Below are 144,179 nucleotides of genomic sequence, written 5' to 3'. Positions count from 1 at the left end.
TGCTAATCATCTGACCTTAAAGTAAGGATATTAGCCTGGATTATCCAGGTAGATCCAGTATAATTATAAGAAACTTTAAAGTGGAAGAGGAAATTGGAAAAAGGACCAGAGACAAGTACAAGGAGGTGTAGGCCCAACCTGCTGGGCCTGAAGATGGATGAGGAGGGCCGTACACCCAGAAATGAGGGTGGCCTTTAGGCACTGGAAAAAGGCAAGACAATGGGTTCCCTTTTCAACATAGACTTTCCCCGTGCAGAAATATGGAATCATACATTTTTGATGTTTAAAGCCATAGAATTTGTGGTGAGTTTTTATTATTACCCATAAGAAATGAGTATTCATTGCTTGGCTTACAGACAGGTGTTGGGTACATGATGTGGTCTCCAGCATGCAGATTAGCTTCCATAACACTTCAGTTTGAAGGCAAACAATGTGAAGAGGCAAGTTGTGGTCAGATTCCAGTTTCCTGTGAGATCAGAAGAGGTGGTTTTGGCCTGTAGGGGCATGAGTTCTGTATGAGGGCTGTGGTGCCCATATCCAGTCCAACCCCAGTGTTGTGAGACAGTGTGTCTATGCTCGGTTGTGGGTTACTGTGATCTTAATCGAACAGTCTTCTGGTGAGGTCTGGGCATTGATTATGGCTGTGGAACCTCTACAGTTCTATAGCCCAATTTGCTATCTCCAGTAGACATTCCTTGACACATCTAATATCCTTAAAAAGTCATTTTCTAAAATTAGCTAGTGTGTGCTCATTTCTTTTCCAATTAAGAATCCTGACATACACAATTTATCAAGGCAGAACCTTCATTGGATATTTGAGAAAGAAACCATGTTTTAGGATTAATATGGAAATAAATGCTAAAGAACCGAAGAAACAAGGTAGAGAGCACTTTGTTTAATAATCTGTGCCTTCTGTTATTAACTCAGACAAGGAGAATGCCAAATCAGTGTTGCAGTGAGTGAACTAGACCTTTATTTCCTCTCTGGGCAAATAAAATGCTAATTATCTTGGTGCTGTAAATTCAAGTAGCCTATTCTTTTATTCACATGTGGAAATTCAGACAAGAATAATCTCATCTAGGGAAATCCTCTATACAAAGAGGACAAATATAAAAAAAATTTCATAGTAATAAACAGCAGAAATGTTTCTGCCAATGAAACTGTAAAATTTATTGTTCTATGTTAATTTATTCACTCATTAATTCATTTATTTTTACAACTAATATTTATTAAAAATCTACTATTTGCTTGACTGTGATGTATAACCATGAGTAGGATTTCTCTGCCTTATAAGAAGTCCATACTTACAGGAAAAGATAGGTATAGTGAATGTAACATGAAATGAATACTAATGTACAGTACTTAAGGTGGAATAATGTATGATTAAATTTGCCTCAGAGTCATTAAAGGCAAGATGATATTTGGTATTAGCCTTTTTGGGTAGAGAAACCAAGAGGAGGAAATCAGAGAAATTGGCATGGCAAAGCCAAAGAGTTAATAGTGAGGTATAATATATTCACAAATCATGAGCAAGCCAATATGGATGAAGTAAAGGGTATGAGTTTATGTGTATGTATATGACTATGTGAGACTGTATGTCTTTTGAAGATTAAGTTTATGGGAAAAATATAAACATGTCTATTAGAATAAGATTCTGAAAATAACATATCTCATGCAATGACATTTAGATTTGAAAACATTTAATTATATGAGTAAAAAATAAGAATTGTGTCTGTTGGCAATATAGAGACTGTATTCAAAAGGAGACACATAGAAGACAGAGTGATTAAATAGACACCAACAAATCAGCCCTAATTAGAAATAATTTACTAAAAGTAGATAGTAATATGAAAAGCAAAGGGTGTTGTTAAAGGATTTGAAAAATTAGATAGTGGGTAGAGGGTGGGGAAGGAGTTATGGTGAAATCTGACTGGAGTACAATGTTTTTGACTAGTAGAACTTCAGGTAACATTTCATTGACACCGAAGTAAAAATAAAAACAAGAGTTTACTCTCTTTTGTTCAGTTTAATTTCAATATTATTTTAAATTGGTTTCAGGTATACAGCATAATAGTTACACAGTTATACTTTATAAAGTGTCCCCCTGTCACTCCCAGTACCCACCTGGTGTCATACTTAGATATCACAATATTGTTGACTATACTCCCTATGCTGTCCTTTATTTCCCCATGACATAACACCAATGTGTACAATGATCCCTTAATACTCCTTTCAGGACCTTATTTTCTCTTTTGTAAGAAAAGAAAAAAATTTGATAGGAGTCATAAAAACTGAAAAATAACCATGTCCTTTGGGGGACATAGAAATGTTTAAATAAACTGTATCTATAAGAGCTTATACAAGCAGAAATTTGAAGTGGCATTCCTCAAGTCAACTTTATTTGTCAACATGCTCAAATTAAGATGTTTTGAATGTTGTGTAACAGGCAACTAGTAAACCCACAGATTTTGTTTTAGTCCTTCTCTGTGGTGCACTATGCAGGTTTTTCAGTGGAGAGATTTTATTCTGAGGGCACATAAACTGTGCTGCAATTACCCAGAGATGGAGTGGAGAAATCCATCAATGTTTCCATAGCAAATATAGAAGAAGGAATTAATATAGAGAAAATCTGATTCATTAAGAAAGAGGACAAGGAGTCCAAAATGGTGACTCAAAACATATTTGAAATTTTTGTAACAAAAGAGTTGAGAGATTAAGACCAACAGGGAAAAATTAAATGTGGAAAAGTAACAGTATTTATAGAAAATATATAGACTCTATGCTACATATATGAGTGTATATTTCCCTCTATAAATAAACTCATCCAAATATTCACATCATTTATGACTACTAGTAAATTAACCCATGTTTTGTTTTCTTTCTTCTAGCTTGTTTATTTAACCATAAGGAAAGTCAATGGTAAAATAAAATTAAATATAATTATTTAATTAGAAAATTGTTGAAATAATCTGTTAAATTATTAGAAAGCAATTATGGACAGGATTTTAAAAAATCCCTTAGAAATCCAATTACATTTATTCCAGTTCTTTTTTCACTAAATGCAGCATACTGCACACTGACTAGTGACATCTTTAGTGGCATCACATACTTTACAAGTACACCATTGTTAAGAATTTAATTTCATTTGGGAAACAATTCATTGACCTATTAGGAAAGTATAATTATATCTAAATGTTTACAGCAAAGTTTATGAATGATATTTATCTCAGAATCCATGTGCTATTATAATGAGATGATTTTCATTTTATCATTCAAAAAATGAGCAAAAATCACATTAACATTACTAAATCTGTAATTGCTTTGCAGGAGAAAGCACACAGAGGACATTTGCTACAAGGTCAGTTGAGCCAAAGGGAAGCATATTATGGGAAAGTTAAATGTATTAAAGGATTGACATGTCTTAGTAATGAGGAATGATTTTATTAATCTCTCCATTACAGAAAACAAGAAGTTCAATCACATATTCCACAGGAGTTGATTTGGGATTTTGTAGAAAATACGATCTTTTTTCTCCTACTCACTTTATTTATGAGTTTAATTTTGAAAATCACCTGGGAGGAAGAATGAAGAGGATAATATCTTTCCACTTATTTGTGAATAGGAAAATGGTGAATTCATAATTATTCCTACCTCTTTTGACATGATATATCATACTCCTAGGATATAAACTCCACTATTATTTAAATACAAGACAAAAACCTGCTTCATCAAGGTCTCTAAAGAAAGATATGTGATTACTAGAGGCCCACTAATGAAACTACTGTGCCATAGTAAAGATCTTCTAATCAAGGGCAAGTACAATTTTCAGCTATTAAAAGGTGGGATGGCAATGAAGAAGAAGGCTTTTGGTAATTGTAAGTCAAGAGTTATTTTGAACAGCTTTTTAGACAAAACAGGAAATAAATTTGGGATAGGGATGTTGATTGTAACAAACAAATATAATGTAATCATCATTATCATTAACAGATCCTTGATGATGAGAACTAGGAATAGAAAAGTATAGAAACTATAGGTTTAGGGGAAACAAATGTTCATGGCAAGTATATTAGCTGGAATATGTCATTAATTTCCATTCAGCCTATCTAACAGGATAGGATAACTTCAAGGTCATCATTGTATTATTCCCTGAGACTCTATTTCTATGATACCAAAGAGATGATACCAATAGGTACAACTTCAAATAACATTTTAAATGAACTTATTGGGGTGACACTGGTTAATAAAAGCATACATGTTTGAAGTGTACAACTCTAGTCAACATATCTGCACATTGCATCATGTGCTCACCACCCAAAGTCAAGTCTCTTCTTGATACCATTTATCCTCCCTTTGCCATCTCTCACTTACCCTACCCCCTTTCCTCCTGGTAATCACCGTACTGTTGTGTCTATCTTTGTTGTTGTTTTTCTTTGCTTAATCCCCTTACTTTCTCACCAGCCCTCTCTCCTTTGACAGCTGCCACTCTGAACTCTGTACTCATGAGTCTGTCTCTGGTTCGTAGGTTTATTTTGTTCATTTCATTCCACATATAAGTGAAATCATAGGGTGCTTGTCTTTCTTGGACTGGCTTATTTTACTTAGTATAACAGCCTCCAGATCCATCCATACTGTTGCAAAAGACAAGAGTTCCTTCTTTTTATGGCCAAGTAGTATTCCATTGTGTAAATGTGTGATAGATTTTTTTTATCCACTCACCTACGAATGGGCACTTGCACTGCTTCCACATTTTGGCTATTATGAATAATGCTGCAATGATCATAAAGGTGAAATATTCTTTCAAATTAGTGTTTTGGGTTTCTTCAGATACATTCCGAGGAGTGGAATTGCTAGGTCATAAGGCAGTTCCATTTTTAATTTTTTGAGGGCACTCCATATTGTTTTCCACAGTGGTTACACCAATCTCTATGCCATCAGGGGTGCAAAAGGGTTCCCTTTTCTTCACATCCTCACCAGCACTTGCTGTTTACTGATCAACTAACATTTTAAATATGCACAATATCAAATCATTTCCTGATTTTGGAATATCTCTCAATATACTTACAAATAATTTTAATGTTCATTTTTTCCATCAAAACATCTTGAATTATTTATCTATTTTGGTCATTTCTATACTATTACATTTGACAAATTACAGAGTATCTATACAGAATACAATTTTCTTACTACTGTGCCTTATGAAATAATCACATTCAAAAATTCAATTTTCCCTTACCTGCTTTTGCTCATTCACTGAGCCCAATGCTCTACACACATTTAATTATTTTATAGTTCATTATCACATTCTTTCTTCTTCTGACTCACTAAACTTTGCTTATAGTTGTCCTTCATTACTATATGCTTATTTGCCATGTTTCCACATATTATAAACAAATTCTAAACAGTTTTCAGAACTATGGCCATATGCCACCCTCTCTAATCAGCTTTAATTTTTTCCTGCTGAGTGTATTTTCACCTCCTCTAAGATTTATAGGAAATGAAAGGTCAACAGGATAGTAAGGCTGTCAAAATCCTGAAAATATAGTATTTAATTCACTGAATTCACCAAAGCCTACATTTAACCTTCCAGGTTCAAAAACACAAACTTACAGTATCTCAGAGTTAATTAGATTCAGGCCTATAATCCCATAGTAACAAAGCTCATCAAAATGGATATAAAATCAGTGTTATGGTTTAATTTATTGTGTGAAATGTAGTCGTAAAGTAAGCTGACTACTTGTGTAGATTTGTGCATGCTCTCTCCCTGTAGGCTCTGGCATGGGAAGGCAAATGATCTGGAGAATGCCTAGTTAGTATATAACACAAGTAAAGTAAGTTGTAGTATTTGAATAATTCAATAGTAGCAGTTTCTAAAAGACTAGCACTTTGATGATAACAAGGGAAATGCGTGCTGGGTGGAATGAATACCCAACAGCCTGACTAGATTTTCTCCTCTGAATGCCTAGATTGGCCGTTCCTGTCAGTGGTTTTCCTTCTTCTTGGGTCCCTCGAAAACAGTATCCCTTTCTAAGAAATATATTATTTCATCAGTGGGTTTAAAACAGTTTTCCATAAACTAACTTCACTAATGATCTACAGTAGAAAAACATGTGGTATTTTTTTTTGAAATGCATAGACCTATGAGAATTTTTTTCTCCAAATTTCCGTTATCAGAATATTTGATACTGGGTTTGGAAGTAGCTCACTGAGAAAACAATCCAAAACACTCTCATTCTTAATGAAGACTGGAAAACATAAGGCTAATAAAATCACTTCTTGACCTGGTATACATCTTATACTCTCCTGAACCATAAGCCACATGAACATAGGAGATGTTATATCTTCTCATTTATAATTCCTAAAGAAAAGATGTTATAATTATGATCTGTTTACATAATGTCTGCTGACCCAAAATAAGCTGAACTTTTAATTTATTGAGTGCTAATCGTAAGCTAATTTCAAAAATTCCAACTGAGCCTTTTATTTGGCTCAAAGTGTACATGACAATGTATAAAGTGAGGTTTAAACTGACCTCACAAAAACCAATCAGTCATCAAAGAAAAGAAAAACCAGCTCCAACTCAAAAACTATCCAGTACAGTAGTCTCCAGCTGTCCTCAGGGTGTAAGTTCTAAGACCTCCCAGCAAGTGTCAGAAGCAACAGGCAGCACTGAGCCTCTTCCCCTACGTTTTCCCTACGAAGACATTAGGGAAAAACCTACGTATGTAAGTATTTATACATACATACACTACTATGATAAAGTTTAACTTGTCAATTAAGCATAGAACAAGAATAAAAGTAATAATACTGAAAGAGATAACAATATAATGTAGTAAAAGTTATATAAAAGTGGTTTCTCTCTCAAAACACCTTATTGTACTATACACATCTTTTCACTTAAAGGAATGACTTTATGGCTTCTCTTTGGCATGTCTGAATTGCCGGCATCACTGCTCTTGCACTTTGGGGCTGTTACTCAGTAGAAGTGCTCTACTCACTGATCTGTAAGAGCATGCTGTACACAAGCACTGTGAAACTGTGACCCTTGATATGACAATAAAAATGGCTACGACGGTGCCTCACAGGCAGGGAGGGTCCACCGTGCGGAGGTGCTACACAAAGGGACAAGTTTTGTCAGACAGGACAAAGCTGGACAGCTGTGCAAGATTGCATCATGCCACATGAAAAAAATTAATGTTTACAGGTTTACAAAAGCTTGTTTCTGGGTTTCCGATTTCGTATGTTCATATCTGTGTTGACCATGGGTAAGTGGAACTATGGAAAGCAAAACGACAAATAAAGGTAAACTATTGCATTGTCTTTTATCTTATTACACTTCATCTTTATTTTTAATGTTTCATCTATATTCCCTTTACGTTTTTTTCTTCGTGGATATATGATCAAGTATTTTGAGCTGTTTCTTATTAAATTCTTCTCTTAACTTGTTTTCCATACTCCAACCACTGCCAATTTTAGTCCATGTATAAACATAATAGTTGTGATTTATGGAGCAGTCCAGAAAATTAAATTATATATAATTTATTATATAATAAAAGTAAATCTTAAAATCAGTGGTAAAATTTAAAACACACATAGGTGGTAGGTTCAGAAAAAACCCTAGATTTTCACTATCCTTATACCAAAGAGAGTTCAAATGAGTCAATATATTAATTATAAAAAATAATCAAAAAACATCTGAAATAAATCATGCAGGTTGTAGTAGATTAAATATTTTCATGCGTGATATGTTACCTGAAAATTATAATGGAAATATTGTTGATTATATATATATATATTATAGTTTTGTAGATTTTTATTTGTTTTATTTTTTAGAGAGAGCAGAAGGGAGGGAGAAAGTAAGAGAGAAACATCAATGTGTGGTTGCCTCTCACATGCCCCCTGTAGGGGACCTAGCCTGCAACCCAGGCACATGCCCTGACTAGGAATCAAGCCAGTGACCATTTGGCTCACAGGCCGGCACACAATCCTCTGAGCCACATCAGCCAGGGCATATATACATAAAATATGTTTTACAATTGAAAATGGTTTAAATTTCTTAATGTACATAGTGCTCTTACAGATCAGTAAATACAGTAGTTACTTATCTGTAAGTAAGTATTTACAGATCAGTAGCTACTTAAAATAGAGAGTGAACAAAAAGTTTATAGACCATACAAATCTCCGTAAATTAATGTAAGATATCCATATTCATTTCTAAATACAAAAATAAAAAGGTAATCAGTGTCAGACTAACAAATTTTCAAAAGTTGAAACTTTGGAAATACATTGATGAAGGTGTGGAGTAATAGACACATATTTCATGTGGAAATCTTTGAAAGACAAATGAATACTGAATTGAGATTTTAAAATTTGCATACAATCTTGAAAGCAATTCCACTTTTATATCATCTTTTAACATTGCAAGTAGGCAAAGATTTTTAGTATCAGTTATTTTCTTATTAAGCATAAATTAACAGTATTAAATGTGTAGATAATGCTATATTCAATCCTCATAACAATGATGAGAAACCAGTCTTTGATTGCTATTTCAATTTTATGGATGTAGAAATTTAATCACAGAAAAATTGGATAACTTGCCAAAGGTCAGAGATCTTGGTAACGATATTTGAATTTGAACACAAGCATTTAAACTCTACCCTAATTATACATCGCTGGTCCTCTGGAGGAGAATGTGTGTTCATGCCTTTCCTTAGCATTTTCATTTTTAACTACTTTAAAAAAGTATATTTATACGTATCAAACTATCATTACCTGCTTACATATTTTTTTCACTAATAGATAAAAATATGCTAAGAAACATGGAATAGAATTCATCTTTTCTGCTCCCACTTTGTTCTGCCTCCAGAATCAGCCATTTAAAAAACAAAAAAATATTTTTGTTTTTTAATCCCTGGGTACTCATATCTTTTTCTCTATTGGCCTATTATCTCTATGTTTGCTAGGCATAATTTCCAAAAGCTCTTTCATGTTCTCTGGTTGATATGATCTGTAACATTTTCTTGTTTTATTGTAGGAAATCTGTACCTCTTCAAGAATTTACTTCATATTTTGAAAATTTATGTTACTAAATTTCAATTCACCTTTATTAGTTATTATAATATAAACATATTTCATATCTCTTTTTTCTGCCTTTCTGTGCACCCATCTTTTCAATGTTGTTATATCATTAAATTAAGTCAGTGATTTTACTAAAACAATGAAAATATTCTTCAATGTGGTTATATTTTATCATCCAAAGTCAGTTTTCCCTTGTTCTTAGTATTTGATTTTTTAAAAAACCCAGTTACATAAATCTTGAAGACTTCCTTCACCGGTCAAGAGTGCTGCGACTTGACTCACAATAAGTCGTTCAGTCAGTCATCTTATTTTGGGTTGGCTCCCATTTTCCACAGGGACCCCATAACTTTGTTAGAGCGTAGTTGCCACTAGTTCCCTAAGCAATGGTCAGGAAAAATCAATTTTTAAATCTTTGTACATTTGAAAGTAACTTCATTCTTATATTTGATCATTTACCTTTGCCTGGAATTTAAAGTGAAAATTATTTTTTTCTCAGATTTTGGGGACATTGATCTCTCGTCTTCTCAATTCCAGCACTGCTATTTAAAAGCCATTTCAGCATTGATGAGTTTTTAATCAGCTTACTCTGTTGGGATTAAAATGCATTGATAATATACCCTCTACAAATCTGTTTTCCTTTTTATTTTATTGAACATGTCCAGATATCCTTTGTAGGAAATTATCTTGTATCACTACTTCGATAATTTTCTCTCCTCTGCTTCCCAAGTTATCTCTTCTTGATACCTTGTTATTTGGTGATTAGACATCCCCCAGTAATCCCTGGGTACTCATATCGTTTTCTCTGTTGGCCTATTATCTCTATGTTTGCTAGACATAATTTCCAAAAGCTCTCTCATGTTCTCTGGTTGATATGATCTGTAACATTTTCTTGTTTTATTGTTGCAATATGATCCTCTGTGACTGATTGTTTTCTTTTGTTTTCTGTGATTTTCTCTGTTTATACTTTGTTCTTTCGAAATGCTCTTATTTTGTCTTTCATATTGAATGTTTGCCACTCTCGATTTCAGCTTTGGGGAACTCTGCCTACGTCATGACTAAATCAGGAAACAAACAGGGAAAAAGGAGAGGTGAAGGGAGGATAGCTGTTGGTCGGTGACACATACTTGAATCTGACCTAGAATGCTTGCCTCCATGTTTCTCCTTTTCTGAAAAAAAAAAAAAAGAAAAGAAAAATGTCCTTTTCACCAAATCTAATTTGGAATTAGTGTTGTATTACTGGGTTTCCACTGTGTTCATATTTGTTATAGAGCTTTTCATTCTTATTTTATTTTACATATGCCTATACTTGTATAGGACAATTCATATTGTTCATGTCTTTGGGTGTGTGTGTTTTTTCCCCTACTAGATTCAAGATCCAGAAGCAAAGAGACTTGGTCAGATATTTTCACTGCTACACCCTCAACTCTTAAAATAACACTAGCACAGAATAAATATTTAACAAAAATGTGCTAAATTGTCTCAATGAGAAACTAAACAATACATTTTCAGATGGAAAAAGAAAGCTGCAAAACTCAAAACATGTGAGGCGCCAGGAGCCACGTGAGCCCTGGTATCTGGCACTCAGCGTTGCTGTTCCTTTAGGATGAGTGAGCATACACATTCTAGTTCCCTCCAGTCCACAAATAGTCCTATTGTCCTGTAATTGTCTTTATGTTTACAATAAATGTCAGACCCTCGGACATCGGAAGTTTAGCTTATTTTCCTCACAGGTGCACATATATGCTCCAATTTTTGTTGCCAGATGATGTGAATAACTAAGAAACAGATGTATTTATTTTTTAATTTTCTCCATTTGCATTTATTGTTTGAATTACTTAACTATTTGTGTGCATTGCTTTAAAGTGAATAAGCATGAATGTAAAAAATTGGTATCATATTTTTTGTGATATTGGTATCATATTTATCTTGGCCTCCTTAGAGAAATTCTTTTTCCAAGCTTAAATATTTCTAAATTATATTTGTTAGAAAAACATGTGATTACTAATACACCCCTGTAAAAAGATTATAATGTAGATCACATATTTAAAAAATCAGATTTTTAGTTGTTTTAGCCTATTTGAAAGAAGCTTAATATTTTACCTCATAATATGGAAAATTACCCCAAATTAACCAATTCATATTTATAATATTCATTGAGTACTTTTGCCTGAAGATTAGAAAACATAAATAATTTATAATACTCAGAGTTTAAATATAACTAGGGTTTTTAATTGATACATATGTAGATACAGGTTACTTGATTTGGTCTTTTTTTTTTCTATGCAGCTATTTTCTATTTAACAAGTTTTTCTATTAACTATATATTTTACATTTTCTCCCAAATTGGGTTTGATTACAGATATAACTATGCAATAAAATGTAAAATGCCTTTTATTGTATGTGGGTAATGCAGCATTATCTTAATACAGTAATATTATTTGCTTTAACACAAAAATAAACCTTTTGGTTGAATAATCTTAAAAACCAGAAATTATTAATTCTAAACAGTGACCAAAAGTCTACATTAATCATTCCTTAGTGTACCATTATTCAATTAAGTACTGCATTATAAAACATGAAAGTCTGTCCAACAGCAAATTCAAAAGTCTCTGGTGAAACTGTGGGCAGTATCTTAACTTGGAAATAAATTACATGTTTTGGCATTACCTATAATAATAATGCCACATGAAGTTCTGAATTTCTGAAGAGAGATGCATTAATAGCTTGAATATTATTTAACTGTAATTGTATGCTTTTAAATGTTAATAATGCAATCTCTTTAAGTACAGCATTCAAGTATCCCTGTGTTGAAAGGTGATGTTAAAGTTTCTTTTGCCCTTCCGTCACATAATCTAATTTGGATGATGGTTTGTGAAAAGGGTTAATCTAATTTTAATTAAGTTTATTTAATTAAGTTTCAACCCATTTTAAATAATTCAATATTCAGTGGAATTCAGATCTGCAGAAAGCCAAATCATTTTGTGACATGTAGTTCTTAATTGGGAATAATATAGCATTTATGAAATAAATTGTTGCTTGAGTGATGACATTAAACACGGCATTAAATATGTTTTGATTAAATTTCAAAGGTGTATTTTACTTCTAAAGATCAAACTAATTGGTTTATGAAAATAATTGCCTTCATTAGAGTATATTTTAATAATTTAAATTTTTGTTTTAAAAGCAAAGGAAGGCAGGCAAGAAGAAAGCCAAATGACTTCAACTGTTTAACAAAACATGAGAGATGCTAGCATAGTGCATCTAATTCAATGCTATTGTTGAGATATATCATTGAGAATTTTAAATTAAAATTTGTTTTAACCTTTTAATAAGGGAACAGTATGAATTCAGATCAGCTTTTCAATAAATACTTTTAAGCTCAGTTTCGCAATGTTCATTTAAGTACACGGTTATGTTAATCAAAAAGGCATGGTACTGACATAAAAAACAGACACATAGAGCAATGGAACAGAATACAGAGTGCAGGGATAAACCCACACCCATGGTCAGTAACATCTGACAAAGGGGGCAAGAACATTCGAGGGTGTGAAGACAGTCTATTCAATAAATAGTGCTAAACAAAAAAAAGAAACCAGACCCCCTTCTTACACCAAATACAAAAATAAAGTCAAAATGGATTAAAAAGTTAAATATAAGGTCTGAAGCCATAAAACTCCCAGAAAAAATGTAGGCAGTAAAATCTCTGACATTTTTCTTGGCACTGGTTTTGTTTCTGATATACCCCTTTGGGCAAAGGGAGCAAAAGAAAGAATGAATGAGTGAGATTCCATCTAACTAAAATGTTTTTGCACAGCAAAGGAAACCATCAACAAAACAAAAGGACAACGCATTGAATGGAAGAAGAAATTTTTCAGATAATACATCTGGTAAGGGGTTAATATCCAACATTTATAAAGAGTTCATACAACTCAACACCCAAACCACAAACAATCCGATTAAAAATGGGCAAAGGCCCTGAAAAAACAATTTTCCAAATATGACATGCAAGTGGCCAACGTACATGAAAAGATGTTCCACAGGACAGAGAAATCATCAGAGAAATGAAAATTAAAACAATAATGAGATGCCACCTCATACCTGTCAGAAATGGCTGTCAATACATCCAGAAACATTGAGTGTTGGTGAGGGTGTGTAGAAAAGGAAACCCTCATGCATTGTGGATGGAAATACAGATTGGTGGAGCCACTTCTTAAAGCAGTATGTGGAGTCCTCAAAAAATTAAAATAGAACTTTCTTAGGACCCAGCTATTCCACTCTTGGGTAATATATCCAAAGAAACTGAAAACACTAATTTGAAAGAATATGTGCATTGCTATGTTCCTTGAAGCATTATTTACAAGAGCCAAGATATGGATGCAACCCAGGTGCCCATCACTAGACATGTAGAGGAAAGGTACATATTTACAATGGAATATTAGCCATAAAAATAGAGTAAAATCTTGCCATTAGTGACAGTATAAATAGACCTAAAGAGTGCTATGCTGTGAGTAAAATAAGTCAGAGAAAGACAAATGTTGTATGATTTCACTTACATGTGCAATCTAAGGAACACTGTAAACAAACACACACACACAAAAAAACAGAAATAGACACCCTGGCTGGTGTGGCTGAGTGGATTGAGTCCCAGACTATGAACTGGGTCATTGGTTCGATTCCCAGTCAGGGCACATGCCTGAGTTGTGGCCTAGTCCCTAGTAGTGGGAGCATGAGAGGCAACCACAGACTGATGTTTCTCTCCCTCTGTTTCTCACTCTCTCCCCCTCTCTTAAAAATAAATAAATTAAATATTTAAAATATAGTCATAGACACAAATTTATCGCAATTTGTAAAGGACATTAGTTATATGGTTGAAACTGGATATTGCATGATATTTCTAAGAATGCCACCATTGAAATACCAGTGATTATTTTAAAACATCAATGGTTAAAGTTCTTTACTGACTTTTTAGGTAGTTAAGATTTAGTTATTATTAAACGCAGTCTCCTTAATTCATGCATAAAAATACTGAGAGTTTATTTAACATGTTAATAAATAAAAAAACAAAGTTAAATCAAGACTGAGGATAAAACTAAAGTCCTGGAATCTCAGGCCATTGTTCCTGACACACTTTGCCTTTCTTAAAGAGTTGTGAGGTCAATCAGTTAAAATCTATTAACTGGTAGAGAAGCTAGAATACTATGTTGTAAATGTTCTATTAAGGTTTAACAAAAAAATATTAACTTTCATTGAGAAACACACTTGAATGTCAACCTAATATAATTTGAAGTTAAAGAAATTGTGTTTCTGTTACTAATATAACTAATTTTCTTTGAATGTGGTTAAAAGTTACTATTGCTACATAATGGACAAATGCTTAGTAAAGATACTGAGTACACCTTTTTTTTTCTTTTTACATCATGCAGTCTGAAAAATAAATGACAAAATAAAACTATTTTCCAGACCAACAGGTCTCTCAAAGTGTTTCATTTGTTCTATGGAGCACTTAAACATACTCACAGCAGAGATTAAATTAGGAATCTCCAAAAAATGCAGGCTGAAAGGGCAAAATACTTTGAGAGATGAATTTAAAATCTTAATGACAAAATTATGCAGTACCACTGAAGTGGAAAAAATCATCAAAATAACAATAAAAGGATTCTTTTAATGAAAATTTTAGAAAATATGTGATATTCTCTCGATTCTTTCCTAATTTGCACTTCAGAAAAGACCTTGTGCAACAAACAAAGGCTAGATGCATAAATGAATGAGTTAAAAGGCCAATTCCCAGCCTGAAATGTGCCCATGGTTAAAAACAAGATGCAACCTTATATGAATAATGTCTAACATATGATGCCCTATAAAGTAACATATCGATATAAATCAACCTAGTAAGTATTTTAAATAAGTCAAGGGTTACATGAAATCACTTCTCCATCTGTGGCCATGCTTCTCATAAATAATAGAGCCAGAAATAGAAAAACCTTTGCACACCAAACAATTGCTAAAATGTTGTTATTAGAAAATGAGAGTCATAATATTTCATTATTTGCTGATAAAAGTCCATCTGTTTTTAAAATCATTATCTTTTTTGATCAATAGTTTTACCTCAATCACATAATGAAATATATCACACAAAAAACAAGAGCATATGGACTTGCATTTGTGTTCTGTTTATTATATTGTTCATGTTATATTAAGTGATTTTCAAATCTGATTTTGTAATTTTATTACAAATAAAATATATTCTACTCTAAATAATAAGTATTAGAGTAGTAATAACATATTATGTTGAAATCATTTGTTAGCATATCATGTTCAGATTTATGAAGTTATGTGAAAGAGTTATAACTGAGAAATATCATAGAATTAACATAATCAATTGAAATCTATATACATCTTACCTTTTCTAACAATATTTCATCTATTTCCACAATATTTCCTTGTGCTTCAAGAAAGGAATACTCTGCTCTATTAAAATAAAAATTAATATGTCCCTGAATTTGTTTAAATAAAGAATTTTAATAGAGTTGTATAGATTAATCATTGCAACTTAGCTTAAAATATAAACATATTAGTGTTTTTTTATAATCTCCAAGGATTGAAAATATGTGGACAATAAAATATATTAATTATTTAGATTAAAGATATGTTCTCAAATTTTTTAATGTAACCCTTTTTGGATTTTAAAATATATTATTTTTTATGCTGTGATATAATCTTTTTCTTCATATACCATCTACCAGTTCAAATAGACCTGGATGAAACAGTAGGTGGATGAGCCAACCTGGCACAAAAATGGTAGCCAGTCAATCATTCAGCCATCTGGAACCAACACAGCACTGACTGAGTGTCTGTACCGTGAACCAAAGGGGACCAACACATAGATTATAATTAACAGTGGGAAGAGAAGCTCCTGTTCCCGGGCTGCTCCCTATTCTGGGCTATCGGCCATTCACGTAAAGCACTGACTCCTTCAGCTCATTTTAAAAATTTGGAATTTTAGCTTTTTACCAATATTAGTCTATTTGATTTTAGCAAAAATAGGTCTCTGTACTTTCACTGTATTGTTCAATTACCATTTCAAACTCTGGAGGTATTTGGTGTTATTTAGTTTGAAGAGGAAATCCATAGATTTTTGGCAGCCACCAGCAAACACTTAATATAGTAAGTGAAGGTATTCTGGAGCTGCGGGTTCATGCATTCTAGAACAGGCACTGGCTGGAAGGCAGTCAAGTCCATCCCCGCCATCTGTGCGTGTTCAGTCCTCCCGGGGTTTACTCCTCAGTCTGGTTTGTAATGTGACTTCAGCCTGTGGCCTGTCCAACTTTTATATAGATGGGAATATGTATTGACACTACCTCACACTAATATACTCATATTTCATTTTCATTTAGCATATTTGAGAAGAAAAATGATACACTAAATATTCAAAAAAACATATTTTAATGAAATTTTCATTGACCTTGATATGTGGAAGCTCAGAGACTCATAAAGCACAGGACTTAATATACTTTTAAATACTTTTAAAAACTATAAGCTTAATTCTATGTTTATTTAAAAGAGCTACATCAACAACTGATATTTGAGTTTAAATGATGTAATGGTGCCCAAATATCAGGAAAAAATCAATTATTGATTTCTATACAATGAATCTTCTTTCAGTTATTGCATCTGAAAAATTATCTTGGTAATAACTAAATTAATAACTTGACGTTCATTTTTCATTTCTATATCAGATTCAAACTCTATTAGTGCTCAATATGTATAAGAGTCAATATTTATCAAGGTCATAGAGAGATGTAGCTAAATAAAATACATTATATTTAAATTGTGAGAGCATAGATACTGGAAACTGTCTGCCTGGGTTTAAAATCTCAGATCTGCTACTTATTAGTTCTGTGCCATGGACAAGTGCCTCCTCTGCGTCTTGATTTCCTTTTCTGTAAAAATAGAAATTGTAATAATACACAGCCAAGGGAGTATTACAAATAGTAAATTTAGTACATGTAAGCCATCTAAGTAGGTATTTAATAATACACTTTCAGTAAATAAATATTACATTCTGTAGGGGAATAGGCTAGGGTGTTAGAATTTCAGAGAACAGTATGGGACTGATAATATATAAAAATTAAACATTTCGAAATAATGTTTTAAATGTTTATGAATGATGTTATGTTCGTGATATTGAAAGAGTGAGGAGGCATTCAACCCGGCTGGAAAGACTCCTCTCAGAGAAGCTGCAGGGTGTGGTTCTATCTCAAAAGTGAGGTGACACTTGTTTACTTCTAAAATACGTGCTAAAAGCAAGATGCAATAAAATGAACACAACAAAGCTAAACGAAAATATGGAACCTGCCCCTCTGAACCTATGTTAAACCAATTGCCTTTTCTAATTCTTTTCATTGGAGTATTTTCACAGTTAGAACTACTTTGGTGCTTTGATTGACGTGGGCATTTCAATCATGTATTTCCAAATATGTTAAGTCCATTTTTTAAACAATTTTAAAATCTTTTAGCATTACACAACCATTATAATGATTATAATGTTGATAAATAAATGTGAATGTGTTAATGTACATTCAAATAACTGGATATTCCCTTTATTGGTGCTGAGAACACCTAGTAATTCACAGGTTTTCATTGTTTCTTTTCATATTTGCTGAAGTCAAAGCTCTTTTGACATTTGCTGAATGTGCACTTTCCTTAGTCTATCTTTACCATGTAAAATAAAACTTAAATCATTATTTTGATGTGGATATTCAGCCTATGCTATCATGCACTTTTATTTGAGACAGCACTCTGGTTGTTTCTGGGTTGTGTCTCTCCAATGACTGCAGGGAAATGAACTTGAATCTGTGCCAGTATCTTACTGGTATAATTTTTAAACGCAACACATTTGAGCAATAGGCACATGGCCACAAAACCAAACCTAATTAAAGCCTTGTCAGTTACAAGATGTCCTGGATTGATCTATAAAGTCAGATAACACCAGATCTGAAAACCTCTACGATGTCCGGCAGGTGTTAAATCCTGACTTAATATTGATCAAGATTGAGAAAGCAGTTTTTCATTGTGTCTAAATTCTTATTTATTTTTAATTAGGTAAAAATGTCTAATTTAGAGAATGCACTTTTCTGATATATGGTTTTAAAAAGTGAATATGGTTATATTAGATGGGTATTTTATTAATTAAAGCTAGAATTTTACCTATAAATAAATGGGAAGTGAAAAAATTAAGAAGAACAAAATATATTCTGAGGAGGAAATAGCCAAGCCTGATTTATTTCTTAAATTTAAAGATATAAAAGTGTCTATATATTTTCCTTGTGAATTTCTTGGGAAAATCTACACATAAAATATATTTAAATATTTACTGCAAAACTATCATAACTGGTTGAACTTTAAATTTAAAGATTTAAACTTCTGCATATATTAAGTTTATATATCACATTATATATATTAAGGATACTCATTGTCAGATTCCCGGAAGAAAGTAAAATACTGCTTAGAAATGATGTCCATTCTGAGACAAACCACATCACTTTTTCTAGCATTTTAAGACTTATTTTTACCTGTTACTTAGGAATCATGAGAGAAATTACTTCCAACACTTCTCAAGCAAGATATTGTCATACAATGATAGCTTTTATACTGTATATATGCCACTATATTTTCTGGCATCTTAATTCATTTTTCCTAATATGATTCTTTTTAGAAACCCAGAGTCATGGCTGAGTTAAATAATGTTAATATGGCTCTGGCTAGCGTAGCTCAGTGGATTGAGAGCGGGCTGCGAACCAAAGTGTTGCAGGTTCGATTCCCAGTCAGGGCACATGCCTGGGTTGCAGGCCATGACCCCCAGCAACCGCACATTGATGTTTCTCTCTCTCTCTCTATCTCCCTCCCTTCCCTCTCTAAAAATAAATAAATAAAATCTTTAAAAATATAATGTTAATATGTATATGTACTACAAATATAAGTACTCAGAAATCTTTTGGAGTATATCAAATGATATATCTTCCCTCTTTTTAAATTTTTTTTCTGAAAGTAAGGTCATAATAAATGAAAAGAATACCACAAAGGCCCACACCTCCACCACAAACACTCCCCCACGATGACAGGACACCTGTGAATCCGGAGTGCCGGCCCAGGAGCCTCGCACGGTTGATGTACTGAATAGCCTGTGAATGAATTCAGTGCACTCTGTAATATTTTCTTTTAGACATGTGTATAAACTGGACATGTGTTGTGGACTGAATGCTTGTGTCTGCCCTCTAATTCGTATTCGAAGACTAATCTCCCCACAAGATGGTAGTTTCAAGGTGGTGCCTCTGAGCGGTAATTAGGACACGCAGGCAGAGCCCTCCTAGATGGGAAGAGGGCTCCTATAAGAAGAGACGGTAGAGAGCTGGCTTCCCCTCCCCTCTCCGCCATGTGAGCAGATGGAGAAGTCTGCTGCCTGCGCATCATTAAGAGGGCCCTCGGCAGAACCTCATCAAAACCTTACCTGTTCTCAGACCTCCAGCCTCCAGAACTGCGAGAAACTGGTTCTTATTGTTTAAGCCCCTCATTGTGTAGTATTCATTACAATAGGCTGAACTCAGACAACATGAGAATAATAAATAACTCTTGGAATATAATAGTAGTATATTAATATTCAATTTTTTTGAATCTGCTTTCAGAATAAAAGAAGAAATAATTTTGCGGAAGGCAGACATGCTCTATGGTAATTTGTAATAGTCTCCAGAGGTAATGAAATAATAATTTAGCATCTGATGAATGTTGAAATTGACCAACTGAACTAATGCAGGATATAAACAATTATTATAGCTGTACATTTGCATATCTATCAAATTTTGGTCCTAGTTGTCTCTGAGTCTTCAGAATTTTTAAATCACTATTTAAAAGATTTAATTTTAAAGTTTGTGTAATTTACAAAATTCCATACGTAAATTGTTTAGTTTAAATATTGTGCTATTTTTTACTTTTATTTATAATTAATTTCATAATAAACTGATACAAATAAGCAATCATCAAAACATGGGCAATAAGCAATACATCCATTTTTTTCTCTAATTTAAGCATGCATTTTGTCTTTGAAAAATAGGTTTAAGATATCATTTTTGCAGCTGACTACTCAAACACATAAATTAATAATTAGGTCTATTATGAGAAGAGAATTCTTGCATTCCTGATTAAAAAAATAGTTTTTAAGAACCCGTATTTTAATTTTTATTACTGTTAAAATAAAGTATGTTTTAACCGTTATTGGTTCTGTATGTACTTCTGTAAATTTTTTGGCACAAGTTTTGCCTGCTTTTTCCATATGGGTGGTAATATATATATATTTTTATTATTCTTCTGTGATTTGGAACTTTAGTGTCAAGTTTACATTCTTACCTTTTATTTTTTCTTTTCCTGTATTGTGTTCAGAAATACTGTTCTGCGTTTAGAAACAATTAACATTCTAACTAATTTCACTCTTGAGCTTGAATATTTGTGAACTTTTATTTTAAACTCTGTAAATTTCTGGTTAAAGTTTAGTGTACAGTGTATGTTGTTACATGATTATTTTCTAAATATTTAGCTCTTTTAATATTATTTGTTAATTTTTAATATTATTTCTATATATTCTTTATTAATAACTCACTATTCTAATAATATTTTATCAATCTTTAATGAAGTATAATTTGCCTACAATACTGTATCCATTTGAGTGTAAAATTCTATGCATTTTAAATTCACCAAGATATTCAAAACTCAGTACATTTCCATCACATTAAAAAAATTTTTGTTATCCCAGGCACAAATTCTTTAATGTCTACTTGTTTATATCAAATTAATGTATTTGAGATATTTTATGTTTTTTTTCTTCTATCAGCTACTTTTTATTTCTGTGTAGTATTTTAATGTATGGTATACAAGCTATGTTGACCCATTTATTTATGATGAACTTTGGGGTTATTTCTACTTTTGGCTATTTAAGTAAAGGTACTCTAAACAATATTTTAGATCTCATTGTGTAGACACATTTTCATTTTTGCTGGGTCAATACCTGAGGCTAGATCTTATCACAGATGGAGTTTAACTGTTAAAGAAACTGCCAAAACTTATTATTTTCCCACCATCAGTCCATCATAGTTCTAGTTTCTTTATCTCTTGTCAAACATTTGATACCACCAGTGATTTTAGTCATTTTAGTGGGAAGATGGTCATTTCTCTAGTAATCTAGGTATAACACATTTTCCTGGGCTGATAGGGCATATTATGACTTTTTGGTTGAAGTGTCTAGTCACACTTTTATCCAATTTTTAATTGGGCATTTGTTTTATTATTGATTTGGAAGACTTTTTATACATTCTGATTACAGGTTATTTTATAACAGATATACATTGTAAGTGTCTCTTCCTTCTTTCTTCATTGCCTTTGCAAATTCAAATAAGGAATACTTAAAAGTTGTGACTGGCTTTCGGACTAGTCAATGAGGGCAAATTCTAAACTGCCTGGAGCACTGTTAGTCGAAATCCGGACTTTGAGGACACTGTCAGTGAGAACTGAAAAGGAATATGTTATTAAAAAACAGAGAAAGGATCGTCTTATGGAGCGATAGAGACTGAAGCACCACTATTGCCTTTGACAGCATTGAAAGAAGTGTATGCACTTACCGATGTATGTACCCAGGGAGATTTCTAAGTCAAGTGTCGAAGATGTCGTTTGATTTAATCTTGCTTCGTACAGTAAAATATGGAGAGATACATTAAAGAAATACTTTTAAAAAGTTAACCTGGAGCATGTGCTTGTAAAAATTTTCATCCTCTCCAATAGGAAAAAGATGCTAACAGTAACACATTGTTTCTAAATCCAAGCCTAGGACATGCTCAGGAGAAAGAGGTCTACACTGAAGCCAAGAGTGTTACCACAAAACTTGCTATTCATTTCGAGGAACATCAAATATTTTCCTTCTGAATAACATTCAGTTACAAAAAGAGGCATTTTAAAAGATTAAGGGTGTGCCTCAATAGAGCTTCTAACGTGCTTAAGAGTGTCGTACTTCAGCCATCTCAGAAACAGCCCGGGGTAGACAAGGGCGTGTCTCAGATACCTGGCGGTTTGTCGTTAATGAAGTCACCTACAATGATAGTCACAGGTTGCCTTTGAAGTTTCCGAAGGAATTCTCTTAGTAAACATGTTGTTCACTAACAGTGATAGTGAAATAAACAGTGTGATTAGAAATATTCACCGTCGCAAAGAGCTTGAGAAAATGACTCCGCTCCAAAAGCGCAAACAAAAAGCAAAAAGGAAGGATTATTCCAAGAGAAGAGTGCAGAATAATGTACACAGGACCAAGGAGAAACATTCTCACTTGTGACGTAATCAGAGAACTCTAACTCTTGCCTGGCAGGATTTCAGAGAGCAAATTTTCAACTTTTTGAAAGGAATATCTGTATTCCTATTTAGATATATTCTTTTGGTTGCTATTTCTACAAATTTTAACATGGTAGAGAGAAACATAGTTACATTAGTCATGTGGATTAGTTTTATTTGTTTAAACAGTCACCTAATAATTATAAAACATGACTAATAAAAATTTCCCCAAAATCTGAACCTAGATTATCATTTTTCAGATTTTTTCTTTTACTTTGTTTTTCTTGATTCAAATTAGAGCTGGGACTTTGAAGTTTGAATGATCAGTGACAGCTTTTCTGGACTCTAAAAATTGTATATATTTGCCTAGACTTTAAATGAGAGCTAAAGTTTTTCATTAGTGCAGGGCTCCATAGTTCTGGAATCAATTGTAATTTCTGTGACCGTGGCCCCACTTCTAGTGTTTCATTTGAAGGAAGGCCTCAGAGACAAAGTTGTGTAATAGGCATTGTCTTTACTTATTTGTTCACAGTAATTTGACAGGGGAAGTAGGACAGATGTGTTCTCTCATCATGTCCAGAGAAAATTGCAGGAAGATCTGTTCTCACATGTAAATTTACGGGCATGTGCTGTGAGAATCTTCCACCACGAGAGTCGAAATAAACCAGCAAAGCCATAGGCAATTTTTCTTGGAAGAAACAAGTCGTAGGCTAGTTGGAATATAGAAATCAACTCTGACAATATTACAGTATTACGTTTCTGAACACTTTTAAGTTCTTATTGTTGTGATGTCAAGGAAAATTGCTGGGATATTTTATTCTTTTCATAAATGAGCTTGAACACAAAAGTTGTTTTTTTATGATTCATATGGCAACAGAAATTCCACTGGTTGTTTTTAACCCTGTTGTAGTATTACTATATCAAGGTTCATCTCTTTTTCTTAAAAATCCCATGGCTTCTGCTCCCAGGGCAGAAGGAACATCAAGCTGCAGTTGTTAATGACTTGATTCAAACTGCTACCAATAAACCAGATTTCCTCAAGCAGGTCATAACCTAGAAGGGGACTGAGACATCCCTGTCCTATGTACAATGTTTCTTATATCTTGTATCTCCTTCAATAAATGTCTCTATTTTTAATATAGAAAATAATTAGTAGATAACGTTCGCCCATCAAGACCTGCAGCTTTTCACTTTGGAGCTCTGCCTAAAATACTACACCCAGAAATGTGGGTCTGTTCAGTGGATGCTGGTCACACAGAGCCCCTCGATCATCCCAAGAAGACTTGCTATCTCATTAGCATCACGTGTGTTAACCAGGAAATGTCGACTCCATTCAGTGGCCCTCAAACCCTTATAACATACCTTGGTTTTTGATAAATAAAAAGTAACAAAATACTTTTAAATCATGATTTATTGTCCTCTATAAAATACAAAGGCCGAAGATCTATAAGTCTCATATATCTAAAATTCTTGAGCACCTTTTAATAATTTTTGTGTACTTTTTAATATTTTTATATAAATCTTGAGGAAAAATGTCTATATATTTGGTGTTTTCGTTTTCTAAGTTGCATTGCTATCGGAACAAAAATAATTCTTTCTTAACACATAAAATTTGCAAAAACATATTGTTTATCCTGGCATCTATAAAGACAAGATTTAAACTCTTGCAAAATAGTGCAGTCATTTTCAGTTGAGCACAGTGCATTGGGTGTTTCTGAAATCCCCTTTAGTCCCTGCTTGTGAAAGGATGGGATAGTATGAGTAGGAGCTCTCTTTTCAGGTATTTGGACTTTTATAGTGACTACTGTACTCTGTGTGCAATATTATTTTGCTGTGGTTTGCTAACTTTTCTTCTCAACACATGAAATGTCTGTTTTCTTGTATGTATGAAGACGACATCAACAATTAATGGTGCAAAATGAAACCCTAAATTAATATCTTTAAAGAAGTAGACATTGAGTAGTTGGAAAATAAACTTGGTTACCAGCCTTGTTATGTAGTCAAATTTAATCAAGTGACCCAACACAATTATGAGTGCTCAATGGTATGATTATTTGTGTTCTTAGTATATTGCCATCTCCTGATATTTCTCCCTGTGGATATTTCTACTCAAGTGCATATGTGAATAAGTACACAGACATAAGTGTATTGACAGTCTGTCTGCTGGGGGGCTGTGTTCTTGCATGTAAAAACTAATAATAAAACACTCATTACTTTGACTCAACCTGTCATTATGGATCCATGTTTTCTTGTGTATATTCATCTAATACCTTAAACATCACTGGAGGTACATGCATTTTTAATTCTTTAGCTATAAATATAGTTGTGGGTAAAGTCACATAGTGCCCTATAATAATGTATTTGTTATTTGTAATAATCATCAATAAGCATTATATAGTACTTATTTAACACACCTTGCAATAGTTAATTTAGTCTTAATGATTAAGATATGGATGTAAAATTTCTTAGCAAAATGATTTAGTAGAATTGTCCTTCTGTTGCATATCAAAGCCTATAATTTTAATCATAGATATATTCTCAAAATCCAAAGAACTTTCAAGATAAAGTGAACATTAAAACTTTATTATATGTATCATGCTTGCTTAAATCATCTATTTACTATATAGTGACAAAAGATGATTTGACTATGGGTGGTGAGCACACAATGATATGTACAGATCATATGTATATAGAAATTCACACCTGACCCTGGCTGGTGTGGCTCAGTGGATTGAGAGCCGGCCTGTTAAACAAAGGATTGTGGGTTCAATTCCCAGTCAGGTCACATGCCTGGGTTGTGGGCCAGATCACCCTCTCCTTCTCCCTCCCTTGTCCTCTCTCTAAAATAAATAAATAAATAAATAAAATCTTTAAAAAACAGAAATGCACAGTTGAAACCTATGTGATTTTATTAACCAATGCCATCCCAGTAAATTTAATTTAAAAAGACAAACAGTAAATTATCTACTTATTTATTCTCATTACATTTTTGAGAAAACTGTGACATCAAATTCAGTGGAAACATTGAGGAATGGAAAGAAACAAAGCTATGATGAGACTATATGAAGGTACATACAACTTTCTATAGGAAATTAAGAATAATCTTGATATATATATATATATATATATATATATGAAAGCACTGATAAGAATCTTCATTAGACAATTATAAATGAAAGTTGCTAGAATTTTTTTTCTTAACCTTCGGTTACATGATTTTAGTGTTGGTATCTAAAGTAACTGATCTCTTTCTATTACTAAAATTGTATATGCATTATATATATATCTTGAAATGTATGTGGCTTGATAAGAAAATATATAACACTTTTTATAAACTTATTGTAAAATATATGAGTGAATTTGAAAGCATTTCTGCTTATATATTTTAGTACAAACAATTATACACAAAGGAGATTAATCAAGAAGTAAATAGTAATTTTGCTCATGGTTTTAACCATTCAGATGATCGGTGGCTTTCTAGTACTGATGATGTTGAGAGGAAGAGAAATGCATAGTACTAAAATTAAGCCTTTCAACTTTATCTTAAGTTTTTGCATTCAATTATTCAAGTTAGACATCACACAAATTTCAAAATTTTCTGTGTCATTTGGTTTTGGACTGGTCCAGGCTTTGCATAATGTAACACACATATGTTTATTTATATAAAAAGAAGCAGAAATAAGAAACAGGGAGCATCATTTTTTTAAATTCTTAAGATTTTAAAAAACATATATTATTGATCCTGTTATTGATCCATTGTTGTATTTTAAAGCATATTATTTTATATGACTACTCACAAAATATCAGGATCTTTGAGACTTTTTAAAAATAAATTCAAATTATATCTTTAATTACTCACAGGAATTGCATATTAGTTTAGTGAGCTTTAATTTAGCTGACCTCTGAAGTGAAAAAGAAATATGGATTAATTACTAGAATAGTTCAACCAAATGACACACACGAAGAATAACCCTCTTAACAGATTTAAAAATTAAGTTGCTTACTTCTTTCAGAATTGAGCAATGAATCTTCTCATTGAAAATCTATGTGGGTGATACTGATATATTTGAGTAGATGTGAAATCTTGCTATTTATGTTGGGTAAGTGAAACTACGGAGAAATTCAATGTCACTTACATGATATTCAATGGACTGATTAACATCAAAGACACATTGCTTAGTGAATGACTAAATATATGTAGAAAAGATGTGCAAGTATCAGATTTTATCTCATGTGACAAGATGACAGTAGACAATAGCGAGCATTATTCTGAAAGGTCAGGGAGGTGAGGACTCCAAGGTATGTGACTCTGTAGGTCTCTTGCTTTTTTCCTTGGAATCACGAAAGGACTGTAGGGCTGTAGCAACTCTAAAACCTACCTATTTTTCCTGCATTTAACAGAGAGAGTGAGTGGTCCCAGTGAGAGTGGAAGTACTCTGACTGACTTCCTATGCTCTTTTCAGAAAGTAAGTTTCTCAAAAATGTCTAATAGATACTGCTTATATTGTATTGGCAAGAACTGCAATACTGCAAAGACACACTTGGGTAGTAGAATCTGGCCTTTCTGAGACCAAAGAAACTCTTCACAATACCTCAGTCGCATCTCAGCCCTAATAGCATCACAAAGAGTGAAGACCTTTACGGGGGTGAACACAGAGAGTGACCCTCTGTGTGGATGGGTGTGATGTCATGGATGTGTGTGTATACACACACCTTTATTATTTTATAAATTTTGATGTTTTATTACATTAATAATTTTCCAATAATTCTTTTAACTTAGTTTTAATGTATAAGATTACAATATGTACTATTTGTTTCTTGACCTTATGGTTATAAAGGGAGGAACCCTGCCCTGGAAGTGGTGGAGGGGTGGAGATGTACAAGGGAAGAGAAGATTATTCTTGATCTGCCTTGTGAAGAGAAGGAAGTATGGACGATCCAGGTAGTGGGCTGATATGAAAGCCTGATTCAGCATAGCTATATCATGGAAATATACCTAGACCAGAGTTACTAGAGGTGAGTAGCAGAATGATGACCTTTACTCAATGCCAAATGATAAAGCTTCTGGGATAGTATGCCAGAGTTCGGTGTTTATTGTCTAGGCTCTGATCAGCAGAGCTCCCATTGACCAAGGTAATGGCTTGAGCAGACTGTCATTTGTAAAGCTTTGTGGAGGATGCCTTCTAGATGAAAAGAAATGGAGAGGAATGCGAGAGGCTACTCCAGTACTCTGAGTAACAATTAGCATCTAGATTAATGGTGTTATGAAGGAGGGAAAATTTTGCTTTATGGAAAACCAAGAATAAAGAATCCAATATGATTAATTGGTTTCCTCTCCCTATACATTTAAAACTGACAGTAAGATAGCTTCTACTGTTTTGAAAAAAATTAAAGTCTATGGAACAATAAAAAATTCAGTATGATCATTGGTTTCTAGTTGGTACAGTTGGGTGAAAGCAGCAGAAAAACGGCAGCAGTTATGCAGCTCATGGGTGGGAATACTACTAAAATGTAACTCACAGAGGAGTGTGACAACCAAATAGACAGAAAAAGTAACAGGTAAGTAGCTGACTTGAGACCACTTAGTACACTTACAGAATTTGAGTCCCTGGGGAGATACAAACTAAAGAATTAATACCACATAAGTAGCAATATGAAAAAAAATTGTGAGAAAAAAGAGGTAGCCAAGAATTAGCAATTTACAGTATAGAATTTTATGGGACAATAAAAAATTAAAACAGAAACATAAACTTAGGAAAGATTGCATAGGATGTGTCACTAACACAGGAGAAACAGACAAGAGATTTCTTTCTTATTTTTTAAATTTTATTTAAATTGTTGTTGCAGTACAATTTTCTATCTTTTACTCCCATCTCAACGCACCCACCCAACCCTCCCCTCCTCCCTCACATTTCCACCCGCCCCTAGTTTTTATCCATGTGTCCTTATACTCATTCCTGTAAACCCTTCCCCTTTTCCCCTGAAATTCCCTCTCCTCTCCCCTCTGAACTCTGTCAGTCTGTTCTCTATTTCAGTGTCTTTGGTTATATTTTGCTTGTTTGTTTGTTTTGTTGATTAGGGTCCTGTCAAAGGTGAGATCATATGGTATTTGTCTTTCACTGCCTGGCTTATTTCGCTTAGCATAATACTTTCCAGTTGCATCCATGAGATTTCTTTTTAAATGAGTAGAAACAGTTCTGAGAGAGTAATAGCCAATCATTTTAAATATGGCCAATTTGGATAATGTAATAGTAATGTAATGTAATAGTAATGTAATCATTCATTTGATCAAAAAACTTCACTATAGGTCTTCAGCAGAGGAACTGTTGGGGGTTCCGGGTCAGAGGGAATATTGCTGTGGTTTGAGGAGTGAGTGCTGCATTGGAGCAGAAGCACAGCAAGTAGAAACTACTTAGCTGAGTGATTGAAAAGAATAAAGGGAAGTTTTGTAAATAGCACAGAGTGTGTTTCTGTGTGTGAAGGGGATGGACTTTTTGTTTGTTTAAAAATGGGTAAGGCTGACACTCATTATCAGACAGAGGGAGGGAATGTATCTAATATCATCGAAAGCAGATTTGTGTGAGACTTCTCCACACAATTGCTATAGTAAGTAAACATATTGGCAACTTTTTTATTTTATAGTCTAGGGAAAAATAAAGAATTTTATGTCCTGTTAAACATATTCAGCTTTTAAGTGGACAAGACAATGCTCATCTAACTCTCTTGATGGATTCCATATGGGACGAATTTCTTGGTATATTGAGACAGTGGGTAGCAAAATCTTACTGCCACTGTAACTGTGTCAGTGTACCAAGGTGTTTATCTCTAGGATGTGAGATGCTGCTTTTTGTTTTGTTGTGGACAAAAACAAATGCTTCACAGTTTTAAGCCCTGTATATCTGAGAAATCATAACATTATATAAAATAAATGTGTCAGGTAGCAGCTAGGAATAAGCAGCCAGAGGGGAAATAAAAGCAGGTCCCACGCCATTACAATCTAACAAAGAACTTAATACAGGAGGCTAGAAGCAAAAGGGAGACAAGTCTCACCTATGCACTCTGCAGTCCTGAGGTCTGTTTGATAAGATTGCCAGTGTCTGTCCAGAGCGTTACAAGCAAGACTGCGCAGTAGGAGGGGAAAGTCCTTGAGATCATGCTGAGGAAAGGGGCTTCTGTAACAACATTACTAAGATGACAGGATGTTCTGAACATCACAAGATGAAATTACACAGGAAGAAAAGGTGGGCCTGTGCTGGGAAAGGGGACCTCTTGAACAATTTCACTAAGACAAAGAGCTTTTATTAACTGAGAAAGAAAGCCTTTGTAACTGTACATTATTTCCAAGATATAGAGGGGAAGAAGGAGGGGTACCTCTAAAAGCCAGCTGCGGTGTACAGCCTCTGAATTCCAATAGCCAGCCTGCTTAGATTAACTAGGTACCCACTTGAGGGCCTCGGCTCAGGTGTATAGAACGAACTTACTAGCGACTTTCTTTCCTCTGTAGGTGGGTCATTTAGTCTAGCCAAGTATTTGCTTGCAGCTTTGCTTGCATGTATTTCATAAATAAACTTACTATCTCATTTCCACTGCACATATTTGGCTCATGCATGAATTATTCTCTTGTGGGTGAGACAAGAACTCAGGCAGGGGAGGACTCTCTCTCCCCATCCGTAACAAATGGATTAGGCTGTTATATTGATAAAATGTTTAGAGTGCTGCGTTGCAAGGAGAATGGTCTCTTTGATTCATAGTTCCATTCACAAACAACAAACTACAGATACCAAGTCATGACAGCTGCGTTATGCAGGTCACCTGAGTACGAAGCTTTAAAGCCCTGCACTCGGAGAACCAGCAGCTCGGATCCTCCTTTTACTTCAATGTCATGGGAAAATTGTATGGCATTAAAATGAGGTAGATGTTTATTTGTTGTATAACATTTCTGTAAATATTGGAGAATTCACTTACTTTTATTCATGAAACTTTTTAAATGCTCTATCCAATCTTAATTAGCATAATTATACTCCATTGCATATGTGAAATCCCTTCTGAACAAAATCAAGAATGACACGATTCTAACACTATCTTTGTTATCTAAATTTGTCACAACTTATAAAAAAACATTGGGTGAAAGAGTTAATAATTCAGTCAGTAAATTCAGGGTAAGTAAGAAAGCAAAATAAAATAGGACACTTTATTTAATACCAATAGCAAAATACAGCATACGTATGTGTCTGGTTAACTGTATTCTATCACAGACAAAAATAAATGCAGTGTTATATAAAAGTATATTGCATATAAAAGTAAACACCTGTTAGATTTTATATTTCAATAGCAACTGAATAACAAAACCAGAAAGAATGTGCTAAGTTACATTACTTTAATGGCGATGGATTCTGGACAAGTTCACCTGCAGGGACTGTCCAGTGAGTACAGAACCAGAGAGAGACAAGGAAAGGAATGAGATGTCCGAGGTATTCGGACAATGTGGCCACACGGGAGTACGGGTGAGTCTAACGTCAAAGTAAGTAAATTTTAGATATTTTTACCTTAAAGGAAAAAAAAAGCTGTGTGTAAACTATTGCAGTATGAAGTGAGGGACCAATATGGCTGTTTGCATTGTGAAAAATTGTGAGAATATCAGACTCCCCAACAAAGACTATTATTGCATGTGCTTACTTTAAATGCTGTTATCAGTTTGTGCTGGGGAAAAACAAAACAGAACAAAACAAAACTCTCTTCCCTTTTGGGACAGCCAGAATCAAAATGCCATTCCTTTTCTATACATACCATCTTATATTGTTTTTGTTTTTGTTTTTGTTTTCTGGTATAGAGCTCTAGCACTTTTATTTACCTTCATTTAAAATTTAACCACATAAAATTTTTCAAGAATTTTCTCAGAGGTTGCATGTGTGTATTCAGTTTCTTCTAATCTCCCGAGGAAATGATCACTCCAGAAAATACAGTAATAGATACACATTTATTTTTTGTAGCGAAGTGCAATGTTATGTCTCCTTTCAATTCAAAGGACACATTGTCAGGCCCAAATACAGAAGAGCATACAAAAATAAAAGAAAAAACAATTTCATTGAGCTTTCTACTCTGTGAATAAAGCCCTTTGGGGGGAGCAAGGAAATCAAGATACATTCACTCCCAGGTAAACACTTGATTTTGTTTTACTTTTACTTTTCGTACCCATTTTGTTTACCTTTTTAAGGTAGAAGAACACAGTGACTATTAAAATTGTGTAACGATGTTACACCAGCACTGCAATCAAAGCATTAGGACTTAAATGAAAATCAACATCCAGCAAACTACTTGGTTCCATGATATTTCATATCGTCTTGTGTGGTAAAGGAAGCATGAAAAGAACAGCTGCCTTCCCAGGAATTCTAGAAGAAATGTTTGTGTTCACGGTAGATTAATAGTGGTTAAATGTAATAGAGTATGGTAAACAGGTGTGAGTTTTTTCTTCTCTACAAGATGCATTATGTCTTGAAATATTTTGTGAGACAGCAGTCTAGAGAAAAAGGTAATGATGACACAGGCATCAGCAAGTCTAAAACCTAATAAAATTTAATTTTCAAGGAAATAGAAGAGAGAAGGAGACTGAAAACACCCAGGCGGTATAGAATGGCCAATAGCAACAAAGTGGAATGAAAGCGGAATACAGGTCACATCCACTTCGCAATTCTATTTTTAATGCACTACCGGCCAGTGATTTTACATAATGATTTTAAAAAGTGAAGTTGACTAACTTTTAGGGTACTTTATTCATTATTACGGTTTACCTGGCAAGAAAGGTAATTGTGGCACACATACGTGATACCTTTTTTGCTACCATTTGGAATAATTATTATAAATGATAATGCATCTGAAACTTTTAAGCTATGTTAGGCACATTCTGCATTAGGTCTAGCTTTTATTATTACCTGCTAATTAGACTTTCAATGTGAACAAAAATCAATGCATGTAACAATTCCTATAATTGTAGTAGTATTATACAAAATTTAAGGCATTTTACACATATTTATCCTAGACAAAAATATGTGACTACATTAGATATTGTCTCACATGACCAAGAACTCTTAAGGAGTGAAATATATACTCCTGTAATGCATTATAAAATATGCAATAACTGATAAGGATTTCCAGACTATAAGAAAGACCTGTATTATCTCATTAAATGAAAATGTTCAATGAGACTCACTCTAAATTCCCTTCTTTCTTGTTTTATATGATTACAAAGAAAGAAAAATTACAGCTATGTAAACACCACTGGCCATGTGCCACATGCATACACAGTATATACATATATGTATACATACACACACATCAGCTTAGTATGAAATTGAGTGAAACTTATTTATAGCAAAACCATAATATTCCACATCGCATAAAGGATTTCTCAGCTCCATGTGAGAGCAAACTATAAGCAGAACTCCCTATAGGTTTTATTAGCTGAATTCATGTCAGGAATCACTCTTTGGTTGTTTTCTCTCTACATGGAGCTGCTTAGATGGGGTGTTTCATTTACATAATCGAAGATTCCTAGGGCTAAGTTCCACACTCAGAACAATGCTATGAGGAAGTGCAGGGCGTATGAAAAAAGAAGTAAATAACAGAGAAAAACAAGTCTAAACTCTTCAAACTCTGACATTAACACTAATTTGAAAGAACACACGCACTCATACTCCACTCCTTTCATGCCATGACCAAGTTTCCTGTGACTTCTTAGGTAGCAAGTAGGACCCGATGGAATAAGCCTGGTTCTGAGGCCACTGATTTCAGTTCCTGGCCAGACCATCTGGTATGTGTGGTCACAAGTGACTTAAGTTTACTAATACCACACATTTAAATGATCTCCCAATAACATTATTTTCATTTAATCTTCAGTGAAATTCAATTGTGGAGTAGAGAAATTACCTGTCTCTATTTTACATTTGAGGAAATAGAATTCCAAATTAGTTATGAACACAGAATGGGGTCCTGCATCAAACCAGTGACACATCTAATGGTGAGACAATTTATCTGTGCTCCTCAGTTAATTTAACACTGCCATTCTAACTTCTTTATAAATTCAGTTTTGTAATGACTGGTTTCCCACATATAGTGAAGGGAAGCTTATCCTTTTATAAAACTTCCTTAAGTTTTAAGTGTGAGAAGATATTGACATATCATGGTCAATAATATTTAGCAACTCTGGAGCATGCATTCTTTTATTAGCCCACAGAGGAAGGTATCTGCTTATGAATGCCAGCAGTGACTCCTTATGAAAAACCGCAGTCTTTTCTTAATTATGGTGCAATGCACAAGCATTTCCTTGTATGAGATGAAGTAAAATTTACCAAAGAACCAAGTGACTTCCCTTTACCTTCACTCTGCTCACAGACAAAACTTCTTTGGAACTGACTATCTGGCCTGTATGGAAAAATGAACAGAAAAGGGGAAAAAAGGCCCTGACTGATGCGGCTCAGTGGGATGGGCAAGCCAGCCAACCAGAAGGCCGCCCACTTGACTCCTGCTCGGGGCATATGCCTGGGTTGCAGGCCAGATACCTGGTGTTGCAAGAGGCAACTACTCGATATTTCTTTTGCACATCAGTTTCTTCCTCTCCCTATTTCCCTCCCTTCCCCCCTCTCTCAAAATAAATAAATAAAATATTTTAAAAATTAAAAACAAGGAAAACAGAACAGAATGGAGTGAGGGAGAAGGTGAGTGACTCGAACAGCCAGGTACCAAGCACTGCCCGATGCCCCAGCTGTGGGTATCATATCTCCTTCGTAAGTCCCATGGGGCCCCCTGGCTGGCAGAGACCTTGTCTCAGCACAGGAAGTACAATGGACTAATGTTAAGCTTTGATTTTGCTTTTACTGAGAGATTAGAGAACATCACAATATTGAAACAGACATATTCTATTGGGGTTGTGTTTCCATATGAAGGCTCTGAGTAGGAGGACCATTAACCTTCAGAATTTCACTTTTCTGGCATGAAAGGGCACTTGCACTGAGAGAGCTGGTGTCGTATTGTTGATTTTGTGCCAGAGGAGTTGAGATTGATCTCAGCACGCTTGCTGCCTTCATCTTAATGGGTGGTAGTGCTCTTTCAAAGCCCTGGAATGTATCTATTTTACTGTGAGTCCTCAGCTTTATTCTATTAACCTTTAACGAAATCAATGAATCATAAAGTTCTGAAATTATTGTCACAAAGAAACTATTGTGTAACTACAGCTATTATGAATCTATGCATTATTCTTGTTGACACCAAAAATTATGTTTGCATATCCCTTACATGGGAATATTAAATAAACGCACAGGAAAATTTATCTTTAAGCCATCCGGGTCTCAAATGGTACCCAAAATATATTTCTTGTTCATCTCCTTTTCAAGTTTTTAAAATAATTTTCTGTTAATGTATTTTTTAAAGATTTATTTTATTTTATTTATTTATCTTCAGAGAGGGAAGGGAGGGAGAGAGAGAGAGAGAGAGAAAGAAACACCAATGTGCGGTTGCTGGGGGTTCTGGCCTGCAACCCAGGAATGTACCCTGGCTGGGAATCGAACCTGGGACACTTTGGTTCCCAGCCTGCGCTCAATCCACTGAGCTATGCCAGCCAGGGCTGTTAATGTATTTTATCAAGACATACTCTGAAAAAGTTGATGTTTGAGTAAAACTAATTTACAAAACAAAGCAAAATTATTCCCCCTTGATATTAAAAATGGATTATTAAATGTAAGTCTAAAATACTGTTAGATAGAAACTTTGGAAAATACACCAATAATTGAGCCCTTTGTTTATTCTGTTGGAGAATACTTATTTAATATGGAGATTAGTTTACAGGGCCTCTCTGCTGTGCTTGTCTTGATAAGTTCCTTTATTAAAATTAGACCCTCTATATTTTAGTTTTACTAATTTTAGACGTGGTTTCTTCATCTACACATAATGATAACCATGCTATGTTTCTTGATTGGGGGTATGGATTAAATAAGGTAATATGTAAGAAACCAAATTGCACTGAAATCACACTAGGTATGTAATTTATTCTAGTGTCTTCTCTATTCTCACATTTGTTTGAAAGTTTAAAAGAAGCCGAGATAAAAAGGTTTATTCAAACAGCATTCCAAGCGTCCTCCTCTCCAGTGATCTAATAGTTTTGACTCCCAATAAACTCCCCTAGTATGCATTTCTTCTTCAGTTTTTGATGTTTGTTTAGTGATGTTGCCTAAATCAGTAATAGATTTGTTTAAGATCTGAGTAGTCTTCATTTCTGAAAAGTTTACTCTCACCTTATTTCTCATTTTATTCAATTATATGCATGCCACACTTAAATTATTATTTTTCATATATTTTACTGATTATGCTATTACAGTTGTCCCATTCCCCCTTCACTCCCCTCCACCCTGCCCACCCCTCCCACCCACATCCCCGCCTTTAGTTCATGTCCATGTGTCATAAGTTCTTTAGCTTCTATATTTCCCATACTATTCTCACCCTCCCTCTGTCTTTTTTCTCCCTGCTGTCTATGCTACTTATTCTCTGTACCTTTTCTCCCTCTCTCCTCCTCCCACTCCCCTGTTGCTAACCCTCCATGTGATCTCTGTTTCCATGGTTCTGTTCCTGTTCTGTTTGCTTAGTTTGTTTTTATTTTAGGTGTGGTTGTTGATAACTGTGAGTTTGCTGTCTTCTTACTGTTCATATTTTTTATCTTCTTTTTCTTAGATAAGTCCCTTTAACATTTCATATCATAAGGGTTTGGTGATGATGAACTCCTTGAACTTGACCTTATCTGAGAAGCGCTTTATCTGCCCTTCCACTCTAAATTAAAGCTTTGCTTACCTTTAATTATTCTATATATGAATCTAGGGATGTCCTTCTGACAACTGCCAAGGTATCAACTTTCATTGGCAACTGCAGATAAAAAGAAAGCGGTTGGAAGGAATAAAGACATGTGTCACTAGAGTTGCAGTAGATTTTTAGTCCAGCTTACAAAAAACAACCCTACTACTCTACTATAGTATGCGTACCTCCATAAAATTCCACTTTTTTTCTAAGCTGTCAACAATGTATCAGTCAGAGTTCAGGTAGGGGGGCAGAGACCATCTACCTAAGCAAGGAATTACGCAAAGTAAACCCTGCAAAACAATGGGGGAAGCTGTGGGAATGAAGAGCCACAGAGAAATGGGACCTGAAGTTTTCCTGAAGCATTGAATTAGAGGAGTAAGGGTTACTCCAGGCTTACAGGAGAATCTGAGAAACAAACACATCAGATGTTAAAGTTGTACCTGACCCTTCCCCTGTTTTTCACTCTGTGTTCTAATATTACCTCCTCAGGAAAGTATCAGGTTTCTTGATAATACCATCTAACATCGAGTCCATCACAGCCATTGTCTTTTATCACATTCAGCCTTATTTTAAATTAAAGGCACTATATCCATCTAAAATTATGTATTTATTTTCCCACATGAAAACTCCACAATAATTAAGCTCTTCATAAGACAAGACTCCTAATATTTATTTCTTTTCCATATAACTTGTACCCAGGCCATACCTATAACTATCAGAACATAATTAATGACATTCGATATCACAACTTTAAAAAAATCTATAGATATGCATGACTTACATCACAACAACAAAAGGGAAACCCTAGATTCCAACAGTGAAGAAGTAGTAGAAACCTGGAATTTATCAGGTCAGGTGACCAAGATAACTGATTTGCACTAACTTTTCAGGAATAGGGAAAAGGCTTTGGTTTTATGAAAGTTTGGAGGTTGGATCTTAGAAAACCATAGAAAAATGAGATATGTGAAGTACTATGCATTACATGAAAGAATAGTAAAACTGTTCTAACTGGAGAAAAGTATTTTATTTCTTTTAAAGTTCATTATTGAGGACAAATTGACCTATAGTAAATCACATATATTTTATTGTATAAAATTAACTAATAAAAATTGTATAAAATTAAAATTTTATAGTATAAAATAAACTAATAAAAACAGCAAATACAAAAAGTACTCCCTTGACAATAAAATCAAGAATTTATCTCTGTTACTTGTAATTAGCCAAATTTTTAAAAACCATACATTAATCTACTGTATCTTGAGTCTGAGTGTGTCTGCTTTTGCCAGTGACATCCCTGTGAACTGGTTATTAATGAAAACAATAATTTTGTAGAAAAAAAAATGAGGTCAATTTTAAGCATGTCTGGTCTAAAGTACAGATATCAAACTCACACCGCTCAATTAGAAAATGAACAATTGTTAAAACACACATGGAGCACAAGCAATATTCATCTGATATTGAGCCATAGTACACACTTTACATTATTTGCCTAAGTATATCTTACAGGCATTATCTTTTTAAAAATGATTTTATTGTTGTTCAAGCACAGTTGTCTGCATTTATACCCCCTACTCCCCCCACCACTTCCCTTCCCTGCTTCCACTCCTCCTTGGTTTTGTCCATGTGCCCTTTATAGTTGTTCCTGAAAACCCTTCCTCCTTTTCCCCCATCATCCCCTCCCACCTCCCCCCGGTTACTGTCAATTTGTTCTTAATTTCAATGTCTCTGGTTACATTTTGCTTGCTTGTTTGTTTTGTTGATTAGGTTCCAGCTAAAGGTGAAATCATATGGTATCTAACTATAACTCAATTAAGTAAAAAATAAATAAATATATAAATAATAACATTTCATTCTGTTTATGAGGGCATTTTGTGTTATTCTAGGACTGAACTATGACAAAATGTTATTTAAGTGAAACAATCAGTTATAATTTTAAGTACAAAATTTTATATAAATGTGATAGTTACACAAATTTTTAAAGTAGACCCTCAATTTTTCTCATTGTTTTTATTTAAATAATGCTTAATATAATGATGAATGCTAATGTCACAGCAACACACATTCTACTTTGTCATCTCTTGTATATTTTTATAGTCTGATAGTCTGTATGTAAATTGCTTAACTAGGTTTTAAATAAAACCTGACTGTTTACTATTCAATTCAAGAAAAGGTATTGAGTTCTCACTATGTTACAAAAACTGTGCCATATACTGATAAAAATAAGATGAAACAAAGCCTTCACTTTCAAGAAGCTTACTGTCTTCTTGCAGTATGGGCAGTTATACCAGAAATTACAGTAATACAATAACAATAATGTAGTAACAATAATTTTAGTAGCTCTTATAATAAATGAAAATCCATAGTGCTGTGGAGTTATATACAATAGATATGTTGGATACTAAAGTGCTTATATTACCAACATTTAAATAAATACCAGTAGAGAATAGAATATGTATAATAACTTCCGCATATGAAATATGTTCCCTGCCTCTTTTCTTTTTAGACATAACTTACTAAGCAGAAAGAGAAAAACAAAGCCCTACTACAAAGCGATTTTATGGGAATTTTGGGGGTTCTTTCACCTTTTTTCTATTTTTTATTTTTCTACCATGAGGTGGATATACACAGGTTCACTACACAAAATATAATGACCTGTCACTTCTGTAAGTTGGACTGGAGAGCACAGGTCAGATGAATGAAGTTTTCAGTTTTGTTTTGTGTTTGTTTTTAAGGGTAAACACAGTGTGGGACATCAAGGCAGCTGCTCTCGATGCATCAAACCTGCTGGGGAACGGTTTCACCAGCACAATAATGTTAACTGTCTCACAGAACATTGCAGATAATTTTTAATGTGTCTTTCTGAATTCAATACTGAAGTCTTTTTAGGTCAGAGAGAGTGAGGGGCATCGCTCCTTTAATTACAGATAGCACTGATTTTTTGGAAGCAGGGTCTGACTTGGACATCAAAAACATCTTCAGTACAAAGTTCAGCATTTCTGCCTGCTTCTTTCTATGTATTTTAAAACTGATTTTTGAGTTTCAAGAATAAGGTAAAAATATGTCAAGACAACAAAATACTGAAAACATTCCAAAACAAGCTTTAGGTTACCTAACTGAGTTAATACTTGTCAGACTCACTCATACCTACATAATAAAAACTTTTTTATGTTTTTGCTTTTTAATTAGATTTCCAACTTGATATGTAAATTGTACTGCTAATCACTAATATGATATTGCTGGTAGAGAATTTTTTGCTTTAACATTGTCAATAAAATAATTTAATTTATCTATGTCCTAAAAGTTTAAAGGAATCACTCAATGAGAAGCAGACCTCATTGCAAAGATATTGCAAATAAAAAGAGAATTTAAGCCTCCTCAAATTTTAAGTTTAAGTGACTAGTCAACAAATAGATTGCCTAACTGAGTCATTTCCAGACGGAATTGTAAATAGGACACCGAGTTAATCAAGGTCTCTCAAACAATTCTACTATTTTCACTTAGTTTCAGCATGCAACTTCTTCCCCATTCCATCACATTGATTCATAATTATATGATACTTTTATGGTGTAAATTCAGGGCCATTTTATCACAGAATGACAGAGAAAACTCATGAGATAATAAAGTTAAACAAAATGGACTCTGTTCTAGCAAAGACAGCAAAGCCTTCATGACCTAATGTTCTAGAGAGAAAAAAGTTGGTGCATAGTAGTGGACTGTCCGTTATTTGCCTCTTTAACGTGTAAACACTTCTGCATCTATAATCTTCAAGGAAGAGTGGCTAAGAAGCTTATAAGAAAATTTAGAAGAGTTATTGGAAGTCTGACACTGCTGGAGAAAGAAAATTGGAACATAGGAACCTCTAAAAGGAAGGACAGTGACAGAAACCATAAATTATATATTGAGACTCCTAGAGGATTATAACATATCAGTGGAGGCCAACAAAAACAACAAGAATACTGGTCTTAAAAAAATTGAAATGCACTAAGGGCTAACCTCTGAACTGAGACTATCTGACTATTATTTTATAAGGTTGTTAGAGCAGAGGGTCAGTTGTTACCATAAGGAAGATAGATCTGGAGCTTCTATAATTTCTCATGAGAAATATCTGTTATTTCATGCAAATTTTTCAGGGACCAATATCTCCCAAGGAGACAATATAACCAGAGTCATATAGGAACTGGATCTAAGAGTTATCAGAAATGGACTTTAAAATAATGATGACAAATATTTAAATAGAAGAAAAAAATTCCAGAAACAGGGAGTACAAGGTTAAAACTAAATCAAACAAAAATCTTATAAATTCTAGAAATTAAACAATAACTTAATCGAAATGCATGAACAAAATATTTAAACAGCTAATTAGTTGACAGGAAAATAGGTAGGTAGACTAAAGTGAGAAGGAAAAAACAAGGGAGAAGTCCTTAAAAGGTATATAAAGCATGGGGCAAACCCTATTATGCGTCCATTGCAGTCCCAGGAGAAGAGATAAAAAGAATGGGGGTAGAAAGAGTATTTGAGGAAATAACTGAAGTGTAATAAAAACTGATGAGATATCTTAAGTCAGAGATTTCAAAAAAAAAATGTGCTATGACCCCACCACAAGTAAAATAAACACAAAGAAAATTTCTCTTAATGTTCAGTATAACTACTGAAAATCAAAGCCAAGATAAAATGCTAAAAGATGCCTGAGAAAAAGATTCGTTACTTACAAAGGAGCAACAATAAGACTGACATTTAACTTTTCAAAAGCAATCATGGAATTAAAATATAGTAAATGATGTTATTGAAGTAGTAAAACATATTACCATCCACCTCAAATCCTATATACATTGAATATTTTCCTTCTGATTGAAAAATTAACTAAGTGCAGGAAGATTTAAGAGCAAAGAAATGGTAATTCTATATGTATTAAGAGATCAAAGATTATATTATGAACTACTTTGTATGTCATTTTGAAAATTTAAAATTAGTGGGGAAATCCTAGTGAAACAATTTAATAAAAATGTCACAAGAAGAAATAGAATTTGATTATAGAAAGAAAATAAATATGCAATAATTTGCTTTCCTGGAACTTATTTCCCACCCTATGGCACAGAATTGTTTTAATAACGTATGTAAAATGCTATCTGCTTCCTGCCCACCAGGTCAAATCATGTTAACATCATAAAAGTAATGAACCAGGATATTATTCTGTGAAAGGAAAGGTGTTTGAGATATCAGAAGACTAGATCACACACTAGAGCTGGGGACCTGACATTCTGCTAAGGCAGGACAGTGAACAGATGCTGCTGGCCTTGCCAGTTGAACGTGAACCGCTGCTGGTGGCCTTTTCAAAGAGGGATAGAGAAAAAGCATTCCCCGGGTCAATGAGCAAGTTTCATTACATACACTGATTTGCTCCAATAATGAAACCATACCTGGAGCAGCAACTTCCATTGGAATCACACCTGATGAAGTTCACAATAAGTCACTGTCATTTTCCAGTTGTCTTCTGCAGAGGTCAAAATGGTTGAGTTGAATCAGAATGTGATAGGACTCAGTAATTCTTCCTCTAACAAATTCTTGATGGTGACATTTACCTCCAGAATCCTTCCAATAAACTTATATTACTTTTGGCTTACCTGTTTCCTGAGTAGAAGCAGTTCTAATGGCTGTCATCTAGCCTTCCCTGGCATGAGAGTGAGGCACACAAGATGCTTAAAGACAAATGTTAAGGAGACACCCACTCTGAGTGATGCATATTTCCCCTTAAATACTGTGCCTTGGGCCTCTTATTTGCCTTACTCTGGTCCTGGCCCTACATAAAGCCTTCCTTCCATGGCCCAGAGGACCAACATGTGGATTCTGCCAGTTGTGAAGGATGTCTGTTTCAAGTAGGCATTTTGTACCTGCAGAAATACCACAGGTGAGTGCTAAGGTCCCATAATTCCAGTATGAGAGAGACCTGAGTGAAAAATGTCTCAATCATCTGTTCACTATAAGATGCTACTCTGACACGTGGACCATTAACCATGAGATCTCCATAATTAGTGTCAGTTCAGAGTCCTTGTCCAGAAATCTCCAAAGAGCTCATTATTTTTCCTTCCACAATGTACAGAGTAAGATGCCATCTTAGAAGACGGCTGCAAGGACATTTCTAAAATCCTGAAAAAAGACAGTATACATTATTGGTGGTGTAGAAGGTTCTTGTCTCAAGGAGCCATAGCCTTCCCTTTAAGAGGTTTTGGGTCTGTGAATTGGTTTGTCTGGTAATGGAGCCTGTAACTCTGCTCTGTTAAATAAAGTGAGACTTGTTTTCCTTAGACCTAGGGATTTTCTGCTTGTGAATATCAGACAGGGTTTCCATTGACTAGCTTCCGCTTCAGTTCCTCAGACACCATGATCAATTAGCCAGCACCGGGCATCTCTGTGAATCAGATGATTTTTTTCCGCTCCTTTGAATCATTTACCCATTGCAGTAACCATATCCACTGTAATTGTAGGGATTAAACCACAACAATTGGTCCCTTTCACCTAGTGATCTTGTCTAATCCAAATAAATAATAATAATTATAAGTAATAATAGTTATTAACTTTACTGAAATATAAAAGCCAGATTAAAGCTTTAATACTAACAGCCACAGGTTCCTTCATTTTTTTCATTCATGACACATATTAAATTGTCTGCATAAAAAATACTGTAGAAGTACCACATGCTTAGAAGCAAAGGTTCACTAGTGGGTAGAATCCGGAAAAATATGATGCATCTTTGTGGAAAACCTCAATTGGGAATCCTTTGGCAAGCAAGCCTGTTTTATGGTTGTACTTCAAATACAACAACTAGAAAAAATATCCTACTCTGCTGATTTCTAGTGATCCTTGAGTGATTTCATTTTAGTTATAGATAAAAATGTTTATTTTCCCATAATACAGTAACTTTTATATTATTTTATTTCACTGTATTAAAAAGATTCAGTCTCATGAATTACACTGCATGCATCCACATGCTTAAAACACTAGCTCTGATGCAAGCAGAGTACAGGAAATGACCACCTTCAGTGCAGTGTAGGTGCACATGGCCCACATGCCATTTCATAGTTAAATCATGGAAGCAGAGAAATGTTAACTGCAGCAACTTTAGTGAAACATATGGGAATGTTTTCCTCAGAGTGAAATTTTCTACCAAAGCTGTTTTTCTGCCAACTGTTTTTATGATTTAATTTTTGTCAGCATATTATTAAAGGAACATTTTTATTAGTTATGGGCATAACTCTTAACTGAATGTCTTAGCTTTTAAAACTCTCCTAAAAAGGTGTGCCAGTCAAATATTTAAAGTAATATTGTCTAGAATTGTGGACAAATATTTAATCACATACATTTATATTCTAAATGTCTTATTTTAAATTTATACATTAAATATATTACACATAATAGTATATGCAAATATAGTCTTGAGGATATTTTGTGTGAAAGTGTTAATAAATTTCATCATATTTATTCAAGCTTCAAAGTAGTCAAAACATTGACGTTATATAAGCAAATCTTTGATTACAATAAGTTTTTATCAAATCTATGCATGCAGTTCATATAGTCACAAAATTAAATGCTACGTGGGTTTTACTCCCTTCAAATATTTGTTTAATGTTACTGAGACATAAGCTTTACAAAAGATATAGTGTTTAATTCTACCCATATCCAATATTAAAAATAGGAAAATATATTATATATTTCATATGTTATATAATGTATATTTTAAGTTATATGTAAATGAAATAATATGTCAATGAAATACATAATGAACTGATGGTTATCAGAGGGGAGGGGGGTAGTGGGGAAAATATGGGAAGGACCACCAAGGAACATGTATAAAGGACACATGGACAAAGCCAAAGGGGGTGGGATCAAGGGTGGGCGGTGGGGGTGGAGGGGTAGGGGGCATGGTGGGTGGAGACAACTGCACTTGAACAACAATAAAAATGGTAAAACAGAAGAAATAAAGCAAAATCACATAATAATAATTTATGGAAATCAAAAAGGGGATAGTCAGATATTATCTCATCACCATAAATCCCTGTTGTTTGTACTGACACGTGTTTGTTTCCCTCATAAGTTCCGTGAATATGCACATTCTAGATGGCTAAGATCATGCAATAAATAGGACTTATGTCCTGAAATAAAAATTATGTTCTGAAGATGCTTTCAGAACATAATTTTCTCAGTTTTCTCAAATGTTATGCGAACTCTTTAACTTCAAGGGTATGTAATTTTCTTTCTAGTACATAAAATTAAAAGGAAAAAACACTGTGGAGAGATAAATACAAACTGAATTAAAAAACAAGTGTAAATTTTATAATAAAAAACTTCAACTTATACATATTGTGAAATAAAGAATTTCAAATCATGTATTTGGAAAAAGAAGTTCTTATTTTCTCATTCAATGATAATATATTTTATTATTAAATGAAATAATGAAATACATAACCATGCATTCATGTACTTAACTATAAATTTGTTCCTTCAGTGAAATAAAATATATCTCAGTCAAAATGTAATGCAAATAAAATATTTCGGCTTTGCTACAAAACCAATTTTGTATTTTGAATTGTTAAAATGAAACAAGCCCCAACCCTCTTTCCAGATCATGCATTTGTCGTGGCCTCTGAATGGTCGTATGAGCAGTTGGCTTGTTTATTCCAGCATCACCACAAAACATGTGAAGAAAATTATATATAGTACATTATATATATATATATATATGTGTGTGTGTGTGTGTGTGTGTGTGTGTGTGTGTGTGTGTGTATGTATACATATTTTTTCATTGTGTCTTGACCCTAAACTTTAGGAAATGGCTCTAAAATTTGCACCTAGTCCTCAGAAGTAATCTTTGTCAAGTGCTTTCAGCATTCATTTCATTGCAGCATAATTTACACACAGAGAAACACTCATTTTAGGTGTGAATTTAGATGAGCTTTGACCATGCAGAGCAGTGGCTAGGCCAAAAACACGGATGTTCCTGCACCGAGTTGTGGGCATTTTCTCTCAAGGTTTGCGTGCCTTTTGAGTCGAGGCAGTGACTTCCTTCCAGACTGTTTTTGAAATGATAATTACACAGCAAACAGTATTAGACTAGAGATTGAGTCTCACTCTGACCAGAGCTGGTCTTAGGTGATCCAGTATAATAAAAATTACCACATTCTGTGAAAATATGAGGCTGATTAACTACCTATTATAAAAGAGTCATTTTCCCAAGGCACATGGCTTCTCCTTTCATTCAAACCTCTGAGTGTGCAGGCATCGGGTGCTACTCTTTGCCTTACCATGTGGAACTGGGACGTGTAAGAACAGGCACAAATACAGAAACTCTGACTGCTGCTGAACGGTGACTAATAAACTGCCTTGTCTCTGACCCAAGTTTACAGGTGTTTACTGTCAGTTCTGAAAATGTGGCAGGCTAAACTCTCAGCGAGAAAGCAGAGCAAAAACCTCATACACTTCACTATTCTTGACAACTGCAAGTGCCTCTATATATCAAGGTTGTTCTTAACTATTCACTTAAAACGTCAATGTGACGCTAGTTATGATAGTTAGTAACTCTGAGATCCTACCTTCTCAACCCATCACAAATTCTTTGTTTTTTCCTTCATGTTTACTCTCAGCGAATAGCCTCACCTTTTAGTTTTAAAAATATATATACCATTAAGAGAAAGACTCACTTTTCATCCTACCACTACATCTGTAAACCCACCTTTCTCCTTTCCTTGTTTTTCTTTTCCATCGTATTCAAATGTAAGATATACTCCCTTTTCTGTATTTATTTCTTCTTCCTGCTCTTTCTCAAAAACATTTTCATATTTTAAGGACTCTTTAGCCATTTAAAGCAAAAGATAGAACCTCAAAATGATTAATAATCAAAAATGTCTTTACCGTACTTTTCATTCTAGCCACAATCATTACACATAGAATATACTTTCATACAGATAATTATTTTAAAAGTTTGGATAACTTGACTTCTGAATTTTATCAGCTTTCAATGATTCTTCAGTCCACCCTCATCATAACAAAATCTTTCTTGTTATTAATATCTTATACAATGATATAACCAATTTATATCACATACTTTTAAATTTTAATTTCTTGTATACATTAACCACTTAAAAGTTGCACTTACATTCCTAAGACACTTTCTTGCTTTTCCTTCTGAAATTACACCATCCCAGTATTTCTGCGGTCTCATTGACTGTTCTGCGTCATTCATTGTGTTCATTTTCTAACATGAAGGTCATCAAAACAAAATTCCATAAAGCCCTTATAAATTTTATATTCCCTTCTCTGGTGAGATTTGCTGCCATGGCTTCATATTACATTCCGACAGGCAATGCAAGAGTGACCCAGTTTCTCTACATCCTTACCAGCATTTGGTGCTATCTTATTTCTTATTCCACTCATTCTGATAGGTGTGTAATGATATCTCACTGTGATTTAATTTTCATTCTCAGAATGTCTAATGATATTGAATATCTTTACACATGCTCATTTGTCATTTATATGTCATTTTAGGTGAAATGTTATTCATGTCTTTTGCCTATTTTTTAATTGGACTATATTTGGTGTGTTTTTATTTGTTTATTTATTTATTTTTGCTGAGTTTTGACATGCTTTTAGGTATTTTAAATAGAAACCTTTCATTGGCTATATGGATTGCAAATGTTTTCTCCTAGTCTACAATGGTCTTTCCATCCTCTTCACAGCGTCTTTTACAGGTAAAAATGTTTTAAATTTTAATGAAGTACAATTTTTCGATTTTCTTTTTACCTACCATTCTTACAGTGTCAGGTAAAAGAACTATTATCAGTAGGCTGTAAGACTTAAAGATAGTCTCCAAGGTTTTCTCTGTAAACGTTTATTGTTTTACATTCTGTATCAGTGAAACTGAACACGGAAAAGGAGTCAGGGCTAGATGAAGACTCACCTCCTCCCCATTTCCGTGGCGCCCAGCTGCAGGCCGGCCTGCCAGCGCACAGCGCCGCAGCTGGCAGTTCTGAGTCATCTTCGCTGGTGTCAGTGAGATCCAGCGGCAAGCTCATATCATATCCATTTGAAGGCAATGTGTTTGTTCAGTGCATGTCAGTAGCTCACTTTGTACTGTTTTTGGAAAAGTGTCAGTATAATTTTAATATAATTATATTAAAAACAAAAATATAAAAAATAATACATTATCCAGGTGCCACTTAAAAAAATAGGTTAACTACAGATACTAAATGAAGTAGATTTCAGAATAAATGTATATATATTAGAGATAAAAAGAGACATTGTTATAGGGTGCAGCCAAGAAGGGGGACCCCAAGTGGGCATTTGAAATGGGGCCCAGAACTCAAGGTGCCCAGGAGATTTTAGGATATCCTCAACCGCGCCCCCCGCAGGTGTGGGTTGGGGGAAGGGACACATGGAGCAGGGCCATTGAGAGCTGTTTCACATAGCAACAGCCTTGCAGCTACCCTCTGGCATGGTCATTTAACATATCTATAACCTTTGACTGGTTACATAGATATGTTAAATAGCTGTGGCCATGCTCTGAGCCAGGGTAATGGAAATAACTTCTCCACCAAGATGTAACTGGGGGGGCAGGTCCCCCTAGTTACAGCGCCTGAGTGGGAGCTTGGAGAATATTGGCTCCATGACATGGGGCCACACCTGCCCAGACTCACAACGGCAGCCCAGTAAAGCTGGAAGGATATGAGTGCTGGCATGTGTAGCCAATTGTAGGAGGAGTCGGAAATGGGGCTGCAGAGGAAGATTGGCGCGGGGATTTAAACCCAGACACGGCTGCCATGGTGGGAGAACCACGTGGCTGTGGCAGTGCAGAGAGGATCACAGCTATTGAGAAGAAAACTACTCGTCTTTGGCAGAGTGGAAACTCCCACAGCTCTGCAAGAGAAAATCACCATGTGGCTTTAGCAGAGAATTGCCACTCAGCTTTGGCAGAGTGGCGACCCTCCCCACCAGCTTGGAGGGAGAACCACGTGGCCCTGAGAGAGAGGACCACGTGTCTTTGCCAGAGTGGGGACCCCCGCAGCTTTAGAAGGGGGAACCGCCACCCAGTTTTAGCAGAGATCCTGGCGACACAGCTGAGGGTGCCAGGAACCCAGGGAGGTGTCCCAGTCAAGAAGGGGTACTAACTGGGAATAACCAGAGGACTGCCTGAGCCATGGACTTCTATTTTCTTTCCTGAGATATGGTACTCTGGACTGGGCAAAGGGGGAAGGAAGGCCTGTGTCTGTTTGTGGGTGTTTTAAGAGATTTTAGGATTTTTTGATGAAGACATTAGGTCACTACTTTAAGTTTGTATAGCATTAAATAAACATTTCCTTTTCAGGAATCTCTGGCATTGAGAGACGTCTTTCCTCTGGCAGTGGACATAATGGACCTGGGGCCTTCTTTCAGTAATAGTATATCGTCCCAGGCCCCCTTTGTTTGTTCTTTAACAACATTACATATTGAGAAAATTGTCAATTCATTAGTACAACCTAATGATCCTAAATGTGTAAACTTTAAACAAGCCTCAACACGTATTAAACAAAAAAAGATACAGCTACAAGAGATATGTAGGCAAATCCACACATATACTTGATAACTTCAGCATGACCATTTCAGTAATTAATAGAACCACTGGACAGCATAGCAGGAAGAACTGAGAATAAATGAACAACACAATCTATACCAGCAACTGCATTCTTATAACATTATTTGTGAAAAAAAAATACTGACTTAAAAATACAATTAACCAGTATAATTCCATGAGATATACTCAGAAATAGAGAAAAATAATCCTGGAAGAAATGTGTCAGGTATAAAAGCTAAAATTAAAAAAAAAACATGTGCAAACAAATAATCTTTAAATATGTGGGTAAATTTGAATAAATGAAAGCCTGTTTCTACATAATGATATGATGACAATGATGATGAGGAGGAGGAGGATGGCACTGTCTACTACATATTTGGGGAAAGTGCAATATAAAATGCTGAGGATAACATGCAGGTGAGCCGATAATAATTGATATGAAATGCATTTTTTGAGGATGAAGATTAAGATAATGAGTGTGCTTTTTGTTAAATGTCATGGTAACATTTTAAAGGAAGCCTTTAAATAAATGTCAGGATGTCAATTTAATATCCAAACCAGCTGAAAGAAAAAAAATAAATTTAAAAAATGAAAAAGAAAAGTAGCATACAAAAGATGGGATGGTTATAAGATACAAAATAAAATAAACTCTAAGGAAATTATAACATAAGGACTAATTAATTAGAAAGAATATAAAGGGGATATTCAACAATACTTTATTTAGAAGTAGAGTTACTAAAACATAAGTTTATAAAAAGTTTCAGAATAAAATAGTAGGGTATTGATTTGGTATTTTCATTAACCTCAAGTATTTCAAGTATATCTGGATTTAATATCAGATATAATGGTAATAAAAGGCTTTAGTAAGATGGAGAAAGTCACTACAAAATGCTGAAGTATATAATTTTTAGGATATACATTCACACATGTAGATGTAAAGGCAGTATTTATGTGTGTGTATTCATATGCAAATAACCTATGGTAAAGAGAGATATAACTCCACTTAGAAATGAGCCAATTTTCATCATATTGAAAGCTTTAAATATACCTTTGTCATTTTTGATAGATCAACCAAACATAAATACAGTCATAATAAAGATTTCAACATCATAATAAATCAACTTCATTTAACTTACAGAAACCCTGAAGTTATCAATAGAAAGCAACTTTTAATTTTATATTCTATTTTCTTTTGAATATGATATTTATAAAAAATTACAGCATTGTAGGCTACACAGCAAAGCACAAAGAATTTCAAAGACCTGTTATCACACAGGTATTTTTAAAGCATTGTACTTGTTAGAATTCATTTCCAAGCTAGTATAAATAATAACCATATTTTGTGATGTGAATTGTGTCCTCACAAAAGACATATTGCATTCTAGTACTAGGTACCCACAAATGTGACCTTATTTGGAAATAAGGTTTTGGCTGGTGTAAACAAGTTTAAACAGGTTATCAGGGATCTGAGTGAAACCTAATCTAAAGACTAGTGTTCTTATAAGAAGAGGGATATTTAGACACAGCAGGCACAAAAGTAAGACCATGTGAAGACACAGAACACAGGGGGGAACAGCATGTAAGACGGAGGCAGAGAGTAGAATGATGCATTTGGAAGCCAAGAAAATACCAAGGATTTCCAGCAACTACCAGATGTTTGGAGTGAGGAATGGGGCAAATTCTCCCTCAGAAGCTCCAAAATGAACAAATCCTGCTGATACGTGGATTTTGGACTGCTAGTTTCCAGAACTGTAAGAGAATCTTTCCTGTTGCTTTTTAAGCCACCCAGGTTATGGTAATTTGTTATGGCAGTGCTAGAAAACAAATACACCATAATTTTGCATAGTAAAACAAAATGCTTCTCCACAGTGATGGCTTAAAAAAATTGTTATGAAAGTTTAAAAACACTATAACATCTATTTAAGATGATTCAACTGCATGTGGAAAATTCACAAAGAAAGACAATATACTAGATCAATACGTTTTAATATTTTTAAAAAATTATAAATATATTGCCCTGGCTGATGTGGCTTAGTGGATTGACTGCTGGCCTGGGAATGCAAAGGTTGTTGCTTTGATTCCCAGTCAGAGCACATGCCTGGGTTGCAGGAAAGGTCCCCGGGGGGGACATGCAAGAGGCAACCACACATTGATGTTTCTTTCCTTCTCTTTCTCCCTCCCTTTTCCTCCCTTTAAAAATAAATAAAATAAAATATTTAAAACTATGAAATGAAATAAAAATTATAAATGTACATGTATGTACTCTAACTATAAATATATTAAATTACAAATCTATTATAATCAAATATCTAGGTAAACCCCAAATAGTTTGAAATTGGATAAGCCTTTAATAAGAATCCATTGGTCAAATAAGTCTTAAGGACAATACATTTTAAAATTAAGTGTTTTGGTACTTAATATAATATTATGTGCCACTTAATATTATGTAACAGGGTGCAGGAAAGAGGGGGCCCCAAATAGGGATTTGGAATGGGGTCCAGAACTCAGGGTGTTCAGGAAATATTAGAAAGATATATAGGATGTCCTCACCCCTTCCCCGCACAGGTGTGGGCTGGAGGAATGGACAGCTGTTTTGTACAGCAACAGCTTTGCAGCTGACCTCTGGCATAGTCACTTAACATATCTATAACCTTTAACTGGTTACATAGATATGTTAAATAGCTGTGGCCATGCTTTGATCCAGGGAGATGGAAGTGACTTCCACCCTGGGTGTTACTGGGAAGCAACTCCTCCTGGTTACAGCACCTGTGTGAGAGCTTGGATTTGATTGGCTCCTCACCCCGGGGCCACACCTGCCCAGACTCACAATGGCAGCCCAGTAAAGCTGGAAGGATATGGGAATGCTGGCACGTGTAGCCGATTGTGGGAAGAGTTGGAAATGGGGCTGCAGAGGAAGATTGGTGCAGGGATTTAAACCCAGACAAGAGGCCCTTGGAAGGAGAATCACGCAGCTTTGGCCAGAGTGGGACTCCCGCAGCCCTGTGAGGGAGAATCACCATGCAGTAGAGAGAATCATGTGGCTTTAGCAGAGAAGTGCCACGTGGCTTTGCTGGGAGAGAACTATGCGGCTTTGCCAGAGTAGGGACCCCCCACAGCTTTGATGGGGGGGACCCCTGCGGCTTTGGAGAGAGTAAGGACCCCATGGCTTTAGGGTGTTCCCTTTGGCCACGTGGCTTAGGAAGCAGGAGAGACTTTGCCTGGAAGAAAAGGAGAAAGGACTTGTACCAACAGACCATGAAAAGCTGCCACATAGCTTTGGATTAACTGGAGATCCTGGCGGTGACACAGCTGATGGTGCTGGGAGCCTGAATCACGGACTGCAACTTTTCCTGAGATATGGTGCCCCAGATAAGTGCAGAGGGAGAAGGAAGGACTGTGTGCATCTGTGGGTATCTTAAAAGACTTTAGTATTTTAATGAAGACTTTAGGTCTCTACTTCAAGTCTGTATAGCTTTAAATAAACATTTCCTTTCCTTTTCACAAATCTCTGCCATTGAGAGACATCTTTCCCCTGGCAGTGGACATGGGAGTCTGGTGGGGGTACTTTAGATAATAGTATATTGTACCCCCCTTGGCCCTGTTCTGTAATAGTAATGTTAATTTCAGATGTAAAATATGGCGATTAGATAAATGTGCTTACCCCACTAACTATTCTTAATGAATCATAAAGAATATATACCACATCAGAGTTTAAGTTGCATATAAAGTACTCTGTAATTTAAAATGTATATTGCAAAACCTCATATAATATTAGAGAATCAGTTCTCTAAATTTCATCTTTAAAAAGTAGAATAAAAAGAGGAAATGAAACTTAAAGTTAGCAATAGAAAGGAAACAATAAAATAAGGGCAGAATAATGACAACCATTAGGAAATTTGATTAAGCAAAAAGTAATTTATTTAAAAAATATAAGGAAAAACACAACAATACCATAAACAAGAGATTATCTCTACACGTCTTACAGGCATTAAAAGGTCAGTAAGTACAGCTTTAATAATGCCATGTTAATGAGTTCAAAATAGGTAAATTTTTGGAAAATTACAAATTAGCAAAATTAAAATGATAAGAAAAAGAAAATCTTCCTAGCCCTCATCTAGTCAGTGTATTGAATTTTTACTTATAAATTTCCCACAAACTAAACTGTAGGCTCAAATACTTTCCTTTTAATTGAGGAATGCAATTCAATATTTAATGAAGAGGACAAAATCAAATTAGATTTCAATACTTTCAAAAAGTTGATGAATTTCTAAAGAACAAAATAATTAAGAAAATGAAATTAAAGTGCTTGTGGTTTTATGAAAATGATAGGCACAAATAAAGGCAAATGTGTTTCCCCCACAGGAGCATCGAAGTAGGCAACAGAAACTGGCATTGCTTTTCTGTAACCATGGTTATCGAGAAGATGTGTCTAACAAATGTGTACATTTGTTTCCGAATCAAGACAAACCAAAAGATTAAGGGGGGAAGTGAGGCATTTATGTAAAATACTGTTGAAGAGTAAGTAACTTAAATTGCTACATTATAACCAGGCCTAATCTTAAAAATTAACTTTGTTTTATATTCTCATGCCAACATATGTTGCCACATTGCTTTTTGAATTTAGCCTTAATCTGTGAAGCACAGTAAATAGGTTTATTAAAAGTGTTTGACAAACCAATATCCTGTTCTGTAATAAAAGATAATTTGGGCTTATTGAAGTTTGGTCTTTGTTGTGTAGAAAACAGTTACTTAACCTGTTTACCCATTGATTTCATACTTTCTGGTACTCACTTTTTCTGGAGTTTGTGATTAAATTTAAGTAAGATGATAATGTCAAAGCACTTATGTAGGAGTTTATCAAAATGTACCTTTACATAGCTACATCTAATTTTTTAAATTAAAATATGCATTCTAAGCAAGTTCTAAATCAGGTTCTAATGATACTCGGTTCACCAACTGCACTGATTTTTCCTACACGTATTATGTTTCTGCAACTACAATAGTATTTTATTGTTTCTTTCCATGTCCTCCTGTCTGACTGGAGCAAATCTTACTTTCTCTTCATTCATCTGTCAATGGCATGATGTCACCCACAGTGTTTCTCTTATTATACTACATGTAGTATTATCTCAGATGATTGTATATTAAATACACTTGCAAAAAAGGGTGTTCCTCACAGTCCTACATCAATAAAATAAATGTTTACATTTTCTGTTTCAGAAAGATTTCTGTGGTTTTAAACTTTTTTTTCCTTCAGATTTTTCACCAAGTCTTTTGGCATACTAATGTAAATTGTGACTTACCAAGAAAGGGGATATAAAACTGAATATTTCCAAAAATCTTTCAACCTTTAAACATAGTATAGTAGAACTTTCTTTATTGCATGATGGAACATTAATATTCTTTATATTACTAATTGGGATTACAGTTTCTCAGCTTTTATGTTCTACCACGCTATCATGCTATTTTAATATCTAAATATTAGTTTTGGGGGGCACAAAACCATTTCTGCTTCAGTAGCTGTTCTTCTGCTACATAGTTTTGCTTCCCCTTACCACCCTCTGAAGGTTGCTAACTGTTCACCACAGGCCCTCCAGGATCTCTTAATCACTTGTCACCTGAAAACATACCCATCGATGCGCATAAGCCTTTACCACCCATCACCCTTCCTCTGAATGCTGACTGTGAACCTCTTCGGAGGAGCCCTCTGAAGTGAGTGTGGAACTCTTCTTTTTTTGTACAAATACATTGAGACTGGGAGAACTGCATTCCTTATGACTAAACGGAAGGAGAAAATAGAGGGGATGCAACTGTGAGCATGTGGCCAGAGCTGAGAAAGAGGGTGGTCCCAAAATGAACTCTTAAACAGTATGAGGCCAAAACAAGAAAGTAAATAAAAATCGACTAATGTCTGTATTTAACAACAACAGTCACAAAATATCTGTGCAGCATGCTCTTGAAACCCAAGGAACGAGCAGACATGGCCATGGTCAGACATTTTCCATTCTGTTTTTTTCCTACTTTAACTGTTTAATTTCATTGATTTAAAAATGTCTATTCTGAGAATTTTTAAATAAAATATCCATAATAATGCAGGTATTTTGGAAGTCATACCCAAAATACATGTTGAAAAATATCATCACCATTCTGATCTTGTGCAAAAATCTGTAGATTGTTCAAGGGCGAATATATCATCTCTAGTTTGGTTGTATATTTAAAGTCAATGCGCTTGTATGTCCTACCCAGTGCGAATAATGGTGGATAATAAATGTCTCCATGGACCTAGAAGAAGTGATTTGTATAGCAGGATGCCTTAAGAAAAATGACTTCACTTTCCTCCCTGTCTCTGATCTACTACCAAATATCCTTGGTAGTAGACTAAAATAAATAAGAAGCCAGAAATTTAACATAGTCCACACCTCTTAGCACCCTAGAACAAAAAGCGAGGTGGAATAGGTGCAGAATGGATCTTCAGAGACACTAGGGAAATATTCAGTCCTCTCTGGTACATAAATATCCAAGATCCACTCTTGGAGTTTTCTAGATTAAAAGTTGTCCCTAACAGAGAGGAGGCACTAAATCCCAACTACAACCATATTATTGTTTATTGATAATATTAACTCAGCCAATCTTTACCTGAAAATTAAATGTTAGCATGCACAATAGTTTTGCATAAGATTGTGGATCACAACAGGGATCAAAATACTGAGTAATATACAGTCTAGTTCCTGCATTTTTTCTACCCTTATGCTGACCTAGTTACTAACCATTGCTGCTTCTTTGCACTACACTTTCAAATTTCCCCTTAGTATCTTCTAACACTTTTACTACAACATCTGTTTTACCTAATCATGCGACCATCACCTTTATTCAGCATCAGATTCCTTGTGGTCTTGCCTTTATTAGATTTCTGAAGTTTTCCTTTGACCAATACTATAGGGCAAGAGAATTATAAGCTGCACCCTAATTAATCTCCTTTGGTTACAAATACTGTGCTTTCTGTAAAAGTAGAGAATGTTCACAGACCTCCACTTTTCCCCAGATGTATGTATCTATGTGTTGTGATGATTATTTATGTGTGTGTGTGTGTGTGTGTATGTGTGTGTGTGTGTGTATGAACTAACAGTAAAATGAGTCTTTTTCTTCATGCCTCGAATACGGGCTAGATTTTTTATTTGTTTGGGAGCACAGGCATCATAATTAACATTCTGTGAGGTCTGGATCCTTAAAACGCCTGGAGTGCTCTGACCCTTTCCAGGAGTTTTGTTGCAATGTCATTTGAGCAAGGCTTCACTGACCTGCTAGAGGATGACAGCCTATGTGAAGAAACAAGACATCCCAGCCAAAGCCAGTCAGCCTGACAGAGGCCAAGCTTCTTGCTGATGAGTCAGTATTGAAGCTAATGTCTGAAGATGCCTGCCTGAGTGAGCCCAGCTTAGGTCAGAGGAATATCCCAGCTGAGAGTAACCTGCTGGTAATCTTAAACATGAGTTTAAATTTTTATTTTTAAGCTTCTGAATTAATATCTCTATAATATTGTCTCCTTTTCTCTTATTTTATAGCATCGATCCAGACCTTCCCAGATAGGAAAAATCAGTCACATTGGTGAACAGAGCGACCTCTCTGTCTGCTAGTCTACTGCTTTAAGAAGCCAAAAATGGTGACAACCGTCAGCTAACCCGCTAGTGGAAGTGTTTCACAGTTGATAGGCTGATTTAAAAACCCCAAAGGCCATGGGGGCAGAAAGCAAGGTTTATTCCTTGGGATGCTTGATGTAGTAATTGACAGACTCCTGATCTGTGCGTCGTTGCTATGAGGGAAGCAGAACAGTACATGTATTGACCCTCGATTTAAGGCTTACTCGGTAACGTTGTACCATACTTTAATGTTTTCAGGCACATGTCTCCAGCCTGTGCCATTACTAATTCTTCAGCATACCAGTCAACCATACTATTAATCCAGCTCCTTACAGGTAAGAGAGCACAAAATAAGACAGGTGAACCCCATGCCATGAGCCAACAGCCACAGATCTATGGTCAGATAGCATGTGTGGAAGATATGTTGATGGACAAAGTATGGTAAAGTTTCATGTGTAGCAGTGTTAGAAAGCCTCTGGGGCAAGGAAGGCAAATCCACATGCAGAATATGGTTCAACACTTGTGAGAACTGAGGACTTCCTTTTGTACGATGTTTGGAGTCCAATGTAATTGATTGCCACCTGGTAGCCAGCAGGTGCCCCTCTGAGATGGGGCCATATTAAGCAAAATCGTGACTAGTGCATGTGAGGCTGGAAAAGATCTGGGGATGAAAGCTCATGCTTTGTTGTCATGAATGACCGTAGGTGTGGGCTGTTGGAAAAGCAATAAAGTAGTAGCAGCATATACCACAAAATTCTGGTCAACTTACTCATTGCTAATAGAGTTTAACTGTGACTTCCAAAATTGCTCATGACTGATCTAATACACACCACTTCTATTTTATAATGGGATATTTATGCACCCATCAAATTACGTAGTTCACTGGAAGGGATACTATTAAAAACATTACAGGTGATGTTAGTTTCATAGTCCCTTGTTATACATGATAATCTGGCTTTGTAGCCTCTACTCAAGTCAATTAGCAATCACAGGAGCTCTTGGTAGACAAAAGTGTGACTTACTCCAAACTTACTCCAAAATGTTAGGGGTCTGTTATATTTCAGCTCTAGTTTGCCAGAGTTGTTAAAAATTCCCCCAAATTTACATATAAACAGCAGGGGACTTTGCAGGTGACTGCTGAAGAGACATTACTATTATCTGATCCCTGATGACGTGTATCTGGTTGTTTTAGAGATTATTTAGTAAAGAGTAAGAGAAGCATGCCCAAATATGGTACATATTTCTTCCCAAACCCAAATGGTGTTTCTCTCTCTCCAGGATGGATGATACAAAGTTAGAGAGACTTGATTTCAGTTTTAATGTTGGTACCACACACTACCAAATTCCATCAGTTTTGCAGACTTTTGAACTTTCACAGGTAGTGAAATCAATGTTACTCTATGGATCAGGTACTCCAACTGTGAATGCTATCACTACATGCTTAAATCTCTGATAATCTACTGATATTTACTTTAGGCAATGTAGTTTGCATTAGCCAAATATAATAGGACAAATGCCACTCTCTCAGGCCCTCTTTCCCAGAACTGGCTGGACCCCATAAAGCATGACTGACCCTAATTGTTTTATGGGCCTTTATCCTCAGGACTAGAAAATTACTGGAAGCTTCCTGAAGGTGCAGAGGCTCTGGGAACGTATGAAATAGGACAAATCAGGTCTCAATGACCTGGGCTGGACCCTGTGCCCAAAGATAAAATCAAAACAAGTCGCAGCCCAACTGGAACATCTTACTCTACAACCACCCCTCGACCGGATAAAAGCCCAAGGCACTAACCTCTTGGGGCTGGTGCATTTCACCACACCTAGCCCTGTCCCTCTCTTGGGAAAGTAAAATAAAACTTTACTTTCTGTAATTTATTCTGTTTGTGAATTCTTTCACAGTGTCGCTGACCACCCTAACATTTTGGTGGCCCTTACGGGGGCATTCTCTATCTCTCCCTCTCCTCTGGCTTCCTGAGACTTGTGATTATGGCAGCAGGGGGCAGCAGAAGCTCAGCCCAGGCTAGCCCCCTAGCCCTGTCTCTGTGGTTTGGAGAGGATTCTAATATTTCTCCATCTCTCAGGGATCTGTAGACAGCCTCCTCTTCACCCATCTTCATGGCCAGCAATTGGTAAGCTTCTCTGAATCTCAGGACTAAAGCATCCTATTGAAAGTGATAGCTTATCCCCTTGTCTCATTGTAGTAAACCCCAGAACTGGGTCTATCACTTCCACAAAGTTTCAGCTGGAAGGGATGCCTCACACCACCTCCCTGCTGGGTCAGTCTGCTCTTGGGGCCCAGGCTCGCCTGGCTCTGAGGCAGATCCCCCCCTTCCATCTGCCCTCAGGCTCCAGGATGCCCAGTTCTGGCTGCAGACCTCTAGGTTGCTTGAGCTGGGGGCGCCCTTCTCAAACCTTCCCAACTACTCAGTTTTTCTCATCCCTGAGATATCTTTCCCTTTTTCCTTCCCTTTTCTTTTTGGTAGTTCTCACCCTGGGCAATATTCAATTGGCCCAACCCAAGGATTCCCCATTGGGTTGCCTACTGAGGAATTTGAAAGCTCCGTGTCTTACCAACCTCAGTCCCAAGCGCTGGATTTTCTGGTGCAACACAGCCTGGCCTCAATACAAACTAGGTGACCAGGGGGTCTCTTAACTCTAGTACTGTCCTCCAACTTGACCTGTACTGTCACCGTTTGGATCCCCTCCTTAGGTTTAGTTCTTAGGAGGAGACGATATTTTAACCTTCTCCAGGGACTCCAGGCTTCTTTCTCCTAACTATGCCTTTTTGTTCAAATTCGCCTCGCTCTGCCACCTCCTCTCAGACTGTAAAGCACTCTAAATTCTCCTCCTGGAGACCTGGAAGCTGCTCAGTCCTAGGAAAAATTGGGCCCGCCTCTCAATGCTGAGGAAAAAGTGGCATTTTAAACTCAAGCTGCTTTTCTGTCTCTTCACCTGACTCATTAACACCCTCTCCATCTCTTCTTCCTCCTCCTCCTCCTCAGGCCTCTGCCCCCTGCCTCCCTTTCCCATTGGGTTTCTCCCTGCCACTCCCACTCCTGCCATCTCCTTCAGGAACCTCCCAAGAGAAAACTAATATCAAGACTGACAATGTTTGCTAACCATGTTTCCTCCATTATTAACTTCCATGAGACCTACAGGGACAGCTGAACAGGGTACCCACTTTCTCATAATGGCCTAAAAGAGCCCGGAGACTTATAGACTTACAGGGATGCCTCTAACTCACAGCTTGCTACACATCAGTCCCTCTGGGTGGGCCCAGTCCATTCCGGGGACATCTGGCTGGTGTTCTCTTCGTTGGTGAGGTCACCATCAGGCACAGGGTAAACTCTGTGTTTCTCTGCTGGTGCCAACTGTAACTCCCAGTCTTCTACTTGCACGTATATCTTCTGTTATCAGTTTCTGACCTTTCAGGGGACAAGGCAGCCCTGCCCATGCTCTTCCCTGCTGCTAGACTCCCTGGAGCTCAGACAGTCCCCCCCCCCACTCATTAACAGTCCTTTAAGCATTTATTGAGAGGTTCAACGGGTCTTGCTTGGTATTTAGGACCTCCCATCCCCCTTTCCAAGTCTTCTTAAAAGTTGTCAAAAGCAAATGAGAAAAATCTTATGCTTTCTCTACAAAGATTAGTAATTCAAATTATCTGTATGGTCTCTATGTGTTCAGTCTTCATGTGTGTGACCTGTATGTGATTATGTGTTACATGTGGTGAGTTTTCTACCTCTGGATGGGATAACCAGGGTGTAATATTTTATTGGCCTAAAATATTAAATACTAATATAAATTAAACAGAATTCTGTGGTTTGGACAAATTATTTGTTATCAAAACTGGTTTTAACTTTGATCAATGTATTTTAGTGTTATTATTATATGTGTGTGTGTTTTACAATAAGACTATGTTATAATTTTTTTAATTAAGCTTGTTTGACAACCTGCTCAAAGTTTAAGTTTAAAAACTTAGAAATGACTTTGAACTATTCCAATGGGCACCTGAAATTCCTCAAGGATCTATTCTCTCTCCTTATAAAAGAAAAGTTTTTGAACTAATTAGGCCTATTTAATGTGCTCAAAATTACATGGGAAAATTTGCCAAATAGAATAATATGTTCTATTTGTATATATATATATATATATAAAATCTCAAAATAGATGTTCTAGAAATTTCAAACTGCTCTAAGAAGAAACTTATAAAAAGTAAAAACCAAGTTCAAGCAGGAAGCTCTCAGGGGTCACAGGGGTCCTGCCATTGACATTGGACAAGCCAAGGGTGATTGGTCCCTGTGGGGACATTAAACAGTGGAACTCTGGGTATTTGTAATCCACACACTGGGGATGTTTAAATACTTCCATTGCTCAATGCAAACTGCTGATAAGTCCTGTACAGCATTTTGAAATCTTGCATACTGTTTGTCTTTATATATATTGAGATTGTGTGTGAAATCTGAAACTGTGGGCTTTATACTATTTTTATGTCATTTCATAGTAATTATTACTGATTGTGTATTAAATAAAAAAGGGCTTTATATTATTCTCATGTCATTTCATAGTAATTATTACTTACCAAGAAATTGTTATCTTGGAAATGTTATGCCTTACAAAGAAGCAAAGTTCTTAATAAATTGCATTATAATCAAACCTATAACCATGTTAATTTAAATTTCATCATCTTTAAATAGTCACTCGTTTACTCAAATGCATTTGCAAATGTATCTTTAGAAAAGTTCATGAAAAGAACTTTGACTTATTTTAAATTACAGATATTTAAGCAGGTGCTATCTTTGAAGGAAATGAAGATTTATTGAACCCTAAGGAATAACTGGATGAATGGAAGTAAAGACAGATATTCAAAACAAACAAAAATTGATTTAAAATATTGCTAAGTTTAAATCTTTGTGTTTTCCAGATAAGAGGGAAATTGTTTTTGTTTTATTTTATCTCCAGAGCAATTTGTAAGGCATACCCTCATAAGCAATATTGAATCATCTATAATATTCTCCCTATCTAATTCCTCCAGAATTTGGCAACACTTAATGAGTGGGTCTTATTTTCATGGCAATATGTCTGTTTGCATAAACCCAGTAAGAATCTATTCTGTTTGCAATAGCATCAGTTTCCAAATGTGGTTTTATTAACCAAGTGTCTGGAATGTCATGATCGAAAGAATCACATCTGGACTCTGGATATCACAAGAAAACCTTAAGAAATTAAGACTGACTTTGATGCCATTAAAAGTACCTCTGGAAAATGACCTGGTAAATTGCTTGGTCTCATGGTTCATGGCAGTCTTTCCAGGTACAGGACAAAGTTTGCTTTCCTGAAGGATGGCAATGAAAGAACCTCAAGACATTTTAGGGACCTTAAGAACTTGAATCCCCCCAAACTTATAGGTATTTCAGGCAAAGCAAGATGGAAACTGGCTTGGCTTCTTTGCCCTGAGGGGCTAACTAAAGTTCAGTCTGGAGGTTCCTTGTAAAATTCCAGCAAAATAGATTTGTTTTTGTTAAAGATTTTATTTATTCTTTGGAAAAGGGGAAGGAAGGGAGAAAGAGAGGGAGAGAAATATAGATGTCAGAGAGAAAAATCAGTTGGTTGCCTTTTGCATGCCTCCAGTTGGGGACCTGGCCTGCAACCCAGGCATGTGGCCTGACTGGGAATTGAACCTGCTATACCTTTCAGACTGTAGGCAGGCAGTCAGCCCACTGAGCCATACCAGCTACAGCCAGCAAAGTGGATTTGAAAGAACCTATATGATCAGTTACTATGGTTGTTGTGTTCATGCAAATAGTCAGGCTAAATAGAAACTGAACTTAATGCAGACTCTTTGATAAAATGAAGGTGATTTTAGGGAGAAAATTATGTTCCACTGGTAATCACAAAGTCCAACTGTCATCCTCAAACTGAATTAAATCCTAATTTGTTCTAGTTTTATTCCAATCTAGTGTTTCTTTTATCTCTTAACTTAGAATTATTAAGAGGTACTGATGCAGTGTCAGCCATACAGAATTTACCTGCTACTCTGTCTTACGCTTTTTGGGATTTTAAGGCCAATATCTAGTTCTGTTTTTTCCTGGCTAACTCCCTTCCTAGGGCCTATATAGCAGTCTTTTATCTTGCTTTTGGGCCCTGTATCCTCAAATAGCTCATATCCTTCATTGAGCAAACTGTCCTAGTTCTGGGAGACTCCTTTTGCCCATGACCCCAAGCTACAGCTCTCTCCCCTTTCAAGCTACCCAGTTCCACTCTCTCCTCCTTATGGCCCACACCTGGATCCACAGGCAGGGGCACCTCTATGTCTGTAATCCACAGGAGGTTCCAAAAGAAGAGACCTCTGTTTCTATTCCCCAGAGCGAGAACAGATCCAGGTCATTAAGAATAAAGCCATCTTAAAAACCAGAGTGGGGAATAATAAGACAAAAGCCATTTGCTTGGGCCCTCTTTCCCAGAGCTGGCAGGACCCCATAAAGCATGACTGACCCTAATTGTTTCATGAGCCTTTATCCTCAAGACTAGAAAATTACTGGTAGTGCCCTGAAGGCACAGAGGTTCCAGGAACTTATAAAACAGGATCACCAGACAACCAGAAGTTGCAGCCCAGCTGAAACATCCTGCTCTATAACCATTCCATTAACAGACAAAAGCCCAAACCCCTAACCCCTTGGAGCTGGTGCATTTCTCCACACCTTGCCCTTTCCCTCTCTTGGGAAAGTAAAATAAAACTTTACTCTCTGCCCTTTCTTCTCTTTGTGAATTTTTTAACAGCTTGTGCCAACGACCACCCTAACAATATGTGTAAGTTAAAAGCAGATGTGTTAGAAATCGACACCCATGCATCCCTAAAGACTTCGGTTGTGTGGTGGTCTCTTCAATTCCCCCCAAAATGTGGTAATCACATTTGACTTACTCCCTTCACTGCAGGAAAGGGAGACTCAAGTGCAGTGGCTTCCACTACGGCATTTTTGACACAATTCTCTCACTCCATCTGTTAAGAAACCAAACTGGAAATTCTGCCATGTAGCAAGCATAAAAGTTTTGACTATTCCTTTCAGAATTAAAGCAATAATTCAAGGAAGAAAGTTCTAATTCCACTGATACTACTTGGGCTAAGATTAAGAATCCATTTGTCAGGTAATTGCCACAGATCTTTATTTTGAGTGAAAAGCTCTGATAGCTTTTAGAGTGGCAAAAGGTCACTTGACACTCAGAATCTATAACTAACAACTCCTAAAAGGTTTTTACAATAACCATTACTATGGGCAAGTTAGTTTTCTGCTCAGCACAGCTCAGAAGACGTAGAACTGTTCTTGCTACAAATGTCAAACACTACATTTCAAAGTTAAACTTCTGTTTAATTTCTAGGAACACTAAAATTATTTAACCATTGTCACAAATCCTTAAACTTGAAACACCTAATTAACTTTATATGAATTAGTTTAATCGCAGTAATTGCACTCATGTGCTGTCCTTGATGGTTAAATATTGCCAATTGACCTCCACATCTCTAGATCTTGTTACTCTCATGATATCACACTAGCTGTAGCTACTGTCTTATTTTGCTCAGGAATCTCTGATATGCAAAGCTTTGCATGGACTATGGATCCACCCTTCCAAAATTCGAGTCTTGATGTTTGGTAATGGAAGGGCCTGCTGGGAGGTATTCTTAAGGACAGCTGAGCAATGTGCACTCAGGAGATACATGTCATGTTCCCTACTCCCAATTCTTCATACCCCATTCTTTCCAATATCACAAGAGAATTCCAGCACTTTTATGTTATTTATCAATGTCATCATTGAGTCTGGCTTTGAATAGCCCATCTAGTAGATTAATAATACTTCCTGTTAATCAAATCTATACATTAAAGCTCGATAGCTGAGTCCTCCTTTACAATATATTTTTCCAAATCAAAACTTTATTATGTCTCCTTTGATCTGTCACACTAGAATGGTCTCCACAAATGCTCCTAGACTATGTCAATATAGACTGTAGAAATCATACAGTTCTTTCAATGTCAAAGAGATTTTCTCATGGATCAGGACTTGTACTTCTCCATCAGGGCTTTATTGGGTTTTATTGTCAACAGAAAACTGATCACAATGAAAGGGAGTGTGTGTGCATGCAACTGGCCTGCCACAGATTGTGGGGAAACTGCCCTCCTTGCATGCAGCCATCGAAATGCTTATATGCCTAGATTAGATCCTTGGAAATGAAGAGTAGGAGGCAAGAGAAATCCAGGAACTGGTCCAGGTTCAAGATTCTTAAATTCGGCCCTGGCTGGTGTAGCTCAGTGGATTGAGCTTGGGCTGTGAACCGAAGCATCACAGGTTCGATTCCCAGTCAGGGCACATACTTGGGTTGCAGGCCACGGCCCCCAGCAACCGCACATTGATGTTTTTCTCTCTCTCTCCTTCTCCCTCCCTTCCCTTTCTAAAAATAAATAAATAAAATCTTTAAAAAATATTCTTAAATTCATCCCTGTCTTCCCTCAAATTCCTACACCTTCTTTTGGGGTCTAACTTCTTCCCCAACAGAATAAAAACTTTAGGACAAAATGCCTGGAGGAATAGTGCATTTAATTGGTGCTGCAGCTGAGCAAGGGTTTCAAACTTGTTTTCCTCAAATTAAGGGATTTTCCTTGTTATTATTTAAGCTTAGAGGAGCCTTCAAAGTTTCTGTGAATTGCTCTGGTTTTTACGAATATTCTTAATTGTATATTGATAAGTCAAGTTTCCTTTCTCAGTGTGTGCTTTCTATAATAGTAAGAAGAGATCCGGTGATTCTATCCTTGCAATCACTTTAGTTTCCATAGTAACTAAATTCCACAACAATTCCACTTGTTCTATAAATGCTCTGCTTTCCACCTATAATTCACCCCAAAATACCACTGATGATAATTTCAGCAATTCTGGGACCTCTTATGCTATGGATTAATCCTGTTTGTGCCAGTATTATGGCTTCAATGTGTTTGCCCTGAATATTTGAGCAGCCCAATACAAACAGATTCAATGTTTCCTGGGATATTTCTAATATCATTATTATATCAATGACAAGCATATGCATATAGCATAGCATAGGACACACTGGGGTGCCACAAGAATTTATAAAGCATGCCATACCTGACTTTTGAGTTAAGGGCACTGACAGCTTTTCCCTTAGAGTGTCAATTAAAAAGCGACAACAAGCAACACAATTGCTATCCAGTGTGAATGAATCAAAGCTATACATACATTTTTGGTGAGATCAACAGAAAATAAAATATACATTTTGGTGTGCCTCAGGATTTTAGTGATTAGTTTATGTGTGCCATGAGATGAGAAAGGGTTGAAAACAGCTGTTGCCTAGCTTAGACAGGACTTGAGAAACTTATCAATTTACTTAGGAAAAACTGGTATCTTTATGTTTTGAGTGTTTCCCCATCAAGAAAAGTTTAGATATCAATGCATTCACTTCTCATCTGTCTCAAAGATATTTATAAGTTTAGTTATATGTAATTTTGTATAATACCTTGTTCATTTTTCATACATACTTTTATGAGTATACTATAATTCTGATTATTCTAGTTTTACAACATTGTATTAAACATCATAGTAGGCTAATTGCCTCATTCTGTATGAAGTATCTATGTATCAGTTAATGCTGTGGATTCCATTGATTTATTTGACCTTAATCATTCATCTAGGGAGAAATATATATTAAATATATAATTTTTTTATATATTTACCAGCCAGTTGTGTATACTAATTTATTTCAACAGGCAATTAATAAATGTCAGGATATGAATGAAGTATATTTGAATAGCAATATTGAAACTTCTTCCTTTTGCCTTTACTTTAAAAATCAAAGTGAAAGAATTACCTTGCAATTATTTCTCACTCTAATAGTGGAACTTTAGTTGTTTTATTTAGGTTCTTCCATTTGTAGCATTGATATTTCTGAGGGTTTCATAGAGTATCCTCAGGACATTATATTTACTTAAATGGTACCAAGAAATTGCTGAACAGGCACTTAAATTTAGTCTCTTGATTGAGATAACTGAGCAGCAAATATGTATTGAGCACTTACTGTGGGAAGCACTACACTAAGTGCTTTATATATCATCCCAATATGCTGTCCAGATATGCCAAGGTTATAGATTCGATCCCCTGTCAGGGCACATACAAGAATCAACCAATGAATGCATAAATAAGTGGAACAATAAATCATTGTATCTTTCTCTTCCTTCCTCTCTCTCTACAAAAATCAATGAAATAAATTTTTAAAAATCATTATTTTATTAAAAAAAAGTATTTCAAGAAAACAAAATAAAATCTGTATATAGCAATGTGTATAATGAATAAATTCTTACATTTTCATCCAAGAGCATATATACTACATGAGAGTAGAAATGTTTCATTTTGGCTATTGTAACCACAGAATTTTGAGCAGTACTTGGTACATATTCCTTACACACTTCAATCACAGCTATACATTGAAACTGACTCTCAAATACACACTGCAGTGTTTTTGCAAATGTAAATAATACACAATTATATTCATAAGATTTGGGTCAGTGTGTGTGTGTGTGTGTGAATGATACACGGTTGCATTCAGAAGTCCTGAGTTGAAGCTACAACCCTAATCATCTTGTAATTGCATATGACCTTGGATGAATGATAATGATTCTCGGTCTTAACAGTAAAATAATACAATAAGGCATATAAGAAGGTAGTTGAGAATAATAAAAGAAAATAATGGGCAAAATGGTTTCAAAAATATCAATTAATCTACAATTACTTCTTACTATATTCTTATCATATCATGTGCTGTAAAAGTGGTAGCCAGGAACTCATCCCAAAGGTGGCAGGAGACACACTGAAGAGAGACCCAGAGGAGATGCTTCTGGAGGGAACGTCCAACAGTGCTAGAAGACAGCATCTGTCTAATATTCAGAAAAGTCACACAGCCTGCCAGAGGATGGCAAAATGGATGAGTTCGCTAATGAGCACTAATTAACCTGTTTAGATGGAAAATTTGGTTTAATTCAGCGGATCTACCACATGCTGACAGACTGAATTTGAACACTAAGTAACTTTCACTGGCTTAGCTTCAGTCCTAAAATTTTCAGAAAAAAATGTTTGATTTTTGCTCTAGGTACTGTGCATACACTTTATAAAGACTCTTTTATGTTTTTAACTTATTAGAAATACTTAGAAATAGAGTTCAAATAGTTCCTGTGCACAAAGAGATTGGGGGTTCAATTCCTACTCGGGGCACATACCTAGGTTGCAGTTTGATCCCTGGTTGGACCACGTATGGAAATCAGCCAAATCAATATTTCTCTCTCACATTGATGCCTCCTTCTTTATATTCCTCTCTTCTTCCCTCTCTAAAATCAATAAACACATTTAAAAAAGAATCAAGATGTGCAATTCTGGAAACAAATCTTGAAGGAAAAAATCAAGTTTTACGGTATTTTTAACTTAGCGTAGTCCCAATCCCTTCTCCCCAGCTTAGTGGAGACCTTGAAAGTGACAGCTTATACTTCTGGCAACAGTACCTGAAGGGACATTCATTTTCAAAGAATTGTCATTTTTTAAAATCTGGTAGATTCCTGAAAGACTAGTTCAGGTGGGTTGTCTTTATGTTGTCTAACTCAAGTAAGCCCGGTCCTAAAGTTTCTACTCAGGAAATGTTTGAAGAAAACATGTAGCAAGGGTGTCCAACCTATGGTCCAGGATGGCTATAAATGAGGCCCAAGGCAAAATCATATATTTACTTAAAACTTTTTTTCTCTCTCAGTTTTCATTAGTGTTTGTCTATTTAATGTGTGGCCCAAGACAACTCTTCTTCTATTGTGGCCCAGAGAGGCCAAAAGTTTGGACACCCCTGAAAATTTTCACTTAATATCATCAATAGGTTCTACAACAATAAGCAAAATGACTTTTAACAAAACCAATTGTACCATAGGTTAACTAATAAAAACAAGAGTTAAGTTCCAAGAACATCTCATCAAATTCATAATAAGCTGAATGAATCAATGTTATCTGAGGACATACTACACAGACAAATGTTTTAACAGTAGTTAGTTCTATGTGAGGCAATACATGAACGTTGAAGCAAAAAGTAGATTAAACAAGAAGATTGGGAGCAAAGCCTGGGAAATGAGATGTTTTAGAGAATAAAGACTTTAAAAGGTTTTGATAAATTCTTAAGAATTTTTAAAGCCTGGCATGGGTGCCTCCTTAGGACAGACCTAAGAAAGCTGTAATACCTTACTTCTGGTTGGCCCCAAGTATATGCGAAAGCAGGAATCAAAGGACAAGGCAGAGCTCTAACCTGTCTGGCTAAGTGCTGCAGGCATGCTCAACATGCACACAGAGCCATTCTGCAGAAACTGGGAGTTAATTTTTTCCCCAGGCATTTAAGGTACTTTCTGCCCAGTCATTACATGGCTTTAAACAAATGGAAGCAAGATTTATCTAGCCACATGCAATAAAAATATAGACTTTGCAAAGTTAGTTCAAAAATCATTAAACAGATGAATAATAACTACAACAGGGAGAGGGAGAATCTGATTTAGAGAGCTCTACATAAAAGTAATCAAAATGGCAAGTTCTCAAAAAAGTACATGATATGAGAAAGATAAAAAAAGTATGGTGTAGGCAGCAGAAAAATCAAGAGGAACTAAACTGTTCCTGATGGTTCATAGATATTGGACTTACTTTGAAAAAAAACTTAAAATCAGTGATGCAGACACCGGCCCGCAGTGTCCGAGTCATTATGGATGAAACAAGACATTCACACAGACTACCGAGTCCGGTGGAGGTAAAGGGACAGCAAGGCTTTTCTCTCAAGGGGAGCAAAAGCCTCGGCCTCTGCCGTGACAGGCCTTTAGTGGGTTTCTCTGCCCATTACATGATGGTCCTCATTTACTATGCACAGGTTTGCTTTAGGTGGTTACTTTTTACAGAAAACAAAGGAACCAATGCTCCTAATCACATCAAAGAAGAGGGATATTTGCAAATGAAAAAGCAAAAGTGGTTGAACTGGTTACACTCATCCTTGGAAGGTTTAGCATGGATTTTAGGAAGTTACTTTGCAGTAAATGTCCTCAATTCAGGATGAGGGAGTTTTAACAAAAAGAAAGACTCATAACATCCTAGGCACGCTGCAGTCCTGATTCCCCATGGGAGAACCTATCCGTGGGCATGGGTCCTGTGCATCTCTGAGTGGGAGCTGTGCCCATGCCATGCAGAATGGTCTCCTACAAATCAGTTACTTAGAATATGTTCAAACAGCTGAAGGATGCCATTCTAAAAAGGTAAGACACTGCATGTCTTACCAAATAAATTATAAATTATTAATAATTAATTGTCTCAACAAATAGAGAGTATCAATAAAGAAATAAAATGATAAAAAATAGAAATTTTGGAGTTAGAAACTGTAAGAACTAAAATTAGAAAAAAATGGAGAAACTCAATTACAAAGTTTAGCGGATTAGGGGAAAAGAATCAGTGACCTTGAAAACAAGTCAATTGAGATGATCAAGTCTGAGATTAAAAAATTTTAAGAAAAAGAAACAGAATTTAAGGCAACTATAAAATATTCTGAAACATACCAACATATAAAAAATGATATTTGAAGAGATGATTCGTGTAAACTCCCCAAATTTAATGAAAAAGATAAATATACAAATTTAAGAAACTCAAATAACTCTAAAAAAAATTCAGAGAGCTATGTACAGACATATCATAGGCAAACCGTAGAATGTTAAAGACAGAGCCTGGAAAACAACCAGTATCTTCTGACACATAAGTTTCCCGCGGTAAGATTAACAGCTAATTTCTCATCAGAAGCCAGGCAGGTGAGTAGGCATTGGGTTAATGTATTTAATGCGTGGGAGAAACAACAGTGACAACAACAACAAAAACACTGTACACCAATAACTCTATCTTTCAAAGTTTTATTTAACAATGAATGAGGTAATCTCTTCCTCTCTAGTGTGGGTGGATCTTGTGAATACCATAATACTCCTTTAATAGGTTGCGATATATGGTACAATGCATGGTACCACTGACTTTAATAAAGAAAGATTATCAGGTACACCTATCCTACTCATGTGAGCTCTTTAAGAACACAGTCTTTTTCTTCAGGGAGTTACAGAAGAGACATGATGTTCCTCATCATGTGTGATGTGTGATGATGTGACCGGGGCATGGACCAAAGGCACTCCTTGGTTCCTACTAAAGCTGAAACTTCCCAGAAATGTTTTCCCTTCTTCATACTTTTTATCTTTATGGAGAGGATTTTTTAAAAACAATTAACTTAACTTTGTAAATGAGTAATGCATAATTATGGGGAAAAATTGAATGGAACAAAATATATAGTGAATACTTTGCCAGCCACCATTACCCTTAAGATTACTGTTCTAAACTGTTTCCCTACCCAGGTAACCACTGCAGTCAATTGATTGATATTCTTCCAGAGATATTTAAAAATACATGTCTGTGGGAAATGTTCTTAATCACTGTCACTATTCATTCTCTCCATCTTAAATAATACTAAAAATGTTAGTTGGACACACAGCTGCAAGGAAGAAAAACTGTACTCCCTAGTTTCCTTTACAGTTAGGTGTGGCCAGGTGAGATACAAACATAAAAATTAAGTGGCGGCTTCCAGGAATGTTCCTTGAAATATGCCTCTGGCTTCCTCTGTTTCCTCATTCTTAAAAAAAAATCATATGTATACAATTTTGAGAGACAGGGTGGTGGAGAGAGAGAGAAAAAGAGAGAAACATGGATTTGTTGTTCGGTTATTACTCATTCATTGGTTGATTCTTGCATGTGTCCTGCACAGGGATCAAACCCACAACTTTGGCTTTTCTCTATTCTGCTACCTGCACAGTAAATGGCAGGCTGGACCCAAAGACAAGACCATGATCTAAGGATGGTGCCTGGAGATCGCAAAGTAAACTGGCTCCTGAGCATGTGATAGAGCACAGCTTTAATCTCAATCTTTGTCTGTCTTCCCCTGGACATTGGCAGAGAAAAAATAAACCTATCTTTAAAACGTTTTCCCAAATAGGTAAATCCATAGGGACAGGGTATAATATTAGTGGTTGCCAGAGGATTAGGTGAGGGGAGAATTGCAAAGTTCAGGAAAATTTGGGGGGGTGTAAGTATATTGTTCTAGAATTAAATATTAGTGAAGAATACACATGATTATGAATATGCTAAAAACAATGAATTGTCTATTTTAAGTAGTTAAAATGGTAAATGTAATCTTATGTAAATTTTGTTTCATTAAAAAATTAAAATAGAATTCAGCGGTACCTTGGTACTCTTCATTAATTCGTTTTGGTGTTAATGATGAATGCCAAAACAGACCAGCGGCGAGCAAGTGAGGAGTGCTGAAACACTTTCTTTTGTGAGGTGGGGTGGTGACTCACACAAGTTCTACCAAGTGCAGAGTCCCTAGCAAGTGCCAAGTGCTGAAATAATTTTGTCTTGTCGATGTGACAAGTACTGGGATTGATGGGATCTGAAGCCAAAGCGTACCAAGGTATGACTGTACTAGTAACTTCCTCACTTCTATCCAACATCTGTAGGTGGTGTGTATGGAAAGATAGTACCATAAAATCACTAATAATAAGAGAGTCATTAATGTCTAAAATGACATATCTTTAACCATTGCAGACCTGAGGAATTTCCTGTAATGTGGGACTATTATTCATACTTTCCATGACACAGTTTCTTCCTTAATTTAAGGAAATGCATGGAACAGGAGGAAAAGATGGGAGACATCTGATATCATCAGCTTCCTCATTCACAGTGGGGGAAAAAAAAAGACTATTGCTTTGTATGTTCCAGGAAACATTTTAGGATATTGACATGCCTCAGCAAGCAGATACATACCCTTGTCCTAAATGATCTTACAGTATAGTAAAGAAATGAAAACAATAAATTATAACAAGAAGTTGGTATCATATAAGATGGTATAAACTGATAATTACTATGAAGTAAAAGAAAACAAAACATATTAATGGAGAACCAGGCTAGTGGGGAAACGAGACATGAAAGAAGCATGGAATTTGGTGCTTTTGTTTCTGGATAACATGCTAAGGATTACTCAGACAAGCTAAAAAGCTTTCCTCTTGGAGGAAGAGAAAACTTACACTCTCGTCTCCCACATCCTTGATTGTGGTCATTGCCACTGGTACCTGAATCTTAGTAGAACAAGTATTCACCCCTCCCTCTAGATTATGTGCATAAAAACCTCTTTCTTCTTCGGCTTTACTGCCTAAGACAGGTTTTGAAGTTTTGCAAGAGCATCCTGAAACACCTTCCTTCTTCCCTCCTCACTGCTTTTGTCTGTCAGACTTTTAGTCCGAGTAAATAAAAACACAATTTTGATGTGAACGTCTCTCTCCATTTACTTTAAAAGCATCCAGTAACTAAATTGCTCACATCAAGTTTTAAAGGACTTCACAGGGCACCTGTGGCTCGACTCGTTTCTTGTCACAACCCATTTCACACTCTTCTCTCCCACATTTACCTCATGCTAAGATTACATCAGATCCTACTCTCCACTCCACATCAGTGTTGTGTCACTTTTGTATATGAGGAAATTATTCTTCTTGTACCTGCAATAACTTCTTTTTTCTCAGTCTTTTTCTTGTGAATTGTAAGAAGGGTCACATTTATCTATTCATACAGAAGGGATAGTAAATATAAATTATCACTAAAGTAAAATTACAAATCACACACCCATGGACTCCCCTCCCAAGTGAAGAAATAAAACACAGATTCATTTATTTCAACACGTTAAACATTTGGGTTGTTTTTCCTTTTTAGAATTATGAAGCTTTCTGATATCAATTTCTTGAATGAATCTATTCTAAAATTTCAAATATGTATATATTCAGAATAGGTTCTCCAGGTTATAAAGTATGGACTTGCTGAGCTGTAAAATGTGCATATATTCTAAGTTTTTCCAAAGTGGGTGAAGAGGTCTATACTACAGACTACAATGAATAAAAGATCTCATTTTTTTGCATTTCCTTGAGAGATGCTGTTAGAAGTTATTATACATTTTCAGTCTTGTGTACTTGCAATAGAAATGCATTGTATTTTTTACATTTTGAGGTATAATTACCTATCATAAAAGTAACCCTTTGAAATATGCATTTGAATAGTCTTAAGTATTTAAAAATATTTCTAGGACCACCACTACAATTCTACAAATTTGTCATCACTTCAGAAAGAAACTGAGTATGTTTTAGCAATCATGCCCTTAAACTTGATTTGAAAAAAAGTCTTTAGGTGAGTATTTAAAAAAAAACAACAAACAATATCTTTGACCTCATAGTGTAAAATCTAGAGCTTGAATTATATAAATGTACATTTACATTATATTTGAATTCTACCTTCCAGAATGTTAAAAGGTGCTTCAATATTTCATTTACCTCTGTCATATCATTATTAACAGAAAGCTTAATAATAGATATATTAAAATTGGCTCACCCAATTTTTTACTGAGTATTTTTTGGTCTTTATTTGTCTAAAGAGATAGGGATTAAAAAAAGAAGGAAAGAAAGAAGTATGTAAGGAAGGAAGGAAGGAAGAGGAAGGAAGGAAGGATGGAAGGAAATGAAGGGAAGGAGGAAAGGAGGACAAAAGGGAGGTTAAAAAGAAAATGACTCATCCTACTTATGCCTTCTAAACACTGGTATACCCTTTTGTCTACTGTATTATTATGAATATATTTCAATGAACGCTTTATTTTTTATATAAAGAAAACCAGTAATTGACATGTAGGTGGTATGTATGGAATCATTTGACAGATTTTTCCCCATAAGAAGTTAAATGGTAATGTCTTATACCATTTAAAGTAATACATAGATTACTTTTTTCTTGCTCAAAACATTTTATTTTTAATATTTTTCTTTTTAAAATTAAGTTTATTGAAGTGATGTTGGCTACTAAGATGATATAGGTTTCAAGTATACAGTTCTGTGATCCATCATCTTAGTTTGCATTGTGTGCCCACCACCCAGTCAAATCTTCGGTCACCATATATTTGACCTTCTTTACCCTTTACTATCCCACACCCCACTTCCCTCTGGTACCACCATACTGTTGTCTCTTTCTATGGCTTTTTCGTTCATTTTATTTGTTCATCTGTTGCTTTCAGCTTTATATCCCACATATGAAGGGAATCATATGTTTCTTGACTTTTTTTGTTTGACTCATTTTGCTTAGCACAGTAGCCTCAAGGTACAATCCTGCTGTCACAAATGACAGTATTTCATCTTTTCTTATGTCTGAATAGCATTCCATTGTATATATGTACCATGTCAAACTACAGTGAGCTACCACCTCGCACCTGTTAGAATGGCTATTATCACCACAAGTGATAACAAGTGTTGAAGAGGTTGTGGAGAAAAAGGACACCTCTCTCACTGCTGGTGGGAATGTAAACTGGCACAGACACTACAGAAAATATTGTGGAGGTTCCTCAAAAACTAAGAATACAGTTACTATATGACCCAGCAACCCCTCTTCTGGGTATCTACCCCCAAAATTTGAAAACATTTTATTCATAAAATTATATGCACCTGTATGTTCATTGCAGCATTACACATGGCAGCCAAAACATGAAAACAAACAAAGGCTTTCTCTTAAAGATAACAATAAAATGTTATACATTGCAACTAGACAAAGGAAATCACAAACTTTTTATACCTCCATGTCACACAGTTCTTAAGGTAATTTATAAAAAAACAAAGAATATTTTCTCAATTTTTTGTTTTTTTCAAGCCTGAGTTTTTCAAGTTTCTGTCATGAATGTTAAGAGTTATGAATTCTCTTGATTTTCAAGGTAACTGCACATCTGTGATCTTTACACAGACAGAAAGATAATAAATACTAAGGTCTTTCTTCCATTGCTTGATCTATCAAAGACCAGTAATAATTGTCAAAAATTTGCTTGCATGATTATAGTCTAATCTTTGTATGATTTTATTTCTAAGTCATTGCATACATTTATATTCTTTAGCATTAAAATAGATATTTTATAATAGAAAAAAATTGGCCTTCCCTTTTTACATCCTAATTAAAATTTTAGTATATTTTGAAAAATGTATTAAATGCTATAGGTGGCAGTTAAGAGAGACCACATGGACTTCTAAAATATAAATGATTAAGTCATTTTGTTCTATGGAAACTATGTGACCATGTTACACATAGTTACATGTGTAACTCACATGTCTGTATCCTTGCTCATGCAAAAACAAAGTCACATACTTAATGCCCTCACTCATGCAAGAACACAAGTTTCTGAACTATCAGTATGATATTCCATCCGGTGCATTAAATGACTACAGTATTATTTGCATTACTAGAGCTACCTTACCTGTCTGAATATCATAGTTATGTCCATGCTTTTAATAGGATGTATTTGTATCTTTGTCATCCTGCATGTGTTCATAATCTAAGTATTTTACATTGGTGCCCCATCCCTGTTATTTTTTATGTGATTAATTCCATCTTTTTCTCATATAGCAGCTACGATCTCTTTCATACATGCTCCCTTTATTATTTCCTGACATATATCTTTTTTTACCTGTCTATAGTACACCAAAAGCTTTCTTTATCTGTTATAGTGATACATTTTTAACCCCAATAATGACCTCCATTCAACAAACTTGTAAATGTATTTCTTTATGTAGACACTATATCTGTTCTGCAAAATACATTTATAAAAGAGCTTTTATCTCACCTAAGTGTCTTTTAAACTTAGAATTAATACCTTAATATTTTTTTCAATATTTTAAGAGGGAGGGACTTGGATAAGATGTAAATGTCTGGGGGGTGTTAGTAGATAAGTGTCAAATGGGCATTGCTAATGGTTCCATCCATATTTAAGGGTATTTTAACACAAAATCTTCAAAAAGAAAGAATAGTTTTTCCAGTTATTATTTTAGTTTCAGAAAAGGTGGCACTTCAATGGAAAAACAAATCGTAATGGATATATTTTTTTCTCTGTCTATCCTCTGGTTATTTTCTTTCTTCAATGTTCTGAGAATATGACACAGAAGTACTAAACTGAAAGTATTGCTTGACTTAACCCATAGGAAACAAAAACAAAATATGAGTAAAAAATTAAACTCAGTATATACTAAAAGTAATTCTAAAATGATGTATATTTACAATAACTTTTTCAAATGGTCTTTTTACTACTGAGTAATCAGATGTTTTCCAAAGAAACAGGTAAGCTGAAAAGATTGTTTAAAATAGCCCAGTTTAAAACCAAAGGTGTTATAAAGGACTAAGAACTCATGTTAGGTCATATATCAATTTTCACATCGGAACTGATATATCATTCAAATAATATACATTCATTGAATTTCCTCACTGGGTCTGGCACCTATGGGAAGCTACAAATATGTACTTCAGAATGTAATTTCTGAAGTCATATTCTATTAATGTTTTATATCTATTAAATTGTTTAATGCAGCCCCATCAGCATAGTAAAATGAATCTATGTACTCAAATTAAAGATTAATATGAAGATATTTATTGGCCCACAATAAAATTTATGATATTATGTAAGATCTCCAAAGGCAAAGTTGCTTTATCTAGGACAGTTGGAAATTGGGTTTCTGTCAATTGTGTGGTTCGGAAAATGGTGTTGATTTGTCCCATTGAGAATTAGTGACTCTAGATTGTATGTTCTTGATAGACAAGCACGTAAGCCATGTCACTTGCCTGTTGGCTTCTCTGGCTACATCATTGTATTGGTTAAACTAATGACTTGTTAAATCAGACCATAGTTATGCAGATTTGAAATTAGCATTTGCAGCCTGAATAAGAATGTGGTAAAAATAAATTACAGTAGAAAAATATTCATTTCTTTGCAGTCTGATATTGTGTAGATTAAAATTCATTTTGTTAAATGTTATTTTAAAATGTTATTTTAATAAAATGAATGTTTCTTTTGAAATCACCTATTTATGATCTTTTGTATCCTTACTACTTCATAAAATAAGAAAATAAAACCTAATTTGAAATAAAATAATGTCCTTTCTGTAACATATATAACATCAATTTAGGTTTGTCTTTTACCATAAGATGTTTATATTTCTGTTTCTTTTCACAATTTCTAATAATTATATTATATAAAATATTTTATATTTAGGATACGGTTCCTTCTATTCTAAGCAACTAGAAGGATTATAAATATATAATTATAGTAATATTTATTTGTCAGATAAGTGGGAGTCAAAACAATTATTTCCATTCCATAGCTAAGAGATATAATGTGATCAATTATTTGCTAATGTCTAATCATAGCAAGATTGGTATGTAATATTATCCCATAATTTTTCATATTCAATGCTTGTTTTTAATATATCCTACATTGAAATAGTTTTAATGCCATACATCAAGGAAACTTCACTCTATCTACAAACTTCACTTTAGCTTTGAGGGTACACATTACTGTCATTTTTCTATCTGCTAACCTTCAGTTCAAATCAGTGATAATATTTCCAACAATTAAACATGTATTGACCACTTGGCAAAGTCAACTGATGAGTCAACTTAAGATCCATCTAACAATTAACAACTACCTTCTAACTGGTCACTTAGTTTAAAAAAAATGCAATCAATTATTTTGCTGACAGTATTTTTAGAGGGTCTAAGCTAGAATACATGAATGATTTAAACTAAAATACTGAAAAAGAAAGGAAAGGGTCAATTCTAGGAACATGTATGAAGGACCCATGGACAAAGATAACAGGGGGATTAAATGTGGGAGGTGGGCAGGGCAAGGGAGAGTAATGGGGGAATGGGGGTAGCCGTAATTGAACAAAAATAAAAAATATTTAAATATGCACTCTGACAATCTACATAAGCAACTTCAAGACTAATTTAATTCCCTATTATATAAAAGCTCTGACATGAGTAAGGTATAGAACCATAATAATTTCTTCTATTAACCTCTCCAGGAATACATTAAGTATCAAGCTACCAAAAGACCCAATGAGTGATATTTCTGAAGTGCAGTAATAACTTGAAGGAGGAAATAAGAATTGTATGGCATGTAACATTTTTAAAAAGAGGCACAACAAAGACTAGAATAGATCCACAGAAACTTTCTCTCTTTGCTTCTCCCCTTTCATATCATCAGGAATAAAATAATGTTGCAAGCTTAGCTATAATCTTGAAACCATTCACTGGTCATACAACAGGTTTTGCTGTGTTCTTAGGTAATTATGAAGACACACTTCTCAGGCAATACTTAAGTTTTCAAGAAATAAGATGTCACACACAATTTTCTAAATCTTGCTTTTTATCATTCATCATCAATACAACATGAAAAACCCCTATGCCCTATTAGTAATGACTAATAATGAATCTGTCTGCTTGATAAACACCATAGTCCATAAAATATATGTACCATATTTTATCAGCTTTTCCCATATTGATTATATTTTTACTTTTATGAAAAAAAATTTCAATAAGCTCTGCTATGTATGTATTCTGGTAAAAATTGATATATATTACATTTTCTTAAATGTACATTCTCTTTTTAAATATAATACATTTTCTACTTTGCTCTCTAAAACAGCTACAAATTCATCACACTTCATTCAGCAATGTATAAAGGCATTATTTTTTCCTCACTCTTGCCAAAAAATTCAGGTATTATATAGAAATATATTGTAACATATTAGTCTTATAAGTGTTAATTATGATTAATTATAGTATAAAATGCTATTCTTATTAATAGTAATATATTATTGTTGCTCTAATTTGTATCCCTAACTATCAGGAAACTTGATATGATTCAATATTTGTGTTGATTATTTGGGCTTGTTTTATAGTAAAATTCCTCTGCATGTATCTTGTCCAATTCTCTTTGGACATAGTTATTTTCTTCTTGTCAATATTTATGTACTATTTGTGCAGTGTAAATGCCAAAATGTTGTCATATTTATTACAACAATACTTTAACATTTATCTCTTGACTTTTATGTGCACATTGAGTTTTATGTCACATATATTACTATTTTATAGTGATCCTAATTAATACAAGGAGTCTTTCATACTCATGCTGGTTTTACATATCTTGAAAATATTAGAGAAAACATCTGTTTTTTCCCAAGGCCATTTTACACTGAAGAATAATACTTGCCCCATATCCTACGATGTTGACTTTACTTTAGGAATATATCTGAAGGTCAAACAGATGTTGACTCTAATTGAACTTGTCACTAGATAGATTAGGTCATTTCCTGCATCAGAGATAAGAAAAATAATATTTTAAATGTGCCCCTGATTACTGTTCTTTCCATCAATCACAAAAATGTTCTGTCATCTGATATTACCGTATCCTAATCTAGGCAATAGCTCTAAGAGTCTCATTTTAGCCCATAAAATTCAGGTCTCCTTAGTCAACCTGCTTCTTTCTTTTCAAAAGGTCAGTTGAAGGATTTCAAAGATGATACAAATATATTCACAAAAGAACAATTAACATAAAATTTTTGAAAGTATGATTAAAAGACTTTTCATCAGTATCTACAAATATAAGTTTGAAATAATATACATGATCATCATTTCTCACACAATTACCCATGTTAATAACATTGAGCTATTTACTTTTTACAGCTGCATAATGAAATCACATTGTTAGAGCTGGTTTTTATAAATCATTGCAGATTATTATTTGGGAAAATATACCTGAAATTACCTAGTTGTGTTTTAATAAACACAGGCACAATGTAAAAGTATATAATGTATTGACACATCCCCCAAACTAGGGCAATATCTTATCTGAGATAGAATTGTACATGAAAATTTATGTTGTCATACACAGTACCATACCCCAATATAAAATGAGAAGTATTGTAAAATAAATTACATCAGATTTATAAATATTGAACTCTAAGTAAATAACAAATAATCTTAAACTAAAATTGTGTTTAAATATGATGTATTATTTGCCATATTCAAGAGAAAGGTGATATTGAGGGCAGAAAGGAAAAATGGCTGAATTCTTTCATATATATACAGACTACTTATATGTAATATTTAACATATAATATATGTACATATCCAATAATGCATACTGTGTCTTATATATCAATTTATATAATATATACACATCTAATCCATGTACGTCTTTTATAGTATATATACTAATATATTATTTGATGGTATTGCATAAATGTAGTAATATCAAAAGAAAGTAAAAATCAAATGTAAAGAGCACTTTAAGATTTAAACTAATCATGCCCCCTGTCTCATTCATGTACTAATATTAATAAAAGGCAAAAAGTCATCCAATAATTACTTTTGGGCATGAGCGTATATGGCATCTTTCTAAGGTATAAAAAGTTCATTTCTAATCCAACAAAATAGTGATGAAAATGAACACATGTGAATAAATTAAAATTATTAAAATCATTTTAGTGAGAGTGTGTTGATTGCCAGGGGGCAGGGAAGTAGAGGGAGGTGGAGTTGGGGATGGGGATGTAAATGGCAGTGGACGGAGGCTTGCCTTGGGTGGTGATCACACACTAGGCAGTGCACAGATGATGTGCTGCAGAACCGTGCACCCGAGACCTTTATAATTTTGTTAACCAGTGTCACCCCAATAAAGTCCAATAGGAAAACATAAAAAATAAAAATAATTCTTATTGAAATCTAAAATAACAGAAATATATTCAGATACCTAAATAACTAAAATTTGAAATAGATCTTCACTTGAGGAAGTTTGTAATAAGTGACTGATAATTGTCTTGTAAAGCGTCAGGACATATTCATTTTCAAAGAGATGGTATAAGATAAAATTATGTCCAATATTTTTCCAATTACTGAATAGCTACAGAAATGCAACTGTGACCTGCTTCATAATTAGTTGTTTTATAAGTTTATGATATCAAGTAGGTGCACTTTGGATTATTATCTTACTTTGTCACAAAATCTGAAACTTTTACTTAAAAATAATAATATACAAAACAGATTATTTAATAATCCCCCCAAAGTAACTTCTTTCTCATATTTTTGGACCAGAAACCAACCAGAGACCCTTAGGAGTCAAATAGATTGTGAAGATACCTACCAAATGCCAGAGCTGGTCAATCAAAACCTGAGCAAGCAGAATTCAACCAATCCAGCCTATTGTGTTCCAAAAACTATCTCTTAGGTGAATTCTCTGTATTGACATTAAGTTGAGATACTCAGGCTCTTGGCAATGACAATTAAGAATTTGTACTCATGTTCAGCTTTCATTACACAGATATATTTTCCACTAAATAGAAATGCTTTTCTACCTCATGTATTTAGTGCCTATAAGCATCTGAAAATCAAGATTTGGTAAATATGCACATTTTAGTCATGGACTCACAGATTGTGTACACCTAAATTTAGTAAGTAGGTATCATGAACCCTGTGCTCTGTGTGTGTGCGTCCACTTACCACAGTTAGCCCACATTAATATATTTTATGTATCTTTATTGAACAGATGAGGAGTCCATGGCTCAGTGAGTTGAAATATCTTTCCAAGGTTATACAGCATGTAAGACCCAAGAGAAGAAGTTCAAGCCTCCTGCCCACCTGCAACATTCTAGCTTTCTTCTTTGCCCTGAACCACAAGAGCTGAATGAAAAATGGATATAAGAAAGGTCACTGAAAAGGGACTTGACAATCTTAAATGCAAGATTTTGTTTCTCACATTCCAAAATTAAAAAAAAATAAATCAGACACACATCCATTGTACTGTACAGAAAAAAATGTGGTATTAGAACACTACTTTTCATTGGTGATATGTCTCTAACAAGATAAGTGACTATTTATATTAAAGCTACCATTTATTTTTCTTCATTCTGACCCAGCAGACATTTCTAAGTCCACATGTAAGTTTTTGTTCTCTCTCCAAAATCTCCAGCATCACAACGATAAAAGCTTTCTTATCACAGCACATGAACTTAGCTATTGATAGTGCCCACATGTTGAGCCCTTTAAATCCATATCACTCTTCCAATTCTAGGAATCTTCTTCATGTGGAATAAATTATTTATAAAACCCACTACACAGTGTGTACATTTACACATATAAATGATTAATTTATTTGTTGAAACTTCCAAAAACAATTATGGCATTGTACCATTATAGGATGTATTATATACATTTGGGTTCTATAATATTCTTTTTCCTCTTGTAACTCATCCATGAAATTTTCTGTAATATGCCTATAGTAAAATATCTGCCCTAGAAACCACATGTAAGATATACTGTGGTATAAATACAATTTTATACAATAAATCTTCTTGTGCACACGTAGCTTCTGAAATATATCCCTTTGGGAGAAAATATCTTTTACTTATGAACCCCTCAGACTCTCCATGATTAACATTCCCAAATACCCACATTTTAAAATGAATGGAAGAGAAGAAGCAGAAGACTTCAGTATAGACCTCTAGAATTTACCTAAGAAACAAAATCAGGTGCTTATACAGCATTAGGATGATGGTGGAAGTGAATAAGCAAAGTGACTTTTTAGAGAGGCTGATAAATCTGATCGCATCACCCCTGATCTGGAAGATTACAAAGGAACTAGCTCATTTCCCAAGTCTTCCTGGCATACTCGTGTCTACATCCTTTTTTTTTCCCCATCTACTATAACAAAATTTACTCCATTCCCTACTTGAAATCTTCAATCACCAAACTCTTTGTAAAAAGTAAGAATGACTAGTAAGTAAAACAGAAATGACAGTCTCATTACTTGTTAGCATTACATTTTGTTTTTTTTTAGACCATAACTTAAGACAACTGATTATGAATTTTTCTGTTAGGCATATTCTGTAATTCTCCTCTCACCCAACCTCCACCAGAATCTCAGCCAGGGATGTAGACTTGATTTTTCCCCATAACCTACAATTGCTGTTAGTGCCATAGGTGATTGTATATCCTAGAGCATGCACATTACAGTGTAAAGGACATGGTCCAGACTTTTTCGATGTGCTTTTGTTTCTCTCCCTACTCTTACTATTGCTCTCATTAAGTCTTTCTCAAATATGAAACCTTTGTATTGTTGGGAGCTTTAATGGCTACTTTTAAGTATTTCTTGTATTTTTGTGGCTCTGGAGTAGAAGAAATAAACTTATGTAAGAATTATGCATCGTCGATTGTTTTCAAACTAACATTATTTTGAAAAAAAGAACAAAAGAGTAGTGTGTTTTGAAAAGGCTTAACATTCTGTTTGTCTTCTTTCTTCCCATCAATATTATTGGCCTTTTCCAATTTATAAACATATGAGGAAAACAGGTAATTGACTCAGCTGGCTCCACATTTACTGATATATTTGAGAGACAGAATGCATCTAAACTAATGCAATAAGCAGACTTCTGCAGAGTCTGACCAGTGAGAGTAACTTCTGTATCCTCTCCATTTTTAAACAATACAATTGCTGGAAAGAAGGTTGGAGAGATTCACTGATGAAAATATGTGCATAACCCACAGACACACACAGCAGCGTGGTGATGGCTGGAGGAAAGGGGGGATGAGGTGGAGGCGGGTGTACAAAGGGAAGGTGAATGGGACGTATGTAATAGTGCAAACCATAAGAACAAAGTAAAAAAAAATTAAAAAGGGAAGATAGAATTTTTAAAAATTTCCTTTGACTTCCTTTGGGAAATAGGTTGGCCATCACTTCTGTAATCTATCTTTGTCTATATAATAGCATGACCCTTGCGTCAAGCATGGATGAAGGCCAGACTGCTAACGCTAAGTAGAAGAGAACCAGCAGAGGCACATTTGCTCATTCTTGTTAATTGATTTGTTCTTTTCTCTGACGCCAGTGAGTTTGTCTTTGATAAACATGTATACTCAATGCAGTGCTAAGTTCTGAAAATTCTGATCTTTTTAGAGGGAACTAATTATGGGCCTGTGAGAAATCCCTACCATTTTAGGATTTGTTTCAAGAAGAAGTGACTAAGTAACCAAGAAAAAGAACTGCATTTGGGGACAAAACACCTACACAACTCTTGCACAGACAGTTGTGACAAGTTTAGCTTCATCGGCACAAAATATTTTGTATTAAGAAGAGGATTGCATTTCAATGTCACAATATGTTTCACAGAGAACACAAAGTGAGTATAAATAGAAATTCCTTCTCTTCAGTTAGGAGGTTCTTTGGGACCAAGCAAAGTAAAGACAGTCTCCTTCTCTTGGACTCTTAAAGGAAAATAGACTTCTTTGGAATCCCAGTGGACTGCTCAAAACAGGATCCTTCTGAAACATAATTACCAGTCAGGAAGATTTAACAGCAACTATTAATACAAGACAATAGTTAACAAAATCTCTTTACTGTATTCTATTTTCCTGTCTGACTTTGCAGAAAATTAAACTAGCTGTTGAATGCAAAGCCAGGTGCTACTATTTGAATGATATAGTAACAAGATTTCAAAAAACAAAAATCTGGGAAAATATTACTTCATTAAAAATTATGAACATAGATCATCACTTCTCTTTATGTTGCAGAAGATAGAGACTCTTGGGTTTTTCCATTGTACAGAGAAATCTGGTAACAGTACAATTAATTTCTTCAGAAGAGATTCATTTCAATTAAATTTACATATTTAAATTTTGTGGGGTATATGACAAATAGTAAAAAGGTGATGTTCATAATTCTTGTGATATTAATTTTGTTCCTTCATTTAGTTTTCTAATTTCCAGGTACTTAAAACAAATTATTTTATAGTAACTTAGGAATTTATGTAATTGGAAAATAAGACTTAATTTCTGCAACTGACTATGATTTCATTATTTTGTATTTTTAAGTGTTAGGATACAAAACTCTCTAAATATTTTTAACAACAAAGAAAATATTTTTCTGTGAATACCAGAGGAAAAAATGTTCATTGAACTTTTTTTATTTCAACTGGCAGAAAAAAATGTAGTACATCGTATAGGAAATAAGCAAAATTTCCAGACATTTATTTACTTGCCAATAAATTTCAAATATTATTAGGCTACATTGTAAAGAGCACTGAGAGAACATAAAATTTTTAATTAAAAAGTGTCAACTGCTTTATTTATTCTATTATTCTCTAATTTGTCTTTAGCATTTAATTTGAAAATGTACTCAAGTCTATTCTAAGATTAAAAATAAAATATTTTATCCCTGGCTGGTGCGGTTCAATTGATTGAGCTCTGGACTGCCAACCAAAGGGTCACTGGTTTGATTCCCAGGCAGGGCACATGCCTGGGTTGCAGGCCAGGTCCCCAGTAGGGAGCACTCAAGAGGCAACCACACATTGACAATTCTCTCCCTTGTTTTCTCCCTCCCCTTCCCTCTCTAAAAATAAATCAATAAAATAGTTTTTAAAATAAAATATTTTTAAAATTTTGTAAATGCAATATATTTAACTTCACTGTTCCTTATTATTTAGGGCTATTTAATAAACTAGTTTGAATTTTTTGCCCAGATTACAAGCTAAACGAAGATGTATGGTATTATTATAAGTTATAGATATTGAAATCTCTTTCAATAAAATATTATTTTGGAAGGTTTAAAAATAACATTATGAAGTCCTTTGGCAAAAGAGAGAATTATAGATGGCTTATATATGTTCTGTATCTTAATTTATGTGTTAAAGCACTTAGCTTTAGTCCTATGTGCTTATCATGAAACAGTTCCAATAGTACATTCAGCTACATTTTCTAGGAAGCCATTGGCTAGTTCACCATCTCAGTAGTTATGAAAGCCACAGGTAGTTCTGTGGTTTCTAGAAGTGTGGCCTGTAACTCAATCTAAGCTTGAGTGAAATGAAAATTTCCTCTAATTTAGATGAAATGTTGTGCTGAATTACAGTAGGAATATGGAAAATAACTTTTATCTAAGAAAATAGCAGTTACTGAGGCATCAGGGCAGTTGGTCATCCACAACTGTACGACATCCAATTGCACACAATGAATCACAAGTAGGTGCTTCCACTTAGGACGGAAGGAGGAAGCAGGGAGCTTCTGTGTTCCTGGTGTAGGAAACAAGGCACGAGCCCCTGGGCGTTAGCAGCCAGCACTGTGGGAGTGTGGGTGGCGAGTGGGGCAGGGGGGTTAGGAGATGGTGATACAGACAAACTCAACATGGATTACATCATCCAACAGCTGCTGGAAGTGAGAGGGTCCAAGCCTGGGGACAATGCTTGAGAATGAATCACAGGGCTGTGACTAACATCCCAGAAAGTCTTTCTGACTTGCTCAGTCAGAAAGATCTGCTAGAATTTGAAGCACAACTCAAAGTGTGTGGTGATATCCACGAACAATGTTACCGGGGAGACCTGAGTTAGGGGATTCCCTCCTTCTCGGTCCTTGTCTTGTTGGTGAGAAATGAATTAAGCGAGAGACAACATGGATGCTAGACATGAGTTAGCGAGATTATTCATGAAATACACTTGAGCATGAAGCTGCAGGTGAAGCACCAGGCTACTCTGAGTGCCCTGTCTATTGGGGTTTTAGAGGGTTTTTGCTTGCAGCCAGCTTCTAGGTTCCCCCTCCTCCTCCCTTCTCTGGACCTTGGCATGAGCACTCCGTTTTGAAGTCTTTCTTTACCAGATGGTGAAAACAATACCCACAGCACTCCAAAGGCTCTCCTCCTGCACTGTTATGCTCTCTATTGTGATTTTTGGAACACCTTGCAATCTTACCTGGGGTCAGGACAACTGAATTAATAGGTGAGAAATGTCTCCCTTCCCCTCCCTGCCTTGGTTTTCTATCTATTCTGCCTAAAGGCAATAATTGCACTATGGATTGTTTTGACCTTTTGTATATGGTGGTTTTCCACCACAAAGCAACTGCCTGTTTCTTGGAGACTGTGTGGACAGTGAGAAACAGTCACTGGGGACTGACTACCTGCCTCTTAAGGCGTTCAAAATCAAATATCCTGAGAATTTGTTCTTTCTTAGAGGAAACCACAAATGGTCCAGCATCAATAGAATTTGTGCATTTTATGGTGAAGGTAAAACAAAATATAACATTAAACTATGGAAAACTGTCACAGAGTGCTTGAGCTATTTACCAATAGCAGCCATTATGGGTAAGACAATATTTGCTGTCACTAAGGTTTGTCACCAAATTTTCAATTTGTGGAGCAGGTTCAGCAATTTATGCAACCAACTGATGTCCCAGATCAAGACACTATTTCTGACATTGTGGTCTCACCCCAGTAAATATGCCTTAGGCTGCAGTGAAAATGACACAGGAGCGTCCTGCACATTTGGTGCAGAAGCGGTTGCAGAATTTCTCCACAAACATGATCTGAACCTTATATGTGGTTGAAGATGGATCCAATTTCTTTTTGCAAAGAGGCATTTGGTCACTCTGTTTCCTGCACCCAATTATTGTGGAGAATTTGACAGTGCAGGTGCCATGATGAGTGTGGAGAAAACACTGATGGGTCCTTTTCAGGTTTTAAAACCTGCAGAGAAAAAGAAGATGAATTCCCTGAGATCCTTAATACCTCCAAAGGTTATGATCACAAAGCAAGCAAAAAAAATGTCATTTTCACACTGCCTAATTGTAACATATAACCTTCATTTTAAAAACTGTAATGGGTATTGGTCAGCTTGATCAAATCGTGTGTTTGTGGGGCCCTCTCTTCCACTTTTTGAATTAATGAATGACATTTGCTAGTTACAACAGCAAATAAAAAATTCCATTCCCAAGAAAAAAAAGTTTTGTTTTGAAATTCTCTCTTCCTTTTGCAAACAACTTTAAAGATTTTGTTAAAGCTGTACACGCCAGGACAGGTCATCCTATCTGAGAGGCATGTGTGCAATTTACTTTTTAAAAATTCATTACAACACAGGAAAAATATAAATTCTTGTTTCCTTTAGCATATAAAGAGAACTTTAGGGTGATCATTCTGTGCCAGTTATCATCATAAAATGCATACTGTTGATTAAAACCACTGTGAACTTTTTTTAATTGCAGAATTTGTTTCAGAGGGCATGCTTATTTCTCTCATGGTCTTATCATATACAAACTGGTTTTTATAGCTATCAACATTATGAGTAACTTTTAACCTTGCCAGCATCACTGGCACAATGTGCATTTAATCAAAGCATGCTTTCCTCTACCATATACTTAAAACGGTGGTTAAATCTATTATTTAAAAAAATCACAATTATAGATAGATATCAACCCAAAATGAATATCAGCCAGAACTCTGTATCTAGTTTTACTGAATCTGTTTTGTACATCTTAATATATTTTTATTCAATTTGAACAAGTTCTCTTAACCACTAAATGACTAAATATAACAACTTATTTAAAAAGCATATTTGTTTTAAAGGATACATTTATTTTTTACCTGTTCTATGCTTCAAGATATAAATTTCATCTTAAATATAAGTGTAATTTAGAAATAGAGTATGATATAAAATTGTCATTGCTGAGGGAGAACTATTTGTGAGTGAGAAATGGAGGCAATAGGAAGATAGAAAGGCAACATGTTTACCCAATACAAACAAAGACTTAAAGAAACACTTTTTGGAGAAATTATTGTAGATAAACAAGACTGAAAGAGACAAGGGTGGGAGAGATCAGAGAAGGGGAATGAGAATAAGACTCTGAAGGAAGAAAATAGGCAACAGGCTGGGGTAATGTGCGTTGTTCTGACTACACGAATGTAGTTTGCTAAGATCCTAGTGTTTTTCCTGTCTGAGGGCTCCTGGGCCCAAGCTGCCATATCCCATTGCTCATTGTCTTGGTAATAGGAACCCCTCTTGGTGGTAATGACATTACAAGGAGAAAACCAATGCCAATAAAACTGTAATTTGAGCAAGTCTATACATGGCCTATTTAGCTGCACCTTCAGAGAAAGAATAAAGAAAAGGTTGGTTAGAGTTTTCCATGTAAAAAGATGCCACTCTCTGGAGGAGAAATGTGACTTACGTTTGTAAATATGTTGACTAGAATCTGTGGGCCAGGGGAATTCTTCCAAGTCTAGTCTGCTTGCTTCCCCTGCAGACTTAAGGGCAAGTCTGGGGAAGGCTTAATCAGTGTAATGTTAAATCCATCCATCATGTAGTGTGTGACCGAAAAGCATATTTTCTCACATATGCTTTTCATACATTATTTTTCATAAGTAAAACCTTAAATATTAGACACATGATGTTGGAGAGACATGGTGCTCCCTCTCCCAATACTCAGGGTAATCTAAGCAGCCCTGACTCAGAAGGTCCTCCCTGCTCTCCTCTTTACTTCGAAGGCTTGGGTCTGCTCATAGAGGAGCGCTAGATAACGAGTCCACAGTTTGGAATAGTGGACAAACTGGTGGTTCTCCAGTGCTCGCTCACAGACTGCAAGCCATCCTGTGCTGATGGGAATAGAGAGACCCGGTCAGAGTCCAGCATGTTTGCCTGGGATGTGGTTGCATTAGAGATCCTACACCCAGATCCATATATTCTTCATTTATTTCAGAAGCATTTTAGAAACCAGAGACATTATTTTCCCTGAAGAAAATATAGAGAAGGGGTGCCAAGTTATTAGAGGAGAAAATATTTTATCAAAGGAGGAAAAATTCTTAAAAGGACAGGTGTTATAAAGGTATTTCTTTACCTAAGATATGACCCCCATGATGTCCAGGAACATCATTGTCTGTCTAGCATCTAGAATACCTACTTGTAAGGAAATAGGAGGCTCTTTTAAGTGATGAATAGGACATAAACACCCTCCTAGTTTCCTGCTTGTTCTTCCCTGAATGTGTAGTTTACTAATTATGTTTGGGGTTGCTTTATTGGCTATGTGTAATCAGCACAATTTTTTCATCATTACATAATTACGTCACCTTAAATAACATTTTCTGCTGGTTTTATTTCTCAACATTTTTTATTATTAACTAATCTTCCTGCTTTTCCCCTCCTTCTATAGAATCACCTCCCTGTAAAATATCTCACACAATTGTGGCACAGCTATACCAAAAATAATGAGAAACTACATTATAAGATACTTATATACCTGGTAAAGAAATCATATTTTTCAAAAGCTGTGTTTATTTAAGCACAGCATAAAGGTTATAAAGTGCATATATATTAAGTATAGTGTTCAAAGAAGTTTTATAAACTTAAAACACACATGTACCTACTTTTATTCACCCTATACATGTTCACTTGTTATTTTTCTGTCATTACCTCACCTTGGTACTAACTACCACTCTATTTGGAATATTTTATGAATGTAGGAATCTCAATATGCTCTTTTTTGTGTCTGACTTTACTCAGGTAATATTATGTTGGGCAATTCATCTATGATGTTCTTTTATACTTCAGATTCACATTCAATTATAAGAATAAATCTCATTTACTGTTTTAATTTACTCTACTATTGAAAGTGTTAAATACAAAATGGAGGCCAGAATTGAAAATTCCCTCAGCATATGAAACAATTTATATGCATAAGCAAAACTAAATCTAACTTATTACATGGACATAAGTGAAATTTAGGTTATTTCATGTAAATGTCTCTGATAATCATAAAAGAAACTTGTCATTGTCCTCAACAGTGGTATTGTATAAGATAATCACTTCCACCTAATCCCTTCTTGTCTATAACCCCCCCATTGTAATGTCCAGTCACTGTAAAGGTTAAACACCTTCCTCATTTTCACTTTATAATAAGCTATCACATAATTTGATGACTCTGAGCTTCACATGAAGTTTCAGTTTGAAAGCTCCCAGGTGACAAACTGGTCTTATATGCAAAATAAACTCTTAATGGTTTTAATTTTGTTATTTCTGAATTTTTGACAATAGGGATTTGAATGTTTCCATTTTAATGCTGTGTGAATGTTGCTTTAAACATTCTTACACAGGTATATTGGAGCAAATATTTATGTATTTCTCTTTCATATATGTCTGCAAAAGAATTCCGAGCCATAAGGTACACACATATTGGTCTTTAATAGTTACTGCCAAATGGGTTTCCAAACTGTCTGTAATAATTCATAGTCCTAGTACTATGACACTGGTAATCTAGTTAATATATTATTCAGCACATTATTCAAAATTATGTTTTGTTCTCAATTTAGCCACATTAATAGGTTTGTATAACTTTATTAGTTTTTGCTTTTTTGTTTCTCCATACCTTTTTAAAACATTATTTGAATTTCATACAATTAAATTTTACTAATCTATTGCTTTTAATTATAGAACCTTACTTATTGATTTATTTTTCCATATTTTTGTGCTGTTCTAGATATCATGATATGCATTCTTAAATTTTAATGGATTTAGAAGTAATATTATACCACTTCACACAATATATATAAAAATTTCAATCATACAGATCCCCATATGGTATTTTTATGCTATAGTTATCATAGGAATTATATCTAAAACATTATAAACTCTGCCAAACAACATTATGATTTTTGCCTTAGTAGCTATATAGATTTTTAAAGAAAATAAAAGAAAACCTAGTCTTTCATATGTACCTGGCTATTTACATTTGCAACAGTCTTCATTCATTTTTTAAAAATGAGTTTACTCCTGGTGCCATTTCAGTAAGACTTTCATCACCCTAAGTGTGTATATGGTGACCAAAACTATTCTTAGACTTAATTTATCAGAAAATATATTTATTGAATTTTCATCATTGAAAGCTATTTTACTGGATGTAGAATTTTGAGGTAAGTTATTTTTTTTTTCTTTTTCCACTTTAAAGATATTTTGGGGCTGCTTTCTAGGCTGTGTGGTTTTTATTAGGAATTGCAGTCATTAGATTATTCTTCTGAGATAATGTCACATATTATTCTCTGCCTGCTTTCAAGATTTTCCCTTAATCACTGTTTTTCAAAGGTTTGCCTATGAGATGTCTAGAATTAATTCTCATTGAATCTGCCCTATGTGCAGGTTACTGAGCTTCTCAAATCCGTACAGTTATATAATTCAACAAATTTTGAAATTTTAGCCACAATTTTAAATCTTGTTTCTTAATTCATAGAGGAAATATATGTTATAATTCGTTCAAATTCTGGCCACCATACCTGAAAATAGGATCAATTCTCATCACCTCTTTGATTCAGTGCTCCAAAGAGTTCTTCAAAATTTTATATTATGTTAGCTCTCTTTCTCCTTTTCTCTTATGTTTTAAAAATGTCTAGGTCTATGAAAAATGCCTGAAACATTAGAGGCATTATATAATCAGTGAATACTTTAATCCTTCCTATTATTTCATATTTAAAATTAGTTTTCAAGCTACTACATTTTCTCATTAAATATTTTCATTAAAATTAACTTAATCTACCACCTCATTTCTTTTTCAACTTAAAAGATATCACACAAAACACACAGTTTAGGATATAATTTGATGATTTATAACAAATTAAACAAGCATATAACTATTACTCCAATGAAAAAATAAAACTTTAACTGTATCTAAAACCATCTTTCATGCCTCTTCCAAATTGCTTCTACCTAGGGTAGATTAAAGCGAAATACCATTTCCTTGTTTCCTACTTTCATTACATATCATGTTTCTTTTACTTTGGGGAATCTTTATTATTACTTTCATCACTATAACATGGCAGAAATAAAGCCGGTGTCAGCTCCTGGGCCCAGCGCATGGCAAATGCAGCTTGTGCTTCTTAGCTTTTGGAAGACCTATACTTGGAAACCACCTAGAACATAAAAAGTTTGTATGTTGTGTACGAGACAAGCATACTATGAAGAGGCAAAGGTGTATAAAAAGACTCTGAAGAATGAGAGATAATGGAAGTGAGGATGAGCAAGGAAAACTGAGTGAAGGAAACATGTGGAAAGTGGGTTTTACAAACTTAGCCAACCCTGCTGAAGGAATATGGTATAGAATATGTGAGCCACATATAGTCAGGTTGCCACTAAGCTCCTGATCCCAAACATTAGTAGAAAAATAAGAAGCTTCTTTGAGCCATCTTGTTTACTATGTAGCAACAGATCACTGGAATAAGATAACAAATAACTTGTATACTACTTAGTCCTTATTTCTCACAACCTAGAATTCTAGGATCATTGCTTAATCTGGTCCTTTTTAAAAAAATGTTATGTAATTGAAATATACAAACATGTTTATTGGTATGGTTTATTTAACTCAGTTCAGCTGTAAGATGCATATGTGTGTTTGTGTGGGGTTCTTTCTTCTTTTTCATTGTATGCAATGAAATAAATGCTTTTATATATACACACATATACATTGTAAGAATATACAAAACTTAGTATCCATTTTCCTATGATGAACATTCTAGTTATTCCACAGTTTGGATTATTATGAATAAAACTTCTATAAATGTTTGCAAATGTTTTATTGCAACCTTACATGGGTTTTTGTTTTATTATCAATAAGAATGAAATTATTAAGCCTTAAGAAATTTACCTAGAGTTTCAATTTCAGGAAGCAACAAGGACTGCTTTTATAGAGATGTACCAATGTCCACCCCCACTACAGTGTTTGAAAATGTCAGTTACTCCAAATGCTTGCCAAATTGAGGGTTATTAACTTTTAATCAAATCTATTCCTGTGGATATCTCAGTGTGACTACATTGCTTTTCACTGATAACAAATGAGAGTGGTTACCTTTCCATATTTTATTGGCCACTAGGATATCATGTCCTATAGAATGATTGTGTAATTGTTTAAGTCTCTTGTCCATTTTTCTTTGATTCTCTGCCTTTGATTTAGAAAATCTATTCTATATGAATTTTTAAAATATACATTAGACATAAGCCCATTGCTTATATGTGACTCAAATATCTTCTCTCACTCTATAAGTTATATTTTTATTCTGTTGATAGCATCTTTTGATTTAAATATTTTCTTCATTTTATTGTCAGACATTTTCAGTTTTTCATGTTTAGTACTTTTGTGTCCTATATGAGTATCTTCCTTAACATTAATGCAATTGTTATATGCTTATATATTATTATCCATAAATTTTATTTATTTTGTCCATATTTAAATCTATACACCAGATTATTGTTTTTATTTTGTAGTGAAGTAAAGGTCAATTTTTTCATGCTCTTCATATGAACATCCAGTGCTTTATTAAACTGGTATTGATCCAAAACTCTGTAATGGGAAGAATGACCCTAGCTGTCCTCTGTAAGGCCAGCTTGTTTTAAATAATGTAGCCATAGGTACTTGGAATTGCTTCCGGACTCTTTTCTGTTTCACTGACCTATTTGTTTACCCTGTGTCAGTGCCAATTTTCTGAACCACTTTGATAGATGTCTTAAAGTACAGCAGAGTATATTCACCCTCTGTGTACTTTTTCAAGATAGCCTTGGCTATATTTGGCTATTGAATCTCCATATTCTTCATAGAACCAAGTATTACATTTTCACAAAAACAACTCAAGATTTTGATTATGGTTGTTGCATCATAACTATATATAATTTGGGGGGACATATAAACTTTGTGATATTGATGCTGCTAATCAACAATAGGCTGTATTCCTGTGTTATTAAGGAATTCTCAATTTACTCTGAAAAGTTTTATATCTTATTGTGGGAGAGATCTTAACTGATTTTATTTTTAATCATGTGGTGATTATAACACTCTAAAAGTTATATTCTTAAATTTCACCTTTGAATTTTTATAGTTCTTTTATAAAAAATAAAATTGAAATTGCACAGTGACATTATATCCAGTATACTTGTTAGTTGCCTTAAATTCTAACAATTCAATTGCAATCTTACTGAAGTTATTCATTTTAATTGGGAAGTACCAATCACAAATCTCTTGATTCTTTTGCCTCTTGTCTGATGTATTTGTCTTCATCTTTGTAACATCATTGCAGTTGAAAGCACCTATATTTCATTTCAATTGCTGCAATAGTCTTCCCATTAATATTTTATATTCTCTCCTACTCCCTCTAGTTTCCCTGCAACAAGGCTAATTCTTTCAAATTTCAAATTGGAACATATTCCCTTGTTTAAAAATGTTAATGTCATCTATCACTTTTTTAGCCCAATGTATTGTTTTCTGGATTTGTCCCTGCAAAACCGGAAAGCCTGTTACATGCATTATGACAGCTTTGTCTTTCATGTTCAATATGTGTAGGGTTACCATTATACATACAGAATGCCCAGTTAAAATTGAGTTTGAAGTAAACATTATACATATACACACACATATATGCAAATGCATGTGTATATTGCATGCATATGCTATATCGTATATGTTATATAGAACATATGATTATATATCACATATACAATATATATAATATACTATTGTATAATATATGATATATACTATGAATGCAATAGGTATATGTTGTATGCATATATAGTACACAATACACCAATACACAGTAGTATACTATTATATGTAGCATATCATATACTATATAGCATACTATAGCAACACATATACTATATACTATAACATATATAGTATAATATTATGTACTATATTATAGTGTATATAATAGTAGTATAATATATAGTAGTATAATAGTAGTATAGTAGTATAGTATACTATAGTATAGTATACTGTAGTATAGTATACTATAGTAGTATAGTATAGTATAATAGTAGTATAATATATACTATACTAGAGTGTATAGTGTAGTGTATTATATAATATGATATATACTATATGGTGTGTATCTAGTATAATATTATACACTATAATATAGTATACATATTATATTATATTATACAGAGTATATTATAATATATTATAGTATACATAGTATATTATACATAGTATATTATATAGCATACTATAATATGCATATTTTATTATAGCATATGATATAATATGCTATACTTAGGAGGGATATAAAGGGGAAAGAAGAAAATATTAAAAAAACATAAAATATATGTCAGACATTATTTCAGGGAAAACATTATATTTTAAAACGTACTTCTTTTATACCTAAAATGAAGCATTTTTATTCCCCCTAGATATGGTTATCTTATACACAGGTAAACTTATGGACCCCAATAACAAATCATGCTCTTGTAAACAATTATCCATTTGGAAATTTGACTAAGATGGGACAGTGATCACCTTGGACATTTTCCTGGTCTGTCTATACAGAAGTGTTTAGTTTTTATCTGTGATTCTATCTGCAAGATGATGTTATTCTTAACTTGCTTATGGGCATCTTTGTCTTATGGAATAAAATAAAATCAAAGTTGACCAGAGAGATGGAAATATGTAGAAAACAAGAAGAGAGTCAGATTATTGATGTGAATCCCTGAATCCAGTTGTGGAAATAAAGACCAACTAAATAAAGACCAACCAAATGAGAACAGGCAAAGGCAATCTGTTCAAACTCAGTACACAAGGAAGCCAGCTGCCATCACTAGAGCTTTGGGAGAGACTCCAAGGCAAGCATAGGAGTGAGAGAGCTTTATAGTAGACAAAAAGGAAAGCTTCAAGTGCCTCCTGATTGGAGGTTGTTGGCATGGGGAAGCTGTAGACGTGCTAAGTAGAAGTGAAGTATCCTCTGCAATTAGTTCTCTGGTTGGTTCGCAATTGGAAGTGGGGAAAAATCGGGAAGCTGCCAGTGACTTATAAGTATGGACCATTTGGAACTGGTTGTTATAGGAGTTATTATTTGGTTTCCTGGACCATCAGTACAGATAACAATCTGGTGTTCTGCAAGTCTGGTTTATAGTAGGCTAGCTTCCTGGGCTGGTTGCTATTGATACTGGGATGGTTCCCTGGGAAGGTCGCTGCATGTTTGGGGTCAGAATTCTATTTTTATATATGGCTTGGGGCTATTGTCCTTCTATATTCAGTCTTTCACAGTCTCATATGAGTCAGTTTTATTAATAATGTGAATCGATACATTCCCCTTAATGTTTAATCTAGCCTGAGGTATATGGAAGTCATTTGCCTAAAGAAGAATTCTGACAAATATGAAACCTTCAGACATTTTCCACCCATTTTTATAACATAAAGAGATAAATTATGAACGTAACCTACAATACCCAGCATAATTGGCTTCTGGCTCTTTAGTGTATCCCTGAATCAATTTATTAGCAATTTATAAGTACACAAACACCACCTTCACTTTCTACCAACTCCTTTAACGAATGGTATATTTTCACCCATCGGCATGTTGCTCCTCATGTTTCTTCTTCCTGAAGTGTTCTGCACGCAGCCCCCCCGCCCCAATCCATCACTATTGTTTTAAAAATTAACGCTCACATATTCTCCACCTCTCAATTAAAACAACTGTTCTTCAGGGAAATTTTCACTGACCTCTAAGAAAACCTCAGATACCTACTACACTGTTTTATAAACCTGAACTTCTCCATTAAATACCACACCACACTTGTAATCAATGAATTAACTGTTTAATTTATTCTTACATATCTTTTCATTCTGCTATGGGTGAGGGACCTAAACTTTCTGTTATCTGCTAACCCTTCCAATTTGCCCAAAGATGGTGATCAACATATATTCACTGTATGAATGAATGTAACATTCTTCTATGCATTTTTTAAAAAATAAATAGATTAATTATATGCCTCAAAATGTTTAACTATTTACTGGGCAAAAGTAATTATAGTTATAATTAAATATAAATTAAATGAACTAAGTTACATAACTTAGTAAAATAACAATGTAAAGCATTTCATTAGAAATAGGAAAGAGCATTGAACTCAGAATTGAAGCATTTTCTAACTCTGGCCTCTCTATAGCATGCACGTAGAATTACTCTCTAGTAAGTCATCTGCAGTTGTGCTTGTTTGTATATGAGCATAACAAAGTCACATACTATCTTCACATGTGCATATTCAATATTTAATCAAACCTTTTAAGATTATCAAATAGATCTGGAATTTGTCTTGTGGTTCTTTTATATTACATTTCATGCTTTATTTTAGAAAACTTTCTTCAATTTACTCCTTGGTATTTCTCTAAAATGTTACTAAAATTCAATAATTCAAAAAAATATATTACATTGTGAGAGGAAAATGAATACCAAGAGAGAGAAAGATAGGAAGGAATGAAGGGAGGAAAGAAAGAGAGACCTATAATTTCCTAAAAAATTACTTGGAATTACAGTTTACATAGAGCTAGGAAATGATCTAATTTCGTGTCTGGAGGAACATAATATACATTCTGGTTAAGCAGTTTCTTGATGGCTATTTAGTTCTGAGATTTTATATGTATAGTGCTGTTTATGAACTATAATATTTATGATATAATATTTATAATTATAATAAATGAAAATATATAGTTTTTTGAAAGAAACAACACTCTCCAAAGGGAGCCTCCTGTGCTAATCCCCACATCAGCAAACCAAGCCTTAATGTGTAACCTAATTGCAGTTCCAGCCTCTCTTAGGCATGTGACTTTTAACCAGTTAATCCGGAGTTAGCCAGTCAGCACTAGTAGTCTGCTTGGTAGATCCCTGCCTTCTGAGAAAAGAAAGGTGACTTCTCCTGAAACAATCCCTTCTTGGCTAGGACCTTCCTTGTCTCATTCTCGTATGCCTGTGTAAGCCTTCCATTTGTACCAGTCCTCAGAGTGTCTGTCTGTCTGCTAGATCAGATGCTCCCCATTCAAGAATCAGTAAATAAAGCCAATTATATCTTTGAATTTATTCAAATTTTTTATTTAAAAATATGTATTCATAAACATAATAGTTTTCATTAATATAAATCTGGGAAGATTGATGCTAATGTGAGAAAGCTACAACTTGAACATTTATACTTTTAAAAAAATGAAACAGGGAAAATCTATTTATTTGAATTGGAACTTGCACTGGTCTCGACTTTTAAGAAGTGATGCCCTGCCCAGTGGCAAAACACCACTGTTGCTTCCTGGATATCCTAGTTGTTACCCTTAGCCATAGTTAAAGTAGTCCATAAGCTAACTGAAATAAAGACCAATTAAGAGCAACAATCATAATTGATATGAAGTTATAGACTTCTCTTGACAAATTCCATCTGATGATGGGTTAAAAAAATAGTGCTTGACATTTTGCTACATGAAAGTTAATTGCTCTCCAGTTCCAATTAGAATGACACATAATTTAAAATGAGTTGCTTAATGTGTTGTTCTAAAGAAAAAAAAAGACATATAACCTGAGGTGACCATGATTTAGTAATTCGTTGCCACAATTCACAGAGAGCAATCAAACTAGAAATTTCCTGCCGGATGATGATTAGAGATGTCGTTCAGGGCCACGTATTCATTTCTCCGGGGGCCAAAGTTCGGGGACCACCATGTATGTGTTCTAATGTTGACTAATATTAGCTGTGGGGGAAATTTCCTAATTAAAAGCTGATGATAATAAGCCCTAACATTAGCCATTGATAATAATAGCGATACAAGAGTAAAGATCAAGCAAAATAAAAGAAAATGTAAAATACAATTTTATTATATTTCAGATTGATTTAGTTTTCAATGATGCTTGCCTTAGCTTAGCTAATTACAACATGCATTGAAAAATAATAACACAAAATTAATCAATGAGGTCTATGAAACTAAAAAGAGAGATTAATGTAGGCTGAAGCAGCATGAAAATAGTTGGTCTTAAACTAGACACTAAAAGATTTAAGAAAAGGCAAAAATACTGCAAGTCTTTGTGAATGAAAAGGGCAAATGGAACAAAATAATACCAGGTTGACCTTGAGAAATAATTATAAAAATTAATTACCTGAAGAAAGCCTTAGGATTTTTTATAATCTTCACAAAAAGTGGTAACACTATTCCTTTTTTTTAATTTCAAAAATATAGACTTACAGATTTATTTTCAATTCTTCTGTTTACATAAATAGTCCATGAGCAGTAGAAAATAAAACAGATGTTAAAATAAAAGGGCAGGTCAAGATTCAGAGAGAAGAGAGGACAGAGGGAGCCTCTGGAGGCTGGTGCAAAAACACAGAGCAGGAGGTGTTAGGAATCTGTCAAGATTCAGGCACAGCTGCCCAGGACCTGATCGCGCAGAGAAGACAGTGGGAGGAAAGGAGCCACCATCTTCCCAGCCTGCTCCTTGAAACACAGTGTCCAGGCTCTTCTCACCCCAACGGTGGCAAAAGGGAGTTGACTTGGTTAAGATAAGATGCTAGGTGAAGTGTTCTGAGGAGCTTCCCCAGAGAAAGATGCAGTCACCTTTGTATCTTAAAGCTTGTGGATAGGAGGATAGGATGAATGCCACCAGGTCAATCTACTTACTACCCGAGCCAATCCATGGAGCCAGTCTCAGTGCGCTGAAGCAAGGGCAGCCACTCCATCAACAGAGACTGTAGGTAGACTTAGATGATGGGCAGAGTGAGTGAGAACAAGAGCCGTCCACAAGCAGGCACATTCCTTTAGTGAGAGGATGGAGACCACTGGGCGCTCCATTTTTCTTGTAACCTTGATATGGCATAATATATGGCTACAATATGCCATTTTCCCACTAAAAATCTATATATTCTTCTATTTTCTAGGTCAAAATAATTTCTATATTGAGAATCTTTATCAATATTTATCCCATATCCTGAGAAACCATGAATGTTTCATAGCTATCAAACATTATTATACTTTTATAATGTTTAAAATATTTGTGATGTTTAAAAGAATAAAGTAGCCCTGCTAAGATGTGGTCAAGGAGAAAACAGATATTTTGAAATGATACAAATTTTTATGCATAGTTTAATACTCTAAAGCAAGAGAGATACAAAGAAAAGTAGCATAATAAAGAATACAGGTACAAAGCTAAAAAAATTGCTAAAAATCACACCCTAGTTACAGTGGTCTAAATGAATTAATAGCAGCTGCAAAAACAATCAGAATTCCTCCAAACTAATCCAGTAATGCTTCGTACATTTAGAAGAAACCAAGAGGAATGACTGTTTTGCTGAGTCATAGTTTTACGAAAGAGTTTTCTCCAGTAAGGGCTAGCTCAAAATAGTAGAGCAGTGGAACAGACGGTTCAAATTCTGGCGTATATGAGATCAGGAAACAAATGTATTATTTGTTGCTTAAATGAAAGTTAAATGGACACACCAAAAATGTCAACAAGAAAGCTGCTTAGAGAAAGTAACAATTTGTCCCAGACTCAAACGTACTGTAGTTTATTTCCATTGCTGATAGGCCGATCCCTTGCCTTTTAATCCTTCTTGAAGTCAAGGTACTATACAATAAGCCACCCAGGTCATTAGTGTCACTCCCTTCTTTTCACAAAACAGTCCTGAGATACTGCATTATTGCTAGAATGAACTAGATACCATTAGACTATTGGCCATTTCTTGTTTACTTTCATGTGCCACATACATTAAAAATATGAATTTCTACATGGAAATCGAATTAAAAGCATTCATCAAGGAAACGGAAGAGTGAAACCACTTTCATAAGATTTATCTCAAGATTGCAGCTTTTGATAGAAGTTCATGCTCTACATGCAGTTCTGGGAGTTTAAAAACATACGATTGATTTGTATGTACAGTATGGGAAATATAAAAACATGACTGAAAATCTAGACAGACAAAATATTTTTCCCTTGAAAGTTATAAAAAAGTTTCTCTTTTCCAGCCTATGAAGATCTTTAAACTCAATTTTCTCTACCCGTGTATTTTTGCTTTCCTACATGTGGCTTCACAGTATGCTTGTTAGTGTAGAAAGATGTCTTTGATAAACCCTTTTAGAGGTGTGAAGGGAGAGTCCTTAATTAAGAACCAAATATAAACAGCCTGCCTGTCAATATTTGAGGTGCACTATTCAGAATAGCTCATAATTAGGTCCCTAGAGAACATGAAGCATTATGCCATTATCTGCCTAGAACATTATGCTCACCTAATTTTTCTGTCCACTTTCAATATTTTTATTACTTTGCACAATACAGAATTGAACTTTTAACATTTTCACATCTGTCTAAACCTTTGCCTTTTTTTTTTTTTGCCCTCTTCCAAGTCTCCTCCTGTGAACAAATTTATAATCCTCTCCAATTATTAAATGAACAACTCTCATCTAGTTTGCTGGATTAAAAAGAAAGCTGATACGCCTCAGTATAAAACACTTACTAGTTTTCCTAGCAAATTTTGGTCTCATTTAACATTGGTTAAACACACAATCCTTTGTTAAAGTTATGTGTAGACTAGGCCCAAAATGAACTATGTTTTAAAGCAGTTTAGTGTTAGGAATTCAAAAGCTAAGCTATATAAGATGAAATCATCATTTAATCTGAATATATGGTTGCTAGTGGGTTTTTTTTAATCATATGGGTGTCACTGCCAATGTAATGCTTGAAAATGTTATTGCTTCTGGGAACAACACTATAAATGACAACTGAGAACTCCAACTTCTGAAGCCATTACTGTAAGACAGTTTTGCTAGTTCAGCAGAGCTTTCAAAATATGCTCTTATTAGACCAGTGCTGCATTTGTTTAGATCAGAGGCTTGTGAATAGTGGCTGGGATAACCCTTCTGTGGCTAGCAGACTTCTGTGCTAGACTATAAATCCAAAAGCCATCAAGGGTTGGTTTAAAACACACACGAATAATAGACCACTTAATGTGAGCACATCACCCATATCCACATTACTTAACACTATCTCCCAGTGTCTACTGTATTTACCATGAGGACAGTTTATGTGAGATAGATAATAAATTGTCTTCAGAAATCTTGTACTTAAATACATGGTATACATTTGCTTGCTTCCCATTTTCTGGTTAAGAAACCCATTGAGTTCCCATCTGTTTTAATCTTTTTGAACTCTGTTTAATATTCCTTCCAGCTACTAATTTCCACTTCCAGCTAATAACTGTCCTCTCTTCTCTCTCTCTCTCTCTCTCTCTGTGTCTCTCTCTCTCTCTCTCTGTGTCTCTCCCCCCTTTCTCTCTTTTATTTGGCTAACAAACCTCTAGACCTTCCTTTCTGTTTTCTTCTTCCAACCCAATTATTTAATTTCTGTGCATGACTATGTCCTATGACCATTCTATTGCTGTACCTTAAGTCAGTATCACTAATTCCCACATTGCTGATTTCATGTGAGGGCATATTTTCCTAATGTTTTCACTTCCTAATATTAATCATCATCCTTAGAATACTTCCTAAATTCTAGTTATATATTCCCAAATCTCATGTGATAACCTGTTTGATATTATTTAATAGGATCCTATTCTCTTGTCAAATGGGGGAAAACCTGAGGTCATCTTTATATTCCATTTCCCTTGGGATGTACAAAATATTAGGCACATTTTGCTAAGTTTATCTTTCTAACAGTGCCTACATTTTCTCTGCTGCATTCACTCTGGTATGTTTCTCCGTTTGGTGGCCAGTATAGGTATTGAGATCTTCAATGACTGATACGGAGAAAATAAATGCAGTGCGATGTTTGCTGGGTCTGTGAATTTTTGGGGGGAGAGATTATACATACTATATTTAGATGTACATTTTGAATTTTAGATGTAAATTTATGTGAAATTTAACCTCCAAAGGAAGATTTTACCTTTGTGTTGTTTGAGACTCTTAATTTGAAGAAATGCAGTTGAAAAAGGTGTGAATAGCCCATTCTTCTCCTATGGTTACCCCATACACATGTACTATTAAATTCCAGTTCAACTTTTCCCCCATCTCTCTAAAGGAATTGATGAGTACTGCCAGCCTGGTAAATTCTGATTATCACTGCTCATTTATCGGTTTGAGAATGTGTTTGACAAAGAGTGCAGCCAAACTTCTTAGTTGTCACACTCCTTAGTTGTCATAAAGCAAAGTAATGATCTGACATGGGCAACATTGATGCATGTGTCAGCGCTTTCTTTCCTTGATATTTTGACTCCTGTTTATTCCACAGTCACAACATTACATGGTCAGCATTGTTATTCCTGCAGTACTTTTTTCTCCCAACTACTCTAGAATCAGTAATGTTTTCAACAGACTACATTCACTGCCACTTGCCAGCTGGTAACTCACTTCTTTATATTGTGGCTACTAGAATACTTAATAGGACTTGCTACCACATCTCAAGCCAGTACATCAAAGGTGATGGTTTTTAAATAATTATTTTCCATTGGATTTCCTTCTGTATGAATTAAAGTATTTAAGTCATACATAAATGAGGCTGTGTCAGTTTGAGGATAATTGACATACATATTTAATTTTTTTCATTTACTATATATATATACACATATAGAGAGAGAGAAAGAGACAGAGACAGAGACAGAGAGAGACAGAGAGACATCTAATCTAGTTACTATGTCTCCTGACAACTGAAAGAGTAGAAAACATGGCCATTTGCCCAAAGTTGAGCTTAAAAATGACCCTTATCTTAATTGATATCATCATCTAGTGGGGAAGAGTAATACCTACCAAATGCAAATATAACAAGTTCCTATGTCAGAAAAGCTCATAGTACAATGAAACCTATTTTAGGGAAAATTGACCAAGTCAAGGATGATAGGAAAGACTTTCCTGAAAAGCTGGGGCCACTCGACAAATAATGTGGATGTGTGTATTTCACTCTAGATGAAGAAGAAAGGCAGTTCTCTTGAGAATGTGTTGCAGAGGGGAAGACTGAATGGATGCAAATAGATGAGATAACGGGCTGCTTGCTATGTCTAACTGCAAAATGACAATAGGGTGGCACTGGGGGAGGGTGGTTTTGGTGATGTTGAGGACTGGTTGAGTTTAGAGGTGATCTTGGAGTTCAGGTAGCAGGGACTGTGTGGCTGGCGAGGACACTGATGGAGAATTACTTCTCATTGCCCTTCACTCAAGTCTTTAGGAATTAATAAATCATTGTATTTTCTCTTCTAAGTCTTCCCCCTTACTGTTCTCTACACCAATCAAATCATTTAAAGGTTTATGTTCAACTGTGATTTTTGTTTCTTGGTATTTTCATTTCTCATTAAGCCTAGTGTGTCTGACTCTTGGTGATCACTCAGTGTTCACTTGAAATGAATTTAATGTTACTTTGATTTTCATCAGAATGTGGATAAACATTACTACTGGCCAAAGAGCACAACTGGAAAGAAACAGGAGAATAATTATCCTTGCATCTCAAATTCTGTGGGTTATGGCACAAATATAGATGAATGGAGGCTGTTATTATAAACACGTATTTTCATAACAATCTAAGTCCCTCGGACAGGATGTGGCCTAAGGACATTCAGCAAATTAACTGCAGTCATTAGAAGGTCTGACCATTTGAACCAATTAATCCTTGTGTTGTCACATCAAACCACAAGACAGAAAAAAGATTCTTGAGCTATTTAAAAAAATGCCTTCAAAATTCATTATATGTAGAATATAAAAAGTCAAAATAAACAAACAGAAACAAGCTCATAGATACAGAGAACATTTTGCTTGTTACCAGATGGGGGTTTGGGAGCTAGGGTGGAAAGGTGAAGGTTAAGATGTGCAGAGTGCCAATTATAAAATATCACAGGGATGTAAAATGCAGCATAGGGAATATAGTCAATAATGTTGTAATAAATATGTATGGTGTCAGATGTGTACTGGATTTATCAGGGTGATCATTTTATTAAGTTGTATAAATGCCTAATCACAGTGGTATACACCTGAAACTAATATAATATTGTATGTTAACTGTAATTGAAAATAAAACAATAAAGATTTTTAATCTTATTATTTTCTTTCTTTTCTAAAGGGATAATAGAAGATAATAATAGGTTTTGGTAGACTTCACAATCTTGTAAATACTTTAATTTTCCCCCAGTAATGCAATATCCTCAACTTAGTTGAATTTTTTTTTTCTTTTCACAGTTTCTAACTTTAAGCACTCAGACATTCATGGAGAAAAGGAGCAGTGAGGATGATGTGGCGGATGGTATTTCACACATTTTGGAGTCAGGCTGACCCAAGGATAATGTCCTGGACTTGCTGACTACGAACTGTTTAAAACTGAAAACACCATCTCAACACTTCAGTTTTCTCCTCTCCAAAATGCAGAACACATCTGACTTGACATATTATTAAGATTACAGGTAATTTATTAGAATATAGTTAGCAAAATTGCAGCTAAAAGAAAGTGCTCAAGGTGTGCTTGGTTTTCATCTATTTGTCTTCTTAAGGAGCTCCTCTAGTTTGGAAATCCCTCCTAGTTTAATTGCCATTTTAAAGCAACTTTAACAATATATGTATATGATGAAAGATCCCACTTTAGCAGCTGTCTTCATTTTAAGCACAACTAATTGCAAAAGATCATGAATAATATTGCTAGTCTGAAGGCAGTATATCCATGCTGCCGTGCGTATGCCACAGTGCCAGGATGACGTTTATGCACCCTGTGCAGGCAAGACAGCTGTGGAGACGGCTGCAAGAATTCTCTTTAAGTTGGTGTTTCCATTTAAGGCAAGTTAATTATTCCCAAGTCTTAAGTAGGTTGAAAATTTACTTTTTAAATAAATTTTGAATACAGAAACAAATGTACCTAAGTTCTTTTACATTTTATATTTTGAAAGATCATTATATACATATTCACACTTTTTTATACTGAGAACATTTGATTGAATAAATTATCAGAATGAGTTTCAGAACTAAAAAGGAGACTGGTATTGTTAACGATAACGATTATTATAACGATAATTGGGATTCAGTTCCAAAATTATTCTTGTTCAGTTAGAATACTATAATTTCTTTCTTGTTAAAAAAAAAAGAGGGAGAAATGGGACAAATCGAGTCACTTTGCTAAGCCACATCGCCAAACCAAAACTTAATAGCATTATTAAGTGTAGTTTCAGCCTCTCCCAGGAGAGGAGTTTTCAACCAAATAGTTTGGAATTTCCTGATTAGTACTAGATGACCTGGCCTAAAAAAAATTTCTTTCATTTCTTTTACTAATAACTGCCCTGACACATCCTTTTCCCTTTAAAAACCTTTTAGTTTCTACAACCTCTCAAGAGGTTTTTTACAGGCTAGATCATGAATGGTTTCATAAAGCCAATTAGATCTTCAAATTTACCGTTACATTTTGTTCTTTAACTTTTTTTTCCTCTTCAGTAAAAAGAATAACTTTTTATGTTGACAAGGTTAGGCATTCAAAAATTGTTATTTCTCACTGACTGATCCTATAAGCAACATTTTTTGTTGTTTTCAGTTCATTATTTCAGTGTGTAAATCATCATTATCAATATATAATTTAGATAATGTTAATGCACTCATTATAATTGTAGAGTGTGAATTGTTCTGACAAATGCATTTGATAAAAACCACTTAACCATTGTGAAATGCTGACATAAAAAGTTGACATAATAAGTTAAAAAGCATAGCTATTCTTTATGATCTCAAAAAAAATGCTTGCTGTCTCTCATGTTGGCCTTGTTTGTTTAGGTTAACACTGTCATAACAATGAAGATACAAATATTTCCATCACGACAGAAAATTCCTTTTGCAATTAATCTCTCATATCTTCTGTTTCAAACAACCACACATCTGTTCTCCATCCATGTAGAATAACTTTGATTATTCTAAAATGTCACATAAATGGAATAAAGCAGAATGTACAACTTTATATATGGATTCTTTGACCCAGTTTAATGCAACTAAGATTCATCAATGTTGTTGAGTGAATCTATTGCTTGTTTTCTTTCATTGCTTAGTAATATCACAGATTATAAATATATGGAAATTTGTTTCTTCATTCATTAGTTGATGGACATTTGGCTTCATATCCCCACTTTGGGGCTATTAATTATAAACACCTACATCCAAGATGAATAGTGATTATTTTAGTATTTTCTTTTGTCTGTTCCAAGTTATTCTGGATACAAGCACATGTCAGAGCCCCTTTGGAAGAATAGATTCTAATTTTGAATGTACATGTACCATTTTGAATAATTTTTCATACAGACTGTGATAAAATATCGATAATATATATAACTGAAAAAATACTTGATTTCAGAACATATAGTATTGGGGTTCAGAATGAGTCCCCCTAAGCTGTGCCTCTGTGGCAGCATATTGTTTTGAGCTGAAGGCAACTTTAGCTGTGAGTTCAAGAGAAACTACTTCCGCCCTCACCCAAAGGGCAAACTATTAATTACTAGGCATGTTCTGTCTCTGACATGAACTTCTGAAGCCCCAAGGGACATTATCTCATCCCTAGTTCAGAATGTCATACATACCCATTCTCCTTTCTATCTTTGAACTTCTTGCACATTAAAGTCTCTCTCTCATGTATACAGGGAGAGAGAGACTTCTATCTTTGAACTTCTTGCACATTAAAGTCTCTCTCTCATGTATACAGGGAGAGAGAGACTATATACTCATATATACATGTATATATATATATATATATATAATGAACCTTTTATATATGTAAAATTCGGTTATTTTTCTCTTGCTTATTTTTCATGTTTATTTGATTAGACAAGCCAAAAGAAAATTAAGGGCATAGGGAAGTTTTTTTTTCCTCACCCCACAATAGGAGATCCTTATAACTCAATAATAAGGAGCCAATAAACCAAATGCATAATGTACCATTATATATTTTTAGTGCCTTTCAAAGACCAGAAGTTCCTTGTGTGTGTGTGTCACCTGTCATGTTTGTTTGCTTATGTCAATGTACCTAAAATCTTCTCCTATATAGTATTCTAGAAATTATATGATTTTAGTGTTTATATTTATTTCTGTGAATAATTTAAAATTATTTTATATATTATGTAAGGTAATACTTGATATTTATTTTTATGTACAGATAGTAATTTGTTCCAGTGACCTTGTTGAAAACACTTACCTTGGCATGCCTCTGAATTGTCAGTTGACTATTTATTGTGAGTCTGTTTCTGGACACTTTACCCACTTCTGTTTATGTATATCCATGCTTATGCCCAAAACATGCTGTCTTGAGTACTGGAATTTCATTACAAGTTTTGAAATTGAGTAGTGTCATCATTTTGACTTTTTTTTTTACTTCTAAAAGTTTTTTTGTATAAATTTTACACATAAAATACATAATCAGTTTCTCAATCTTAAAAATATTTTATTTTAGAGACCAACTTCTGGTCATTGTCATGATAACTGCAAGGAAACTCTCCCCACTGAAACAACCATAGCTAAATATGAGTATAATAGAAACAAATTGAAGTCTGAGGAATGCTCTATAGATGGCCATACAGGAAATGAAGAAATGTTTAATCAGGAAAATCTACTAAATGTGGATGAAATCAGTGTCTGTGTCCTTTGTGCCAAGACCCACCCCCTTCCTTCACAGAGCTGCACGATAAATCTTCACTCAAGAGTCAATGCAAGAAAAAAAAGGCTCACTCTCCATCCAGGTTTCACTCTACACTACACAACCCTGCTAAGAGAGCCAGGCCACAAAATTCCTCACCAGCCATTAGCTTTGAATTTCAGAGCCTCTATGCCCTGTAAGAACAGCCAAGAACTCTGGGGCTCATTTTGTCCAGCCAGCTCCCACTTTTCAAGCAGAAGCTCTATCCCAGGGCTTATAATAATGAAGAAGTGCCAAATGCCTTCTCACCTCATCCCAGTTGTGGAATGGAGGTCTCATGCAGGAAAAGACAAGCCAAGCCAGTGGCTACCCCCATTCAGTCCTCTTCACATAAACCAAGAATGCCACTCCAAGAAAAGCAAGCTACCATCCTCACACTGCACTCTGGATTAGTGAAACAGAGATTTTGCCCAGGGAAGAGAGAGGATATAAGAACCATGTGCTCTTAAATTGCTTTTATTGGAACTGACTTTATTCAGAACAGACAATGGAGAAATCCACACCTAAGGGTACTGTTGAAAACAATAGGGGTTTTGTTAATTAATAATTGAAAGAAGGTCATGACTACATGAGAGGCACAAGCTAAACCAGACCATGTAGAAGCATAACATAAACAAGCACAGAAGGTGACAGATAAAAAAAGTGCTTTCTGGGAGTCTGTGGAAGCAAGGGGGCCACATACTAACCCTGAAACCTCAGGGGAGGCCTGTATGGCAGCCTTACAAACTCAGAGACCTAAAGTAACCACATAGTGTGGTCTCAAATTTAAACTTTCTAACTGAAAGCAGGTTGTGGTGAGCAGTCAATACCTAGGCTGGAATCTTTCCTGACAAAAGTCAATCTTTACCTTAATTGAGCCTGTCTATTGACTTTTTGAACTACCACTAACATACCTTTGGGATGATAAATGTCCCTTTTACAGACCCCTCAAAGTGTGAGCACCACCAGAGCGGAGACCAGAGATCCCCTCATTGTTATTGTCGTCATGTTCATTGCTGACTGTTAACTACCCTATACCCTACCTGTAAAGAAGTACGAGTGTGTGCCTATCATTTTACTTTTTATCTGTTCCCCGAGGTTCCTCTCCCCTGCCTTTGCTTCCTCCTGCCTCCCTCATGTAACACCAATGCATTTCATGCAACCCACTTATGTCTTCTCTTTTGATTGTAGTGTATAAAATAAGGTACAAAACTGCCACTTTCCTGCAGCATCATTGTTACGGGGGATCTGGTGAATGGGGAGGGACAGCTGAGGCAGCAGGAGAGCCTGCCAGGCCCCGAAAAAGGGCGTGGTCAGGAAGGGCCAGAGGCGGTGGGACGGGAACTGCAGCTGGAGCATAATAGGTTTCCATACCCCTGGGTACAGTGTGAACAAACTAGTGCACGACGCCCCACCCCAGGCAGAGATAACGTGCACAGCTAGAAAACTCTGTGCCCCCTTCTGGGGCATGGTGGGGGGCGGGGCGGGGGCGGGGAGGACCAGACCTGTCAGTCTAGCTGGGATTGGCTGGAAAGTCGGGATGTTTCTGGCGCACGTTGGATTTTGGGCCCAGGTTTTTGAACAGAGAGAGGACAGGGACTCAGCCCCTTTTCCCTTCTGGTTCCTCTAGCTTGTCCAGTTGGAGGCTCAACCGTTCCTAGGCCAGTGGGCCCTAGAGACCAGGTGGTCTGGCAGTGTTCCCGGGCCCCCACTCCTGGCCTGAGAAGCGTGAGAGACTGGCACTGCGTTGGTGTGTGGCCCTGCTTGCCTGGTAGCAAGGGTGCACTGGCAAGCCTGTGGCCAGAGGGACAGGGCAAAAGTGCTGGGCCAGCGGGCAGGAGTGGCAGAAAGGGAACCATGCAGCAGGTGGACTGCAGTGAGCGCACAGACTTCAGAAAGTGCCTGAACCTGGTCTGCGTCTAGGAATCAGCTAAAGCCGCCTGGATGATCAAAGCATGGAATTTTACATGGCAAAAGGAATTCCCAGCACTGCTTTGAACTAATCCAGCAAAGGGTGCAAGGGTCACTCTCCGTGAGTATTGAAAGTACATGTACAATGTGTGGTTGGTACGTCTCTCTTTTTCACCGTGCTTCATATATTACTTTATAATCTTTCATTATTTTCATCTTAGTGGCAATCTGCTAAAATCTGGATTTTTCCTAAGATGTATTCCACATTATTAATTTTCTTAAAAGGATTTTCTGATTTTGTTCATCCCATGTATGTAATTCAGCGAATCTAATGTCAGAGAGTCTAATGAGCAGTCTTTCAGAGATATAATTCGCGCATGTCATAGCATCTGCGACTCTCTCAGCCATAGTTCTTCCTCCTTCGTGGCTCCTCTCGCACTCCCCTGGAGGCATGCAGAAACATGCTGCTCTTATGCAGAATGACAACACCATTTCCATGTTGTGAGAAAGCTCTTTCCATTAGTGCCATTCTATTTCCCTTAAGCAGGACGTTAGAGGAAAAGAAACACCCGCTGCTAAACTAATCTGGGTATTTCCAAAAGTGCCCTTTTTCCTGCCTCCTCTTCCCTTTGTCTTTCCTTTGGTCTCATATCATCAGAAAGAGGGGTTCACTGATTTCAAAGGAATATACTTCTCATTTCATACTCTAGGCTTTTCCTACCTTTTGCATACTTTGAAACTCTATGATCCAAACTAACCAAGTGTATCTCCAATTATGTAAAAGGAGACATTGGAATTTAGAAAATCGATTTTCCTTGGTTACCGCTTCCGTTACCTTCCGTTTCCTTGGTTTCCACTGCACAACCTAAATTTTACTAGTTTTAAACAAGACCCATTTATTATTTGTGAATGATTCCGCCAGTTAATTGGGCGCAGCTGGGTAATTCTTCAGCTTCATGTGATGTCTAATGAGGCTGCAGTCATCTGAAGGTTCAACTGTGCAGGAATGTTCAAAATGACTTCTGCACATGGGTGGCTGGAGATGTTAGCCATTAGCGTGGAACTGAGAGCTGTTGACCGGGAATCTTTGTTCTCCCCATGGTCTCTCCATGCAGCTGCTAATTTCTGGAGCCCTAGTCTCAGAGGTTAAGTAGTATCGCTCTTTCCAAATTCTCTTAATCAAAGCAAATTACAGAGAAAGGCCAAACTCATGGGGAGTGAAAAGGTATATTTTACTTCTTGATGGGGAAATGGCAAATAATTTGTTTCCATCTTTAATTTCAAAGTCTTCCTTGATAAAACCTAATTCCAAAGACTACTGAGTCATTCAGGACCATCCCAAAATCAAATGATTGTCAACACTCAGCACTAATTTTCTTGTTCTAATGTTTTTTTTTGAGAACTTCTAAGTTTTTAATTCAGTGTGTTTGCATCCAGATTTAAGAGAAATAAACATACCTGTTTCATCTTCAAACATATATACCAATCAGAAAAAAAAAACCTTAAAATCAGGAATGCACTTTTGATGTCAGAAATTTAATGCTGTTAAAATTAAATTAGAAGAGATACAACTATTCTGGGACTCCCTGAAACTGGTAATTTCCTAGTATCATAAATGGTTGTTTGTGATGAAGTTCCACTGACAATCATGCATAATAATTTGCGATGTTCCTACTAATTTCATACTCAATGGGAAATGTTGTAAGCAAGAAGAGCAACATGTTTCCCATCTGTTCTTTGAAAACATTCAGGGAAAGACTCTTGTAAAGAAGCCCTAATCACCAGATAAACAGAAGTGGCATTTTAAAATCACAATTGGGATCTTTTCTGATATTAATTTATTGGAAAGATAAAAATTAATTACTTTCAGAACTATTTACTGTATATATCATTGCTACACTGCAACTACTGTAGATTTACATGAGAGCATTAACAGATTAGGAAAATTCTAAAGTACATTATGCATTTCTAATACTTCTACAATAATTACTTAGGTCCCTATTTATGCTATGGTTTCAAGAATTTTAGGAGAATAAAATACAGTATGCATCTTTTTGGGATTGACTATTTTTATTCAGCATAATTCTCTGAAGAGTCATAAATATTAGCGTGCATATTCATAGTTCCTTCTTATTACTGAGTACTATTCTATAACATGGATGTACCACAGTTTGTTTAGTGACCCATCTATTTAAAGGCAACTTGGAAAATTACAGTTTGGGGCTTTATTGAATAAAAATTCTGTGAGTATTCATGTACAGATATTTTGTGCACGTAAGTTTTTATGGTTTTGGTATAACCCTGAGTGCAATTGCTGTGGAATGTGGTGGTTGCATGCTTACATTTTAAAAGAAATTGCTAAGTTATTTTTAGCAGCAGGTTTTATATTAAATTATTCTTGAAAAATTGGATGTGAAAACTTTTTTGTATGTCAAAAATTGAATTTGCAGATAAATGTAATGAGAATTCTTAAAGCTTTTTTAACTTTTTAAATAAACTTTTGCTGCATTATGTTATTGTAAAAATATTTTGCTAAGAAATAATTATGCCATACAACAAAATCTTTATACACCAAACAAAATGGGTTCTTGAGGCTCAGTCAATAACATTACCATCATTTCCTTATTTTTAATGACTTCAATTAAAAGGAAACAACAAAAATAGCCCCTGCCATAATCAGGATGACTTCGACAAGTGAAAAGAGGTAAAACAATTTATAAGATGCAAAAAGTAGTCATATGCAAATAATATTTTAAAGCTTTAATTGTAACTGGGATAAGTTCAAGAAAATAAATGATGATACATTCAATTTTTACAAGAATATTACAGGTTCTGTACAGCTAATGGCACATCAAGAAGAATACAAAAATGCAAGTTTAAGCATGAAGGCATTATACATGGTAACTTAAAATGCAGTCAAGGAATTAGGCTCAATCTAGAATAATTATCAATTTGATTTTCTTTGTAAATTACTTAATAATGTTTCCAATTTTTACTGTATGGTTCTGCAGTCATAATAAATTAATCCATGTAACAAAGTTCATTTAAACTTAAAATGAGAGCTGTCACTAAATAGAAGATAGATAAATGACACAGTGATATATGACAATATCATTCTTCGAAAAATATTGTAAAAGAATATTTCCAGGGAATCTAAACATATTTATCTAGAGATGCATTATGTAGTGCTTAGTTTTAGAATGTAACTTCAAGGAACCCAAAGATAGCAATATATACTGATATTTGCCTTAATATTGGCCTAAATGCCATTAGCACTCATAAATATATGTGTACACACATATTTACACACAGACACAAATACCCATATTCACAGACCTATATATACACATTAGCTACTTTTAGCTGTAATAGATGTTATCTTTCATATATTGTCTAGGGCTTGTGTCAAAAAGCAGGCATTTATTACATTCAGCAACTAAAGCAGACAGAAGAGAATTTTGCATTAGTTTCCCGCATTCCAGCTTTCCACAGAGCAACACAGTGAGGACTAGAGGACTCTGTGTTCCTACGTGAAATGGATCCCCCGAATTTTCAGATTAAGACTTTCTTAAGGGCTGCTGGCATATCTACCTGTCTCCTCTCTGGATATATATAGAGAAAAATCCTCTATTTCTATAATGTAAACAAGTTATCTTTCGGGAGTGTTAGGGGTGGTCCCTAGGTCTTTACAAACTGAAGGGTGAACAAATGGTTCCAAAGGGTAGGTGGGGAGACATTTCCTATTTTTATTATAGCTTGTCAAGTTCCTTTGCCCAGACTGTACAGAACACTCAGGAACACCTAGAAACACACACACACACACACACACACACACACACACACACACAAATTTCTCCCAAAATATTCACTCTTTAGTGTTGCCTGGTTCTGGCCCCTGGCAAATTTTCCCAAGTATATACCAATCTGTCTACCACTCTGATGAATATAATCCACACTGTCTGGTACCACATCTGTTCGACTCATCATATATAACTCTTATTTAGGGACAAGTATGGCCATGAATCAAATTAGAAAGCTTCTGCACAGCTAAAAGGAAATTGCCAAAATGAAAAGGGAGCTGACTGTATGGGAGAACATATTTGCCAATGATACATCAGACAAGGGTTTGATCTCCAAAAAATATGTAAATAACTCATATTACTCAATACCAGGAAGACAAAAAATCCAATTGAAAAATGGGCAAAGGACCTGAACAGACACTTCTCCAAGGAGGACATATAGATGGCCCGTAGACATATGAATAAATGCTCAACATCACTAGCCATAACAGAGATGCAAATTGATACCACAAGGAGATATCACCTCACACCAGTCAGAGTCACTATCATTAATAAATCAACAAACAAAAGTGCTGACGAGGTTGTGAAGAAAACTGAACCCTAGTGCTCTGTTGGTGGGAATGCAGACTGGTGCAGCCACAGTAGAAAACAATATGGAATTTCCTCAGACAACTAAAACTGGAACTGCCTTTTGACTTGGTGATTCTGCTGCTGGGAATATAGCCTAAGAAGCCCAAATCACCTATTCAAAAGAACTTATGTACCCTTATGTTCATAGAAGCATTAGAAACAGCCTAAGTGCTCATCAGTAAATGAGACAATCAAAAACTTGTGGTACATTTCCACAATGGAATACTATGCAGGAGAAAGAAAGAAAGAACTCCTATCTTTCACCCCAGTGTGGATGGAAGTGGAAAGTATTATGCTAAGTGAAATAAGCAGGGCAGTGAAAGACAAATACCATATGAGCTCACGTATAAGAGGAACATAATGAATAAAAGTACACTAATAAGCAAAATAGAACTAGAGGCATGGAAACATGGAACAGATTGAAAGCAACCAGAGGGGAAGGAGGAGGCCATAAAGGTGGAAAGAAGGGGAAGGGTCTAGGCAAACAGCATGTATGAATGACCCATCATGGCCATGCACAACAGTGTGGAGATTGATGGTGGGAGAAGTGGGTGGGCTGGGCAGAGGAGGGCAAAGGGGGAAAAACTGGGATAACTGTAATTGAATAACAGTAACAAAATTTTAAAAACCAAAAAAATGTAAAACCTATTTGAAGAAAAATGTAATTGAATGATAAGATACTGGTTTTTAATAACAAAGTTGAAGAAAAGTATTTTCCATAATGGGCAGCACAGGAAAAAAATACTTAAACAATAGAAAGCTATTATTAGTTTTGGATTTGCAGCATTTTCTTTTACATGTTTAAAAACATGTCATTCAATATGTCCATAACACTTAGTTGACTTTTTGAATCTATGCAAAATATGTAGAAAATATTCTTTGTTATTTCTAATAACTGATCTTGAAATGTTCTTTGCCCAACTGAATCAATAAAATAGCTAAGAAATATTTCTATAACTTATTCTATTTTTTAAAGTAGTGTCCTATACTGACTATGTATTTTGGTGCCCTCCCTACATCTGTCATCATGCATTTATCATTGTTTTATGTTATTGCAATTTTTTTAAAATATGGACTTCCTTTAGTTTTCATTATGCATGATTTTCTATTCCATGCTGTATTTAAAATAACAGAACCCAAGAGGGTTATGTTGCTGCACTCGGACAACTGTTATGAGTAATGCCAGCCCATGGACCTTTAAAGACCTCCTCAATGTCCTGTATCCAACATATTAGATAAGGTTTATTCTCTTATCATTACAGAAAGCCAACAATCCACTTTGCAGCAATAAAATGGATATACTGTTTTGAAAGTTTATCATTTAATAAAATTTTTTGAAATCAATTAATGTTAATTACAATTTTTTTTAAAAATAGAAAAGTGTTAACATACCACAATGGAGACAAATGAGAGTGATAGCTTTGCTAATAGGGTACATCTGTGTCCCAGAGTATCATGAAGTATTGTATAAAAAGCTTTGTCAAAACATTGTCATAAATAAGAAAAATGCAATTATGTTGAAAACATAAATTTCCATGTTGTTGTACAGCTTTAATTACCTGGAACACTCTCTCCACAATTGTCATCTGGCATATTTTTACTCATCTTTAATAGTCAACACATCTTTCACAAACAGTGTAAAGCTTTTTATGATTATACCAAGTGGCTCTTTCCACACCCCTTATGCAACTGAAGACCTGTACCAATAACCTTTGTACATCTAGGTACAGAATGAAAGCAATTATGAGTTCATGAAAGAGATGAATAGGATAATGGTTGTTTTGTTTTATAATATTTTCTTATTGTACATGGAAACTTTCATAAGGAGAGTAAAATTAAAAACAAGCAAATTTTTAAAACAGGTAAAATGAATGTGAGCATAACACTAATACCCAATAAAAGCAACACAAATCACTGATATAATCATGAATGATCTAAACTGCAAAAGTCCTGAGTTAGATGCAAAGCATACAGTAATTTAGTGATCCCTCTGCCAAATCCCTTTTCCTCAGTCCAGACTTAATGCTTAGTCTCAGGTCCTGCAACAGTCTTTTCCTATTTTCATCCTAACATGCATGACAAAGTGTTCTATTTCTTTCTACTTGTTTCCCATATTCCAAGGACCACCTTTAAAAGATGACACATTTCTAACTTATGGTTATATATGTTTACGTCTAGCATAAATCTCTGAATATTTTATATTCACAATTAATAGTGAATAACTGAAGAAATAAATTATCGCATGGCTATGCATTATCACTAAGCAGTAATGTCCTTGTAGAGCCATCTTGCCACAGTGTTTTTATGAAACTTCCCATTTTGAAAAGATAAGAAGATAATAAATTCTAAAAACTTTGTGTTTTAAATCATCTTAAATATTCTGTCAAAATTGCCTAGGTTTTGTAATTTTCATCCTATCTAATATATTACATGGATTTTGGGTCTACCACAAAATCATTTGAGTGTTATAGAACATACGTTGTGTGTGGAGGGAAAGAATAAGAACAGCCTTTTTTAACTTTTGAGAAATTTATGACTCTTTATTGAGTTTTTTCTGTTAGTTTTAACATTAATATTGGAAATTTTATCACTTGATAATTTTTCTTTGTTTTAGTAACCAGGTTGTTAATGTAAAATCATTGCCTCAATTGTAAATATTATAAATAAATGTGGGCTGTGGAATTTTTACTGATATATTTTTGTTTTCTTAACCATGCAATCTTTCAACCCATAACTATGCTTCTGATTTTTACTTTTTTTTATTGTATGTGATTTTCTATGCCACATTAGATCACCTGGTAGACCAAATTTGTCATTTGAAGGTACGCATGGGAGTGGTCTTGCAACAATGTTCTGTCCAAAACTGACATCTCCAAGTTGAAGTACAATGTATTCTTTCATGCAGTTATCCTCTGTACCAGCATACACAGAAACACTTCCTTTTTGGTTCTTCTGTTTTATGATCCAAGCTTCTTCATTTCTGTCAAATGTGAGGCATTCCCAGGTTCCTTGCTCAATGTTTAATTCATCAGAAAACCATTTGTTATGCTGGCTCATTAGCTGCATAAAAAAACTGTGGGTGAGTTTGCCAATGGTAAATGCACTTAGTCATCTTACAGACATCTCTGTCCTTGTATCTGGCTTAAGTGTGGGGGCCTGTGTCACTTTTTATGACCTGGCATAGAAAGTCATATATTGTTTCTACTACGCTCTATTCATTAAAGAAGTTACAGTGGCTCAGCCAAGTTGAAAAACCAGGGACGTAAATTCCATCTCTTCACAACAATGTGGCAGGGCCAGGAACAGCATATGCTCTTGAGTGTATTAATTATTTAAATTATTTTATTGTTGTTCAAGTACAGTTGTCTGCATTTAAGCCCCACCACTCCACCGAATGAGTTGTGGCAGTCATTTCTGAAATTTGAACTTGTCATAGTACCCTCTCTCAATACATGTACAAAAAAGAAATTTCACGTTCTGCCTCCATGCAAAATATTGCCTCCACTCTCTCCAATCCCATTCAAGTCTTATCTGGTGACGCCTTTAGGCTTAGCTGAGAGGTTTGAAGGCCTTGTTATTTAAGTCAGATCCAGGTGTGGATTAATCTTCCCAGCACAATGCTGCAGCTTTTCTCCTTGAGGACCATTTTCTCACTTGGAAGATGTATGCTTTAAAAACTTATGTATTTTTACACAGAAACAATCAACATACACTGGTGGAACAGACATAAGAAAACTGCTTTAGATACTCCCTTCAGAAAAGGAGAAAACACGACGATCAGTGACTCAGACCAATTCTGAAATCCCACCAGACGCACTGTCCTCTATTTAATTAGGGCATTGGCCTTCTCGCTGAAGCACCTCTTGTTTAAGTACCTGTAAAGCCGCTCTGTAGGACAATGTCTTTACAATTCAAATGATCTCCATTATGTAAAAAGAGAATCTACAAAGCACAGGCTGAAGATTCTTGAAGAGCTTTGGTGTGTTTAACATAGTCTATGAAGCCCTGGGAATTATACTGATGAATGAATTTCCATAGTTCTTGGCTCAGCCCCCTGGACTATTTATTTACCCTCTGAATAACACTCTCTTTTATATAAAACGTATCTCTTGTTGTAATTTGTTAGTTTCTTCAGTCTTGTTCACAAAACCATGGGGGTCCAAAAGACTCTCCATTTTGTACTATCCCTGATTCTTTAAATCCAAGTCCACCCAATTCCTTTGAAAGTTATTGGGTTGCCCATAAAGAAACAAATAATCCATACTAAGGGTTATCAAACTTATCAGTAAAGGGACAAAAATGAAACATTCCTGTTTTTGCAGTCATACAGTTCTGTGTCACTACTGCTTACTCTGGTTGTCTTGCAAACACAGCGTGGCCAGTAGGTAAGCGAATGAGTGTGGCAAAGTCATTATAAATCTTGACTCACAAAAATATTCGGTGGGTTCCATTTGGATTTTAGGACTGGTTTCTGACTGAGTCACCCCCAATCCTATAAAATAGATAAAAAGCCACTTCCACTGATTTCTTTGAAATGGGCTGCCTCTCACTTATATACCTGTAAAGCTGCTGTGTAAAGCAATGTCCTTAATCATTCAAATGAGCTCTATTACTTAAAGAGAGAGGGTTCACAAAACACAGGGTTAAGACTCAGGAAGAGCTTTGGTCTATTTAAAGTAGTCTCTGAACCACTGCCTCAAATCTGGTTTCTTGACTAAAGGTTTTAGAGCAATTACCTAGACTTTATATTTATACCTCCCAAATTAAGAGTGGAGGATAACCTGGATTTAACTTTGTCTAGAAGTCATGTCTTAATTTTAGCATTATTTGTCTTTTGGACAGGATGAAAATGAGGAAGAGTTCACTTTTCTATCCCAGCAATTTCTGGCACCTTTATATTTCCCAGTTCTATCAGTAACTTACCTTTACTTCTCAGATGGTTGAGCTTAAAACACAGGCAACAACACATTATGAGGACGTCCACATTTGGGTGTTCTGGTCAACATCCCTCACTAATGTCCCTACAGACACAGCGTCAACTCTACACGCTTTCCTGATTTCGGTTCTTGGCCTTTGAGGCAACCAGCTTTTGCAGAACGAAGAAATGATGAGCCACACCTGCTGAGTTTTTCCCAACTTGCATATTCATGAGTAAAATAAATGTTGTTCCTCTAAGCCATTACATTTCAGAGTGATTGCCTTATGCAACAATAGATAGTGGATTTATATCTAACTTAAGGTATCTTTAAATATCTCCTCTTCAATGCCCCAAAAGAAATTAATATTGATAAACATTATAAGTAAATCTGAAATTTCATTAAATATAAATTATTCAGGCAATTAATCATGGCAGCATAAAAGGCTACACATTCTAAGAAATGTTTCCCTGTATGGAAATTGGAATCATCTTTTATTACCTTGCAGGGAATTATCCACGATTCATTTATTCAGCAACGTGTTATCAGCAGACTGGGAATTTAATCGCTTCTTGATTATAACTCATTGAGCACAATGGTGGGACTTTAAAGTATTTTAAAGGTAACACTGTGCCTTACAGGTGATATGTTCATAAATTTTAAAGGCATTTTCTCCAATGAGTAATTTAAGTAGCTTATTATTTTTTATTGTTTAAACTTGTAAATCTCTAAGTTGTGGCTCTGTAGAGTAGTTATTTCTTAAGTTGAAATAACCTATGTCCTCTCAAAGACATTTAGTTCCTCTCATAGAGAATATGTTAAAGTAAAATAATGTCTTATTCTCTAAATAAAGTGAAAAAACAACAACAACAACAAAGAAAACATCTCCACAGAGATTTTGGCACACTTTATTATTGTGGTTTACAGTTAGATAAAACTTCATTTTACTCATAACATATTAGACAAAATAAAAATTTGTTCTATTACTCAACTTGACCCAGAAACAAAAAGGAATAGGAGGATGGTCACAAACAATGAGTACTACAGACATTTAAAAAGTTCTCAGTATTTGCCAGGCACTGCTGTAAATGCTTCACATCTATGTTAATATTCTTTGCAAATTTGACTCATGGATTGGAATGTGGTCAGAGAGAAACTATATTTATGTGAGTCATGCAAATAATACTCATTCTGTTTTCAAATATGATCTGAGTTTTAAGAGACAGACTTTGGTGTCAGATATATGTGAATTAATATGTTGCTTCATCATATACCTTCTTTGTAACTATCAGGAAATTATAAAGTTTTTCTAAGTCTCAATAGGTAAAGCTACCAAATGAAGGTAATATAATAACACATGACTCATAGAATCAAATAGGATCATTTAAGTGGTGCTATAATGAAGACCATCACAAATGAGATAATTTGTTATGACCATTTGGGATGAATGCAATTCTAATCCAGGATAAGTAGGGACTCAGTTAGATATGTAAATATACTTAATATGGTACAAGAGACCTATATATTATATTACAGCCTGAATTTTGTCCCCTGAAACCCGAAGTGTCTGTACTTGTAGATACAGGTCTTCACAAGGTAATAAAAATTAAATGAGGTCATGATGGTGGGGTCCTAATTGAAAAGGATTCATAACCTCATAAGAAGAAGAACTCTCTCTCCCTCCGCCTTTTCTCGGCACGCTGCGAGGGAAAGCCACATGTGCACAAAGAGGTGTCTGGCTGCACGCCAAGAAGAGAATCGTCATCCTGCTGGCCCTTCAATATTGAGTGTTCAGTCTCCCAAACTGTGAAAAATAAAATTTTAATGGTTTAGGCAGCTCAGTCTCCTCTGTCCACATTTTGTTATGGCAGTCCTAGCAGACTGATACAGAGTTTAGTACAAAGAGCTGGGTGCTACGGCTGGAAATGACACACATATGGACTTAGGGCAGATTGGAGGCTGAAAGCGTTTTGAGGGAAATGCTAGAAACAGGAAGTTTAAGAGCAATTCTGGTAATAGCTCTGTAAGAAAAAAGCGGTAATGAGAAAACTTCCATCTTCCTAGGGAATGTGTTAATAATCAGAAATAGAATATTGGTAAAATTATGGACAGTAAAGCTGATTCTGATGAAGTTTCAGACAGAAATGAGAAACACGTATTGGCAACTGAAGGAGAGGTAACAGTTTTTATAAAGTGGCAAAGAAGTTGACTGTTGAATTGTATTCATGACTTATTTTTTCTGGAACACAGAACTACTGATCAATGAGATTCCCAAGCAGTGTCGAAAGAGCATATTTGTTTCTCCTGACTGCTCACAGTGAAATGGGAGTAGAGACAGATGAATTGAAAAAGGAATTGCTAAGTAAAATGGAACCAGAACTTCAAGATGCAGGAAAAAATTGAGCAAGCGCATTCTGAAGGGAATATCAAAGTTGTTGCTGTAATATCAGTTGATAAAGATCTTATGGGATTATATGAAGGAAACACTACTAGTTTGAACTGAAGGGGATTGAGATGAGGGGAAATGAAGGCTGTCAGACTCCCTGGATTTGGCAGACCAGCGTGATAGAGCCCTTCAGCTATGAACTTGTGCTATTCTTCATGAAGATAAACAAAAAATAACCCAGAGTTGAGTCAGAGATCATCAGGGCCAGCAACTTGGTTTCAACAGGCCAGATATCCTTTGCTCGACGCCTTGGAGACAGGACTGTCCTTCAGGGCCAAGTGGGGAGGACTGCCAAAGCCTTGGGGGCGAAGCGCTGGGCAGGCAGAGCTGCAGAGGCTGAAGCCTTGCATGGCAGAGCCAGGGGGCCGGGCGCTGCCTGTAGATGTGGAGCTGACACTGCCTCACCTGTCGGACTGAAGGGGATTATTCTCAAACCTTAACATCTAGTAAAATTTGCCTTGCTAAGTTTTGGGCACACTGGAGCCCATGCTGCTTTCTTCTTTCCTATTTCTTCCTTTTGTAATGGGAGTGTCTATGTCTATTCTTTCCTTGTGCCTTTCCACCATTGTACTTTAAAAGGACAGAACCAGTCTTATTTCACAGCTTCATAGCTGCAGATAAATTTTGCCTCCCGACGAGTTGTACCCCAAGTCTTACCAATAATCATAGTTACATACTTTGATGAGGCTCTGAACTTTACACTTCAGAAGGTTTGTGTTGTTGTTGTTGTTTTTTAAACACTTTACTATCTTATTTTTAGAAAGAGAGGGGAAGGGAAGGGGAAAGAGAGGGAGAGAAACATCAATACGTGGTTGCTTCTCATGCATCCCCCACTGGGTACCTGGCCGTAACCCAGGACTGTGCTTTCTAGACTGGGAATCCAATGAGAGACCCTTTGGTTTGCAGGCTGGCACTCAATGAGTACACCAGCCACAGCATACACTTCAGAGTTAATGCTGGAGTGAGTTAAGGCTTTAAGGCAATTGGAATGGAATGAATGTATTTTGCATGCAAGAAGAACATAAATATTGAAGAGCCAGGGACAGAGGCTATGGACTGAATTGTGTCTCTCTGAAATTTATATGTTGAAGTCCTAACCCCTCAATGTGGCAGGGCTTGGAGAATGTAATTAAGGTTAAATGAGGTCATCAGGGTAGGGCCCTAATCTGTTAGAACTGGTGATTTCCTGAGAGTAAGAAAGAGATCTGTCTTTTTCCTTCCACAGACACACACCCTGGAAAGATCATGCTAGAGCACAATGAGAAGGTAGCTTCCTGAAAACCAGGAAGAACATCTTCACGAGTCACCCACCTTGAAGGTTAAATCAACCTTCCCGGCTCTACAACTGTGAGAAGATAAACTTTGTTTGCTTAAATCACCTAGTCCATGATATTTTATTTGGCAGCCTGAACAGACATGGATATTAGCATACTATTTTGAAAGTAATCAAGCTTCCCAACTATGTACATACATTTATTAATAATTTTGAGTAATTTTCCTATTTATAATCTCACTTCATATTTTAATGTCTCCTTTTTACAACATCTCTGCTTTACCTCTTTTTATTATATTTGGTTTTCCCAAATTCTTCTGTCCTGTATGGCTACTGTGAGAATTAAATAACAAAGAAAGACAGCGGGCAGTTCATAGAACCTGGACTACAGGAATCCTTTCATTGAGCCAGGAATTTTTTTCTATTAATACCTCCCAAGTACCAACCTATGATAGTCACCTTTGCCATCTTTGCTACAACTTCAGTAAGCTACTTATAATTCCTTTAATGGCCCATATTCTGATTTAACTTGTATCCTTTGCAATAGGAGTCATCTCTTCACAAATGCTTCCTCTTTGCAGGAAGCCAGATTTCAAATTATTAATTTCTTTCCACATTAGAGTTTATTAAAGTTCTTTTTTTCATTGTTTTGTTTTGTGTAGTCCATGTTTATTTAAATTTAGTTATGTTTAGCTTACTGTTATCCTTACCTGTACCATTTATTATTTTAAATTTACCACACTAGAATATATGCTAAGCTGCTATGTTTTCCTCCTCTACCATACTCAAAATTCTGGAAGACAGATCCTTTATTCGTTTCTCCAACATGTACGCAGCATGTTGTCCGGGCCTAGCATACAGTAGATAGTAAGTCATTTGTTGAATGAATTAATGAACTGAAATAACACTTTGTTTCACTTTTTCATATCCCTCTCATTATTTTTTTCATTACACAAATATTTTTAAATTCCTAACACTGGGGATGTTACAGATAATGGCACAAAAATGAAGAAAATATAGTCACCATCATTAAAAATCAGTGGATTACAAGTATAAGTGGGGCATTAAGACATTTGAGTAAACATTTTGAGATTTTATTCAACCCCTTTGACAAGTAATTGGTTGAATAAGATGTAATAAAAATAATACATAAACAACTTTTGTAACTGGTACATTTTTGTATAGCTAATAAGAATTTTGAAAAACAAAGGATATATAGGAATCAGGATTTTTATATATTTTGTTTTTTCTCATTAAATGGATAATTTAATCAAACACTGTACATAACAAATTAAAATGCCTCCTGATACATTTTGATGTCTAATTGAAAACTGAAAGTACTGGAAAATGAAAGAAAATTCTGGAGTTAAAGATTTGGTACTGTGGCCACAGACTGTTTATCTTTTAGTGAGTTTAAAATGTTTTTATCTCTTATACCTTTGTAGTTTTAGATAAACAGATGGTGAGGAAGGATCTGGCAACAGAAAAAATATTAGAAAAATTTATTTATGGCATAATTAGTTGGAAATATGTATACTATTATATGTAGAACCATTCCCAAGATGTTAAAATATTTAAATAATTTTATAAAACATACAGTGGAGGCCAAAATTATAAAAATAAATTACTATAGAAATATCAAAATCTTTATTGCACACTAATTAAGTCAACAAATTAATTAGAAGGCCTTTGTAGGTGTTTGGATAGCAATTTATTACTTACCCAGCCCTGGATACACACATAGTAACACATCTTTGCACAAAACATTTAACATATCTTATCTTTTGATCTTAGTTGACAAAAGGTACTGCTCAATTTTTTAAGGCTTCAGAGTTCAAAATCAGATCTGTATGTCTATCTATACATTAAATTGGTGTTTATTGGCACTGCACATATAGAAGTTGAGGATCAAAGAAAACCCCTTAAGTTTCTGCATGTTTCAATTGATCTGGTTGAAGGAAATTAATACAAATAATTGCATATAATAGCAAGCAGCTGCATTAATTCAAGATAACGGTTATGATGTACTCTGCGTTATCAGTTTCTATGCTTGTCCACGGAGAAACCCATAGGCCTGGGGCCAATTCATGCCTGTGCATACTCCTGGATTGTTATTAATGCAAAATTCCAGAGTGCACACAATAAAGATTTTGTTATTAACAAAAGAGAATAAAATAAATATATTATCATTTATGTGACTGTGGCTTACTGAATACATTTTTCCATTTATGTTCATGGAAACACTTCAGGAACCAAAGCGTTTTGTTTTTGTTCCAGCTTTTGGTAGGGCTGCTACTTTCTCCTTCCCCCTTTTGTCCCTTCGTTTCAGAAACAAGTTTCTGTACACGTTGCAATTTTAGTTTGCTTTTTAATTCATCTTCTCTCACGTGACCCCTCCATGGTAAATTATATAATAATCACTGATTTGCAGAATTTAAAAATTAACTCTTCTTCCATTTAAAGGAGAGAAGATCTGGAGCTAGTCGAGACCAAGTGAAAGAACTACACCTTGGTTGGCTCTAAAACAGTGAAGTGAAATTACGTTCAGGAAAGAGAAACATCAGTGACATAGAGCTGCAGCTGCTGGCCAGTAAACTGGGGAGATCAGTGATCATATTGTTTCCAACCCATTCCCAACCTTCTACTGTCAGAGAACTTAGGTGGTGAAGTCCTTTTTGACAGCTCACAAATCATTTGAGATGTTGAGTTACTTTAGATCTTTTTCAAATAAGTAAATAACATCCATGTAAAAAATGGAGAAAGAAAAAGAAAATGCAATGTGCTTGTTGACAGTGATACTTTTTTTTTGTATTAAAGATTTTAAAAGGTCTGTGACCTGTAGCATTAATTATTGGAGTGCCCTCTTTTTTCCTCTACCCTATCCCTGACTCTTCCTCTCCTTTTACTCTCTTTGTGTTGTTCTTTTATTGTTTTGCATTTGGATTGCTCATCGCCTTTAATAACAGCTTGAACTCTGTCAATAACTTTCTGTGAATCTTAAGATACAACTAATAAGAAAATTGATGTCACAATAAGCATAGTAGCTCATTCATTACATACTGGAGTTGTGTAATACAGGCAATTAAATTGTTATACCTGTCACAGATTTCCTATATATTCATCAGACTTGACTTGCCTCTCTATATTTGTCAATATAGAAGTGGATTAAGCAAAATTTCAGAGTCAGGAACTGGAGGTAGAAGTTTCTTTCCATGAGACAGAAGAGTGAGAATTATAAAAGCACTATTTGCCAAAAGTTATGTACCTTTAAAACTATTTGCTTTATGTTCCAGATAAATATTTATTCTTTCTTTTGAGAAAGGTGATCTGACAATAGAGAAGAAAGTTAAAAGAGAGATCAGAGAAGAACTGTGTGCAGTGAAACACAAGAGAGAAAATGAGAGGCTTAAAGAGAATTTAAAACTAGTTTCTTTTGTTTTCTTCTGCTTTGTTAATTCAAAAAAATCAGATTTTGGTATTACGTGAATGTTTAGAGATACTGGTAGGCAAAGACGAACTTCAAGAGTAGTGAGTATTATTCTAGTTACAAGTCTGAATTTCTCCTGAATCCATCCTATTTCCAGAGCCAACACCTCAATGCAAGCTCTCAATACCATTGCCTTCATCTCTGGTAATCGGTCTCCCTGCATCAGTATCTTTTCTCAATTTACCTTCCATAGACATAGTATATGTGGCTCACTCTTTTTTCAGTGCTTCGTACATACTTTACTTCTTCGCCTAATGTATTGATTTAACATATTCTTTCTTTTCTTGTCTAATTATAAACAATTCTTAAGCCAGATACTCAAGACAATGTATAGAATTCTCTCAGCTTCCCTATGTTATTGCCTGCTCTTCTGCTAACCCCCAACTGTATGCAGTGCATCAGTCAAATCCAACTAGTTACTATTACTCAGGTTTCTAATTCCTTTGGCACACAACATGCTCTCCACTGTAACCCATTGTTTTTTCCTCTAATACAGGAATTTTATTTTTTGAAAACATAATATAAAGCTTTTGTGATGTTTGTTAATAATTTTTTAAAATTTCTTATGTTAATTAAACCTATTTTATATCTATCTCCTTTAAAAGGTTGTGAGGTTTTTAAGAAGTTATTAATTGATGTGCATTCATTAAAAATATTTAATCAGAAATCACTGGGTGCAAAACAAGTATGAGTTGTTTCAGTCCTAATTTCATACAAAATGATGCTGTAATCACAGAATTCATGGACTGGTTGGAGTTTAAAATGAGTATTTGATTCAATTGTAACATCAGGCAGAAATGCCATGAACACAGTGAGTATTAATATATGAATATATATGCAGACATTCTAACTGAAAAATAAAATATTGGTAGCAGGCTTTTCCATTTACACACTTTTATGTTTTATGTTCTCCTTTACCTCAGTGCTGATCTACGTTTTTCCTTTTGTTCACTATTTCCATATACAACCTGGTAGTACACTACAACATTATCAAATAAAGGGCAACGGTATTGTGAAATTAAGCCCTCTGACTCACTACTCATATTTATGAAAATTGTTGAATTCAGAACATCTGAGATTTATTCTGTTCTGAATCAGGCTTTAAACTCCTTTACATGCAGATATTTATTCTTGGCATTTCAGAAGAAAGCATTTTTGTCAAGCCACAGTGTAAGATTTAGGTAAACCTCTAAAGTTTAGCAAATGGACGATACCTAGAAGTAGACAGAGAGAAAACATTTCCTCTAACAAGGAGATTTGCTACATTTTGCAAAATCATCATATTTTCAACTGGCCCACCACTCTGCTGCCAAGTCATCTGTAATGTAACCTCATGGAGTGCTGAAAAGTAGGAAATACGGCACAGAGCTGTGTACTAAAAGAAGCTCTTTCTCCCTTCCCTCTACAAACGGATGCCAGACACAGATGGTGGAGCTGTCCGGGATTCTTCCACTGGCTTGGCATTCCAAATGCAGTAACGCATCACCGGAAAAGGGTAAAGCCACACCTCCAAGCTGAGGCAGCAAAACCTCTAGTCTCTTTCTAAATGCTTTTTTTCAGAACATTAAGTTATTGAGCTCACGTAATTTTTGTGAACTTGCTGACAGAATAAATTGAATAGAGTTACACAATTAGATGAAAAGAAAATGGGAGAATCATCCCAAAACCGCTAGCAGCAATTTTGTTATACAAATCACCACAGTATCATGACACATTTATATAGTTGAGGGAGTGCTTTATTTTGAATGCACATTTTATTCATTTCTCTGTCCATTCTTCAGCAAGATAGCTTGAAAATAATCAATTAAAAAAGTTCTTTCATCATACTAAGGCAATTTACCTCCTTAAACTAAAGAATTATATCCAAATGAAAAGATCCTTAACTGAAGTGCTAATAACATGTTAAAAGAGAAACAAAAATATGACCTGTAATTTATCTACTTAGAGGATCTGTAAGAAAAATAGCATTTGTGATTGTTCCTTAGTTTTCAGAATAATAAACTAATATTTAATTTAATCCAAGGAAATTCCATTGGGGAATAGACAATGCAGATCAAGGACTTCTGAAGAAATAGAGTAAAATTATTTTTAGTTCTTAAATCATAATGATTTCTGATTAAGACAAAACATATGGGGTAAATGATCTCAATATATTATTGTTTGCTTATATATGGATTTTTTCTCATAATCTATACTTGTGTCTCAATTTTTACTTTATTAAATCTATTCTTGACATAGAGACTTTCAAGTCTTCACTATGTAATTTATACACAACCTTTTCACATAAACAACAATAATATACATTCTCTGATGTTCCAAAAAGGAGATTTGAAGTAATTTTTAAGTCAACAGTTTCCAAAATCCTATGTATTCAAATTTATCAGTTAATACTTTTGACTCTACTGTCTTTTCACCCCTTTGTCATGGATTTGTCATGGATTGATGACATTTCGTTCTGGTATAAACATGTTTCTTATTTGTATTATTAAAATCCTTTCTGCAAAAACCCCCCTATATAAGTCCATGAACAATTTATGAACATATAAAAGTATCTTCAGCATCTATTAATCTGATAGCAAAGTCATACCACCACTGAATATATGTCAAATTTTTTCCCCTGTCCATGTTAAGAATCTTATGCAGATAATGCATACGCTTGCTTTTTTCTGATTTTAGATTCAACTCTTTACTTGTAATAGAAGAATCTTGGGGGATGTGTCACATTATTTTTATATTAATTAACATTTGGGTTTTTACTCTATGTGCCAAGTTCAATGTTAGTTTTCATAAATCACATTATAAACAAGATCTGAAATTACAGTGCTTTATATGTTTAAAACCTACACTAGATTTCTCTCTTGAATAATCTCCCAAGAATAATCTCAAATTAATGGTAATGACTGCTGTTTATGGCAATTACATAGAGGTATTTATTGAATCAATAAATCAGTTACAACAATGTAACTCTTTCCAAATCAATCATAACTTGTTTTCTCTAACTAGTTATTAAAGGTCACACTCCAAATAGAAGAACACCAAAATCAATTGCTCTCTAAATTTATAACACATGTCTTTTACCCTTAGAGAGTACTTCCTTAATTCAGATTTATGGAATGGAGGGACAAATTAATTCCTGAAGGATTTAGACTATGGAAATATGGAGTTGAAGTGAAGAAATGATTGAAGAGGAAGGGGCAATCTTGCAATATAAATTTTCTTCCATGTAGGTTTCCTTCTTTAATTCCTTCCTTCCTTTCTTCCATCCTCACTTGAGGATAGATTTATTAATTTGAAAGAGAGAGAGAGAAAGAGAGATTAATGTGAGAGAGAAACATCAATCAATGAGTTCTATATGAGCTCCAACCAAGGGTTGAACCCACAACCTAGGCATGTGCCCTGACCATGGATTGAACCTGCAGCCTTTTGGTTTATAGGAGGGCATTCCAACCAACTTGGCCACCATGCCAGGGCTCACATGGGTTTTCTTGTAGCATCGAGAAAGAGTGATTACTGAAGAACACAATCTAATTGTCTAACTCTTAGAAGTATTTCTCTCATGACTTATTTTCACATGAATTGGGAAACTCCTGGTAATTTTGATATATTACTCCAAACTATTATCTCATTAATGCTTAACATGGGTGAGTGGTAAACAAACTACCAAGGTGTTTGGAAAAACAAAGTATTCCTAAATATTTTTGAGTAAAATATGAGAAGTTAATAATATTTGTAATATTTTTCTAAACTTCAAGGTCTTTTTCATTAACTTGGTTAATTAATATAACTACAAATCTATATTTGTGTTCAAAGATAAATTGCAAACCTTAATATGTATCATTGGGTGGTCCAATATATTAATATATTTTTAGTAAAAAGTACTAGACATTATTTTGGATGATGAAAAATCACCATCTAAATTATTTATTTGTCCCTAGAAACTTGAACTTCTCTGTACATTGGTCTTAATGACTGGAAAACTATATTGTCCGATGTATTCATTTCCTGTTGTGATAACAAATTGCCACAAGCACAGGCCATGAAACAAAACAAATGCATTATCTTACACTTCTGGAGATCAGACATCTGACATGGATTCCAACAGTCTGTAGAAGAAAGACAAATTTCAAGCTCATTCATGTGTTGACAGAATCCAGTTTTATGTGGTTGTAGGACTAGATCTTTGTTTCCTCGCCGGGTCTCAGGTGTGGATTACCTGTTTTCCCTATAAACCTCTCTGCATTCTCTTCACAAAATATCTGTAATTCAGAACCAACAATGAGGTGTCATTTTTGGTCTTTCTCATACTGCCACCTTTTGGACCCTTTTTCCATCATTACATCTTTAGGCTAGCGCTGGACAATATTCTCTACTTTTAAGGACCCATGTAATTATACTGGTCCACTCCCAGGTAATTCAAGACAATATCCTCTTCTCAGAACCCATAACCTTGACCACATCTGTAGTTGTTTTGGCCATGTAAGGTAACACATGCATAGGTTCTGGGAGTTAGGGAATGGGCATCATTTGGTAGCCATAGGAGAGGGCATTATTCGGTCTACTATGCCCTTTTATGAATCAACTAATAATGTTACCATGTTCTCATAATTACTATGTCAAAAACACTAACAAGTGTTTACCTCTTCAAGATATCTACTTTTCCAAACCATACCTTAAACAGTTGCAATCCTCTTTATCTCATCTAATATTGACAAAAGCAATTAGAGGGCTTGGGATTTGGTTTAATATTTGGATTTACATAAACCAGCCAAATGAAATTAGGCTGTCTTCATATAGCCAGGTATATGACTAATTTTATGTATAATACCTTTGGTATTAGAGTCATTAATTTATATGCAATAGTTAAGAACAGCAAATTTTATTTTAAGAATATTCTTGCGTCAGAATCTCTCACAAGTCTAGAAAAACAGGATGTGAAGAAGATACAATCAAGGATGTTTACCGGCTGAGGAAGTTGTTGATTGATTAAGGCTGCCTCTGTTCAGAGAACAGTTCTATTCCCAATTTGTGTATCTTGGGGCAAATAATTTAAGCTTCAGTTTCTTCATCTAATGTGGACAATAATATCTAATCCACAGAGTTATCATGAAGATTCATTCAGTCAGTACATGTATATGTATACCATGTATATAATACAAGGTAATTATGTTACATTATGTAAAACACTGTCTTATGAGTGTGGAGTAAATAATTCTTGCAGGCTTGATGGAGAGAGGGCCATATTTAGGAAGCCAACATGACAAGAAATGGCAATAGGCCTCTAGAGGCTTGGGAAAAGTTTTCAGGAGACAGCAAGCAAAACCCTGGAACCCTCAGCCCTGCAGATGCAAACGAGGGACTTTTCACAACCTGAGCGTGCCTGGAAGTGAATGCTTCCAACTTCCAGGGATGTCAGCACCCCAACCCATCTACAATAAATGTGTGTGTGTGTGTGTGTGTGTGTGTGTGTGCGCATAACAATTATATATGTGGGGTGGGCAGAAGCAGATTTACAGTTCTTCATATGGAGAAGTACATACTACCAGAATAAATAATAATGTAGAATGAACATACTTCATGTACTTATAATTGTAAACCTACTTTTGCCCACCCTTTATGTGTGTGTTTGTACACACACACACACACACACATATATATACCAATTGTGTACAAACTGTATGTATATAAATCAGAAAATGTACAAAATTACATCACAACTTATATGGACAGAAAAAGTAGAAAAATAACCAAAATAACCAAAATCATTTTGAAAAACAGAGCACATTGTATAAAACTTTATAATTAACATAAAATTATAATGATTAATCAGTGCAGTATAGGCACAAGGATAGACAATTAAAGCAATGAAATAGAGTCAGGATTCCAAAGAGACCCGGTGCACATGCATTGTTATGCACAGGAAAAGCTGCCCTGCCTAATGGTGCAAAACATACAGTCTTTACAATCAAGGTATTGCATTAACTAAATAGTTATGCAGAAAACAACAAACTATGGTTTCTATCATCTACCATACACCAAACTGATTTTTAATCTATTATACATTCAAATTCAGTAGGTAAAAGAATGCATTTTTTTAGAAAATAGCGTAGAATAAAATCTCTAGAATCTTAGGATAGCCAGTAGTTTCTTTAACAGGACATATAACATGAACAATAAAGTAAATATAGATATATTACATTGAATTGAGCTTCTGTTTTTGAAGTCTATCATTATACTAGTTTTCTAATGCTCTATAACAAATGATCACAAACTAGTGGCTTAATACAATATATATGTATTATCTTCACTGGTCAAAAGTCAGGAAATTATTTAGTTATGTGGTTTTCTCAGGCTTGCATCAAAAGTGTGGTTCAATCTGTCTCAGAATTCAGTTCTTAACATTCTGTGTAATAGAGAAAAAAGAATGAGAGTCTCCAAGATTCACCATTTTCCCTTCACATGCATTGTTCCTTGTCCCGTATGTCTACATCTTCATGTTTTCATGTCTCAGACGTGCTTTAAGAGTCACCAAAAGGGAAAAAAGGGTACTTTTCATGATGAACACTGCCAGTGATTGGTATCAGTCTAAAAACTGCAGTGAGAAGGTATATCTGCACAATTATTTTCTGCTGATCTGGCAACTATTCTGATACGTGGAAGCACAACTTTTTGTTTGAAAGTCAAATTGGTGTGAGAATTAATTTAGTTTTCATCCGTATATGATCCATAAGACCCTGGGCAGATTACTAACAATCTCCTCATTAGCTACAGGGTCTGTGCCCTCTCCCTTTGAATCTGAGTTTGTTCGAAAGCTGCTTCGACTAATGGAACATAGAAAAAGTTATAGTATCGCCAGTTTTTAGGCCCATGACTTAAGAGAATGACAACTGAAACTTTCTATGTGCCGAAACCCAGTCTCCATTATTGAGAAAGTATATGCATTCCAGGGAAAAAGGTTCTTGAGTTTCTCAGCTGCGTGCTAAGCTACAGCCAATAACAAACTTGCCAGACAGGAGAGTGAGCCATCTCCCAAGTCCATCTTCCAGTTCCAGTCAGGCTTCCTAGCTGGCAGCACACAGAGCACAGATGAAGTGTCAAGTGAAGTCCTTGAATTTCTCTCCCCCCCATCCCTCTCTCTCTCTCACTCACACACACACACACACACACACACACACACACACAATGAAAAACAAAGTAAAATTTTGGTATTTTGATGTATGCCAGAAGTTTTGGGGTAGTCTTTAATACAGCAATAAATAACCAAAATAATAAGTGATCCAGAACTTTCTGAATCAGGTGCAGGACATTCATTCTTTCAAAGGAAATGACAAAGAAGAAAAAAATTTCAGACTGGGAAACTATCTATTTTGGGCTGAATAGCATTTATTAATCTCAAAGACAGCTTACAATATTTTATGATACATACATAAAATGCTGATATTTATTAATAACTGTTAAAAATAAACAAGAATGATAAATGTCTAATATAGTGCAACTTTTATAATATTAAGAGTAATAATTTTAGAATATATTATCCTTGATTATAAAAACAATACAAATAAGTCTCATTCCTCCAAACCCATTAAAATTAAAGAAGTAATAAATAAATATTAAACTAAAGCAATAAACCAGTACTACTTGTATTGCTAAGATAAATTTTAATAGGATGGCAGAATAACAAACACTATCTTTGGTGAAATTTGGGGGGTTAATTTTAGCATATCCTCATATTTTCTTATAGGAAAAATGTCTTAGAAAACAAATATTTATTATCAAAAGGAAAGGCACTGTTTGAATGAGGAAGATGTGTAGGTGAAGCCAGCTCTTCCTTACTTAAACTGGTCCTTTACTTTTGAGAATGTAACGTATTACAGGAAATCTCATCCTTTCCTCTTGTTCTGGAGAGCACATTTGATTTCTTCAGCTCTGGAGGAATGGGACCTAGATTCTTTCATTGTTTGTCAAATATGTATTTTTAGCAACTCCATGCTGCCAAATAGTTTTATTCTTCTATAATTGCATTAATGCTAATTATGATATATTTGGAGTCTTCTTATTGTGTGTCTTATCAAAAGACCAAATTAAATATATATAGAAATTCCTATTCATGCTGCAACGTCTTCCTTTCTCTAAGCCTCTAATAAAACCTAATGTTAATTTTTTAAAAAATTTCAGCTTTTGTTCCTCATTTGGATTTCCAGACATACATAGAGATTATTATTTGCTTTGGAATTTGGTATCTTTGCCAATAGCACGAAGTATATAGCACTAACACTAACTTTCTTAAAATCTCCTTTAAACACTGAAAAGTTATCTATTTCCTGTAATGATAACAGCATTGGGCAAAACATTGTAGAATTGCCATTTTGAAACATTTTAATTGCATAAAGACTTTAAAAATATGTATTCAGTGTACAGACCAAACTAGATATTAAAATGTTCAAACACGCACTGTGGTTGCATAGCAACAAAGCAGGTCTTACTGTTGATTCTGAAGACAAAGTCAAAGGATGGGACTTCATTTATCATCTCTAGGAAAGAAAGGCTACTTTATATTAAAAATAATTTATTAGAAAACAAAAATAAATGAATAGATATATAAAGCAGAATGATACAAAATGACCATTTTAAGTATATGCAATAAATAACAAAATTATTTATGTTCAAACTCAGCTTGCTGAAAATTAACCAGAAAAATATAAATACTTATATTCTCCCAAAGGATCAAAGTTAGTTACTGTCATTTTTCTTACCGAGTTTTTTCTATTAAAAAGTTTTTTTTCAATTAAATTTAGGTGAATACAAAACACAAGAAATACGATGTTTCTGGGGATTATCAAACCACAAATATGATCTAAAACTGAATTTAATACAGCAATAAATAACTAAAATATGTAGTCCAGAGTTTTTTGAATAAGGTGGAAGACATTTACTCTTACAAAGGAAAAGGTTATTGAGGGAGAAAAAAATTAGATTAGAAAACTGTCTATTCTGGGCTGAAAACTATGAACTATTGTTAAAAACACCTGAATATATTTTATAGTATGTGGTATGAAATATTGAATATCTTTATTAGTAGTTGTTTAAAATAATAACAATGTCCAATATAATACAATTTTTACAATGTTAAGCATAATAATTTTGAAGTATTTAATCCTATAATATCAACACACATATGTCTCCTTCCTACAAATTCATTAAAAATTTAAGAAAAAGAGAACAAATAATAAGCTGAAGCAATAAACCACTAGTATTAACTATCTATTTTAGCATATAGAAAACAATTTCTAAAAAAGCAAATCTGAGGGTACTTGAATATAATTATGCCTGTTTCTGGTCAGACTTTAAGTAAAAAGGGAAATCATAGTTGAGATTGTTTTAAAATATTTTTAGATATACACACCCCATAACTGATATGAAAAATTTAGCTATTATAAATTTCAATGCAGTTTTTGTGACTTTCATTATTCCCCAAACCAAAAAGTTGCAGGTTCGGTTCCACTGGTCAAGGCACAGGCCTGAGCTGAGGGCCAGGTCCCCTGTTTCGGGTGTGGGAGGGGCAACTGGTGAACGTTTCTCTCACACACTCAGGTTTCTCTCATTTCCTCTCTCCTTTCTCTCTTCTCTCCCTCCTCTCTTCTCTCTTTTCTCCTTCCTTTCTCCTCTCTCAAAAAAAAGGATAAAATCTTTAGTAAAAAAAGAAATATGTTCCAGTGAACTAAATATTCTATATTTTAAACATTCTGGAACCCAATTTATTATTTTAATAAAAACATAAAGGTATATGAGTTACACTGACCAAAACTACATAACGTGTTCCTTATTGCTTGATGCTATACTGAGTATATGATTGTCCATTAAATTCTTAACCCATGAATCAATCTACAAAATTAACTTTCAATTACAATTCAGTATTTAAGAATGGAATTGTCATTCTAATTGAGCGCATATAACCAGTACAAATTATTATGGGCATAAGAAGAAAGTTTTAAGATTTATAGGTAAATGATAAACAAATATGATAATGTAATACATTTTTAAATCACTTTTCTAACTGTTCAATTAACATATACTTCAATGAGCCCCCCTCATCCATTTCTTAGGCCAATCATTGAAGTGTCACCAATCATTAGCTAAATATACATCTATATTGAACACAAAAGATGACAGATAGATATATTTGTAAGCACTTTTCTACTAGAGTTAAATAAAATAATGTTTCTCTATATGATGAACCAATAAACTAGTGCAATTATTAACTTTGTGTTTTAGTTTAAACATAATTGTGAACTAGAAGATGCTTGTTATGCAAAACACACAATATGACAAAAAATACATAAGACTGTAAAAAAATCATAAAAAGACATTGAACAATTTTTTGATCCAAAGTTAAGAATTTTGCAGCTCTTTAAATCCCCCAGATATTAAGGAGTATGTACTAGGAAGATGGTATAACATGAACAAAGATATAAAGAAATTGAAAATACCATCAATTCAGTGTTCTGAAAGTAACCTGACATGCCAAGGGATAAGAGTATGCTTGAAGTATCAGGAGTTAACTGCATATTTTAAGAGCCTGTTATAAATTAGAATATTTAGGTGTTTCCCATGATGCCTCACTTAGTTTAATCTTTATTCAACTTTATTCTGAGAAAAAAGTTAAAAATATTCCAGAAAGTATAATTAACAAGTTCAAAGATGTTATTGACCTCATTGTTTTTCAAATAAGTTTGAATTATGGTATATTTGAAAAAAAAAAGCCAAGGTGCCAGAAAAAGAAAAGAAAAGAAAAGAACACTTATGCTTTATGCAATTCAGTGCTGCCTCAGCAGAAATGAGCCTGCAATCCATAGGTCTGAGCACAAAACACCTTGCTTGTCAAGCTAAGGAACTTGTATTTTTAATGTAAGAAGACAACACCCAGGATAATGCTATGAGCAATGCATATTAAAAAGATGAAAAGTTGGGAGTTGCTAGTAACATATTTGAATTTAAAGAAAAAGTAAATGTTTAATGAAAGAAACAGGACAAGACATAATAAACTTTGATTTATGGCAGAGGCAGAAACATTGGCAACAAAATAGTAGATTTTTGTAGTTAAGAGAGAAAATACATTGTGTATTGTATTTTGAAGATGTAGGAGAATACACTAAATGATAAAAATGTGTTTTTTAGATTAGTCAACAAATAACATAAGAAAAAATGATTACAAACCTAGGGAGGTATCATTGAATGATTCAGAATGCATTTGGGTATAAATCCTGTACCTTTAAATTGTGATGTGGGCTAGAAATGTATATTTATCCAATAGCATTCATATTATAGTTGAATCTGTATCCAGTCAACCACATGTAACAAGAGAAGAAAAATAAGACCAAGAAGAAAGGGTTAGGAAAAATAATTCAAGGGGCGTACAAGGAAGCTAAAAATGCAGTGAAAGTTGGAGTAAGTAATGGCATTTTTGTTCCAAAAATAAAAATAATAATAAAGAAGGGGAATGCTCACTATTATCCAGTGCTAAGAGAGGACTAAGATAGCATTGAAATGTATGCATTCAATTTAGCAGTTAAATAATTAGTAGTTTTATTACTATTCTAATTGAAAATTGAAGTAAAATATAGATTTTATATGAGGTAAGAGAGCAATTAGGGTTCTGATATGGAGTAAATGAATACAATTATTATTTTTTCCAAAAAATAATATATTGAAGCAATAAAGGAAGGAAATGCTGTTTGTGTGTGTGTGTTCTTTCTCTGGGGTGCAGAGGAAATATGAATGTTTGGGCAGATGCTGTAGAGCCAGTGCATGATGAGCCAGAGGTCCTTTCCTTCTGACACAGTGTCCTGCAACTCACTCTCCAGGTGATGCTCCCTCATTCAGTACAGATCATGGAATGGAGGCACCGACCAACTGAAGCAATCCTTAGAATGTGTAAACATTAAATTTTTATGGTTCCAGGCAGTAAGACTAAGGTATTTTTTGCTAGTGTTCAATAAGCCCAGTCATATCAGGCTGACACACAAATATATCTAAGCATTTGTTAAAATATGTATATATATACACATGTATGTTTATGTTATTGCATTGTGCACCATAATCCTAAAAAAATAACATATAAATTTTATATGTTTGCCTTTTCTAGTATAGGAAGGGATTTTATAGAAATATATTTTTTAAAAAGTCTTGTTACTGTTAATTTTTAAAAGTACTGGGAAAATTAGCCCTGGCTGGTGTGGCTCAGTGAATCGAGTGCAGGCCTAAGAACCAAAGGGTCACCTGTTCTATTCTCAGTCAGGGCTCATGCCTGGGTTGCAGGCCTGGCCCCCAGGAAGGGGTGCACGAGAGGCAACCACACATTGATGTTTCTCTCCCTCTCTTTCTCATCCCCTTCTCCTTTCTCTAAAAATAAATTAATAAAATATTTTTAAAGTAATGGGAAAATTACTCATTGATTTTCAAAAATAAGTGCAACAAAGACTTAACAAAGTGTTTATAAAATAAATTCAGTGATACAGAAAAGAGGATAAATCATGAATACAATGTGAATTCCATGCTAGTTTCTAATGTCAGTTAACATTTGAAAATTAAGGTGAAAAAAAAATCATATGATTACCTAGACATAGACAATCATGATGAAAGTACTTAAACTAGGTGACAATTTTAGTAAACAAAGTAGTAAATGCTGAATCATCAAAAGTCTCCCTCTTATTGTGAATCAGGCAGGGAAGTTATGTGCTATTATAACTTTTATTAAGCATTTTACAGGAAGTCTTAGCAAGAGAACGATGCAAGAAAAATAAATAATAAGCACAGCAAATTTAAAAAGACAGAATAAAAATGTTTTTTCACAGATGACATAATATACATAACAGTTTAGAAAAATACATACTAAGGATAAGGTTATATCATGTCAATTAAGTAAAACATTAAAAGTAACTGAGATGTAATTTCTTCCTAAATTAACCTATACATTTAATACAATTTAAATCAAAATTTCAGCAGTTTTATAGAAATTACTGAAGTAATTCTAAAATTCATATAAAAAACAAAATGTCAGCCATAGTTAAGGTAATTTTAATGATCAAAGTGACAGAATACTGAGTGCTAAAACCTATTATAATAGTATATTAATAATTAAGACATGATTTTGTCAAAAGGATCACAGAATAAAACAGAGTCCAAAAACTAGCCCTCACATCTACAATCATCTGAATCATGACAAAATTGCATGGGAGAAAATGTATATTCAGAACAGGATTCTGAATTAATTGGAAATCTGAATGGAAAAAAAATGATCCCTACCTCACACCATAACATAATTAAATTCCCAATGAACTGCAGGTCTCTATGTAAAAAATAAACATGATGAAAGATAAAAAATGAAGATTTTTAGATTTAGAGGGTACTATGCTAGGTGAAATAAGTTGGCCAGCAAAGAAAAATGCCATATTATTTCAGTTGCATATAAAATCTAAATAACAAAACAAAACAGATATAAACTCATAGATAGAGACAACAAACAGATGGCTACCAGAATGGGGATGGGTGGAAAAGGGTACAGGACTAAGAACTACAAACTTCCAGTTACAAAATAAATCATGGGGATGTAATGTATGGCATAGAGAATGATGTCAATATATCATAATAACTGTACATGGTGACAGATGGTAACTATATTTATTGTGGTAAATCACTATGTAATGTATATATATGTTGAATCATTATGTCATACTCCTGAAATAAATATAATATCGCATGTTGACTATAATTAAAAATAAATTATTTAAAAATGAAGATTTGGGGGGAATGTATGGAAACATCTTTGAGAACTTCTCAAAGATCACTTAAACAGGATATAAACACACTCATCATAAGAGAAAATGTTGACACTTTGTATCATATTATAATTAAAATTTCTGTAAAATATATTGTGTTCTATATTATAAGTACCATCTTTGCTTATTAAAATACATCACTGATAGTGAGGAAAGTCATTCTGCACAGTGTGGGGAGATGTACACAATATCACATCTGAATTCTTGACCGTGCCTCATCCTTTCTCTAAATGCAGCTGAGAACATATAGATGACTAGTTTAAATTTAAGAAATCACAAGTATTATTTTTTAAATGTTCACATTATATATTTCTTTTATTTTTATTTTTTATTGTGGTTCAGTTACAGTTGTCCCGCCTTTTCCCCCATTGCTCTCCCCTGCCCCATCCTCTCTCCACTCCCACAGTCAGTCCCCGCCATTGTCCGTGCCCGTGAGTCCTCTCTCTTCATGATCCTTGGCTTGCCCCTTCCTTTTGTTTCCGAGTTATCCCTCTCTCTCTCCCCTCAGGTCACTGTTAATTTGCTCTTTATTTTCATGTCTCTGGTTCTATTTTGCTCATTGATTTCCTTTGTTGATTAGATTCCACTTATAAGTGAGATCATATGGTATTTGTCTTTCACCACCTGGCTTGTTTCACTTAGCATACATCCTCCAGTTCCATCCATGCTGTCGTGAAGGGTAGGAGTTCCCTCTTTCTTTGTGCTGCATAGTATTCCATTGTGTAAATGTACCACAGTTTTGTGATTCATCCATTTACTGATGGGCACTTAGGCTGTTCCCAGCACTTGGCTACTGTAAATAATACTGCTGTGCACACTGAGGTGTATAGGTTCTTTTGAATTGGTGATTTGAGATTCTTAGGGTATAATGATATCAGTGGGATGGCTGGATCCAAAGGCAGATCCATCTTTAGTTTTTTGAGGAAATGCCATAGTGTTTTCCACAGTGGCTGCACCAGTCTGCATTCCCACCAACAGTACACTAGGGTTCTTTTTTCTCCACAGCCTCACCAGCACTTGTTGTTTGTTGATTTATTAGTGATGGCCATTCTGACTGGTGTGATGTGATATCTCATTATGGTTTTAATTTGCATCTCTCTGATGGCTAGTGATGTTGAGCATTTTTTCATGTGTTTATGGGCCATCTGTATGTCCTCCTTGGAAAAGCGTCTGTTCAGGTACTTTGCCAAGCTTTAATTGGATGGCTTGTCTTCCTGGTGTAGAGTTGTGTGAGTTTTTCATGTATTTTGGAACCACAGGTATTACTGATGAAGCTTCTGCCTCTACCACATCCAAAACCCAGTGGTGTCCTCCCTTTCTAGAATTGTAAATGAGATTTCTCTGTTCCTTTATTAAAAATTTCTGTCCTTCTTGTTAAGTCTCCATGTCTCTCATAGATACCCTGATTTCTGCCAGCCTACCACAACACACTATCTACTTGTACTTTAGCTGTTATGACTTTTTTCTTCAAATATCCATCCAATAGTGGGAAAAGTAGGGAAAATGAATCAACTGACTTTAAATAATTAAATACTGTGTGGTCTCTTAGTATCTGCATCTACTATGTTTTCAAATTAAATATTTACATAGAATTATCAAATGATTAACATTAATGAAATTTATATTCTAAAATTATAAATTATGGTTAATCTGAGAATTATAAAGTTTAATCTGGTCATGTGTCATGAGCATTTGTTCATGATATAGTCTTTCCTGTAAGTCAGCTGGGCCACTGCTCGACTAGCTGCCCGCTGAGCATCCTGGCACCAAGGAATAGACATGAGTCACACACAGGAACTATGCTGTTCACTCAGCTATTACTGAATGCAGTTTCACTCGAAGTGGAACATCAACATACATTCATATCCTACTCACACTCTAACGATCGAAGAGAAATACAACACACAACCATGGGGAATAACGAACCCAAGTCCCAGAGTCTCAGTCTGCGTTTCCGGGAGGCAGCACCGAGGTCAAGGGAGTCCTCGGCGGCTTGCAAGGAACGATCTCCAGAGCCAGGTGGGCAGCAGGGCAGATGAAGTCTCAGTCCAGCAGCACAGAGCCTCTGGCAACCCATACCTTGGGAGATCAGCGTGGTGTGGAGCAGCACTCTGGCGTGTGGGGCTCAGCGCTCTCAGCAGTGGTCTGCAGCCTGCCCCAGTTATTCCTTGAAAGTGGCAGACTCCACCCTTCTAGGTCTCTTGATAAG

At 34.8% G+C, this 144,179-nt stretch overlaps 1 pseudogene; it reads left to right on the top strand.

The window, feature by feature from the left end:
* The first annotated feature begins 30,922 nt into the window (after positions 1–30,922).
* On the top strand, positions 30,923–111,598 carry LOC123818725 (annotated as a pseudogene).
* The last annotated feature ends 32,581 nt before the right edge of the window (positions 111,599–144,179 follow it).

This window comes from Phyllostomus hastatus, unplaced genomic scaffold, assembly GCF_019186645.2.
Source record: "Phyllostomus hastatus isolate PE091 unplaced genomic scaffold, TTU_PhHast_1.1 phas_contig_29, whole genome shotgun sequence".
Lineage (NCBI taxonomy): Eukaryota > Metazoa > Chordata > Mammalia > Chiroptera > Phyllostomidae > Phyllostomus > Phyllostomus hastatus.
The sequence above is the reverse complement of the archived record's forward strand: the minus strand, read 5'-3'. Positions and strand labels throughout refer to the sequence as shown.